Source organism: Eumetopias jubatus, unplaced genomic scaffold (genome assembly GCF_037043125.1).
Source record: "Eumetopias jubatus isolate StellerSeaLion01/CBP00866 unplaced genomic scaffold, mEumJub1_p1.0 scaffold_11, whole genome shotgun sequence".
NCBI lineage: Eukaryota > Metazoa > Chordata > Mammalia > Carnivora > Otariidae > Eumetopias > Eumetopias jubatus.
The window spans coordinates 32,342,661-32,486,839 of NW_028274817.1; the positions used below are offsets into that span (position 1 = coordinate 32,342,661).

At 36.6% G+C, this 144,179-nt stretch overlaps 1 protein-coding gene, 1 non-coding gene and 1 pseudogene across 6 annotated transcripts; 2 read left to right on the plus strand and 1 right to left on the minus strand.

The window, feature by feature from the left end:
• The first annotated feature begins 2,635 nt into the window (after nucleotides 1-2,635).
• Nucleotides 2,636-99,570, plus strand: LRCH2 (leucine rich repeats and calponin homology domain containing 2). Of its 5 annotated transcripts, none has more exons than XM_088028938.1 (22): nucleotides 2,636-3,059; nucleotides 31,612-31,756; nucleotides 37,137-37,263; nucleotides 41,394-41,499; nucleotides 41,583-41,719; nucleotides 45,132-45,265; nucleotides 50,288-50,375; nucleotides 50,684-50,795; nucleotides 50,983-51,080; nucleotides 51,178-51,236; nucleotides 53,154-53,261; nucleotides 57,417-57,506; nucleotides 59,489-59,554; nucleotides 69,201-69,249; nucleotides 69,328-69,444; nucleotides 77,186-77,230; nucleotides 79,289-79,339; nucleotides 82,966-83,023; nucleotides 83,787-83,899; nucleotides 84,080-84,217; nucleotides 84,371-84,448; nucleotides 99,451-99,570. In XM_088028938.1, exons 1-22 carry the CDS (start codon nucleotides 2,636-2,638, stop codon nucleotides 99,568-99,570), a joined length of 2,463 nt encoding a protein of 820 aa, XP_087885064.1. The 5 variants fall into 5 exon arrangements, with proteins under 5 accessions (XP_087885064.1, XP_087885065.1, XP_087885066.1 ...); XM_088028939.1 differs by having other exon boundaries at nucleotides 57,429-57,506; XM_088028940.1 differs by lacking the exon at nucleotides 57,417-57,506 and adding an exon at nucleotides 78,798-78,859 and having other exon boundaries at nucleotides 77,186-77,225.
• On the minus strand, nucleotides 75,591-75,877 carry LOC114201418 (ATP synthase F(0) complex subunit f, mitochondrial pseudogene; annotated as a pseudogene).
• On the plus strand, nucleotides 79,680-79,808 carry LOC114201426 (small nucleolar RNA SNORA35). Its single transcript, XR_003607637.1, has one exon. It is a non-coding gene; the product is annotated as a small nucleolar RNA SNORA35 (small nucleolar RNA).
• Nucleotides 99,571-144,179: the final 44,609 nt, after the last annotated feature.

A 144,179-nucleotide genomic window follows, 5' to 3' on the forward strand; every position in this document is an offset into this window, starting at 1 on the left:
AAAATATTCTCTAGTGTAGACTGATGCAAAAAAATTCATGCAATATGTCAAATCTCTTTTTGTGCACAATTATCAATAAATTAACTGATTTTTCCCTTGACTTCCTCTATTTGTATATTTCTTATTATTTAGTTTTCTTTTATGAGAGCGGCAACGGTATAATAAAGAGATTAACATTTATTGAGTACCTAATGCTATATAATTCCTTGCAGAGAATAGTTTCTTGGCACAAAGTAATAGCTCATATGTGATCTTATTTATTCTTAGAACAATCCTATGTGAACTATACACTATTTTTCCTCATCTATAAAATGGAAGAATAATAGTACTTATTTTACAGAGTTGTTATGAGGATTGAATGACTTAGTATATGCAAAGCAATTACAACAGTTCCTGGTAAACAGTAAACACTATTTCATTTTATTTTATTTTTTTGGTAAGCACTATTTTAAATATTCTTCTTGTTATTTTCTAGTGTTACTTATGAGGAAACTGACGTACAGAGATTTTAAGACACTTTTCTGAGTATTACAGTCAGGTGGTTGGAACAAATTTCTAAATTTCATACTCTTCTGAACTTTTTACCTCCTGTTAAATTAACGAAACATGGGGGCCATTAGACTGAGGTGGCTCTATTGCTAAGGCAACTTACTTAAGCATACCAAAACCTAAGCCTATAAATATCTCAAGGTTATGAAATCAAAGTGCTAAGGACAACCAATCACAAACAGCCAACTAGCTTTAAGTTATAGCCAATCAGATAATTTCCTTTCTTTGCTTCCCCATGTTTTCTACATGCCTTTCCCTTGGTTCCTGTTGGCAGAGCACTCCTGGCCACTTCTAGTTTGGCATTGCCTAATTTAAATTGATAAATGCTCAGAACAGTTCTTAAATTTTTAAAATATGCCTCAGTTTATCTTTTAATACTCCTATGACCTTGGTGTTCTTGTGAAAGCTCTAGAATGTGTTATTTTGTCTGATTTTCACGTATACCTAACCTACTGTGCAGACTTCCTGTTTTTTGTAGATTATCTTTTAATTCTTTGAAAGATTACTTTACTCTTAAATTTGGTTGTACATGGCCTTTTTCACTTGACAGGTATCCTGAGGGCATATTTTTCCTGGAGTCTGATACATTGTTTTAAATAACGCCAAAATTCTTATTGGCTAATTATTATTAAAATAGTTCCTTTCCTAATCTTTTCTCTAACTAATGAATTTAGTTTCTCCTCTCCCCTTCTTGATTCTGGAAGTTCTCAATTAATACTTTGAGAATTTTATTCGATCTCAATGCTTTGAGATTTTATTTTATTTAATTAATTTTATTTAATAGCAATACTTTGAGATTTGATTTGTGATATAAAGATGAGATATAAGGTACAGCATTTCTTTCTGACACCAGTGGGCTTAAATACTTTGATTTCACTAGCTAATTCATTGTAGAGTCTGATTCTCAGTTCTGTTTCTTCTGTGGGTCATGCATATGGTAAATGTAATTTCTTGCAACATAATCATTTTAATTAACCTGTAGGGATGGCCACAATTTTTTTCCTGCATTCTTCCCCAAAGTAGAGCCAATGGCAGATTAACTTTTGTGATTTCTCTAAGAAAATGAGATTGTTAGCAGATTGCTCAAATTGAAATGGACGTAAAAGAGATGCATTTGATATTCAAATTGATGATGATTGAACATGCCCAAATATTCTGATTTTTTTTTTCTTTTTTGGGGGGTCACTTTACTTTCAGTGAAAAAGTTTTGAGTATTCTGAATGGGGGTAGAAGGGTTTAACAGTGGCCTGAATGGTTGGGTTCAGGTTCTAAAAATGACCTCCTAAAGTAGAAGATTGCTTAGCTTATTATCCCCAGTGTTAAACCTACAGAGTTCCACCTAAAACCAAAACCTTTATTTCGAAAATAAACTTTAAGGTTGCGTAATGATCAAAGAGTTTTCCATCAGCCATACCGACATGATGAGAAGAAACCTGAGATATTTTGGAGATCTTGGCACAACTTCAAAGAGTGATAGAACAGAATGCAGAGAACTTTTCCAAGTTTTGGAAGGCAGCAGTTTGGCTGAGACCCACACATACTGAAACGAGAGGCTTCCTTGAAAACATTTAAAAAGGGTTTTCCTATTTTGGAATTCTAAATTATGGCAAAATTCATATATGCTTAAAACTCAATTCTGCACCAGTTTCCCTCCCCAAATAACCCTCCACCGTTTCTCTCCGTGTCAACACTGGTAAACAATTCCTGAGGCATTTGCGGTAAGCGTTTCAATAAGGTGGCTGATAGTCCTTCTAAAACCCGTTTCAATATATTCTGAAACGAATCCCTTTCACCCCTACCTAATATATTTGCCTTTGTTTTGCAGAGCGAGAAAGGTGAAGCAATTTACAGATCTGGGGACAGACCGCTAAATGACCTGTAGTTAAGCTGGTGTCGCTTCGCAAGATTTTGGTACCCAAAGCAGCGGAACCGAGACTTAGCATCCTTCCTCTGATCACACATTTCTTAAAGCGACCGTTCTGCACGTTGGAACACCGTCTCTTCTCTACCCAACACCTCCTCCCAGCCCGCCCCCTGGTTCCTTCCCACCCTCTACCTCGCCCCCCCTCCGCCCCCCAGTCTGCGCATGCGTCCTAAGAAACCCCTACACTCGCGGCACAAGCTGAGAGTATTGTCGGGGGCTATTCTCTCTCCCAGGAACATGGCGGCGAGTCAGGGAGGTGGTGTTAGCAGTGGGGGCGGCGGTTGTGGTGGAGGTGGAAGTAGCGGTGGCGGTAACACAGCCGGAGGGGGAGGTGGCGGAGCCGGAGGGGGAGGCGGCGGCGGCGGCGGGACCCTGGTGGTGCCCATCCCGGTACCGACTCTTTTCGGTCAGCCGTTCCCCAACGGGCCGCAGTGGAACCCGGGGAGCCTGCAGCCTCAGCACACGGTGAGGAGCCTGGACCGGGCCCTGGAGGAGGCGGGCAACTCCGGCATCCTGAGCCTCAGTGGCAGGAAACTCCGAGACTTCCCCGGCAGCGGCTACGACCTGACGGACACCACCCAAGCAGGTGACAGGACGGGGTGGGGGGGGAGGGGAAGCTGGGCTCCGAAGGAGGAGGTGGGGGGTGTGGGTGGCTGCGTGGCTGCGTTGTTGGACTGCTGGTCTGGGCGGGTTCGCGGGGGCGGCGAGAATGACAAAGTCGGAACAGCCTTTTCTCGTGAATGTGAGGGGGAGAGAAGGGAATGGTGGTGGTGGTGCGGGGGCGGGGGGGTTGTTGACTGAAAGATGTATGGAAACCGGGCGGGATGTGAGGGGTGAAAGAGCAGTATTGTTAAAGCGAGTTTCCCCAGTAAGGAGTAGGGAGGGAGGTACTGACACCTTCCTTAATGCACTTCTTCCAACTCTCGTGGATGTTCTCATCTTTCTCGGGGGGAGGGGGCGGGGGGGAGGACAATACGTAAAATCACAATCTACACATATTCTTTAAAGGCATACGTGCCTGGAAGAAAGGCATATTCCTTTTCGTCGTGCAGCCGCAGCATTGCCACGGTTTTTATGTGTTATTTTGTGTGTGTGTTTTAATCCTCCCAGAATGTTCTTGCCTTCTGGTCACGTATGCTTTTAAAGACAGATTTTTCATTTTCCTGGTGTTGAGAAGGTAGTGGTGGTTAAATTAGTATTTGTTGCTGTGGCAAATGAAATCAATCAATCACTAACATGTCTGGTATACTAGGGGAAAGGATCCTTGTTTTGAGTTATGTTAGTCTTAATTTTTATAGCAGAAATAGCCAAAAAATTTGAAGGCATTTTTAAGAAACAGAATTTATTCTTTAGGGAGTTGTGGGCTAATGGCTTATCATTTTGGTTGAGAAATTGGCTATTGTAGCGTTCTTCCTACAATCTCTGGTACTCTTTGTTGTGGTTGGCATTTTTTGTTATGAACATACTCTTTCCCCTCTGCCTTATAAACCAATGCTGATTATTTTAAATACGTTTTCGTTTGATGAACGGGTTTTTTGCTTTTCATGATCTTTGCATTTGTTATCTTTTATATTTGCTTTGCTGAAAGAAATCATGGACAAAATTATTTTGATAGGTGTAGTAATTTTGGAACAGTACAGTAAGTAGAATGACCTATAATGAGAAGTAATAAAAGGCCTCTTATTTTCAGAATAACACTATTTCAGTGTATTCAGTTTCTGGATATTAAATTTAGGTATGTGCTGGGAGGAGGGTGGGGAGAGGAGGAAAGCCTAAAAATTGAAGCCTTCCACCCAATTATTCTCTGAGGAATTATCCTAAGAACTATGAATGCGTAATCGATCACTGATGTTGTATTTTGGAAAGCATGTTTGAGTATTTACTCCTTCACTCTGAACAGATTTCCTAAACAATATGTTCACATATTTATGAATATATTGGCAAAATATTATAGGACTTGGTATGTTCTTCAAAGGCTCCAGGATAAATGGTTTCATACTGCATCATTATGGGGATATGTTGTTTTGCTTATTGTGCTTTATAACCTGTAAATGATATATCTGTAAGATTAAGTTTGAGCATCCTGGCCTGGCATTCAGAGCTTTCACTGTACAACTCCAGTTTGTTTTTGCAACCTTAGCACCCCAAACACTCCTACATAGAACCCTCTGTTCCAACTAGGTTAACTCTCTGTTCCTCAAATATATATAATGAATTTCTGCCTCATCTTTGTAGAAGGTCACCCACATGCTTGGGATTTTTCTCTTTACTCCATCTATTTAATTTTGTTCAAGCCCCAGCTTTTCCAGGAAGCTGTCTCTAACTCCCTTAGTCCATAGCAGTCTCCTGTTTTTTGAGCTCTTAACGGTACTTTACTACCTTTACCACTTACTTGCTAGGGCTGGCTTTATTTTCTTTTTTATGTTTGTGTCATGCTGTCCCTGAGAAGCTGGAGAGCTCCTTAAGGGTAGGGAATAAGTCATATAGTTGTTCAGTCTTCTCATTATATATTGCTTATATTGTACTTGATAATATTTTTCATAAACTTGAATATCATCTTATGTGGTTATAACCTTTGGCTTTTAAACCTTCGGGTTTTTTTTTTTTTTCCTGAGGCAAGCTTTAACACAAAGCAGAGCCATATTTGTTCTTGTTAAGCATTCATTGGTCATAAACTTTATCAGTGTCTACAGTAACACAGGATTTTTGAGATGATTCCACCTCATTTTACTTTTTTTTTTCAGTTGAATGTGTGTTTCCTTGTGGAAACAATTCAAAATTTAAATGACATATTTGTGAGTGATTCATTTGCCATTCATTTTTGACAAAATTCAGTTGTGAACAATTTAGGGGCAATATTTTTGTATGTAAAGAGACTAGTATTCATTATGTATAAATGAAGGTGGGTACACTGGAACTGAAGAAAAATAGAGCATGTTTGAGAAAATACATACATACATACACGTACACATGCACACATATACATCTGTAAACATACGGTATCCTCTGATGAAACCAGTTCTGTTTGTTGGTATTGTTATACTTAAAATAACTCTCAGTGGGATAATGTTTCAGAACCAAACTGATGAGTTAGGCAAGCATATAATGGTTTATTCGGTTGGGAAGAGACTGATGGAAGGGAAATTAGGTAGGAAGGTATTCTGTTAATCTAGGTGTGAGGTGGTGAGAATCTGGGGTAAAACTAAATTGGATAAGAAGGGAAAATTGATAGATTTGAAAGGAAGCAGGGAGGGCTTTTTGCATTATTTTGCTGTTCCTCACGTACACATAAGACAAAACAGACCTGCGGTTCTTCACCTGGGCTGCACGTTAAAATCTCAAGGGAGTGTTTTTTAAAAACCTATGCCTGGGCCCTACCCCAGACCAATTAAATCAGAATCTCAGGGGCCAAGAGAATCTTTTTTTTTTTAAAAGTCTTCCCAGGTGATTCTAATGTGCAGGCAGGGCTGAGAAACTCTAAAATAGTTCATTTTTTAGGTACTCAAGAAGTACTGTTTAGGTGAATGCGAACATTGATAAAAATTTAGTGACTAAAGTCACTTGTCAAGAGGGTCAAAACCAAAACTAGGAACTATGTATTCAAGATCTAGTTCAATATTTTTTTTAAAAGACTTGGTGAAGCAGAGACTTTTTTTTTTCATTATATCATGTCTGTAGTGAATAGAAAATTGCCGGGAAGCTATAGTTTCTTCAGTTACCATGCATAACCCTGGTTTACATTTAATACTGTTGGATAACTTGGCATTAAGAAAATAGTGCTCCCAAAACATGTAGCAGCAAAATCTTGTTTTCTCTATTAATAGTCTTGCTCTGAGGGAAGACGGATGGTTGGTAGCTATTGGTGAAGTTTGTCTTTGGTGTCTTTTTACCTTTTTTTGCATTTCTAGTGTGTGATCTTCACCTGCCTGTGCCCTCCTGCTCTCCTCGTTTCTTTTCCCCTCTTCAGCTCACTCCCCTTCTTTTGCTGGAATGTAGCTTGAAGCTAATTATGGCAGCCTTTTCAGGAGATTAATATTTAAAAGGGAGAGTTTGCTAATTTATTTGAATCTTCAGTTGGTGGTTTGTGCTCATGACCTTTTTGAATATATCTGCCTTCCAGATTCTTCTTGATTAAAATCCTCTATATAGGGACATAAGAACAGGGATGAGAAAGTTCGTGATCCATTTCAGGAAAGTAGCTGACTCTTGTTGTAATGTCTTGTCTTAGATGGTCTATAGGTAGACTTGGCAGGGCAAAGGGAAATTGTCTAGAACATTTTAGTCTGTCTGGATACTGTGACAATTTGTTGACCTAAGAGAGCTTGAAAATGATTCTAATAGCCACTCAAACAAATCCTGAAACTTTCATATTTGACTTTGTCACCAACGCTACAAATAAGTCTCAGCCTACTTGCAGCTGCTCCCTCTGCTTCTTCATACCTCTTTATGTCTATAAACAATAGGTCTGTGAAACAGATTTAGGAGTTCTTATATGCATCAGATGGTGCTGTGTCCTGGTTAATCACATGTTTTCCTGTAAACCTGGAGTCAACTCTAGTATTTCCTACATGTGCTGGTTCACCCCTTCAACTGTGGGGCATGGTGCATTTTATCAGGTTGTAAAATGGAGCCAGATAAACTTTGCAGCATCTGATTATGTTGTGAGGTGAAGGCCCTCTTAGTACATTCAATGGAATGAACTTGTGATTGTGATTTTCTGGACTGATTCAAATATCTACCTTGCTTTGTGTAATAAATGTCTCCCTAAAAAGTTGAATGTGAAGCACATTTTTGACAGTTGACTCATATTTTAATTGCTCTAGATTGAATTTGAGTTGCTGGACCTCACAGTGATTTATTTTATTCAGTGATGAATTCTTCTACAGTATAAATCGTTGCCCCCTAATTTCTTTCTTTTGTAAGTTCACATTTTAAAATAAAATGTTATCTTAAATTGGAGGGTATTTCATCATTAAAATATTACCATTTATATAGCTCTTTATAAATCTCTAAGCACTTTCATGTATATTATGCCATTGTATCCTAATAATAACCCTGTGAGTTTGGCACAGTACATAGTAATTACTCATTGTTGTGAGAGGTTAAGTGATTTGCCCAAAGTTAAATGGCTAGTGTATGGCAGAGTGGGGGTCAGAGCCTAGGTTTTTTGACTCTAGCACTCACTATTCCAGTGTTATTTCCATTGTAATGCAGTCTGTCTATATAATAAAGGTATTTTTTAACTACACACTATGCTAATAAATAGATTATGTATTCTGAAAAATAAATGCTTATTTAACTTAATATGTTATATAATTTTTGCTTTGTGTGCAGTGTGTTTTGTGTTGTGTATGGCAGTTGCATAGCTAGTCTTCATGCCTCTCTTTCTGATGGTTTTAGAATAGATTCATTAAGCGTTTATTGAACTCCAACTTTGGAAACATGATTATAGCCAATAGAAAAGAAAGGGACTTGGTTATTGTCCTTGAAGAGTCTATTAAATAGCTGAATATGTACAGGAATATGTGTAACAATTAGAAAAGAGTTATAGGGGTGCCTGGCTGGCTCAATTGGAAAGAGCATGTGACTTTTTTAGAAAAGATTTATTTATTTGAGAGAGAGAGAGAGAGAGCGCACTGGAGAGAGAGAATCTCAAGCAGACTCCTCGCTGAGCATGGAACCTGGTGCAAGGCTCGATCCCACCACCCTGAGATCATGATCTGAGCCAAATCAAGAGTCAGATGCTTAATGGATGGAGCCACCCAGGCACGCCAAGAGCATGCGACTCTTAATCTCAAGGTCGTGAGTTTGAGCCCCACATTGGGTGTAAAGATTACTAAAAAAATAAACTTTAAAAAATTACTAAAACAGTTCATAAAAAAGAAAAGAATTATATAACAATATTCAAAACTGTATACATTTATAAAATGTACAAGTAAGTGATGCAAAGCTGTGGCATAAGGCTTAATTTTATTGGGGTTAGTTAAGTAAGTTTGAGAAAGCTTTCTTTAAAGTTAGGTGTTTGCTGAATCTTGAGGTAAATGATCAGTATGGGATCAAGTTATGATTAGATAGGAGGGAAAGTTGCAGAATTTCAGGAGAGAAATTGTATGAATACAGAGTTGAGAATGATATTGTGTGTTAAGGGCAGATGTTAACCAAAGGTTTACTCTGTATTTTTGCAAACATACTGAGAGGCTGAGAGGAGGGAACATGTGGAGAGCTCAGTGTTCAAATCCAAGAGGAGTAGAGAGGACCTTCATTTGAAGGCAAGGGAAGCAAGAACAGTGTGGGGAGCTGTTAGCCATGGAAGGGAGAAGTAACCTGACTTTTACTAAGGTAAAAGTGAAGGTAGATGTTTGGGGACATTAATGTCTTAAATTTTAATCTTAAAGAAATGAGGCAGTGTCGTTGGGGAAAAAGTTGATGAGCATAGAAAAAGGTACTCAATAGAGCATAATGCTTTAAGGAATCAATATGGAGAATAAGCTACAGTATAGAATTAGGACTGTGTGGTAAGCAGCTAAATCAGTAGCTTTGAACAATATGAGCATATCATCTTTTATGAAAAAAATTATACTACATGACAGGTAAAAGAACAGAAGTGGCTGATTGGGATATTTTAGAATTGGGCTTATAGGCACACTGCTTAAAGTTTAAAATTTAATATCCTGATTTAGATTGTTTTTTTTAAATTTTCTTTAAATTTTTTATTTTTTTTTTTAAGATTTTATTTATTCGACAGAGACAGAGTAAGAGAAGGAACACAAGCAGGGGGAGTGGGAGAGGGAGAAGCAGGCTTCCCGCTGAGCAGGGAGCCCGATGCGGGGCTTGATCCCAGGACCCTGGGATCATGACCTGGGCTGAAGGCAGATGCTTAACGACTGAGCCACCCAGGTGCCCCTATTTTTTTTTTTAATTTTATTTTATTATGTTATGTTAGTCATCACATTACATCATTAGTTTTTGATGTAGTGTTCCATGATTCATTGTTTGCATATAACACCCAGTGCTCCATTCAATACATGCCCTCCTTAATACCCATTACCGGGCTAACCCGTCCCCCCCCCCAAAACTCTCAGTTTGTTTCTCAGAGTCCATAGTTTCTCATGGTACCTCTCCCCCTCTGATTTCCCCCCCTTCATTTTTCCCTTCCTACTATCTTCTTTTTTTTTTTTTCAACATACAATGTTTTATTTGTTTCAGAGGTACAGGTCTGTGATTCATCAGTCTTACACAATTTAGATTATTTGTAGTACAAACTCTGAAGCACTTATTTGTCATCAAAAGCATAAAGTTGGACAAGATCCCGAACCTTATTGACAAAATAAGAGATGATGCTAGGAACACTTTTCACAAATAAAAATATTTTTCACAAATACAAATAATTGAAGACTTACAGCTTATTGATTCCCTGGAAGGTGGTATTTAATTTCCAAGGCACTCTGAAACTTTGCAGAAGGGCATGTCATTCTCCTAGCCCACCCCAGCAGCCCACTCTAAGGCATGCTTATTAAACTGTGTGATGCCCACCCTCATTCCACAGAGATTTTTATCATGACCTAGAGGAGAAATCTTGGTTTTCTCTTTCTCGTTACACTTTGGTTGTATTGGGGGTACTTATTGAAGCCTTGTAATACTCTGAAAAGTTTCAGAAAGTTTTGTCTGGGATGCCTGGGTGGCTCAGTCGGTTAAGAGTCTGCCTTCAGCTCAGGTCATGATCCCAGGGTCCTGGGATTGAGTCCCATGTAGGGCTCCTTGCTTAGTGGGGAGCCTGCTTCTCCCTCTGCCTGCCACTCCCCCGTTTGTGCACGCACGCTCTTTCTCTCTGACAAATAAATAAATCTTAATAAAAAAAGAAAGTTTTGTCTGCTTCCCTTTTATGGAAAGGAACACCTTCCACTCCAGGGAACCATTTAAGGTAATAAGAGGAAACTGTACAAGTCAGTTTTATAACAATGATCTAAGTTTATGTTTAGTCTCACTTAAAACTAGTGCACTCAAGTCTGCTAATGGCCAAGTTTTAAATTTTAATCTTTACATTTCTCCTGTTTCAAATAAATTGTAAATTGATAGTATTCTACTTACAGACTGTCAGTCTATGTACTATAATGGATAATTAAACAATGGCTATTTTCTAATGTATTTTTTGATATGAAAAATTTTAAAGAAAAGTTGTTTTTTCCAAATAGAGAAGTAAGTCTTTTCCTATTTGTGGACGTTGCTAATTCTCTCTACTCTTTTATGATTTGTGACAGAGATTTTTGTCACTTTACTTTTAAATTAATTACTTCAGTCTTTTTCAGTAGAATTTTATATATAATATTAGGGATTTAAGGTGACCAAAGACGGAAATAAAATAGCTGCAGCATAAACTTTTATTTGAACTCTACGGAGACTAACCAATTCTAGAACGTTTGTGAATTTGGCTTTCATCCAAAAATCACTTTGTTAAATGATTATGCCCCAAAGAGACTTTAGAATGTGCAGCGTAGAAATCTTCCTCTCTTAAAAAAGTAATTACAATATGTAAATCCTTAATACTTTGAGCTAATTGTTTGGGGATGTCTGTGTCAATGGGAAATCAAGTACTTTTGAAGATATTTATAAGTTAAAAATAGTAAATCGACATAGGTAACCTTTTCCTTAACCTGCCTTAATATGTAAGAATGGACTTACCTATTTTACGTAAAAGGACAAGGTTGTAAAGTTGCTGCCTTAAGGAATTTATGATTTCATAGTGGTATAAAACAAGTACTCACTTATCTGTACTCACCTATCTATTATATAGGCTAGATCAATTGTTCTCAATGAGGGAAGATTTGCCCCAGGGGATATTTGGTAATGTCTGGAGATGTTTTGATTGCCACAACTTGGGAATGCTACTGACATCTAGCGGGTAAGAGGGGCCTGGGATGCTGCAAAGCATCCTACAGTGCACAGGAAGGACTGCCACATACAACAAAGACTTATCTGTTCCAAAATGTCAGTGGTGCCAAGACTGAGAATCACTGGGCTAGAGTAAGATAAATGTCATAAGTGAAAGCAAAGTGCAATGCAGGTTCAAAGAGGGAGAGATGACATTTGATTGAGTTGGTAGAACAGCAGAGAGGGCTTTATAAAGGAGATTGGAGGTAAGGGAGAGGATCAGATTTTATAATTACCCATGAAGGGGGGAAATTGTATGCATAGTGACATCCCAGGGTGTCTTCAAACTCAAAATATTAAAAAAAAATCAGCCTTTGCTATTGATCCTAGGCCCCCTGGTCACTCAGACCAGAAACTTAGGAATGATTCTCCATTCTTCCCTTCCCTTCCCTTTTATAACTAGTTAGGAACTAAGGCCTGTTGGTTATAGCTCTTTGAATAGCTTTCAGATCTCTTTCCTTCCTGTCTGTTCTCACTGCTATTGTTGTTCAGGTCCTCCTCTCCTCACCTTTAACTGCACTTATCTACAGTTTTCCTGAATAATTTCTCTGTCTCATATTTGTTTCAAGTCGGGTTAGTTCTTTACATGGTAGCCAGAGCACTCTTTCTTTCTTTTTTTTTTTTTAAAGATTTGTTTTTTATTATTTATTCATGAGAGACAGAGAGAAAGGCAGAGGCAGAGGGAGAAGCAGGCTCCCCGCAGAGCAGGGAGCCTGATGCGGGGCTTGATCCCAGGACCCCGGAATCATGACCTGAGTGGAAGGCAGACGTTTAACCGACTGAGCCACCCAGGTGCCGCAAGAGCACTCTTTCTAATATGTAGGTCTGATTGTCACTTGTAGCTACTAAAACACCTTGGAGCTAGTAAGTCAGCTCCATAAGAATACATTGCTTATTCCTTGTTTTGAATATTTAAAAAATGTAAAAAAGCTAATGCATACACTATGCTTTATATGACTGGTCATTTTTATATTACTTAATATTAAATTGCTAAGATTCATCCAAAATGTTGTGTGAAGCTGTAGTTCATTTTCATTGTGTGACTATACTACATTTTATCCACTTTCTCACTGATGACCATTTGGGTTGTTTCCACAGTTTTGCTCTTGCAATCAGTGCTGCTGTAAGCATTATTGTGTCTTGTGTTGTACATGTGTGAGAATTTCTCTTGTACATATGCTTGGTAGTGGAATTTCTAGGCTATATGGCATGTCAGTGTTCAACTTGAGATAATGCCAAATTGGTTTAAGATGTACATTTCCTTCAACATGTATAAGAGATCCTATGAATCCATATGTCCAACACATAGTAGTGTCAGAACATTTTGGCCAAATGAGTTTAAAAAGGTACTCAGTGTAGTGTTTCTTAATTTACATTTTGCTCATCACTAGTGATGTTAACATATCTTCGAATGTCTGTTGGCCATAGGTGTTTCCTGTACTGTGAAATGACTTTTCATTTATTTTGCCCAATTTCTATTGGTGGACTGTCCTTTTCTTAACAGAATTCTATGAGTTAAAAAAGTATTCCTTACAGTACTTATTTGTCAGTTTTGTGTACTGTGAATATTTTCTCCTAGCTTATAACTTGCCTTTTTGCTTTTTAAGAAGTCTTTGAATGAGCAAATGTTGCAAAATTTTAATACAATAAGATTTGTTAGTGCTTTATAGTCACTGCTTTTTTGTATCTTGTTTAAGAATGTGCAAAATACATTCACCTATATATATATTTTTAAGATTTTCTTTATTTGAGAGAAAGCAAGTGAGAGAGAGGGAGGGAGAGAGCGCGCGCGCGCGCGCGCGCGCGCACACACACACACACACACACACACACACACACACACACACACACACACACACACACACACACACGAGCTGGGGAGGGAGGGGCAGTGGGGAGACACGGGTCTCAATCCCAGGACCCTGGGATCATGACCTGAGCCAAAGGCAGATACCTAACTGACTGAGCCACCCAGGCGCCCCCATGCACCTACATTTTTTACTAAGAGTTTTAAAGGTCTGTTTTGGATGTTTAAGTTCCTAATCAATATGGAATTGATTTTTATATAATAGTGTGAGGTCCAGTTTCATATTTTAAGACACAGATCATCTTTTTCCAGATTTATCCCTGCCTACTCCTTTTTAATATTTTGTTGAGATTATAATTCACTACCAAAAATTCACCCACTTAGAGTGTATGGTTTATTGGTTGTTAGTTCTGTACTCATCACTACAGTGTAATTTTGGAATGTTTTCACTCACTCCAAAAGCCCCATACTTATTAGCAGTACCTCCCCATTCCCCCCTCACTCCCCACCCCCGTCTAGACTAGACTTAGGTAATCACTAATCTGTTTTCTGTCTCTACAGAATTTGCCTATTCTGGACATTTCATCTGGCCTTTTGTGGCAGGTTTCTTTTATTTACCATAATGTTTTCAAAGTTCATTTATGTTGTAGCATGTATCAGTACTTCATTCCTTTTTATATCCGAATAATATTCCATTGTGCATTTTGTGGACAATTGGGTTGTTTCCACTCTGGCTATTTATTATAAATAGTACTGCTATGATCCTTGATATACAAGTTTTTGTGTAGATGTGTATTTTCATTTGTCTTGTGTATAATATGTAGGAGTGGAATTGCTGAATCACATGGTAATTCTATGTTTAGTAATTTGAGGAAATGTTAAATTATTTCCAAAGTGTTTGCACCATTTTACATTCTCATTAGCAATGTATGAGGATTCCAGTGTAATCTCATTATGGTTTTGATTTGCATTTCCCTAATAACTAATGATGTTAAGTATCTTTTCATGTGTACATCTTCCTAACTGAAATATCTATTCAGACTCTTTGTCCATTTTCTAATTGGGTTGTCTTTTCATTACTGAGTTTAAGAGTTTTTATTTTTTTAATTCTGTACATAAAACCCTTATCAGATATATGGTTTGCAAATATTTCTTTCCTATTCTGTGGGTTCTCTACTTTAAAAGACAAAATTTTGAAATTTTGATGAAGCCCATTTTATCTGTTTTTTCTTACATTGCTTGTGGTTTTGGTGTCATATCTAAGAAACTGTTGCCTAACCCAGGGTTATGAAGATTCACCCTTATGTTCTGTTTTGAATTTTATAGTTTTAGCTTTTACATTTAGGTGTACTGTCCATTTTTAGTTTTTTGTGTATGGTGTGAGATCAGGGTCCAACTTTATCCTTTTGCATGTGGATATTCAGTTGTCTCAGCACCACTTCTTGAAAATATTTCTTTCCTCATCCACTTGTCTTGTCACCCTTGTCAAAAATCAGTTGACCATAAATGTAATGTAAATGTTCATTTCTGGACTCTCAATTCTATTCCATTGATCTATATTTCTCTTCATATATATATGTGTGTGTGTATATTTCTATTCTTATCCTAGTACCACACTGTTGACTTCTGTGGCTGTGTAGTAAGCTGTATATAAAATTTTATAGCCAGGAGGTGTGAGTCTTCCAACATTGTTCTTTTTCAGGATTGCTTTAGCTGTTCTGAGACCCTTGTATGAATTTTAGGATCAGCCTGTCAATTTCTTCAGCAAATGCAAGTTGGGATTTTGATAGGGATTTTGTTGAATTTGTAGATCAATTTGGGGGAATTTTACCATCTTAACAATATTAAGTTGTCCAACCTATGAATAATGGATGTCTTTTGATTTGTTTATAGCTTTCTTTCAACATTTTGCAATTTTCCTAAGTTTTTATTTTTTTGATAGTATTGTAAGTGAAAATTTTCTTTTTTAAAGTATACTTGATGTACAATATTACTATTTTTTATTTAAATTCAATTAGCCAACCTATAGTACATTATTAGTTTCTGATGTAGTGTTCAGTGATTCATCAGTTGTGTATAACACCCACTGCTCATCACATGTGCCCTCCTTAATGCCCATCACCCAGTTACCCCATGCCCCCACCCACCTCCCCTTCCACAACCCTCAGTTTGTTTCCCAGAGTCAGGAGTCTTTCATGATTTGTCTCCCTCTTTGATTTCTTCCCATTCCGTTTTCTCCCCTTCCCCTATGATCCTCTGCACTATTTCTTATATTCCACATATAAGTGAAACCATATGATATTTGTTTTACTCTGATTGACTTACTTCACTTAGCGTAATACCCTTCAGTTCCATCCACGTCGATGTAAGATGTACAATTTTATTGCAATTGTACAGTGTATTGATTTGACATTCATATACATTATAAAATGATTACCATGATGTCTAGTTATCATCTATCACTATAAAAGTTATTACAGTACTATTGACTGTACTCCCTATGCTATACTTTACATCCCTGTGACTTACTTATTTTATAACTGGAAGTTTGTACCTCTTAATTCCCATCATCTATTTTGCCCATCCCTCCCCCAACCACCAGTTTGTTCTCTGTATTTATGAATCTGTTTGTTTGTTTTCTTTGTTCATTTGTTTTTTAGTTTCCAAATATAAGTGAAATCACAAGGTATGTATCTTCTTCTGTCTGATTTTTTAAAAAAGATTTTATTTATTTATTTGACAGAGAGAGACATAGTGAGAGAGGGAACACAAGCAGGGGGAGGGGGAGAGGGAGAAGCAGGCTTCCTGTTGAGCAGGGAGCCCGACATGGGGCTCCATCCCAGGACCCTGGGATCATGCCCTGAGTGGAAGGCAGACACTTAACGACTGAGCCATCCAGGCGCCCCTTCTTCAGTTTGATTTATTTCACTTAACATAATATCCTCTAGGTCCATCCATGTTGTTTCAAATGGCAAGATTTTTTTTTAATGGTTGAGCAATATGGAAATTTTTTCTTAATTTCATTTTGGGGGTGTTCATTGCTAGTGTATAGAAATATAATTGATTTTTATATATTGACCTTTTATCTTGCAACCTTGCTGAACTAGTTTCTTCATTCTAAGAGTTTTTTAATGGTTCATTAGGATTTTCTGTATACAAGATCATGTCATCTGCAAATAGAAATGCTTTACTTTTTCCTTTTGAATCTGGATGCATTTTATTTCTATTTCTTACTTAATTGTCCTGGCTAGAACTTCTAGTACAATGTTGAATAGATGTGGTAAGAGTGGACATTCTTGCTTGTTCCTGAATTTAGGAAGAATACATTGACTCTTTCACCGTTAAATATGATGTTAGCTTTGTTTTTTTTCATAGATGCCCTTTATTAAGTTGAAGAAATTCCTTTTTAGCCAGTTTTTTAAAAAAATTTTTGTCACAAGAGGGTGTTGGATTTTGTCAGATGCTTTTTCTGGGTCTTTTGAGATGATCACATGGATTTTGTCCTTCATTGCATTACTGTGGTATACTTACATTGATTGTTTTTTGGATATTATATCCCCCTTGCGTTCCTGGTCTATCTGCTCTTCAAGTTAATCTTATACTGCCCCCAAACTGTATATTCCAGCCTACCAAACTACATGCTGTTCCTTGACAGTATCATGCACTTCCTTGTCTCCATATTTTTACCCCCAACTGTTAATGTCCTTTTCCTTCTTTTCTATCTTGTGAATTCCTATTCATCTTTTGTATCCCAGATCAGGTGTTTATTTGTTTCCCTGTCCTCTCATCTTCCACGTAGTGATTACTCTATACCTCTATTATAGCAGGTGTGATCCTTTATTGCAATTAATATATTTCCTCTGTTGTAGCATTTACCATCAATTTAATAACTTTTCTGGAAAAAAATACTTACACAATAAGCACATACATGGATTTCAGGAATGTTAACATTAGAGTAAAATGTGCATTGTAAAATCAAAGAAATACGGTATTTGTTTACCTTTCTCTTTTTATTGATTTTGGGGTTAATTTGAATGTAGTTACTTAGTTGCCACTCCAGCAATTAGTAGAGAGTGGTAGGTCTTTAACACATTTGTTCAGTTAAGTCTGCTCCTTACCCTGGGTGCCTTCTCAGGTCTCTCCACAATTTGCCTCTTTCCTTTTCCTCTATATTTCCCACTACTCATGTATGTACCGTTCTCCAGTCAGATTGGACTTCTCATTGTCTCCCTGATTTTGTCTTCATTGCTTTATTTTTATTTAAAAAAGGGAAAAAACTATTAGAAAAAAATTTATAATTGCTTCATAAGCAGAGATATGATTATTAAAGTTGAACTGTTGCAGATTAGCTATAGTTTTTTTTTAAGTTATTTATTTTTTTAGTAATCTCTATACCCAGTGTGGGGCCTGAGCTCACAACCCTGTGATCAAGAGTCGTGCACTTCCAACTGAGCCAGCCAGGCACCCTCCCCTTTTTAAAGTTTATTTTAGCTATAGTTTTTGTATATTGTTATATTGTACCATTGGATATGTTTTTATTTTAGAATAGTTGACTGCATTTATTTATTTATTTATTTATAGTAGACTCTGTGCCCAACATGAGGCTTGAACTCATAACCCTGAGATCAGGAGTGGCATATTCTACCAACTGAGTCAGCTGAGTCAGCCAGGTGCTCTGCAGAATAGTTGACTGCTTTTAAATATTTAGGTTAACTAATAAAATTGATTTTTGAGTAATGTTTATAACATTAACATTAAATAATATGTTTGCCACTGAAAATATTAAATTATAAAATGTTTTGAGGATTAATATGTTGCTTTAACAAATTCTATTTTGAAAATTATATTTGTAGATGAAGTCCAGGAAAAACTGGGAGATGAATGTACGTGTTTTGATTAGGTTTAGCAGTTTTTTTGATAGCATAGGTCTAAATTGTTTGAAATTGTATTTTTGCATGTCTTGTTCTAGTTTTCTTTTATTACATTAGTCTGCTGTCTTCCATTTGCCTTAGTCAGAGCTAAGATCTACTACTTCTGAGTTGCAAAGTTTATCATCCTCAGTAGGATCAGAGCTTAAAGGTCCTCTTAAACAACTCTTTGTATGTTCATTGCTTCTCATCACAGTAAAAAGCCTCATCACCTCATGGCTGAATTTTCTCAACATGTATATATTTAATGTTGCCATAAAAGTCTTCCCATTATAGTCTATTGTATAGTCTTCTTCCAAATTGTTCTTCCTGAGTCTTCCTTATGCCACTGTTCCGCTGAAGAAAAATATTTTATAACATGATTTTATCGGACTGCCTAATAGTTTATTGTGTGAACGTACCATATTTTATTTAACCATTCTTCTATTGATAGATGTTTAAGTTCCTTCTTAATATGAGTATGCAGCCAGGTGCAATTGTATTCCTGGCTTTAAATTGCTTCCCCCAGGGTGCCTGGGTGGCTCAGTCAGTTAAGCCTCGGACTCTTGATTTCAGCTTAGGTCATGATCTCAGGGTTGCGAGGTGGAGCTCCTCATTGGGCTTTGCACTGGGCTTGGAGCCTGCTTCAGAGTCTCTTTCTCCCCCTCGTTCCCATAAGCACTCTCTTTCTCGCTCTCTCAATACATACATACATACATACATACATACATACATACATAAATTGCCTCCCCCAAGAGGAATTTAAACTCTTTGAGGGCAGATACAGAAATTACTTGTAGTGTTTGGTTCAGTGTTGTGCCTCTCTGCAACGGTTGATTGTGAATGCTTGTCAAATTTCTGAACTTCAAATTATGGAAAGGAACATGACATGGTATATTCTTTTATACACTGACTTCTTGTTCTGTTTGACCATAAACTAGTGGAATGGCTCTGCCATGGTACCTTGGTGATCTTGCACATTTCCACATAGTCTGCATAGGCCAGGCTCAACCACAGTCTGACCCAAATCTTGGGGGAAGACTCTGTGATCCTCCCTGGTACACAGCAAAATGGACAGATGACATGAGGTCATTCATTTCTTATCCACCTCCCTATTTTGTGGGAGGCTGCTGCAAGAGAGTTTATTATTTTCTTCTCTCATCCTGGGAAGACATGGGACATTCGGATATAGCTGTAAGTATAAAATTGCAAAGCTACCATCTAGAGTTAACTCCTCAAAAACAGAGCAACCCACCATGCATGTTGTCTGTCATTTGGTCCCTCCCTCCAGTTTGGTTTTGTCCTGTAGGACTGGAGACACAGAGAACTGACACCATAGTGATCATGCTTTCTCTCTTAGTGATAAACTCTCTGAACTTATTTGGTCTTACTGGGAGCTGCCGGTGCGCTGCTCTGTAGCGGCTGCTTAACCACTTAACACAAATTAATGGAGTTTTCTTTGGCCTGGTTTGTGGAATTTGCCATTACTTTGTAATTAGTTTACTGTAACTTGCTTTTAATTTCAGCATCCAATATTTAGTGCTTTGTTGTTAAACAGCTCAAGTAAGGATGATCCTTGCTCTGTAAATTCAGTATTTTTTTAAGGAGCACAGTATACTGCCTGTAAAATTCATCATAATCTGGATTCATCAAAAATGAAGCAGTTACTTTTATTTAGCATGGTAGCTTTCCCTCAGGGTTTTTTTTTTTTTAACCCTCCTCAAAGACTGCTTTTTTTAAGTAAGCTCTACGCCCAATGTCGGGCTCAGAATCAAGACCCCAAGATCAGGAGTTGCATGCTCTACCAACTGAGCCAGCCAGGCGACCCCCCTGACCCCCCCCCCCCGCTTTTTTAAGGACTACTTTTTTTTTTTTAAAATATTTTATTTATTTATTTGACAGAGAGAGACACAGCAAGAGAGGGAACACAAGCAGGAGAAGTGGGAGAGGGAGAAGCAGGCTTCCCGCTGAGCAGGGAGCCCGATGCTGGGCTTGATCCCAGGACCCTGGGATCATGACCTGAGCCAAAGGCAGATGCCTAACGACTGAGCCACCCAGACGCCCCTTAAGGACTACTTTTGTTTTGGAGTCCACGGCCTACTAGACTTATCCTGGGGAGTCAGTTTGATGCAGACTGTTCTCATATTACTTAGGATTTTTCTTTTCTCATGCAGTAGGAAGCTACTAAGGTATCTTAATTAAGGCAAATAAAAAGTATACTGTATAAACAAATTCACTTGTTTTTCAGTGGCTAGTTGATCTTGACCTGGGCAGGAGGAGCCTCAATGTCATATTAATTGTGCATCAATTCATATGTCTTGCAGATGGTGAAGATGATAATGTTTTGCCATTACTTACTTCACTAATCAGACTTACAACAATTCAGATTTTACAGTTTTTGGGTTTTGCTTTAAGAAAATAATTTACATGAAAGCATGATTTTGACATTAAAAGTTTCATGCTTTCCTGGTAATTTGCATTTTAAAAATTATGACATATAGTAGAATGTCAATATAACATGACTCAGCATAGTGATAGATGTTTGGTAGCAGGTTGAGGTAGCAGGACCGAGTTGTGCCCCATGAAAATGAAAATGATTATGGGGCTCCTGGGTGGCTGTTGGTTAAGCGACTGCCTTCGGCTCAGGTCATGATCCTGGAGTCCCAGGATTGAATCTCACATTAGGCTCCCTGCTCATCAGGTAGTCTGCTTCTCCCTCTGACCCTCCCCCCCCATGCTCTCTCTCTCATTCTCTCTCTCTCTCAAATAAATAAAATCTTAAAAAAAAAAAAAGAATGATTAGATATAATACCACCTTACTGTACCTGTAACTGCACATACCATTTTTATGAGTGGAATGTGTATGGTTAGAATTCAGTTTACCTTGTGAAATACAGTACCTTTAAAATAGTATAATATTGTGTTTTTCTTATAACAGAAGCGGTGCTTGCTTATTGTATAAAACTTGGGAAATAAAAGCAATACAGAAGAAAATACAATACTCCTCATTCCACCAACCTTGAATAAATATTAACATTTTGGTGTATTTCCTTCATACTCCCACACTCATCACCTTTATATGTATATGAATGAATGTATGAAGTATACTTTCTAAAACTGTACATTTAAATTTTTTTAATTTAATTTATTTTTAAGATTTTATTCCTTAGAGAGAGAGAGAGAGCGTGCACACAAGCAGGGGGAGAGGGAGAAGTAGGCTCCCCGCTGAGCGGGGAGCCAGCCATGGGGCTCCATGCCAGGACCTGGAGATCATGACCTGAGCTGAAGGCAGATGCTTAACCATCTGAGCCACCCAGGTGCCCCTCTAAAAATGTACATTTTTTAAAGGCATATGTTTATTATTTTTTTAAGATTTTATTTATTCATTTGACAGAGAGAGAGAGAGAGAGAGAGGCAGGCAGGCAGAGACAGAGAGAGAAGCAGACTCCCCGCTGAGCAGGGAGCCCAATGCGGGACTCGATCCCAGGAACTCTGGGATCATGACTTGAGCTGAAAGCAGACGCTTAACTGACTGAGCCACCCAGGTGCCCTAAAAATGTACATTTTTCAAGGAAACAATTGGTTCATACTGTGTATATAGTTTGATACTTAAAATGTTCTAGTTATTGGGGCTCCTGGGTGGCTCAGGCAGTTGTGTCTGACTCTTGATTTTAGCTCAGATCTTGAACTCAGGGTTGTGAGGTCAAGCCCTGTGTTGGACTCTGCGCTGCTGTGAGCATTCTTATATTCATATTAAGGAATCAAATCTATAATAGCATTTTTAAAAAAGATTTTGTTTATCTGAGAGAGAGAGAGAGCACATGAGCAGGGGGAATGGCAGAGGGAGACAGAGAAGCAGACTCCCCACTGAGCAGGGAGCCAGATGCAGGGCTTGATCCAAGGACCGGGATCACGACCCGAGCTGAAGGCAGATGCTTAACCGACTAAGCCACTCAGGCGCCCCTATAATAAGCATTTTTAAAGGCTGCAAGATATTCCATTTTAGGATATAGTATATTTTATCTAGCCTTTACCTATTGTTGGGCATTTAAGTTGTTTCTAATTTTCTACTGTTTTAAATAACCCTTAAATGTACATAATTTCGTATGTTTATTTGGTTTCAAAAATTGCTAGAGATTGATTTCTTGGATCAGTGGGTATGAACATTTTTCAGGAGCTTAATTCATATTGTCAAATTGCTTTCTAGACAGGTTACTTCATTTTGAAATCGCATCAGTGGTGTATGGAAGTGTCTTGCCAACACAGAGTAATACCTTTAAAAACCTTTAAATTTGATGAGTGAGTTATGTTATCTTATTCTTTGCATTTCTTTTGATTGACAGTGAGGTTGAACATATTTTCATGTACATCTTGGTCGTTGATAATTTTCATTTTTGCATCTGTTTATGTCCTTGGTGCAGGTTTTACCTATGAGCTCTTGGTATCATTTTGCTTTTTGACAGACTGTAGTTTTCCTTTCTTTTTATGTCACTAAATCTAGAAATCTTTTCATTTGTGAATTATTCCTTTATTGAAGGCTTGGAAACTCCTTCCCCATTCTGATATTAAGTGAGTATTCTCTAAAGTGTTATTCTAGTTTTTTATGGCTCTTTTTTGTTTAGCATTTTCCTCCATCTGGAATTTATTTTAGTAAAAGTTATGTGATGAGGCTATAACATTTGTCTTTTGAAAATAAAAGTTTTCCAAGAACCATTTAATAAATAATACTGCATGGATTCATAATGCCAAATTTACAGCATAGTAAGTCTTATAAGGGTTGAAGTATAATGTCATTTGTAAGCATGACTTTGATGTTTGAATGTCATTGCACAGTTAATTAGTCATTATTTCTTGGCAAAACTAAAACACTGCAGAATTTCTTACAGATATCTGCATAGAGCTGCCCCCTCCTTTTTTTTTTAATAAAGTCCTATCCTACCACGTGGTTTAATAGTTGTATGACTCACAGTTCTTTTCTTACTGAGCATGCATGTAATCTGTCCTCTGGTTAACAGCTGTGGTTTCTTTCTCCTTGCAGCATCTGTTTTTGTTTGCACCCTTGCTTCTCAAAGTGCCTGTGCTCAAAAAGAGCTTTCCAGTATTGGTTGCTGTAGGCCAGTGAGGTTTGCTTGTTATTGTTTCTCATAATAGTTGGCTTTAAAGCATTTTTCTTTCATTTTTTTCAAATACCTACTGACCCTTTTTTTCTCTTCACTGTACTTACGGTTAGTATTTTAACTCACCATGGAGTAGCTCAGAAATTCTGTTACCTATAGGTCTTACTCATGCAATAAGGCTTTAGAGTTATAGATGGACTTTTCCTTATCTTGTCCTGAATGACAGCACAACACCCTTCTAGGGAATACTGAATCAAGAAATCACCTGTCTTTGCAGAGGGCATCTGTTGAAAGCAGATGCCAGAGCCATGGGGTTGTCATTTCCCATCAGACTCCAACATCAGAGTCTCTAGTACTTCAAAGACACTCTCCATTCCTGCATCGACAACAGCTGTGGTGCCTCCTGTTTTCTTGTTGCTTTTGTTTCTAGTCCTGACATTTTTTTTTAGGTGGAAAAATAAGGAAACATTAATATTTGAGAGCATATGAGATTTTACATACTGTAAATGCTTACATTTGAGTACTATCAGTTACTAAAGAGCACAGAAAATTTAATATTTAAAATTTTTATATTGGGAAATATGCTTTTGAGTTGGTTGATTTTATCCACTCTCTAAAGACATATAATTCTGGCATATAGTTTCCATGTCATAAGAACTGAATATAATAATCAATTTCTCTCTATTTTATACCTTTATGAACATATATATATCATTATGTGCAAGTTGATAATTTTCCCTTCATTTCTATTGCTTACTTCTAGGAATTTTTAGGTTGTTGTAGAATATTTACTCATATCTAATAGCTCTGAGATAGTGAGGAATAGTAATGGATTCTGGCAATGTTTCATAGGTAGTACATCAGTAGAAACAGAATAGAGTTCAGATCCAGTTTACTGCTCATCTGCTAAAGAACAGTTACCCTTCCTTTTTCATTCCACCAGTCTTTGTGTGAACTTCATGATATATCCCAAGGATGATGCAGTATTGGTCCCACCACAACAGCTTTGTAAAAATTACAATTTTAGTAGAACTAAGTGGGAGTGATTCTTTTTGCATAGTTTCTTTCACTGAAGTGTTATTATCTAAGCAGATTGTATTTGGTGCTCGAGTGAAACAATAATTGGGATTGCTTAGGGTTGGTGTCTGAGTGGGCTTTTTACATACCTTAACACCTACTACCTAATTCATAGTGCTTAATAGAATTTTGTTTGAATAAATGAGTCCAGTCAGAATGCTGCCCGGGAAATAAGGAGAATGGAGCTTGGAAAGGGAAGATCAGGATTTGCCTGCCTCTTTCAGACAATAAGTCCAGGACTACAGAGAATGTGACCATTAAGGTAATTATTTTCCCTTGTATATTCTCTGTGGTAGGCTGCAACTTCTAATCCCTGCTTGATAAGGAATGTACATGGTACTATTGGGAGATAATTCCACAGGCTTTATGTTTCTGCACATCTTGTGAATGAGGCACTAATTGCTCTTTGTTCAGGACTGACTTTGGGAAGAATAAGATAGTTTCTCTCTGCAGAGTAAAGGACAGTCATGCTTACTGTCTAGTAAACTAAAGATAATGTCTCCCTTTGAACAAAGTGCATGCTGGCTTATTGTCTATTATAAAATATTTGGGTTCCCCTAGGTGAGAGTTTGTCTCCTATAATGCAATGTACTAGTGGGTAAGCATTCATCTGTACCCATCTATGTTACCCCTGTGGGATTTGGAAGGCAAGGGGAACTGATAAAAATATGCTGCTTTTGCCACTTGCTATGCTGTGAGTAATAAAGTCCTTTGTCTCTCACACAGGAATCTCATGCCTTCTGCCAACATCCATACAACTGTGTCAGGCTAACTTGTTGGCTTACAAGTAGGGTAAAGTCTCCGATATTTCAGAGTTTTTGGCAGGTACTGAGGACAGCGGTTTTGCCTGTAAGATGTTACTTCCCTTTTGAAGAAACTTGTTTATTTTTCTTTAATCCTTGTTTACTGAATTGGTTAAAAATACTGAAAAATTAATAAGGGTCCACTCTTTAAGGAGCCAAGAAAGCTATGTGTTGGCCCAGATGAAACGGTTCTGGATTGGTAAATTAGGAACAGCTGAGAGCTTTAAATAGTGTTCATTATTTTCTTAATTAAAAATTGGACTTAAAGTAAGGTTTATGTTCTGCTTTCTATTGCAAGAAGCAACCTAAGATATGAACGTGACAAGGAGACTGAGAATCTCTCGGACCCTGCTTTGTGATTCCAGTGGAACAGAATATTTGTAATCTGGGACAGGAAGTCACACTAGTGTGTTGGAAGAGTGGAAAAGCACACATAGAACATGGGCTTTGAAGTAACTATCTCAGTTTGGAACCCTGGTGCTGTCAGTTAGTACTAGTTTTTTAACACTGGGCATGCTATTGAATCTGTCTTTGATTCATATATATAATGTAGAATAATAGCTACCTCATAAGGGTGTTATGAGGATTAGACATAATTATGCAAAGCCCATAGCATGTGATCTAGCATACGTGGTGTGTGTGGGAGGGGGCGGAGAGAGACAGAGAGAAGTAGAAATAGTCACCCCAGGTCCACTTAGGTTATTGTTGTGAATTTAGAGTTATCATTTCAAATTATTTCTCCACTTAACCTTCATGTTTCTTAAAAAAAAAATTTTTTTTTTTTATTAAGTAAACTCTACCCCCAACGTGGAGCTTGAACTCATGATTCTGAGATCAAGAGTCCTATGCTCTACTGACTAAACCAGCCAGGTGCCTGCCCCTCATGTTTCCTTAAGCACAAAATTCTTTTTTTTTTTTTTTAAGATTTTATTTATTCATTTGAGAGGGGGAGAGAGAGAGAGAGAGAGAGCACAAGCAAGGGGAGAGGCAGAGGAAGAAAGAGAAGCAGACTCCCTGCTGAGCAGGGAGCCCAATGTTGGGCTCGATCCCAGGACCCCAGGATCATGACCTGAGCTGAAGGCAGACACCTAACCATCTGAACCACCCAGGTGCCCCAAGCAGAAAATTCTGTGACAGTATCTCTGTTACTGATGAGGATGTGTTCCAGCAACATACTTCATTATTAGGAATTTTTCCAGAGGTAGAAATGTGTCAGATATTCAAACATTGTCTAAGATTTTTTTTTAATAAGAGGGACTATAGCAATCTATATCATTAAATATCACCTAAAGAAGGCTCATGCATCTTAGTTTAAGTTACAACAATTTGTGACAAAAACTGTACACTCTTTTGTACATGGAATAAAATAAAACTATAATTAGTATAATTAATATAGTGTAACTGTATAATTTCTGAAAGTCATTTTCTATACCTGCCTTGGCAGAAATGCTAGCCAGTGAGCCAGGAATTGCACTGGGTGGCATATGGACCCGTCTGTGGCTCTTGGAGCTGCAGCTTGGGAGGCAGCAAACAGATTTCCATTCCATCTGACTCCCCTCCTTCCTTTCCCTAGCTTCCTTGACCGCTGAAGCTCAAGAGTGATACAGAATGGAATTTAGATCAGATTATTTAAAATGATCTATTAACATCTTTAAAAGCCTCCTAGCAGTTTCACAAGGAGAGTGTTGAAGGAAAGCAGGAAACAGTACACAGCAGTCTGTCTGCTGTTGAGTTGTTGCCAATACTGCTTGATAGGATTTATGATTAAAGCAAGACAAAAGAAAAATAATTCAGTGGTTATAAAGGTGCTTATTGCCAAGGATACTAACGAACTGAGATAGAACCTTACTGCTTAAGAGAAAAAAAATATACAGCTCTTTAATTTAAAAAACTTTGCAGCCATTCTCTCATTGATTCTGATAAACTGTTTTTATGAGAAGTGTGTTAGGTTCCTGTGTCTGCTGTAACAAATTACCACAAACTTGGTGGTTCAAAACAACAGAAGTTTATTTTTTTTACAGTTCTGGAGACCAGACTATGAAACGAGTCTTAATGGGGCTAAAATCAAGTTTCAGCAGCACTGTTTGCCCTCCAGAGGCTCTACGGGAGAATTCTTTCCTTGCCTCTTGCAGCTTCAGGCAACTGCTGACATTCTCGGCTGCATCACACTCCAGTGTGTCCTCCATCTTCACCATGACCTTCTCCTCAGTGTGTCTGTCTAATCTCCCTCTGCCTTCCTCTTGTAAGGATATGTGCGATAGCAGGTAGGGCCCACCTGGGTCATTCAGGATAATCTCCTCAACACAAGATTCTTAATTATATCTGCACAATTTTACCATATAAGCCAACATTCACAGGAATTAGGACCTGATATCTTTGAGGGCCACCATTCAACTCACTTCAGGAAGATAAGGAACAAATTTTCATTTGCTCTTTGTGTGTGTGTGTGGGAAAGGTGGAACATCTTCATAATTGTCTTTTCCCAAGTCCTGCTTGTCCCCAAAGAAGGCAGGCTTTAAGGCTGTTGTGAAATGAATGTTGCCATAAGGAATAAATTAACAGTGTGTTTTCTCTTCTTTAGATGGAACCATATTAAATACAATACCAATTTTGCATGTTTTTCTTGGTTATAATATGTTCGTTACCAGTCCTATTCTAGTTGCCCTAGTGTACATGTTAATTAAATTATTTTTAATGTAAAAATTCCTTTTTGGTTTAATTGTACATCACAAGATAAAAAATTTAAAAGTTTACATTTTATCCATTATATCTATATAGATGTTAATTTTCACTTTTTTGAAGGAAAATATGAGATGCTGTCAGTGTGAGATAGTTCAAGAAATTAAGATACAGAATGTTTTGTATTATTCCCTATTTTTCTTTCCATGGTTGTATTTTTCTTTTGGCACTGTTATTCTGTTTACCCAATTCTTAGAAAGGATATTTATACAGATTTAAAATTTGAAAAATCCTAGAACAAGATTTCCTTAATTAAGGGCTTTATAATAGCTTGAGTTTTAATTTTGAGTTTATTATGCTTTATTTGATTTCACTCAGTTAAGTTAGAATAGTAATTAATTGTAATTTTAAGTGGTGTTTATTAAGTAAATATATTAGCTCATCCAGAAAATAGTTTATTATTGCAAATTTAATTAAATTCCCTGGGGGACCTCATAATATTACTTGGTAATTTAACTAAATAATCTTTTTTTAGAGGGGAAAGAACATAAAGCCTCACACAATAATATGTAAGTTACTAAAATAATGGGTTCATAGTATTTGTTTTATTAAAATCACTGTTATTAATACTGATATTTTGGCTTTTTTTATATTGTCAAGAAATAAATTGTACACTCATTTTATTTCTGTTTGGGGCTACAGTTATGCATCACACCAACAATTAGCTTGTCTGCTGATCAAATCAAGAATAAGATTATGATTTCTTTTACCTTGTACCTGAACAAATAGTAATTTTGATTTTTTTTTTCCCTTAAACACTCTTTATATGGTTATTGTGTTTTCTCTTGGCCATTATTTTCAGTCTTCTTTGCTTGCTTTTTTTCCCCTCGACTCAGCTTGTAAATATTGGCTGTCATGATGGCCCATTCTTGAACTCCTTCCAACTCAGTACTCTGATGTTAGGTGATCTCTTCCATTTCTATGATTTTATAGTACTAACCATATTCTCACAACTTTCAATTTTATATATCCATCCCAGACCTCATGTCTGAGATCTGTAATCATCTGATTGATCCCTCCATTGGCTCTCTTTCAGATATCTCACATTATACAGATAGAAAATTGAATCTTTGATTCTAACCTCTACTTCAAAAAACAAAATAAAACTCCCACCAGGAACAGCAACAAAAACAAAAATCTTGTTCTACCCCCCTTTCTTTTATTAAATAGCCTCTTACTTATCCCACATAGACAGTCACTTGCCCAATCTTTGTAAGTACTAATATGAAAATATATTTCAAATTCTAATTTTCTTATCCTTATTCTTGCAACCTTAATTTAAGCTACCATCATCTGTCCCTAGGACCACTGTATTATTTATGGGTCTATAATGCTAGATATTATACAGAATAATGAACTGGGCATAATTTTTATTTTAGGATTTCAGATTAATTGTAAACAAGTAATTTTCAACTCCTAGGATTCTGAAGTTACAAGAGTAAGAGGTAAAACCCTAAATGTAAAAGAAGCATCCTAAACTTAAAAAAAATAATGATTTAATTTTTCCTCCTCAATAGAACTGCATGATTCTTGGGTGTCCAGAGGAGGTAAGCCAGGATATTGAGAAACTTCTGTTTCAAGTTCAGATTTTGGTTCCTAGTAATTCTGTCTGTCCTTTTATTTAGTCATTTAGAATCTTACAGTGGTAGAAAGATGAATCCAAATTAATTCTCAAATAATCATAACTAATGTTTTCTTTTGCCTATTATAAAATTTTACATTAGGTGAGTGTGTGTTTATACACACACACACAAACATATATTAATACATGTATATTAACATTCTGAATAGGGAATTTACTATATTGCTAAGTAAATAGGTCTCATTCCTCAGAGTGAGGAAGCTAAGCATTGGTAGGAGGCTGTTCTTATGAGGGCAGAACACATGCTGAATGATGTATGGTGGGTTAAGGTACACCATCGATGTTCTTCCTGACAGAGATAAATAATATTCTTATTTTTTAACCAAATAAGTATAATGAATTAATGTTAGCAAAGTATATTTCTATAATGAGGTAGCGGTGGTTCTCAACAGGTTGTAGGGGGGTTTGAACCCCAGGGAACATTTTTTGGCTGCCATGATTAGAGGGTTTTAATGGCATCTGGTGGGTAAATGCCAGGGATGCTGCTAAAATCCTACAGTACCCAGGATAGCCCCACACAACAAATTGTCATAGAGCCCAAAAGGTCAATAGTGCTTGTTAAGAAACTCTTTTAGGGGATTTTTTTTTTTTTTTAACCTGCCACATACTTGTCCTAAGTATTTTTCAAAATTTCATTTAACCTTTAAAAGAGGTGTAATGGTTATAATAATAATTCCATGATTTTATTTTTGTGAAAACTGGAATGGGAGTATATTTTGTGTGTGTACTTGGAATAATATAGGGGAGGAAGGAATCGAGAATGAATACCAGGTTTTTGGCTTGCACAGTTCAACAGGAGGATGTTGGTGACATTATCTGAGATAAGAGAAACAGATGAGTGGAAGATCTTCAGTCAGATTTTAGAGAATTTGTACAGATTTTGTAGAATTTGAGGTACCTGAGAGATATCAAGAGAAGTTCTGAAGATCAGAACATAGGTGTTCAGACATAGCTTTAATTTGAAATTTGTTGGTATATAAATATAATTTAACCTTGGGATTGGATGAAATCACCCACTAAAGTGTATATCTTAAGAAGGAAAGGGTACCTTGTCACAGCTCTTAGGAACGTCGACATTCACAATACAGGTAGGGGAAAATCTAGCAAGAGACCAAGAAGTAGCCAGAGAGATAATAAGTGATGCAGAAGTGTCATCTCCCAAGCCAAGAGAAGGGAAATGTTTCCAGGTAGATGAGTCGTTATTGATATGGAGGCTGTTGATGACCTAGGTGGGCATGAAAGTGAATAGAAACCCAGTTACAGTGGGTTGAGAAGTGCATGGTAAGTAAGAAATTTAGTTGTGTTGTAGGTTTATGTAAGTTTGACTGTGAAGGAGGAAGAGGTAGAAGGAGATGTGGGACCTGGGGAGGATTTTTTGTGTTTTTGAAAAGCTCAGAGTGAATTCCTCATTGGTGTTTTAAAAGATAAATTCTAAAGATATTGAAGCATATCAAGTACAATTTGTTAATAAACAAGGTTTAAATGAGTATATTTCTTTTTTTTTTTTTTTAAGGTTTCATTTATTTACTTGAGACAGGGTGAGTGAGAGAGAGCACAAGCCAGGGGAGGGGCAGAGGGAGAGGGAGGAGCACACTCTCCGCCGAACAGGGAGCCCGATGTGGGATCATGACCTAAGCTGAAGGCAGACACTTAACTGACTGAGCCACCCAGGTGCCCTAAACGAGTATATTTCTATATGATTTTTTTGCCTTCACAATCATGTTGGATAATATTTTATAATATATATTTGCAAAAGATTTTATTTATTTGAGAGAGAGAAAGAGCAGAGGGAGAAGGACAAGCAGGTCTGGCTCCATCTTAGGACCCTGAGATCATGACCTGAGCTGAAATCAAGAGTTGGATGCTTAACTGGTGGGCCACCCAGGTGCCCCAATATTTTATAATATTTTATGTATGGGGCTTGAACTCATAATACTGAGATCAGGAGTCATGTGCTCTACCAACTGAGCCTGCCAGGTACCCCATATTTTATAATATTTTATAATATTTTAAATAGTTGCTTAGATGCTAAGTGATTAAGGAAGTATGAAAATAGTTCTGTTAATTATAATAGATACGGTATATGTTTGGCAGTCAAATATTACTTTTCTTTTTCAGATCTTTCAAGAAATCGTTTTACAGAAATTCCTTCTGATGTCTGGTTATTTGCACCTCTTGAGACATTAAATTTATATCATAATTGCATCAAAACCATTCCTGAAGCCATTAAAAACCTCCAGATGTTAACATACCTTAACATTAGGTAAGGAAACCTTTTTTGGTAGATTTTGTTTTTTATTACAGTTCTAATCCTTTTTAGTAACAAAGGAATATGTTTGGTTTGGCTCTGTAACCTATATTTATCTCAACAGTATCTTATTTGTGTTTGTTATATGTTCACATTACTTTATAGGTGTTTGGTCTTGTTGAGAGCAGTGCTTCTCATCCCAGCCTTTAATCTGCACAGGAGTCACCTGGGGATTAAAACATCTGATTACATAGCTCTGCAGTGGGGCCTGCATTTCTCACAAGCCCCCTGGTAATGCCAGTGCCTGCTGGTCCTTATCACTTTGAGTAGCAAGGCTTTATTTAGATCAGAAATGTTTTACTGAAATTATAGCACCACAATGCAGATTTATATATATGCATTTTCAGTTAAAGGGAAACATTATAAAGAAACAGTTCTTCAGCTATATTGTTCACTCTTGTGAGTTCTTGCTACTTTAAGGTTGGATAGGTTAGGATAGGAGTGTTGGAATGTTAAGAAGTAGATGACAGTCGGTGTTAATACTTAATAGATGCTTACTATGTGCCAGACAATATTACAAATACCTTATCCATATTACCTCATCTCCTCTTCACAACAGCATTTTGAGAGGTACTGTTTTTTTTTAAAGGTTTAATTTATTTATTTGAGAGAGAGAGAGAGAGAGAGTGGGGGGGGGCAGAAGGAGAGGAGAAGCACACTCCCCCCTGAGCAGGGAGCCCGACGCAATGCAATGCGCTGTGATGTGGGGCTTGATCCCAGGACACTGAGATCATGACCTGAGCTGAAGGCAGATGCTTAACCAACTGAGCCACCCAGACACCCCAAGAGAGGTACTGTTTTATCCTTGCATTACAGATGAGAAAACTGAAGCACAGAGAGTAACTATATGCCCAAAGTCATATGTGCTGTGTATGTATACACATATATAGACACACACACACACACACACATACATATATATGCTATATACATACAGCAAGTGGTAGAGCCAAGATTTGGATCAAAGCAGTATGGCTGTAGAACTCTCATTCTTAGCTATTAACTTCTATTTATAACAACCAACATTTGATAAGTATAAGAAAAAAATTGTCCTGGGGCCCCTGGGTGGCTCAGTCGGTTAGGCGGCTGCCTTCGGCTCAGGTCATGATCCCAGGGTCCTGGGATCGAGCCCTGCATTCGGGCTCACTGCTCCGCAGGAAGCCTGCTTCTCCCTCTCCCGCTCCCCCTGCTTGTGTTCCCTCTCTCGCTGTCTCTCTGTCAAATGAGTAAATCTTTAAAAAAAAAATTGTCCTGTCAAATGAGTGACATTGAATGGAAACTGGTAAATTGTGGCTTATGCTTAGAATCATTTTTGGGGCACCTGGTTGGCTCAGTTGGTGGAGTGTGTGACTGTTGATCTCTGAGTTGTGGGTCTGAGCACTATGTTGGGTGTAGATTACTTAAAAAAATAAAATGTTAAAAAAAAGAATCAGGGGTGCCTGGGTGGCTCAGTCGGTTGGGCATCCTCCTTTGGCTCAGGTCATGATCCCAGGGTCTTGGGACCAAACGTCCGGCTCTCTGCTCAGCGGGGAGCCTGCTTCTCCCTCTCCCTCTGCCTGCCGCTCCCCCTGCTTGTGCACTCCCTTTCTCTCTGTCAAATTGTCTTTTAAATTTTTTTTTCTTGTTTTTTTGTTTTGTTTTTTCTTTAATTGTAAGGGATAATTTCTTCCCCCTCCTTAACAAAGTTACATGTCTAAATTCCCATACAGGGAGGTGGTAAATATAATTAACGTATATAAATAATAATGCTCCTTTCTCACTGTGATACATTAATCCTATTTGTCTCCCCCAGTGGTGTCACCTGGCAGTACATACTACTTTAACTGAATGTTTATACCTTAAAATGTGTGAGAGGAAATTCTTTTCATAGATGTTAGTCATTTGGGTTGCTCTTTTCTCTGATTCTCTAATATCTCCTTGGCCTGGCTTGGGAGAGGTTTTGAGGCAAATCAGGCATTTTTAAGTTTTTTCTTTACTTTTGTTTCTCTTCATTCTCTTACAGAAAAAAAGTGATTTGTCGAAAATTGAATTATATTTCTATATTAATAGAAATGTGTGGAAATCTTAAAATAGTTCTACTAAAACTTTCTCTGATTCTTTCCTTTTTTGATCTTTATGTATTTTTAAAAAGATTTTATTTATTTTTTTTACGAGAGAGTGAGCACGCGAGAGCGAGGGTAGGTGGCAGAGGGAGAAGCAGACGCCCACTGAGCAGGGAGCCCAATGCCAGACTTGATCCGGGATCATGACCTGAGCTGAAGGCAGAGCTTAACTGACTGAGCCACACAGGCGCTCCTGTTTTGATCTTTAAAAGTCGCCTTCTGATTTTTGTTTATAGTCACAAACATTTTTTTAAAAAAAATTTTATTTATTTATTTGGGACAGAGAGAGACACAGCGAGAGAGGGAACACAAGCAGGGGGAGCGGGAGAGGGAGAAGCAGACTTCCTGCTGAGCAGGGAGCCCGACGCAGGGCTCCATTCCAGGGCCCTGGGATCACGACCTGAGCCGAAGGCAAACGCTTAACCAACTGAGCCACCCAGGTGCCCCTAGTCACAAACATTTTTGAGCAAACTTTATTGAAATAACATTAGTCCTTGTTTTAACTTCCTTTGTCTCTGAAACATGGCAAAAAAGTGAAAATTAATGACTTCTTAGCTGTGTATAAAGAAATTCCATTCTGGGGCGCGTGGGTGGCTCAGTTGGTTAAGCGACTGCCTTCGGCTCAGGTCATGATCCTGGAGTCCCAGGATCGAGTCCTGCATCGGGCTCCCTGCTTAGCAGGGAGTCTGCTTCTCCCTCTGACCCTCCCCCCTCTCATGTGCTCGCTCTCTCTCTCATTCTCTCTCTCAAATAAATAAAATCTTAAAAAAAGAAATTCCATTCTGGAGACAGCTGACTGTGCTAACTCAGTGAACCTGTTTCTTAAAGTAAGAAAATAGGCCAATTTTTTTTTAAAGTAAGGTCTAGGCCCAACCTGGGGCTTGAATTCATGACCCCCAGATCAAAAGTCACACACTCTATCGACTCAGCCAGCCACGTGTCCCCCCAAAATAGGCCAATTTTTAAACTTTTTGGTCTGAAGATTAGAATGAATTTGTATGTGCCATTATTTTTCCCACTTTATTTTTTATTTTGGTGAAAATATTTTGAGAAACTTGTAAGATGGTTTTTCAGCTCTCTCTTTCTGTGTAATACTCCCTTTTTCAGTAGAACTCTGCAAGAAGATCCTTGTGTGCTCCACACTGGCCACTTTCCCAAGGATCCTGTTTGATCCTGAAAGTGTCAAGGTTGTAACAAGCCCCTGGCATATTTGACATTCCAGTACCCGGGCCAGGATTGCTGGTCTCGGGGCATTTTTTTTTTCCTTTCTTTTTTGTAAAGTCTATGCCTTGTGATTAAAGCCAGTCTAGTGTTTCTGGATGTCCTCTGCAGGCATAACATGGGGAGTTGAAAGGTCTTGATGTTCTTCCTTGGGGTAAGACTAGGTTTTTGTTGCTGTGCGTGTTGCACAAAATGCTGGGTACAGGTCTATAAATGCCACTTTGAGGGGTGCCTGGGTGGCTCAGTTGGTTAAGCATCTGCCTTCTGCTCAGGTCATGATCCCAGGGTCCTGGGATTGAGCCCCGCATTGGGCTCCCTGCTCAGCAAGAAGCCTGCTTCTCCCTCTTCCTCTGCCTGCCGCTCCCCTTGCTTGTGCTCTCTCTGTCAAATAAAATCTCTAAAAAAAAAAAAATAAATGCCTCTTTGAAAAACAGGAAAAATAACTTATTTTTATGAATACTTGATAGTATGTAAATGTAATGGTATACTTTATATTTTTTGGTGGGGGGATTGTCTTAGTCTGTTTGGGCTGCTATGACAGAATACCATGTATTGAGTGCCTTATAAACAACAGAAACTTATTTTTTACATTTCTGGAGGCTGAGATGTCCAAGATCAAGTCACCGGCAGATTCGGTGTCTGGTTAAGGACCTGCTTCCTGGTTCATAGGCAGCCATCTTCTAGCTTTCCTCACATGGTAGACGGAGTAAGGGAGCTCTCTGAGGTATTTTTTACAAGGACACTAAACCTGTTCATGAGGGCTTCACCCTTATGACCTAATCACCTCCCAAAGGCCCCACTTCCAAATATCACATTGAGGATTAGGTTTCAGCATTATAAATTTGTGGGGGACACAAACATTGAGTGTACAGCAGGGATCATTTGGGTCAATCTATATTGTTATATAAATTTGACACACAGTAGGTTGAGGGTAAGGACCCCAGAGCCGTATTGCCCGGATTTGAATCCTGGCTGTCTTACTTACCAGCTATGTGACTTTGAGCAGTTTGCTTAATCTCTTTTTGACTGATTCTTCCTCTGTAAAACGGGCATCCATGATATGCTCTATTTTCCTAAAGTAGGTTGTTGTGATGTTAGTGGAGTTAATTCATGTGAGGTACTCTGAACATGGGCTGACACATAGTAAGCAATAAATGTTGGTTGTTGTTATATTTAAGTGTATCCACAGAGATAGGAATGTTTTATCAACTTGGAACTGAGGTAAAGGTGTTAGTGGGCTGTTCTACCATAAACCCATAAGAAAAGGGAATGGGTTAGGGTTGCTACAGGTCTTTGAAGATGTAGTTCTATTAATTCTTTCATAGATTTGAACTTAGTGCATTCAAACTTATCTTTGGAACCTTTCCTTTGTTAGAGTCATGGAGGTATTGAATGCAGTGAAATGATACCAGAGAACAAGGTTCTGGCATTTTCTAGCTCCGAAGAATGATTCTGGGTTTTGAGAACTGATGCTATGTAAGACCATATCATAGGTAACAAGACAGGCTTTGCAATCTTTTGTGACTGGGCAAGTCCCTTAGCCAGTTTTAACCTTTGTTTTCTTTTCTTTTCTTTTTTTTTTAAAGCTTTTATTTATTTATTTGAAAGAGAGAGAATGAGAGATAGAGAGCACAAGAGGGAAGAGGGTCAGAGGGAGAAGCAGACTCCCTGTTGAGCAGGGAGCCCGATGCGGGACTCGATCCCGGGACTCCAGGATCATGACCTGAGCCGAAGGCAGTTGCTTAACCAACTGAGCCACCCAGGCGCCCCAACCTTTGTTTTCTTATTTGTATAATGGAGATAATAGTAGTGCCTGTCTTACGGGGTTAATGGGAGTATTAAATGAGATAGTGCATTAAAGGATTTTAGTGTGATACAGAGTAAGCACTCATTAAATGATAGTCATTATTTGGTGAAAGCTTTTTATTTACTTTTGAGGTGATTTGTTCATCTCAACATAATGTGAGAGATTTCAGACATATCTCATAATGAGACTTTCTTATTCTTTTCAGTCGAAATCTTTTATCAACATTGCCAAAATACCTATTTGATCTCCCCCTTAAAGTTTTGGTCGTCAGTAATAATAAACTTGTATCCATTCCAGAAGAAATTGGGAAGTTAAAAGACTTAATGGAATTGGTGAGTAAAATAGTTGCATTGATCGTGTATAGTATATAATATACATAACACATACCTTTATATTTTGGAAGATTGCTCTTTATGAAATTTCAGTGTAATTTTTTTTTAAAAGAGGAACTTGGTATATGCTTATGTTCACCTTAGTAAAATTTTGATATACCATTGCTTATGTCTGATTTTAGCTCACAACCACAATAAAAGCCTGGTTGTTCCTTAGTCCTAGTGAGGTCAGAAGGTTTGCTTATAAGTCTTAAGAAATGATTTTCAAACCAATAAACATTTTCTATTCATTTGGGGACAGTAAAGGTCTTAGACCAGGAAAAGATAAGTTTTTTTAAAGGTTTTACAGGACTACTATGAAAGCCTCAGAGAAGGGGGATAAAGGAAGAGAGTACAATGCCTGCAAACAATAGAATGAACAAAATAACTCTCCTCTCCTATATTCTCCTGTGATTTTATAACACTTTTGGGACCAAGATAAATGGAGAGAGGCCATTATATACAATTAATTGTAGAAATATAGCATTAATTTAATTACCTTTAACAGAACATTTTAGGTATTAAATGATATTGAACTTTGAGAGAAATATATCTTCAAAGCATTGACCTATTTTCTCACCTTTCTGTTACTTCTGTAGGGGGACAAGGGCAGGTGACACCAAGATGGGCTACTTTGGCATGATTATTTTCAGTTGAAAGCAATCAAACCCACAGATTTAGGAAAAGTTCTTCACCTCCCCCTCAACTGCCTAAATTTACATTGGAAAGGAGAGCCTACACCAGGAAAGGCCCTATTAAAAGAGATTCCTCTTTACCTATTTAACTTTACCTAACTTATTCGAATAATTGAGCACTGCTTTATTTTCCAAACATCTCCTCTCACCTTCCTGCTTATAATGGTCTTCCTCCCCTTTGTTTTCCCGGACTCCTACCCATCATCTCCTTAGCTCAGGATGTCACATAAGCCTCTTGTTCCCTGATTGTCTGTGGAATTTCATGTTTGTATGGATTCTCCATACTTATGAAACTAAATTTGATTTTCTCCTGTTAATTTGTCTCATGTTAGTTTGATTCTTAGTCCAGCTGGAAGGACTTTGAAAGGCAGAGGACATTTCTTTCTTCCCAACACTTCCACCTCCATACAATATACCTTATTTTAATTTTTTTGTTTTATCTTGAGTAATGCTTTCCCAATACATAGACATTTTTAAAGTATTCTTAAGTATGACTTTATTATGTGTGGAGGGCCAAAAGTTTTCTTGGGGAACTTACCCACAATTATACAGTGGCAAAATAATGTGCAAATAGAATATAATGAACAGAAATTTCAGGAATGTCATTCTTTTATTTCTTTCATTCATTGATGCATGTGCAATTATAACACAAGGAGACTGCCTTGAACTTAGTCTTGTTACAATGTTTTAGAATCATAGACTTTAGCCACTTGCTAATGAAGGAATCCCTGACACATCTAGTTGTATATTTTCAATGGTGGATAAATCTTTTTTTGTGCGACTGAGGCATCCCTTATTCTCTTTTGCGAAACTTTGTGTTCTTTATTATTTTGAACTAAAATACATGCCCCTATCACTTTTATCCATTGGTCCTGAGACTACCATGTGAAAAAGTATAGATAATGGCAACTTTTCTTCCCTTCCGGTATTTGTAATCTGTCATATGTCTGCTCTCCATTTTGCCAAACTCTAAGACCTGTTTTTCTGTAGCTTAAACATTGTTGTTACTTTTATTCCTTTTTATATTTTCTATATTTCTATTCTTCATTACTTTTTATTTTTAGCTATTTCTGTCCTGAAAATGTTTCCTTTTATTAAGGTCCCTTTTAACATTATTCCCAAATGAGCAGAAGATTCTAGAGGTGATTTAACAAATTCATGGTAAAAGAGGACCAGTATTTTCTTTAACTTAGATACTGTTAATATTTTTAAAGATTTTATAAACATTGTACTTTATTCTATGGCTGTATAATTTCTTTTTCTTTTGTTTCATTCAGTTTTTGACCCTGTCTTCTAAATTATATTACATGAGATAGTTTTGGGATAAATAAAATTTTAAAAATATTTAGGATTTTTAGATTTATTCTAGTATTTTTGGCTAAGTAGAATATTTTAAAACTATTAAATACCATATTTCACTAGGCACTGTAAAATTATCGTGCTTTTATTTAAATTCTTGAAATCAGTAACAGTGGATAGATAGCATTTGGATGGCTAACTGACAGTTGTAAATCACGTAATGAATTTGTAGGTATTACCTGTAATTGGAGTATTTCCCATGACACTATTCCACAAGAATGTGGTAGCCGACTACAGTGAAATTCTGTCATCAGAAGCATAGGAAATATTCTCAGGTCTCCAGTACCCAGCCGAGTATTTTGTAGAGTACCCATTGGTGAGTGGGTCGGTTTTTTGTGCTTGGGTTTATTTCTTCTGGACAGCTATCAAATTTCTATGGATTTTTATATGGAAATCTCTAGTATTAGATACTTTTTGTAGGAAGCAATAGTATTAACTTAAAGGCCATTTTTCCAAAATTTTATTATCTTTCGTTTCTGATAATAACCTATTCTCAACATAGCTAAGGTGATCCTGTCAGAACATAAGTCAGATCATGTCATACCTCTGTTTAAAAGTTTCTGGTTCCTGCTCACATATCTCTTGAATAAAAGCCTAAGTTGTATCCCTCCTACCACTTCAGTCTCCCCTCTCCCCAACCTTGCCCACTACCTTCTGGTTACACTGGATTTCTTGCTGTTCTTTAGTACCTGTCAGGCATGTTTTGCCCAAGAGTCCTTTTACATTTATTATTCCTTATATTCCCTTCTTATATACTGGCATGGCTCATACTCTCAGCTCTGACAATACTGCTCAAATACCAGCTTCTCAATGAGACAATCTAAATTGCTAATATCCCTCCCCATTACTATTAGCACTGCCGTTTTCCTTTACCCTGCTGTTTGTTTTTTTTTCACAGCACTTATCACCTGTAATATTATATAATCTACTCTCCTTGCTAGAATGTAATAAGCTCCATAAAGAGCAACGAGGGCAGGAATTTTTGTTGGCTTTATTTTGTGGTGTGTCCCTAGCACCTAGAACTGGGCCTAGCAAATAGTTGGTATTTGATAAATGTTTGTCATTGAATGAAGATGCCTTAGATATAGTTTGAAAGAAGTATGTAGGATACATTTTTCTAATCACCTTGGCTCTATTGGATTTTTCCCTACATGGCTTTAATATTCTTCTGAATTTACCCTTCTGCCTTTTTTATTTTTATTTATTTTTGCCTTTTTTTATTTTTGATAGAACTGAATATATGTGCCACTCGTCTCCCTCCAAGCTAATATCATTTGCAGTGAAAGTTGGAAATTGGGGGCAGTTGCAGTAGCATGTGAATTTCATTTGCAGTGTGTCTGGAATGACTGCTGTGTGAGATCTTGTTGCAGATTTTTCTTCAAGAGGAGGAAGAGGAGAGCACAGTTAAGCTGTCTCTTATTAAGGAAAAGTGGTATCCTTTACCTTTAAATCAGGACTTGCATTTTAATTTAACCTTGAGACACTTCCGATTCAGATCTCCTTGGAGAGTCTTTGGGTTGTGATGTGGGCCGCAGAATTTTGAGCTTGTAACCCCTCATTTTTGTATCCCTTTGAGAAAGAGGTTTAAATTGATTCTGACCATAGTCTTTGGTTCTCCAGCTCATGTCTGTAAATTCTTGACTCTCTCAGCTTCTGCCTAACAGAGTAACTCAAAACTACTGTAATTGACAGATTATCACAGTGATTGATAGTCATTTTTTATTTTACCTCTGAATGAAGAGCACCTGCATTATCCTTATAATTTTAGTTTTGGTTGGCGAGAGTGGTCTTTAGTTGAGATTTTCAAAAGGCTGAATTATGTAGTACTAAGTTATAACTTCACAGTGTTGCACATGTTAACTGTGCTAGATTGACCTCATGATGCAAGATAAATAGAAATCTGCCAGATAATCCATTTTTAGAGAAACAGCATTTGAGGTAACTTTTGCTAGCTATTAGCCATGTGCTTTAATTTTAAAATGGAAATAGGTATTTCTCAGTTAGTTTGTTATAATTTTATTTTCTTATTTTCCTTAGGATATTAGCTGCAATGAGATTCAGGTCCTTCCCCAACAAATGGGAAAATTACATTCACTTAGAGAGCTAAATATAAGAAGAAATAATCTTCATGTGTTGCCAGATGGTAAGATGCTCATTATTTCTACTGAAATGAATAAGAGAGTAACTGTGTCAAATTTAATTTAATTATCTTTCATTTCTGAACAGAATTAGGAGATCTTCCCTTAGTCAAGCTGGATTTCTCTTGTAATAAAGTGACCGAAATCCCAGTTTGTTACAGGAAGCTGCATCATTTACAAGTAATGATTTTGGATAACAATCCATTGCAAGTACCACCAGCACAGGTTTGTAATAAAAATACGATACGTGTTTCTTCTCTTTTTACTCATAATTATACATCAAATTGGTAAATCAAAAAGCATCAGAATTAGGAGTCAAATTCTGTCAGTGTTCTTTTAAAAACATAGACTGTGGAGTCTCTCTACCTCTGTCCTACTCAGGTATGTATCTACTTGACATTTGTTGTACGATTGATTGAAACACATGCTTAGCACTGATAGATGGAATCCTAACAGAAGGAACAAGATATGAGCGGAAAACTATTAATTCAGCCTCTTTGAGTTGGAGGATTAAATCCAGGTGTTGTCCACTGAAGTGATAGTAAAGGAATATACTAAGATATAAACCCATAAGCCCAAAGAGTGAGAGAGAAGAGGGCAGCAGGGGAGAAATGGCAATGGAATTTTGGAAAATGGAAGACAGATGAAATAGCGGAAACTCGGGTCTTTACTTACACTGGCCTAAGAGGCACATGGCAGTGAAATGCCAGCCCCTTCTCCACTTCCAAGCTATGTTCCCTCGCTCAGGGTTCGCATACATCCAGAAGAAGGGTTGCTTTTTTCTTTCTACAAAGGTGCATTCCACTCATTCCAAAGGAGTTGCTTTTTCTAATTCAAATAAAGGCTGGCTTGGGTGCTGGTAGTAGCTGCCTTAGCAGGATGGGGAAAGCTGAAGCTTGGGAGAAGGCAACAAGAAGAAGGTTGATTTACTGTGTTAAACCTGGGAATGGCTTGTGTGTTGGAGGAAACGTATAACTGAATAGAAGGAAGAAAGACTGAAAATATGAAGGTCTGCAGAATGTCTAAGGCAGTGCTGTCTAGCAGAACTTCCTGAATTATAGGAACGTTCTGTAATTTGTGCTCTCTGATACCATTGCTGCTTGCCACATGTGGCTATTGAGTACTTGAAATATGGCTGGTGTGACTAAGGAACCAAAATCCAGATGTAATCTTATTTTGATTAATTTATAATTAAATAGCTTCATGTGACTAGTGGCTATCATCTCGGACACGACAGGTCTAAGATTTACACCCTCAGGTTCTTGACCTTAGCTCTGCAGCGACGTAACTGGCCCTCACTTGCCTTAGTAGAAGCCTGGGGTTTATGCAGTAGTAGAATAGGTAGGTAGATTCTCTCAGATTCTCTCCCTTGGCTCAGCAGCCAAATGACTATTGCTCTTTGCCTCAGCAGAATATTTTCTTGGTCATAATACTGTAAATACTGGATTTTGATTTAATGAGAAATTGTGACATAGTTATAATAATAGCAAAGATACATCTAGTGCTTCCTGTGTTCCAGGTGCTATTGAAATGCTTTACATGCATTAATTTATTTAATTCTTATAGTAACCCTATAAAACAGGTACTGTAATTATACCTCATTTTATATATGAGGAAACAGAGGCATAGAAGCTAAGGGACTTATTCAGTGCCACATAGCTAGCATGTGGTACAGCTGGTTTCAAACCAAGGTAGTCTGACTCGAGTCCACGCTCTAACCACTATGCTGTGCTTCTGAAGGAGGAAGTTGATGGGGATTGAAGATGGGACGATAGTATGGTGTTGATAAGTGATTAGTGGTGGTAGTGGTAATGTAAGAAATCTAAGTCCTCAATTTCCTTGGTAAGACCTCAATTAAGAAGATCTATAACTAAAAAAATAAAACAGTAGAACCATGTTACTGATAAATATAAAGGTAAGTAGCAGAAAACCAACTAAAAGTTGATATGTGGGGACTAGGTCTTGGAGATTGAAAGGGGTAGAATGGGGGGTTAATTTTTTATCAGGTTTATAATTCTCTTTGATTTTAAAACTGTGTACATGAATTACTACAGTAAAAAATTTATGAAAGGGGGCACCTGAGTGGCTCAGTCGGCTAAGCATATGACTTCAGCTCAGGTCATGATCTCAGGGTCTTGGGATTGAGCCCTGCATAGGGCTCCCTGCTCAGTGAGGAATCTGCTTGTCTTCTCCCTCTGCCCCTCCCCCTCCTTGTGCACCTGTGAGCTCTCTCTCTCTCTCAAATAAATAAAATCTTTAAAAAAATTTACAAAAGGAAAGAATTCACCAGTATTTAATTTGATAATGAAAGATAATTATTTTTTGTTTTATACAGATAATGGGGTATGTTTTAATTGGTGGTATATTTATATTCTAATAGCTCAGAAGTTTTTCCTTTTAAATGAAATTTTTCAGTGGTCAGGTCAGATTTGATATCTATTACAATTATCTAAGAAACATTCTTCCTTTATACCAGGAATGATAATTATCTTTAAATGTACTTTTCTTACTGTTTTCTTTGTTGACTATTTTTGCATATATTTGTAGGTTATGTGAGCCCATAAAACAAAACATTTTTGATTATAGTTTTCTTAACTTTTTTTTAAAGTAAGTTCTACACCCATCGTAGGGCTTGAACGCATGACCCCGAGATCAAGAGTTGCATGCTCTTCCTACTGAGCCAGCCAGGTGCCCTATGATTATAGTTTTTGAGAAATATTTATATAATATTACTCATGGTGACTGCAGTTAACATTTGTAAAGCTGACTTACTGTTTTCTTACTGCTCATTGTCTTTTTTATATAGACTACTTTCTTTCACATAGTATTTTACCCCTTATAATTCCTTTTCTTCATCACCAGTGAAAATAACTTTTCAGGATATTATCTTAGTTGAATTGGCCATTTAAAAAACTTTTTTATTCTAACTGGCCTACTAACATGCCTTTCAACAAATTAATTTTTCCTCTATTTACTTTCTTTTGATTAGCTCTCTTGCAGTGCTTAGACCAAACAATTTAGTGTTTCTAATAAGATTACCTTTTTTTTTTAAAGATTTTATTTATTTACTTGAAAGAGAGCAGGGGCAGGGGGAGGGGTGGAGGGAGAGGGAGAAGCAGACTCCCCACTGAGCATGGAGCCTGATGCAGGGCCCCTGGGACCCGGGACCCTGGGGTCACAACCCGAGCTGAAGGCAGATGCTCCACTGACCGAGTCACCCAGGTGTCCCTGACAAAATTACTTCAAAGAATGACATGGGTTATTTTTTTTCTTGTTGTCATCACTGCAACAAATATATTTCTTTTCACTTTTTTCTAATAAAAGCAACTTTTATGAATTATAGATTTTATATTATTTAGTGGTTATTGTACTTTTAACAAGAACACTTTAGTGACATACAGAAAAATTAACTTATTTTTTTCTAGTAAGAATAGAAACAGCTAAAGAATTTTAGTTGGTATCACTGTCAAATGTTTTCATAAAGTGTCAGCAGTGCAAATTCAAATATGTAAAATACCTATTATGATTGTGATGTCTCAGCATAATTTTAAGGTTATTAAAATATGTAAATAAATTGGTAGGTGAAATTTATATTTGGACCTATATAATTAAATCTACTTTCTCAATTATTTGACAGATATGTTTAAAGGGTAAAGTACACATATTTAAATACTTAAATATCCAAGCATGTTGCAGAATGGATAAGAAACCAGATTCTCTGGATCTTCCATCACTGAGTAAAAGAATGCCCTCCCAGCCTCTCACGGACAGGTAATGTAATATTCTTACAGTCTCATCTCATGATTGGTGTCTTCTCTGTATGTAAAAGGTATTTATTAATCTTGAGTGTACTGAATATATTTAGGTTGATTGGCCCAGTGTTAAAATCAATAATTGATTGAAGTGAAATCTTACCATCATAGAATGAACCTCTTTGATACTAGAATAAATTTGGGATTTTCTCAAAATATTAATTGTACTAATATTTTAGTAGTAAAATGTAAACGTTTGACATTATAGTACAGAAACACTGATTTCTCAGCACTCGACAACTGTTAATTTACTACTATAATCACTCTGTTGTACTAATCAGTATTGTAATAACTAGCAGAATTTGACTTTGAACTGAGGTTAGTGGAAGAGCAAGACATTTTGGGGTACCTTTCTTCTTCATATTCTTTATGTCTAGACCAAAGATGATTTATCATTGATATTCTGTATGATATTGATACTCTGTATGATATGAAAATCTCCTGAGATTTTGAAATGGTAGATTTGATTATCTGTTTTTAATCCATCCTTTTGGGATGTAGGTTGGTCTGAAAGATTTTATGGAAACATAATTCCATCCATTAGTATTGAAAATAATTTGGAATGGGTTGAGACTACAGAAAGGGAGATTACACTCTTGCCTAAAATGTTTAAAGGTTTGTCATTTTATTTGTGCCAAAATTTAGACTAATTGGAATGGCAGTATTTTAAGTACTGTTCTTGAATTCCCAAATAGGACATTTTCTTGAATATTTCTGTTGCCTAAGTAGAATTAAATATCTAAACATTATATTTAATTCCTAAAGATTGATTTGTTTATTATGAATGATAATAGACCAATTATACAAAAACTAGACTTTATTCATACTCTAAACTTCGTTAGTTTGCTTTATATTTATTTAAAAATGAATTTACTTGAGTAATGGCATTCATTATACTAGTCATTTATTTATTTTACAAATATCAGTTAAAAAAAAAACAAGTATCAGTCAAATGCCTGCTGGCAGGTTCAGGGTATGTTTTGTTGAATGATGTACACCTTGGTGTTGGCCCTCATGGAGTCCACAGTGTAGTGGAGGAGTCAGTCAGCAAACAAAGCAAATAAATAAAATATACATACACACATACAATTTCAAAATTGTGGCGAGTGCTGTGAAGGAAAGGAACATATTTCAGGAGTATGTTCAGGGAATGTCACTTTGGGAAGGTGAGGTTTTAAGTCAAGACCTGAAAGGAGAAAAGCTAGCTGTGTAAGGACTAAGGGGAAGAGCGTTTCAGGCAGAAAGAATGACATGTGCTAAGGCCTTAAGTTAGGAAGAAACTTGGTGTGTTAAAGAAACTGAAAGGCCAGCCTGTTTGGAGCAGAGTGGCTGAGGGTACAGAAGTACAAGTTGATTTTGAGGAGGTAGTCAGGGATTTTGAGGAGATAGTCAGGGCTTGAGGTAAGTCATGTGGGTGCTTTGGAGGCTGTGGTAAGGAGTTTGACTTATAGTACAATGGGAAGTCAGTGGACAGTTACAGGCAGGGGAATAGCATGATCTGATTTATGTTTTAAAAAAGAGCTGTTTTGGATCTTATAATAGGGAGAATAGATTGGAAGTAAACAAAAGCAGAAGCACAGGGACTAGTTAGGTTGTTGAAGTACTTCCAAGAGATCAGGGGGTCTTGAATAGGGTGACTGCAGTAGAGATGAAAAGGAGTGGACAGGATTGAGACATATTTTGGAGATGGTCTCTAGCAACGATGTCCAATAGAAATGTAATATAAGCTCCGTATGTAATTTCACATTCTTGTAATCCATTAAAAAAAGTAAAAATGAAACAGGTGAAATTAATTTTAATAATATGTTATTTAGGGACACCTGGGTGGCTCAGTGAGTTAAGCGTCTGCCATCGGCTCAGGTCATGATCCCAGGGTCCTGGGATCATGTCCCGCATCGGGCTCCCTGCTCAGTTGGGAGCCTGCTTCTCCCTCCTCTCTGCCTGCCGCTCCCCCTGCTTGTGCTCGCTCTCTGACAAATAAATAAAATCCTTAAAAAAAAAAAAAGTTTAACCCAGTATATCCAAAATATCATTTCAACATGTATTTCATGTAAAAATGTTAGTAAGGTATTTCATGTTCTTTTTCTTTCTATTACATCATTTAAATCTGGGGTGTATTTTTATTTATAGCACATTTCAATTTAGACTAGCCACATTTCAAGTGCTCAATAACCATATATATATATGATAGTGGATACTATATAGGATAGTGCAAGTTAATAGAGTTTACTTAATGAAGTGACTCTTGGGTGTGCTAATTTCCTACTCACAGCCTGTATTGAACTACTTAGAACTAATTCACGTATGCACTTTCCACTTTTCCACTCATGCCTGGCTTTACGGTTCTTACTACCCAGAATAGCCTTCCATGCCTTGACTATTTTGTAAACTCTTATTCTACATAGGTAAGCATTATAGTAGTTAAGTATATCAACTTTTGGAGTCAGATATATATGCCCATGAAGCCCTTCTCCAGCTCTTGATAACTTTATGTCCTTGTATCATAACGTCTCTAGTCCTTAGTTTTCTTTTATTTATTTATTTATTTATTTTTAAATTTTATTTTATTATGTTATGTTAGTCAACACACATTACATCGTTAGTTTTTTTGAGGTAGTGTTCCATGATTCATTGTTTTCTTTTTTTTTTAAAGGAACCAGGCTTCTTTTTTTTTTTTTTTAAAGATTTTATTTATTTATTTGACAGAGAGAGCAGGAACACAAGCAGGGGGAGTGGGAGAGGGAGAAACAGGCTTCCTGCGGAGCAGGGAGCCCGATGCGGGGCTTGATCCCAGGACCCTGGGATCATGACCTGAGCTGAAGGCAGACGGTTAATGATTGAGCCACCCAGGCGCCCCTCATTGTTTTCATATAACACCCAGTGCTCCATGTTTTCTTTTATTTAAAAAGGAAAATAATCATATGGATGCTGTCAGGATTAAATTAAATAATGTATATAGAGTACTTAATACAATGCCTTACCCATACAGTTCCTCAACAAATAGCTTATTACTATCATTGTCAACTATTACAAATACACATATATTTTAGTATAGTACATGGATATATTATTGTGCAGTGGCGTCAGATGGATTTTGCTTCTAATCATGGTTTAACCTCTTAATTCCTCTGTAGCCTGTGTAAGTTATTTAATCTCTCTGAGCCTGTTTCTTTACTTAAAATGTTAACAATACCCACTTCATAAGCTTGTTGTGAAAATTAAATGTGTGCTTGGCAACTAGTTCAAGAAATGATATTCAGTAAATGTTACATTTTTGGGGGGCACCTGGGTGGCTCAGTCGGTTGGGCATTTGCCTTTGGCTCAGGTCATGATCCCAGAGTCCTGGGATTGAGCCAAGCAGAGAGCCCGCTTCTCCCTCTCCTGCTCTCCTTGCTTGTGCTCTCTCAATCTCTGTCAAGTAAATAAATAAATAATCTTTAAAAAAAATGTTACATTTTTTCCCCTGGGAAGTTAACTTTTATAAGCTCCATTATCCTCATTTGTAGAAAGAAATAATGCATAAATTGCAGAATATAAGGATTATAAATAAAATATGTGTACCTGGCACAGTAGCTAATACAGTGTAGACACAGTAAATGCTAGCAAGTATTGCCTCTCTTTATCCTTCAAGACTAAGCTCAAATGCCACTTTCTTGGGGGAGGCCTTTCCGAAACTTACCAAGAATTGATTTCTCTTTTCTCATAGTACTTTATATTTACCTTTGTCATAGTCTTCAAAATATATAAACATACTTCCTCTCTGGGCTGAGAGCCCTTCGAGGCCAAACATTTTTTAATTCATCTCATTTCATTTCAAGCATTCATAGTGCCTGGCACTTACTTGGTAATTGCTTACCTGAGTTTATTGATACACTCCTGAAAACTGTACAGATCAGTATTTGGGGAAGAAATATAGCATAGTGATGAAGATCAGGGACTTTATAGTGTTAGATTCTTGGGATCAAATTTAAACTGCCATTTGTAAGTTGCGGGTCATTGGGTAACTTGTTCAATCCGTCCTGGCCTCTGTTTCCTCACCTGCAAAATGAGAAAACACCAACCTGCTAGAATTTGAACAAGGCATGTATGAGATAAGATCTTTAAAGCACTTAGCCTAATCCTGGCACATAAAAAATGGTCTATATAGAATATATGCAAATTTGCATGTATGTAAATTTGCAAAGTAAAGTGAAAAATACTTTACAACCTGGGTGGCATACTGTTGTGTAATTCAGAAATTTGTAAGGACAGTTCAATCGTCATACCAAAACGATGACTTATTCAAATCTTTGCTGATTTTTTTTTGCATTTTCTCTTAATTTTTGGATGGGCATTATTTATTAAGCTAAAGCATATTTTTAGAGCTAATGAAGAGATTATGAATTAAAGTTAAAAAATATTTCAACATTCTGTGGTGAAATTTGTTAAACCAGAAAAATAAAAATGTCTTTCATTAAGTTTATTTTCTAGCAGGATCCTCTGCTTTTCTGTATCTCTCAGGAGAAGTAATAGGTTATTGTTAACAATTGACACTTTAAAGATTTTATTTATGTTTTAGAGAGAGGGTGTGTGCATGCACACACACGAGCTGGATGGGGGAAGGAGCAGAGGGGGAGGGAGAAAGAGGGGGAAGGAATCTCAAGCCGACTCCTCACTGAGCATGGAACCCTACGCGGGGCTGGATCACACAACTCTGAGATCACGACCTGAGCTAAAACCAAGAGTTGGACACTTAACTGACTGAGCCACCCAGGTGCCCCAACAATTGACACTTTACAACAGAGCACATGCAGGGAAAATATTACATGAGGGATATGAATAAAATATTTTATAGGAAGATTTCTGATATTTTCCCTTCATGTTCTTAAGGATTTTAGACATCAAGAGAATATATTCTCTATTATCTAGGGAAATTTTAGGTCATGTCTGTATTTATTTAAGAAGAAAACCCTAATTGCCCTTAGAATTTCTATTTCCATAGTATGGAAGACTTTTATCCGAATAAAAATCATGGCCCTGACTCTGGAATTGGAAGTGATAATGGAGAGAAACGATTATCTACAACAGAAGTGAGTCTTTTCTATTGCTGATCTATTTTATTTTAAAATTTTGTTAGAGTTTTGAAATAGGTAGACACTTGCACACACTTGATTGTTTTTGCTTAAAAATATTATCATTATTACATTTTATGACTTCAAATGAAAATAGGACATGCACATTTTTAGAAGCAGAGCAGTAAACCTTAACATACTAATTTTTGGTTTCAGAACTGGAGATGTAAAGCAGATATTCTGCACATCCTATGTGAAATTAAAGCAATTTAATCCTATTCTATGTTTAAAATGCCTCATTTGTACTTTGTGCTTATTCCTTTCAGCCATCAGATGATGACACAATCAGCCTTCACTCTCAAGTCTCAGAGTCAAATAGAGAGCAGACATCAAGAAATGACAGTCACTCAATAGGAAGTAAACCTGATTCTCAGAAAGGTGATTCATATGGCACCTGCTATTTTTATTTCATGTATATTGCCCTTATTAAAAATGCATTTTGAAAAATTATAGTATCTTCGGCCAGTTCTTTTATTGAGAAAATCGACTATTATTCTAAACAATACAGTATGAAAGCCTACTGTTTACTATTTATATTTCCTAACAAATATTAATCTTTAATTAGACCAAGAGGTGTATGATTTTATTGACCCTAACACAGAAGATGTAGCAGTTCCTGAACAAGGAGATGCGCATATTGGATCATATGTCTCTTTCCTTAAGGTAAAGAAAATTTTGAACAAATACTAATAACATATTTTCTTTGATCTCACAAAAGTACACCACATAGATTTAAAATTATAACTTTCTTTTATGTAAGGGGAAAGAAAAAGGTCCTGAGAAATCTCAGAAAAATGAAGAATTGGGAGATGAAAAAAGGTAAGCACACAGGAATTCTCAAATTGAAATGTTACTTATACATGAAATATTTGTTAGGTATTCCTACTTGAAAGTGCTTTGAAAGAATATAATTTTTGGTTCATTTACCTGTGGTGTTCAGATAGTTAATTTGTAACTACTTCATTTTTCTGCATTCCTCAATTAAACTGAAAATTATAGTAAGCAATTAAGCTGAGTATAGTATATACATTTCCCCTGCCTCCCAGAAGTATAATTCTCCTATTATTATTACCAAGGAGGACTGTACTTTCACATACATTGCTTCATTTGAGCTCTTTAGCAACTCTTTAAAATAGATGATTTTTTGCATCATTTGGCCCATAAGGAAACCGACCTGGAGTTTCAAGTGTCTGGAACTCAGGTCTTCCAACTCTTGGTCTAATACACTATAACATCAGACTGGTTATAGTAATTTTAAGGGTATTTATCTCTGTATTTTATTAAAATCCTTCTACTTTGGATTTTTTCTGCTCATTTATCTTATGAAATGATGGAATATGACTTGCGATATTCAGTCACTCCTTAAAATTGCTTTGTAGCTGCAGGAAGGAAGGAGGGAACATTTGTTGAATACCTACCATGTACCAGGATCTGTGCTATGTGTTTTCCCATGTTTCTTATTTATTTATTTATTTATTTATTTATTTATTTATTTTTTTACAGTTTTTAATTTTTTTTTTTTAAGCACTCTCTACACCCAACATGGGGCTGGAACTCATGACCCCGGGATCAAGAGTAGCATTCTTTTCCAACTGAGCCAGCCAGGTGCCCCAAAGATTATTATTATTTTTTTTTTACCTTTTATTTATTTAAGTAATTTCTACACCCAACGTGGGGCTTGAACTCATGACCCCACAATCAAGAGTCATATGCTCTTCCATCTGAGCCAGCCAGGTGCCCCTCATGTTTCTTATTTAATCTTCAATAAATGCTGCAGGGTTGATACTGTCCCTGTTTTTACAGATGAGGAAGGGGAAGCTTGAAGACTCTAAATTTTCTTGCCTAGAACCACTTAGTGTCCACTAGAACCTAGGGTGTGAACCTAGCTCTTTCTGATCCCTAAGCTTTTCTCTTTTCTTTACATTGTGCTTCCTCCACATGACCTCACTGGTAACTTTTTAATCAGTCATGAATTAGTCATCTCTGGTACCGCATAAGGTGGTTCATTGCTTTGTCTTGTACTCTTTATATTTCATTTTTCTCTTACTTTCTCACCTTATCTCATGAAGACAGTGGATTGAGTGTCACAGTGGCATACAAGATATGGTCAAGATACAAAGTCTTAGGATTTGATACTGTGTTTTAAATGAAATACCTTTGGGATAAGATTACTAGAGTTTGGAGAACAACTTAATTAAAAATTCCTTTGTTCTCTTTGAATGATTAAAAATTATTTTAATGAGCATTTTCCTGCAAATTTGCCAATCTTACTTGGACCTATTTCGCATTTCTTCTACTCAAACATTTTACATGGAGATTTTTAACATCATGATGAATAAACTGATAAAAGTTTAGTGGTTTAGTAAAATTTTTATAACATTTGATATTTATAAAGACAGGCATATTAGAGCTTTGCAGTTATTACATTCAAGACTGGGGAGTATACATTGTTAAATTACACATTTCAGCAATTACAAAATAATACAGTTTACTTTGTTAGTCATTAATTATATTAATATCACCAGTGTGGTACATTTCCTATTGAATAGAAGATATATTTTTATATTCCTTAAATATTCCTTATTTCTTATTTTAATGTTTTAAAAACAAGGACATTAGGATTATTAGCTTTTTACATGATATTAGAAATGAAAAAATGGTTTCTATTTCTGGAAGCTGGCATTAAAATATCATCTGCCTTACATTTTGGATAACCATGTTTGTGTCACCTTTCAGACTTGGGAAAGAACAGTTACTTGCAGAGGAAGAGGATGATGATTTGAAGGAAGTAACTGATTTGAGGAAAATAGCCGCTCAGTTACTGCAGCAAGAGCAGAAGAACAGGTATTTTTTCCAGTAGTGAGATTTAAATAGGCAGACTTTATAATCATTAAATGATTATTCAAAGATTATCAAATGAAGTTTCCAGTACACAGTAGGACCATCTTAAGATCGATGTCAAGGGACTAACTACTAAAAGACAATAGGAAATAATTAGGAGAGAAGTGTAAAGTTATGTACACAATTGACAAATACTTTATATTCACATGGTCATTTTATTTAATTATTGTGTAGGTGTCTCTTTTTTATTCCTGTGTGCTATATAATAAGAACTGATTTATTGATACTCATTTTAGCTCACAATAGCGTTAGATACATTATGAGCATTTCTCCCCAAGTACATGTCATGTGTATGTAGTGCACTTTTTATCAGATTCCAGATTACTTGGGGTATGTGTAAACTCCTTAGAATTGAATGGAATTTTATAATGGTTGATTAAATCAACATGATGATTGGTCACAGGTTCACTTTGGTTTGTTCCTTGGTCAATGATGATTTCTCCCTCTGGCTAAGCTTTCCCCAGATACATGCCATTGGTGATAAGGAAGACGTATGAATGAATATAAAATCAGTGCAAGTCCATTTTTAATACAGCAGAAGTTCTCTGTGCTGCTGAGGGTCAGCTATTATGCCATCTTTATGTACTGAGAGTACTACATTTATAGTTTTGAAATAATAAAGAAGATTTGAGTTTTTTTTGTTCGGAGAAAATTAAAAGAATAATTTTGGTGCATTTAACATGGGTAACTAATAAGTACTTTACTTCTCTTAACCAAAAAAATGTTTGTGGGTCACATGACCATGTTTTGGAACGTTTAAAATTTAAGTACATTGGCATTTGCTTTTAGATATGCTTTGAAAAATAATTACTATTGAAACTTACCAAATTGCAAATGTCTGGTTTTAAGGGCCACTATTTTTTTTAAAATAATTACTAAATATCCTTTTTTTGTACAGCTATAAATTCTACACTTATAGAATTAAAAACCATACTAGAAAATATCACTCCTCTTTATCCCTTCTTTAATGTATCCTCATTCCCAGTTCACGTTTTTCTTCTACCATAACTTTCTGTCACCCTTTTCTGTGAAATTTATTTTCTAATCTTTTCCTATGATTCATTTCTAATGGACCTTTTTTTATATTGGCTACTTGTGAGGTTATGTATGTTTTTCTCCCTCCAGTATAATCAAAGTAATTTGGTTGCCCCCATGGTTTAAGAGGCCTGATGAAGCAAGCCACCACCTGCTCTGTTTAGCTTAAAAAATAGTTGTTTCTCTCTCTTCTACCCAACAGGTGAAATAATTGTATTTATCATTATGAGCAGAGAATACTGATTTTAAAAGTACCCACAGCAATATTTATTTCTCTGATTAGGTTAAGAATTGTATTTGAGTGTATAATTCTAGATTTTAACAATGTCATAGATATCATTTCTATATTTTTCAGTTTTCTATTATTTTTCATCTATTCCTATAACTTGAATTATTCTTTTTAGCTTTGAAACAACATCGAATGATGTTTCATAGGTTTTTTTTGTGTGTGATAGTTTTGTAATCTGTACAAAATAGTGCCTAGCACTGTGCCTTGTACATGGTAGGTACTCAGTAATACTGTATTAGTTAATTGCTTGCTTGAAGATGAGATTAACAAATTTAAAGCTAATAGGAACCATTAATTTAGTTATGTTCATTCTAAATAACTTGTTATTTTTTTAGATGTGTGCAAAATAATTTCTCTCTGATGTTTCTCTTCATCAGCTTTTCAGATGTTAGCACATATGAATATAGATCCTTTAAGATAAATATTAATATGCAGTGACATTAATGTAATAATTATGTCTTATTTTGGAAGCCTTAAAATATTTATGATATCTGGTCATAATGTAAGGAGTACATTTTACTTTTAAAATCTGTAATGTATAGACAATTTAAATTAGATCCTTGGCCAGTTCTGTTCTGTTAGTGACTGAACTTAAACTGATCTCAGAATTTTTGTATGCTGAATCTAGCATTTTCTTCACTAAATAATCTCTTCCCTTCTTCTAAAATATGTTGCTGTTGCCCACATCTCTTAGACGTAGATAATTAAAATTTTTGTTTGCTATTACAGTACTTGATTTGAGTGAGTCCAAAAAAATCAAAAGTAATCTTCTATAAAGATATATCCATCCCTTAGAGGATTTGATGTTAATTCTACCTTCTCTGGTTATAGATTTTTCTCTTTCACACTGTATTGTGTTTTAGGTTCCAACTTTATTAATGAAGAATCTGAAATGCTCTTTAAAATTGCAAGTCAGGGATGCCTGTGTGGCTCAGTCGGTTAAGCGCCCGACTCGATTTTGGCTCAGGTCATGATCTCAGGGTCATGAGATTGAGCCCTGAGTCAGATTCCGTTGCTCAGCATGGAGTCTGCTTGAAATACTTTCTCTCTCTCTAAGTAATAAATCAATAAAATCTTAAAACAAAATAAAATAAGATAAAATTGTAAGTCAATCAGGAGTTATAACATTTCATTTTAGGTTTTAACACAGTCATTTTAATGTTTTTGCTTGTTGTTTGTCTTGATTTAAAATGATTTATGTGGAGTAAGATTACCCTCACATATCAGAAAGTACGACCTAGAACTCCTACTCTGACTGTATGTTACTTAACTGTTTTTAGGTAGCAAATAGTTGAAGGTAAATACAGTGTTAGTTTCAGCTGAAAGAAGCCATGCATGTACTCCCAAATTAAAGGCAATTAAAAAACTGCTTAGATTGAGTTTGGTGATGATTTTCTTTTAAAGCAGCTTTGCCAGTTGGTTAGTTCATACTATTCTTAAAGGTGTCTTTTATTCTTTAAGTAAGTTTATACTAGTACTTGGTGGATGAAACTACCCTAGGAAAATAACAAGAGGGTATTGCACAGAATTAATAGTGAAAAAAGGTGGGGAAGGAGATGAAATAAATTATCAAATAGATAACTCACAAGTGTTCAAAGTCTGAAGGCCACTTTTTAGAAGACTGCTCCCTCTTTGTCTGAGATGCATAGATTAAGCTACTTTGTTTTGACAGTTTATTGTTGAGTTTTTAGAAGCTAATCTTTACCCCCCCTTGTTAAAATACTGGAATATTTCTACTTGTATTTGGGTGTATTGAAGTCCCTCTGAGTCGATGAAGCTCCTTATATTAAAATAGCTATTCTGTTAGTTTTTAATCTTCACTGTAATTTGGGAAATTAAAAAAAAGCTGTCATCTTAAAAAATTATCTTAATGTTCTAAATTATTTAGCTAATTCTTCAAATTTCCATCAACCCTCTTAATCTAATTATTAGAGAAATAACTACTGTTCTTTTTCATTTTTTTTAAGATTTTATTAATTTTGGGGGGAGGGGCAGAGGGAGAGGGAGGAAGAGAGAGTCTCAAGCAGACTCTGCGCTGAGCGTGGAGCCTGATGTGGGGCTTGATGTTGTGACCCTGAGATCATGACATGAGCTGAAATCAAGAGTTGGACACTTAACTGCCTGAGCCACCCAGGCGCCCCCTCTTCATTTTCTTATACAGATATTTTTATTATGTGGCAGAATAAGTTGATGTTTAGGTGGCTTCTTAAAATTTGTGTGGTTATCATCATAAAGAAAGGATTACCATATATGTGGGCTTTTGTGATGAATAGCTTCAGTTGACTGGTTCCCATGGCATGTTCATTTCTGCTAACTTGCATAGTATTTTCTATTATGTCTTTCTTTTTAATAATTATTTTATTTGCTGTTAAGTGTGTCCTGAGAGTTTTCACGTATTGCGGAAAGATGTGCTTCTTAGTACTATGTAATATGGCTAAATTAAAAAAAAGTAATTTTGAAAAGTTATATTGAAGTATAATTAAGGATCGTGGAAAGGAAAATCACATTTTGAGAAGTTATTATTTTGGTTCAGAATTATAGAAATTATATACATAACTTATTTCATGTGATTTTTTTTTTCTGATCATATATATGAATATTCCAGTTTGAGGGGCATCATATTAACCTCTAGCTTGTTATAACTAATTAGGTAGTTCTCCCAACCCTTGAAATCTATCCATTCTTTCTTTTTTGCTTGCTTTACTAATGACTTCCCTGTCCTCTCCCAAAACATCTTACTTCTCCCATCTTTTGGTTTGGTTGATGTACGGGAAATGTGAATACAGATGGAGGCCTTTGTGTTATAGAGCATCATTCAGTGAAAAATTCTTCCAGAGGACCAGAGCAGCAGGACATGCATCAAGGTATCTAGAGTTTGTGGAAACATTAAGTATTAAGGGGCCAGGTTGGTGCAGCTGAATTTTACAGTCATTTACTTAAAATACAGTACTAGTAACTGGGTTAGGGAAATGTGTTAATAATCTAGAATAATAGATATTTAGATAAAATAGATGTTTATTTTGACTTTGAGTATCACAGAGTAAAACATTAAATACCCATGTACAAACAAGCGTTTACGTAGGGGAATTCTCAAGTATATAAAATACATTTTATAGGTAAGTGGATCTCAACTTTGTTTTTCTTTCCGCTCCAATCTGATTTATACACATCAGTAATTACAATGCTAATAAGTGTGGTTTGCGGACAATTCAGAATTTACTATAGTGAGGGCATTGTAGTTTGATCCCTCACCTCCCGCTGTCAGCAATTCTGACATTCACCCCTCAGGACAGTTCTCACTGTTACATCTCCTTTTTAAAAATCACTCTTTAAAGATGTATTTCTTCCTAATAGTCTTAGATATTTTTTTTACCTTAGTTCTTTTGCATTTCATGATTAAGTGCACTTTTAGTATATGTCCATACTAAGAAGAATAAAGGTGTTGTTTGGTGCCAAACTGTACTGCTTTGCCTGTGATACTTGTCCTTTGCTTCTCACTGTGATTTCCTCCCAGGGAGGCTTTAATCCGTCCAAGCTAGTGAGGAAACCGAGGTAATAGAAATTGGTTTCTTTAGGTTAACCATCTTTCTGTAATTACCAACTTATCTTTAGCTTATGATATCTTTTAGTAGTAAATATGTGGTTTTAATTTTAAGTTATTTTCTCCTCTATGTTTTGATAGTTGACATCTAAAGGTTTTTGAATAAAAGACATATTTTATTCCTTGTAAGACTAAACTTTAAAACTGAAAAGTAAGTTACATTTAAATCTATAGTAAATAGATAAATATTAAGAACTCTTAAATAGGTTAGTGACTTACGTGAAAGAAAGTTATTAATTCACTACTTTTGACTTTGAGAGATTAATACTTAGAATTCTATAAAATTATGGACAAGTATTGTCTCTCATGATGGTTTGTCATTCTTTCTCTTTTTTGTTCTCTTCAAATACCATTTCATTTGGGTTACTGAAAGTTTAATAAATTTGTGAGCTTTTTTTTAAATAATTGAACTTTATTTATTTATTTATTTTAAAGATTTTATTTATTTGACAGAGAGAGACACAGCGAGAGAGGGAACACAAGCAGGGGGGGTGGGAGAGGGAGAAGCAGGCTTCCCGCAGAGCAGGGAGCCCGACGTGGGGCTTGATCCCAGGACCCTGAGATCATGACCTGAGCTGAAGCCAGACGCTTAACGACTGAGCCACCCAGGCTCCCCTAAATAATTGAACTTTAACATGGCTTTACATTTATTTTTATTAATTTATTTTTAAAATTTTATTATGTTAGTCACCATACAGTACATCATTAGTTTTTGATGTGGTGATCCACGATCCATTGTTTTCGTATAACACCCAGTGCTCCATGCAGTACTGGCCCTTCTTAATGCCCATCACCGGGCCAACCAATCCCCCCTCCCCGCCATGGCTTTACATTTAGAATTAAGATTTGTTATTTGGCTTTTGGCAAAATGGTCATCTGTTGCATCAACATAACTCGCGTCATTTGCTGTGCTGGGAAAATGAAATCAGTCATGATGGCACCTAAACAATCTGCATCTGTTTATTTTCTGTCTCAGCCAAAAGTTAGATACACACAGGGCAATAGCATGGTTAGAAGATATCCAGGTTTCAAGAAAAGGTTTTTAAAAGAAGATGCGTGGCAGAGTTGGTGAGCTTCATTCCTTCATAATAGTCATGGGCATTAGATCTAAATAATATGTAAACATTGTTTTCTAGCAGAGATCTTCATGGACCAGATGCAGTTTATTATGGAGATTTTTTATATCATGTGTAAACACTTTTCTCTTTAATGTATTTTGGAATTAACGTATTGATTTACTTCTAGGATTCTTAATCATTCAACTTCTGTCCCAAGAAACAAGCCAAAACAAACTATGGAATGCGAAAAGAGGTATAAAAATATCTTAGTCCTTATATTTAGTATTTTATAATGAAACTTGATTCTCTAACAGTGATCTTCCCATATGTGGGCTTTAATTGAATAAATGATACAGATTTAATGTAACTAGATAATTTAATGAAGAAATGTGTTCTAGCACCAGTTAAATTTACTTTTGATAATCAAATTCAAAAATGCTGATTTGATCTCTTTGTGCTCATACCTGCATTTTGTTGTAATGATAGAAGCATTTATTCATTAACTCAGCAAACCATTTATTGTATGACCATTACTGCTGGGAATAATGTGTTTCTTCATCATCGTGTTTGTTCTGTTATCGTTCACTTTTTATTTCATTTCATTTGAGTTTTACTAAATTCTTCCATATGAATACAGGGTCTAAGTTAATATATATGAATTCCAGAGAACTAGAAAACCTTGAAAGTTTCTATTTATCTTTTTGGCAGTTTGAAAATTTGCATCAGGTTCAATTCCTGGGCCATTCCTGTAGGAGTGTAAAGGTCCAAGGCTGGGGGTAGGGTGGGTGTAGCAGTATATACAGAAAGAATTAACATTTCTTGAATGCTTTTATATGCAAACTGTTCTGAGTGGGTTAGATGTCTTATCTCATTTAATCCTCATAATAACTCTATGAAGTTGTTACTGTTGTTACCCCATTTTGTAAGGGAGAAAACTGAGGCTCAGAAATTACCATAATTTGCTCAAGGTCATACAGTTAGTAAGTGGTACAGTGAAGATTCAAGCTCAGGTTGTCTGGTTCCAGAACCCCAAGTCTTAACATATGGTAACAAGAACATTTTGCTTCCTTGAGATTCACACATCCCACTGATATCTTTTCCTGGATACCTCACAGTCTAAACTGAACTTATTTTTTCCCAAATTTATTTCTTCTCCTATATCGTTTGCCTGAGTGAGTGTGCCACTACTCAGTCACCTAAATCAGCAACTTTGAAATCATCGGAAACTTCTCTCTCTTATGCACCCCTCCCAATCTAGTCAATCACAGAAAATTATAGCTTTTGTTTTATTTTTGTTTTTATTATTTTTTATTTTATTTATTATTATTATTTTTAAAGATTTTATTTATTCATTGGAGACACAGGGATACAGAGAGAGAGAGAGAGAGAGCGAGAGCATGAGCAGGGGGAAGAAGCAGAGGGAGAAGCAGGCTCCCCGCTGAGCCAGGAGCCAGACATGGGGCTCGATCCCAGGACCCTGGGATCATGACCCGAGCCGAAGGCAGATGCTCAGCCATCTGAGCCACCCAGGCGCCCCATATTTTTTAAAGAGTTTATTTATTTATTTGAGAGAGAGAGAGCATGCACAGAGGGAGAATGAGCGGGAGAAGTCGACTTCCCGCTGAGCAGAGAGCCCGATGTGGGGCTCCATCCCAGATCATGACCTGAGCCAAAGGCAGATGCTTAACCGACTGAGCCACCCGGGTGCCCCGAAAATTATAGCTTCCTAGCATTCCTTGCATCTATCCCAACTTCTCCATTCCTAGCACAGCCATGTATGTTGGTGTAGGCCCCATCCTTTTCCTCCTGGATTACTGCAACAGTCCCCAGACATATCTCTATGCTTCACTTTTGCCTACCTTTAAGTTTGTCTTCACTGATGTAAGAGTGATGGTTCTAAAACCATCTAACTGTGTGACTGCCATTTATTATCTTCTGCGGGTTCCTTATCACTTTTAGGATAAAGCTGAAAATGCTTAACTTAACCCGTAAGATTGAAGTGAGTTTCTGCCTTCCTTAAATCTTAGCATGCACTCTTCCACTGGCACCTTTTGCTGTTAGGAACAGTACTTTGTTTTTTTATTCTGTCATGGTTTTGCATCTCTGTGTTCTAGATCCTGGTTTCTCTACTGGGATTGCCTTTTCTTCTTTTTTTCACTTAGGCTTTCAGAATTCAGTTCAAGTGTAAAGATGACTTTTTATACTCAAGTCTAGAAACATTCCTCTACTCAAATTTCATTAATTGGATTTAACCCACTCCCACCCTTTTTGAATACTGATTCTGTTATCTTATATATTTGCTCTCCTTAAAGTTTATGTTATTCCTTTCCCCCTCACTTCCTTTCATTCCCATCTTAAGCTTCCTCCCCAGGCTCCTAATATTCTCTTGAGAAAGACCCAGTTGCCCAAACCTCAAAAGTGTGATATCTAATCCTGGCCTCTCCATAGAACTATTATTATTATTATTATTATTATTTAATATTTTATTTATTTATTTGACAGAGAGAGAGACAGCGAGAGAGGGAATACAAGCCCTGGGGAGTGGGAGAGGGAGAAGCAGGCTTCCTGATGAGCAGGGAGCCCGATGCTGGGCTCAATCCCAGTATCCTGGGATCATGACCTGAGCCGACGGCAGACGCTTAATGACCACGCCACCCAGGTGCCCCATAACCCCTATTGCTTCTACTTTTCTCATTTTCAAAACAATCGCTCAATTTTTTCTTTAAAAACAAAATTAAAAAATATTTTCCTGATTATAAGATTAATGTAGCTTTATTGTTGAAAAACTGTAAAATTTAGCAAACGCAAATAAATAAATAAATAAAAATCACCTATTATCCCACTCTCCAGAGATGACAAGTCATAGTATTTTGGTATTTTTCCCTTTAGACCCTTTTTCTATCTGTGTGCATGAATATTTGCACGTGCATGTGTTACATATATATACACCACAGAGTTGTATAACCTGTTGCCTACTCAGCACCTCCACGTGGTTATATAATAGGCATATGAAACTTAACTTTCCAAAACCACACTCTTAATCCCTCCTTGTACCTCTTGAATTTTTTTTTTTTTTAAAGAATTTATTTATTTGACAGAGAGAGAGGTAGTGAGAGCAGGAACACAAGCAGGGGGAGTGGGAGAGGGAGAAGCAAGCAGGCTTCCCGCAGAGCAGAGAGCCCGATGTGGGGCTCCATCCCAGGACCCTGGGATCATGACCTGAGCAGAAGGCAGACGCTTAACGACTGAGCCACCCAGGCGCCCCTCTTGAATTTGTTTTTCCTGTATTTTTTCCCATTTCAGAAAATGTCAACTCATCCTTATAGTTGCTCAGCTCATAAACCTCAGAGTCAACCTTAAATTAACATGTCACTTTCTTTCACATACCTTATCTAATCCAATAGCAAATCTTGTGGACTCTACCTTCAAAATATACCCAGAATCTGATCACCTCTTACAACCTTCACACCTACCACCCTAGCCCTTGCCATGTCTTTTTAAAAAATTCTTTAATTTTATTTTTATTATTTATTTTTATTATTTTTACTTTTTTTTCCTTCCAAGTTTTTATTTAAATTCAAGTTACATAACATGTAGTGTAATGTTGGTTTGAGGAGTAGAACTTACTGATTCATCACTTAACAACACCTAGTGCTCATCACAAGTGCCCTCCTTAATACCCATTACCCTACTAGCCCATCCCCCCACCCACCGCCCCTCCACCAATCCTCAAGTTTGGTCCCTAGTTAACTGTTTCTTATGGTTTGCCTCCCTCTCTGTTTTCCTATTTTATTTTTCCTTCCCTTCCCCTATGTTCATCTGTTTTGTTTCTTAAATTCCACATACGAGTGAAATCATATGATAGGTCTTTCTCTGACTTTTTTCAGCTCTAGCCATCTCAACTTCAGTTACATAAGCCTCCTAACAGGTTGCCTGCCCTTGCTTTCCTTTAGTCTGTTTTTCAAAAAAGCATCAGATTGTTGAAATGTAAGTCAGATCATATCACTCTTCATAATTCTCTAATCACTTCCCATCTCATTCGGAATAAAAACTAGAGTCCTTTAAGGACTTACAAACCTCTACATTATTTGGCTCCCTCCTGTCTTCCTCTCTTGCCTGGTCTTCCTGGTTAGTTAGTTCCTCTCTAGCTATACTATATACTAGGCCTCCTTGTTGCATCTCAATATACCAGGCATTTCCTGCTCCCTCAAGGCTTTGCCTCTGCCTGAAATGATTTCCCCCTAGATAACCATATGGCTTATTCCCTTGGTGTCAGGTTTCTGCTCAAATTTCACTTCATCAGCAAGGGGTTCCCTGGACAACTTAAATAAAAGAGCATGCCTCCCCCACTTCTTTGTCCTTCTTCCCATACCTTGTTTTATTTTTCTCCAAAGAACTGAATACCCTCTGACATTCTAAATTTATACGTTTTTACCATCTGGCATTCTGAATATATACTTCTTTATTTGTTTGCTGTTTGTCTTCACCACCACACCACTCCCTTGGCACACTACAATGTCGGTTTTATCAGTTATTAAGAGAAGACTATTGAAATCTCCAAGACTAATGGGGGATTTGTCTTTGAAGTTCTATCATTTTTCCTTCATATATTCATATACTCTGTGTGAGATACATAAATGTTTAGGACTGTAGTGTCCTCTTGGTGAATTTATAGCTTTGTCATTTTGAAATGACATTTTTTATATTTCTGGTAATATTCTTTGAAGTCTACTTTTCTGATATTGTATAGTCATCTCAGCTTTCTTTTGATTAGTGTTAACATGATACATACATCTTTCTCCATCCTTTTATTTTTAACCAATTTGTGTTTTTGTGGAGAAAGTGGGTTTCTTGTATTTAGCATATGGTAGCACCTTCCTTTTTTTATTTAATCTGACCATCTTTTAATGGCATTGTTAATATTGTTTATATTTAATGGAATTATTGATATTAATGTATTTAAATCTACCATCTTCTAATATGTTTTTGTCTTATCCTTTATAGACATCTTTCCTCTTTTTAATTTTATTTTAAAATTCCTATTTATCTCCTTCATGGGCTTATTAGCTATAATTTTTTGTTATCATACATTAGTGCTTATTTTAGGGTTTAAAGTATAGTATTTAACTGGGACACCTGAGTGGTTCAGTCGGTTAAGTGTCTGCCTTTGGCTCAGGTCATGATCCCAGGGTCCTGGGATTGAGTCCCGCATCCGGCTCCTTGCTCAGTGGGGAGCCTGCTTCTCTCTCTGCCGGCCGCCCCTCCTGCTTGTGCACTTGCTCACTCTCTCTCTCTGACAAATAATAAATAAATAAAATTTTAAAAAATAGAGTGTTTAACTTATTGCAGTCTACCTTCAAGTGCTATTATGCCATTTCATATATTGCATAACTTTACAACAGTATACTTCTATTTCTTCCCTTTTGGCCTCTGTGGTATTGTTGCTGTCCATTTTACTTAAATATATGTTATAAATCCCATAATACATTGTTATTATTTTTGCTTTAAAGAGTCAATTATTTCTTTTTTTTTTTAAAGATTTATTTGTTTGTTTGAGAGAATGAGATAGAGAGAGAGAACATGAGAGGGGGGAGGGTCAGAGGGAGAAGCAGACTCCCCGCCGAGCAGGGAGCCCAATGCGGGACTCGATCCCGGGACTCCAGGATCATGACCTGAGCCGAAGGCAGTCGCTTAACCAGCTGAGCCACCCAGGCACCCAAGAGTCAATTATTTCTTTAAAGAGATTTAAATAATCGGAATAATGTCTTTTATCTTTCCTCCCTTAGTTACCATCTCTATCTAGTAGCTCTGTATTCCTTTGTGTAGCTCTGTATTTCCATGTATAATTTTCTTTCTACCTGAAAGAGAAACTTTAACACTACTTTTATTACTGGTCCGCTGGTGTTGAATCCTTTCAGCTTCTGTATGAGAAAGTCTTTGTTTCACCTTCATTTTTGAAAGCTATCTTTGCTGATACAAAATTCTAGGTTGACATTTTTGTTTTCTTTCAGTACTTTTTATTTATTTTTTTAAAGATTTTATTTATTTAATTGACAGAGAGACAGAGAGAGAGAGACAACACAAGCAGGGGGAGTGGGAGTGGGAGAAGCAGGCTTCCCGCCTAGCAGGGAGCCCGATGCGGGGCTCGATCCCAGGACCCTGGGATCATGACCTGAGCCGAAGGCAGTCACTTAACCAACTGAGCCACCCAGGAGCCCCCCCCCCTTTTTTTTTAATGTGGAAGAAACTGTTCCTTGAAATCAACATTGGAATTTATTATGTGCCTATTGTACATTTTTAAAAAAGATTTTATTTATTCATTTGAGACACAGAGATACAGAGAGAGAGAGAGCATGAGCCAGGGGGAGAGGCAGAGGGTGTGGGATTAGCAGGCTCCCCACTGAGCCAGGAGCCCGACGTGGGGCTCTATCCCAGGACTTGGAGATCATGACCTGAGCCGAAGGCAGACGCTTAACCATCTGAGCCCTCCGGGCACCCGTCTTTCAGTACTTTAAAGAATTTTCTCCACTGTTCTCTGGATTGTGTTGTTTCTTATGAAAATTGTGTTGTCAGTGTTTGTTTCATAGAACCTAATGTTTTGTTTTTCTCTGGCTGCTGTTTACATTTTCTTTTTATCATTTGTTTTTAAGTAATTTGATTATGATGTATCTTAGTGTAGTTTTCTTCGTTTTTCTTTTGCTTGGAGTTCTTTGAGCTTCTCAAATTTGTGGGTTTATTGTTTTCAGGAAATTTGAAAATTTTATTTTATCTTCAGATATAATTTCTGTCCCCTGACCTATTCTTCTGGAACGCCAATTATATTTATATTAGGCTACTTGAAGTTTCCACCAATCACTGAGGTTCTGTTCAGTCCTCTTCAATATTTTTCTTTCTGTGTTTGATTTTTCTTTTTAATTTTTTAAAGATTTTATTTATTTGAGAGAGAGAACACAAGCAGGGGGAGCAGGAGAGAGAGAAGCAGAACCCCAGGATCGTGACCTGAGCTGAAGGCAGACACTTAACTGACTGAGCCACGCAGGCGCCTTCTGTGTTTGATTTTTGATAGTTCTTTTACTAAGTCTTTATGTTCACTAATCATTTTTTTTTAAGATTTTATTTTTAAGTAACCTCCATCCCAACATGGGGCTCAAACTTAAAACTCCGAGAACAAGAGTCTCATGCTATACCAACTGAGCCAGCCAGGCTCCCCTGTATTAAATGTCCAATCTACAGTTAATCCCATCCAGTTTTTTTTTAAATTTCAGATGTTGTACTTTTCATCTCTTGAACTTTGATTTTTATCTATTTTATGTCTTTTGTGTCTGTACTTAACATGTTTAGTCTTTTTCTCTAGCTTCTGAACATTACCTGATTCAATTTTTGATTGAATGCCAGACATTCTGAACTTTACCTTCTTGGGTGCTGGATTTTACAGTATTATTATAAATATTCTTAAACTTTGTTCTAGGATGTGGTTAAATTACTTGGCGACAATTTGGTATTTGGGGGATTTGGTTTTATGACTTATTATGTGGAATCAGTGTGGCGTTTAGCCTAGGACCAGATTTGGCCCCCTACTGGAGCAAGACTTTTCTTAGTACTATAGCTGATGCCCCATGAACTATATGCTTTTCCAGTCTAGCTGGTGGGAATGGGTATTATTTACTCATAGTCCTCTCAGAGTCGGAGAATTATTCTGTCTAATCTTTCTGGCTGTTCATTCTTTTGCCTAGTGTAGTTTTCTCATACATATGATCAGGGCTCAGTACTCTGTTAAAATTTTAAGAATGCTTCTGTAGAACTTTTAAGTTCTTTCTCTGTGCATTGCTTTTTTCTCTATTACTTTGTCCTGTTAATTCCATCCATCTTTTTCACCCTGGCTCCCAGCTCTGTCTCCTCAGTTCAGGGAGCCCCCTGGGCCTTACTTTGGTTCTTCCTCTCTGGGCTAGAAGCCTGGAATCTCTTTTCCTGCAGCAACCTGATGCAGTTATGGGGTTTCCCTTGTTTGTTACCCATCTGTAAGGGATAAAATGTCTTTTTTTTTCTTGCCTGATACTCAGTGTCTTGGAAAGCAGAATTTTATATATTTTATCTGTTCTTTTAGTGTTTTCCGTCAGGGTATAAATCTGATCATTGTTACTCTATCTTGGCCAGATGCAAAGTCTAATTCTTACATTTTTTTGTGTTTTGTCAATATTTAGTTTAATTGTTTCTTCCATATACCCCCCTGCCCCAACATTTAAAAAAATTACTGCCCATATTTTTCATATACTTATGTAATTTCATCTTTATTAATACTTAAATCTTTTAGTCATTAATTTTGGTATTTGATATGAGTTAAAGTATTTAGTTTTTTTCTTCCTCTCTTGCACCCTCTCTCCTTCTTTTTCTCACTCCCTGTCCTCCTCACCTTCTGTTTTTCTTTCTTTCTGTGTTTGTTTTATAATTGGTTAATCAGTTGTCTCAACACTGTTTGCTACATAACCTATCATTTCTACGACTATTGTGAATTTCATTTCTTAAATCATAAGTTGTTATATGTGTGGTCCTGTACTTGTCTCCCACTGGAAAATCTATAAATTCTGGATCTAGTAGTATTTAATTACTTTAATAGAATATATGCAATTATGTAACTTTTCTTTATCATTCATTCTTCCAAATTAACTTTGAAATTCTTTTATCAAATATTTAATACAAACCCAAAAATACTTTCTGGTTTTTTTTATTATAGTTTACTTCAGCTGTCAATTAATTTGAAGAAGTTATACCTATAATATTTAGTCTTTCTAAGAATTTTCCAGTTATTCAATTTTCTTACTAGACATTGGTAGTTTTGTTTTTGTTTTTGTTTTTAAGAGAGAGCATGAACGGGAACGGGGAACAGGGTTGGGGGCAGGGGGAGAGAGAGAATACCAAGCAGGCTCGATCTCACACCCCCAAGATCATGACCTGAGCTGAAATCAAGTGTCAGATGCTTAACTGATCATGCCACTCAGGTGCCCCAACATGGGTAGTTTTTTCATGTAGGTTTTATGCATGTCTAAGTTAAGTTTGTTCCTAGTATTTTTGCTTTTCCTTCCTTTTATGAATGAATTTTTTTCCTAATATATTTTATAGCTCATTATAATTGATACGTGAGAAAGCTATTAACTTTTGTATATTTTTTATAACTGGTAACCTTCTTTTAATAATAATAGATTTATCCCCCTAAGATAATCATGTCTTCCATAAATTTTGAAAATTTCTTTCTTTCTAATTTTTAAATGTTCTTTTCTTACTGCACAATAGCGAAGTTCTACAGCAGTGTTGAATAATGACCGCTCTAGTGGGCATTTTGTCTGTGTATTTTTTCTAAAGGAACTTCTTACCTAATGACAACATGTGCGGTCTACTTTCCTGACAAAATTAGATGAAAAGAATTTCTACCGTAGCCCCTGTGTGTCAGAATGAAGGGTTAGAGGTTCATAATTTGTAATTCAGTAGTCAAAGAATTACTCCCCTAATTTCTTTGGCATTTAAACAAAATAAATTTGTATAAAATTATTAGTTTTTTGTTTGTTTTTTGTAATGATTTAATGTAATAAACATTCTGTTTTTTCACTGTATGTCTAGGTATTACATTTCTTTTGGCCTCTGAAAAGTCCTTAAAGTAGTCCTTTGCATAGGATGATATTAAATAAACTCATTTTGATGTTTTTTTTAAAGGAATAGAAGTGATTGGGAACTTATATATGTTTTTGTCGACTTTAAGTTTTATGTTATTAGTTCAAACCATAGACATGGGTAAATTCTTTAGATTTCTGGTTAAAAAAAAAAGAGACAACTTTATATTGTTCATAATAAATTCCTAAGGGTAATTCTAAATTTTTTAACATATTAAGGCATCTTTAATTTTGTAGTGTCTCAGCAGATGAAGTTAATTCACCGTTATCACCCCTCACATGGCAGGTAAGAGGAAAATGAATTTCTGTTATATCTAATATTTTGTTCTCATTTATTTAGTTAAAAGAAATTGTCTCATTACAGCCCTTAGAAAATCAGAAGGATCAAATAGATGAACAGCAGTGGCCAGAATCTCAACCTATAATCTGGCAGAGTGAAGAAAGGAGGCGGAGCAAACAGATTAGAAAAGAATATTTCAAGGTACTTTATTAAATTGCAAATTTTACTTTGTAATTATTAGTTTTGATTTTATAAGTTTTGTGTTAATTACATAGACTATAACTAGTCACGTATAGTAAACGTGTTATTTTATCTTGGTTTCCCACATGCATGGGGATAGATAATATGATCTAGTTAAATATATAAAATTTCAGTAATTTAGGATAATTAAGAATGAGATTGTAGATCAATGTGAATTGTGATTTACCAGATACTTGACATGAAAGATGAATGTTTGCTATACTGCTAGTTGTAGCAATATGTAGTTATGTTTTAAAAGAATTGCCTAGAAAAGGTCTTTCAGTAGTATATAGTATAGTATTTATCTTCTTGCTCACATAATCTGGCTAATATGTCAGTACCTTTTTTACTTAGTTTCGGAGGCTTATCTGAAAAACACTACTATCCAAAATCAGTCTTGGCAACTGACAAATAATAAATGAAGAGATCCATATACACAGACATACACACAAACACTTTCAATAAATATACAGAATAACAACAGTGCCATTAATAATTTACCATGGAACACAAAGAAATCTTGTGGCTCAGTCATTTACATGTGTTAGGATAAAGTTGCACAAAAGCTCTGTATGTTTCTTTTTTTTTTTTTAAAGGTTTAAAGGAGTTTATTTTATTTTTTTTTTTTTAAGATTTTATTTATTTATTCATGAGAGACAGAGGGAGAGAGAGAGAGAGAGAGAGAGAGAGAAGCAGAGGGAGAAGCAGGCTCCCAAAGAGCAGGGAGCCCGATGCGGGACTCGATCCCACGACCCTGGGATCATGACCTGAGCCGAAGGCAGACGCTTAACCGTCTGAGCCACCCAGGCGCCCGCTCCGTATGTTTCTTAACACCACAAAGCTAACAGGGCTAGTAGTATAGTAGTATAGTAGTATATAGTTCGCATGTATTTGCAATTAGCATTTAACTGTTTCTGTCTAAATAAATGCTATTTACATGGCTCTAAAAATGCTTAAAAGTGTTTCTCCCCCATTTTTTCTTCTTGCATCCTTAGATTTCTTAAGATGATCTTTTATCTTAGTTAAAAACTTAGACTATTTGAATTATCTCAAATTTCTGGTTTAACAGGTTTTTAATGAAATTTTACTGTGTATACCTTTGTAAATATTGTAATATTATTCATTTGTGTTTAAAGTCTGCTATGTTTGTAGATACCAGTGGGATTAGCATAATCTTGAGTACTAGTCAGAATCCATTATTGGAATTCCTGACTCAGATGAACAGTGCAGACAAGCTTCCTACCCCATGAATACCAAATTCTGTTGTTTTTGTGCACCTTTCTGTTTCCCAAAGCCTAATTTTTATCTAATAATAATAATTTTATGTAAATACATGGTTCTGTGCTAAATTATAGGTAGTTTGAAGTTTATATCACTAACGGATAAGATTATATTTCATGGTTTTCTCTGTTTGAGTGAAGTGGTTATCTGTACACATTGATCTGTTTTCCTTATATGGGAATATAACATATTTGGAAGTAGTATCATACGACCAAAACAAGAATGATATGTGTCATAGCAAGTTGTGATAAGTTTCATCCTTCTACAAGTAATTACTGAATCCTTTTATTGAGCTTCATGTTACCTGGTCAATATGAGAGATAATGAAGAAATAAAAGACAGGGAAAAATAACAAGGACATTCTAAGCAGAACCCTGGTCAGTAATGGTGAATGTCTGTTTATCCCAAGTCTTTACAGATCTGCAGTTATATTTACATACTGACATTTATTTCAGAATCTCCTCTTTCAGTTTATAGGACCTTGAACAAAGGCACTCAGTAAAATTTGTTAGTAGATAAAACCTGATGAATGAGTGATGATGTGGGGGAAATTTTAGTTTTTCTGACTAACGGAAGAGATTTTGATATTTATTTGATCTACTAGTAAAGTAAAAGCATCTAAATTCTGACAGTTTATCAAAACACTTGCATAGCACTTACTAAGTGCCAGGTACTGTTCTAAGTACAAATATCAACTCGTTTAATATTCATAACAACCCTATGAAGTAGGTACAATTATCATTCCTATTTTACAGGTGGGGAAATTAAGGCACAGAGAGGCTAAGTAATATGCTTCATGTCACTTAGCTAATAAGAAGCTGAGCCAAGATTTGAACCCAGAGCCTATGCTAAACTGCCTGTTTATCTACTGTGGATAGCTTAATATCAAATGAAAACTTTCAAATCAATAGTTGTATTGTTTATAAAAATACTTTACAGTAACCCAAGTGAACTTCTCAATAAAGTCTTAATAGAAGCCTCAGTGAGCCTTTAAAAAAATAGTTCTTTGATTTAGTAGCGTCATTTGTTAAATATTTTATTTTTTAAGGCTTAAACATACATCCTATAATATTTCTGTTTTATAAGCCGCTAAGAGATCAATTGAGGTAGTCTTTGAAATGTCCATTACGTTATTATCATTCAACATTGTTAATTTCTTCCATGCTTTTAATAAAGTGGGTGCAAAATTAAGCTTTAGTCATTGGGAAATAGTTTAAGGAGATATGTAGTTCTCTTCAATAGTCAGAAGATGTCAGTGTTAGGACACTGAAAAGAATTGGATGTCAACAGTTTTTTTCCTAAGATGTAAAAAAAAGATATAAACCTGAGATACTACTTCTAAGTTAAAACCATTACTCAGAATCGCCAGTATTTTCTTGCTTAAGACGTCATTGATACCTGTGAAGTGTCTTTATTTCAAAAATAAAATTTCTCTTACTTAATCACCCATCTCCCAAGAATCAAAAGCGTTATTCATAGGCTATATTACTGAACTTACTCTGGATTTATAGTTGATTAAATATGGAAAAATATACTACTTGAGAGATTTATATCCAAATATCACCAAGCTCACTCAGTAATAGCCCCGTTAGCTTTGTGGTGTTAAGAAACATACGGAGCTTTTGTGCAACTTTATCCTAACACCTGTAAATGACTGAGCCACAAGATTTCTTTGTGTTCCATGGTAAATTATTAATGGCATTGTTGTTATTCTGTATATTTGTTGAAAGTGTGTGTATGTCTGTATGTGGATCTCTTCATTTATTATTTCTCAGTTGCCAAGACTGATTTTGGATAGTAGTGTTTTTCAGATAAGCCTCTGAAACTAAGTAAAAAAGGTATTGACATATTAGCCAGAATATGTGAGCAAGAAGATAAATTGGGTCAGATTATATGAGTAAGTAAATCACTGTAGGAGAGTTACACCAACTCTTCTAGACTCCCAGACCACTCTTGTATAGATTACTACTCTACTAAATAAAACAATGTCCTCATTGCCAAAATAAAGTCACTGCATTTTTCAAAGCAAAGGTATTTCAGGAAATACATTACTTTATTAAAAATCTTTTACAGAAAGGCAAATGTATTTTACATTTTACAGAAAGGTATTAATGCTTTTAATAAGATACACAACAAAATATGAACATCTAATTTTTTGATAAATTATGTTTAATATAAATGAGTAGCTTTAATTTCTTCTAAAAATAATAATACATGGCTTTCTAAATGCACTTGATTGATTTCTAAACAAGAAAGTTAAAAAGCATTAGAATAACTATACAATATTAGTTTTAAGGATTATTTGATTTATTGAAATGCCATATATGTCTTCGAATGTATCTTATTAGTGTTATGATAAAACATTATAATGACCCTTAAAATACATATCTGATTTCATAAATACAGTATATCCTCATTTAAAGGCTAATGCCAAGGAAAATATTTTTATGTATTTTCTCTGATCATGCTTAATTTTGTACTGGAATAGGGAAACCAACTGGGTTTGTGAAATAACCTGATTTGTTTTGTTCTCAGTTCTCAACACCTTTTTTGTTTCTCTGGTTTGTAAATGGGTCTTTACTATATTATTTGAATTTGATATAATAAACTTCAGTTATTCAGACTAATACTAATTGAGGAAAGCTGAATTGATTCAGTAAAAGTTGGACTTACAGAACATTCTCAAACCTATGCATATATTAGGTTTTGGGTGTTAGGACCTTTAAATCTGTGCAGTAATGCAAACTGAGGTGTACCTTTCTAGGTTTTCATATGTGATGAATATTTTTAATTAGAAGTGTAGTTGAGTAATAGTAATACAAGTCTCATTACCTGTGTTCTTGACCTCATTACACTCTTTCTTTCCTTTATCAGTTATTCACTCACTCTTCTACATCGTTTCCATTTCTTTACTTGCCCTCTGATACATGGGCTCAGACCTCTGCACTTTTCCCCAAGTCCCCTTGCAGCTGTTGCCTTGTCTCTTTTCTTTTAGGGCCAGACTTACCATTTCTGTATGTCCAGTTTCTGATCACTCCTTCATAGTCTGGCTTCCGCTTTCATTTCTCCATTGAAATAGCTCCTTACCTAGAGAACATGTACCTAAGAATTTGACAGCGGTGGCCACCACATTGGTCTTCATGAAACTCCTTTCTTGGTTTCTATCTCATTTTTCTTCCTTGGTTCTTCTGTTTTCTTTTGGATGTTCTTTCACTTCTCTTCTGACTTTGCTTCTGCTTGCTCTTAGGGGCTCATCCTCTTTTCATTACCCTAAAAACTCTCTCTGAAACTTTTATGACTTTGACTTTATGACTGTGACTTTTATGATGTCTCATATTCTGGCGGGTCTAAATTTACATCCTATAGCTTTTTTCCTGGTCTTCAGACTTGTGTTTCTAATTGTCTGGGTGCCCTGCATGTATTTCAAGTTTGATATGTCTCTGAGCCCTCCTGCCCTTCTGCCCCATGGAACTTGCTCCTCCTCTCTATTTTTTTTTTTTAAAGATTTTATTTATTTATTTGAGAGAAAGAGAATGAGAGATAGCACGAGAGGGAAGAGGGTCAGAGGGAGAAGCAGACTCCCCGCCGAGCAGGGAGCCTGATGTGGGACTCGATCCCGGGACTCCAGGATCATGACCTGGGCCGAAAGCAGTCGCTTAACCAACTGAGCCACCCAGGCTCCCTCCTCTCTATTCTTTATTCGAGTTAATAGTAGCAGTGTGTGTCTGGTGGTCTGTGCTCTATACCTCAGTCCTCCTGGATCTTTCCCTCTCTCATTCCTCTCACCTGATTGATCACCAGGATGTTAATTATATGTCCTTTCTCCAATTCATCATTTCTTCTCCATCTCTACTGCCCTTGCTTTTGTTGGAACCCTCATTCTTTCTTGTCTAGGCAATTGTAATAACTTGTTAATTTGCCCCCCTTTCTGTAGTTTCATAGTCCTTAGAGAAATCCCTGGCTTAAATTTGTTTCTTGGCTATTATCAGTAACACCAAGTTTGGGCTTTTAAAAAACTTAAGACGCCATGCTCACCTACTTCTCGAAGTTTTATTACCTGCCACAATTCACTCTCCTCTCTAGCCATATGGCTATTACTTTTTAGATTTATTTATTTATTTTTAGAGAGCTAGAGAGAGAGCATGGGTGGGGAGGGGCAGAGGGAGAGGGAGAGAGAAATCTCAAGCAGACTTCCCGCTGAGTGTGGAGCCCGATGGGGGCCTCGATCTCACAACCTTGAGATCATGACCCTAGCTGAAACCAGGAGTTTGACGCTTAACTGACTGTACCACCCAGGCACCCTGCCGTACTGCTACTCTTTGTTTTCTGCATAGGCTGAGCTTTTTTATTCCTTTGTGCCTTCCTTCTTCTGAGAATGCCCACTAGCCCTTTTTATTCCTGGCAAACTTATACTAATCATTCAGGATTTAGAGATGGTAGTATAGCATAGTGGTCAAGAGCCTTGGCTTCTAGGATCAAACCACTTTGGTTCCAGTTTTTAACTTGGATATTGACTGTGTGACTTTGACAAATCATGTAACCTTGCTGAGCTTAATTTTTTTTCTATCCTCAAATGACTCTAACAGTATCTTCTTTTACAGGATTCTTATAACTACTGAATTACGTGATAATGTGAAGTGGTTATGAGAATAGCACTTGCCACAAAGGATACATTTAATAAATATTAGCTTATTATTCACTCCAATGTCATTCTTTTGTTTTGGTTTTTGTTTTTGTACCAGTCATCTTTTATCAGGTATTAATTCTCAGTTAAAATAGGAAAGTATTCAGCAAATATCAGGGATGCCTGACAAAGAAGGTCATGGTCAGGAATGCAGACTGCGCCCTCCACACTGATACATGTGTAGCTGTTTATGTTTGAGTTCCTTGAATGAAAGGGAATACTTGAAAAGCATGTAAGATGCCAGCAACATAGAAACCCCAATGATGTTTCCTTTCTTCACATTGACATACTTGTAATACTGGTAGTAACCTCTTTGAAACACTCCAACCGTGCCTTTAGGGGTGAGATCCTGCAACAGTATTCAACTTGGCAGCTCCTCTGTTTTGACGTCCATGAGTTTTTCTCCTTTACTGTTATGACTGATGCCATCTTCAGGTCTTAGGGTCTGCTGTGCAAATGTCACTCTTTTGTTGAAGTAGAGTAGAACCAAGAACACATACTGTCAGCAAGCATCATGCCTAGGGGTGGCAAGTAGGTTTTTTCACACAGGCCAACTCCATTCAGTGGCTATCTGGAACACTGGGTTGCAAACATATTGAGAAAATGTCTGGGATCAGCTGGAAAGAGCACCCTGGTAGATTAGTGATAGTTGTCATAAATCACTGGAGAGACAATGAAGGAATTTAGATCTGGTATTTGTAATCCCTAATACTGCTTGCCTCCCAACCTGTGGTTGAGCTATCACGTAGATTATCTAGTTTTCCAAGAGTTATGGAATATAAAGCTGCATAAGTAAAGGGGGCCATTAAATAGAACTTTGAATGCCAGGTAAAGAAATTTGAACATAATTTGAAAGTAGGTGTTTCAGTAGGGGAGTCATGAGTTAAAAGTAGTGTTTGGAGTGTTTAAATCTGCCACTAATTTGCAGGATTATTTGTGGTGAGGAGGATTTAGAAATAAGAACCCTAGAGGACTTTAAAATAAGAACTCTGATGGTTGTCACACTGTATTTCTTTAATTCTTGATTCTAAAAACAAGCACTTTTCCACATACTAGCATTTTTTATTTTAAGCATATGACCTTGTGCCTCAGCATAAAATACAGATAATAGTATTTACTTTAGCATTGTTAGGACGATTAAATGGGTTGATACATGTAACACACATTCGTCAGTGCCTGGTATCTAGTAAACACTTATATAAATAGTAGCTATTATCACTATTACTGTTATTGTATAGTCAATATATATACCTAACATAATGGTTTTTCTTACCTGAAATCACTAGGTTTCTTAACAATAGATGGCATTTTTGAATGGTGAGATTACCAACTAGGTGTGAGGTAATGGGGGCCTAGGATAAGTTGGTGGTTGTAAGAATTCAGAAGTAAGTCTGAGAGACTATACAGAAAGAATTGACGATGATGTTTTGGATATAGTGGATTAAGAAAAACGGAGAGCTTAAGACAACTTTCAGATAGAAAACCTGAATGAATGGGAAGTGGATTGGCTCAGGAAGGAAATGTTAATAGGTATATAGAATGATGCCTTGCACATGAAATCACTGTATGTGTTAGCTATTAGTAAGTGGTAGGACCGTTTAAACTGGTTATATAATTAAAGTTAGTATCAGATAATTTAATAAAGGTACCAAAATATGAATAAACCTCACATAATTTACTGGTAGAGAACTCATATGTACAAAGAAAAATAAAGTGTATGTTTTAAATATTTTTCAGTATAAATCATCAAGGAAGAGTTCAAGTGGCAATGAAAACGATGAGGTGAGAAAAGAGGGTAATAGTAGCAATTATTTAAAATGTTTACTTTTCATATGTAGTTGGCTCAAAGTAAAATGTAATACTTCTGTCAGTTCCTTGGTTAGTGATTTAATGCATGGGTTTTTTCCAGTAATAAAAACTGAGTATCATCATACAATTATTAATTTAATAATGTAATTTCCATATATCCTTTATTTTGAACAGAATTTCTAATAGTTCAGTTTTAGAATTTTATTAACATTTGTCTTTTACATTTTCTCATCTTCTGTCTTCCTGAATCAACCTCGTGGTCGGTCAGTTGAGATTCTTTTAGAATTTATTAATCTTTTTCTACTAATTTTGTGTACTGTTTTAACATTTAAAATTAAAAATTGCTAATTTGCACATTATAAGTTTTTCTATCTCGCCATTTTAAATTATGCATCAGCTTAACATTTTTAAATGATACTGTGTCATCACCATAAATACTTAAGCTTTGTGTATTTTTGATTGGAGGGATTGGTAGTTAATTTGATGTTGAGTACTTGACTTTAATTTTAGGAAATGGAATCATACAGAAAATGTTTGCTGAACCCTGAGCTAGAGGTGCAGCTTGGCTGTTGTTCCTGTCCCTTTGTATTTTATATCCACTTTGGTCCAGCCTGCCTTAATGTCTAATCAGTCACCAAAGACCTACTTTTTCTTTCTGACACTGAAATATTTTGAATACATTCCCCACCTGCATTTCTGTTTTTTCTGCCCTGGCACAGGCCCTTAGCATTTTTTGCCTGTACCACCACAATAGCATCCTTGCTCTTTTCCCTTTTTCCAGTCCATTTTCCTCCCTGCAGCCACAATGATTGCTCCAAAGAACACAAAAATGGGCTCAGGTCATCCCCTTGCTTAGAAAGCTTCACTGTGTCCCTGTCACTTAGAAGGTAAATTCTCGGTCCTTCCTGATCAGGCCTCTGCTTAGCACATCAGCCTCAGCTCATGATCTGTCCCGCTTTCTCTTTCTTTCACTGTACTCTCCAGCAATATGGACTGCTCAAAGGTTTTCTTTCACTTTTGCTTCTTTGCCTTTGTCCTTGTCCTTTCGGACATCTTGGAATGTTGTTCCCTTCCTTCTCTTTCTGGTAAACACTCAGTTTTTTACTTTCTCAGGAAATTTGCCTTTCTCCACCACCCCAAGTGCCCCTTACCTGTGCCTCATAATATGCCATGCCTTTCTCCACCACCCCAAGTGCCCCTTACCTGTGCCTCATAATATGCCATGAGAAGGTTGTATTACCGGTACAAATGAATCTCTTTTCCCCATAGACTGAGAGATCCTTGAGTGGATGGTATTTTACTAAATTTTAATATTCCCACTGTCTAGCACTGTGTCTGACATACAGTAGGCAGCCCATGATCTTTTCTTGAATGATGAATAAATGTCTTATGTGGTATGCATATTCAGGGTTAAATGTGAAGTTTTTTGTATTTGTTGGTAGTAGTCATTCAAAAAACATGGACCATTTAATACTATTTTATGCAGTTAAGTTCTTTGTAATTACTTTTAAGCCTATATTAGATACACATAATTTTCCACATAAAACGTTCTTACTTGGGGTGATGGAAATTTTGTATGCCTCAATGTACCTCTCTCAGATTGTAGCATCTTGTTGGCATTTCCCATCAGTAATTAATCCTAAATATGGATCTCTTCTAAGAAATATGGAAAGATTTTTTTCATTTTTGTTATTTAAAGGAAATAGATTTATAGAAATATTTGATGTGAATAGATAGTGCTTCTGATACCTTACAGTGCTTATGACTCAATCACCTGGGGATCCTATTGGAATATAGAGTCTGGTTCAGCAGATCTAGGATGGCCTGAGATTCTGCATTTCTCACAAGCTCCAAGGGGGAGGTTCATGCTGTTAGTTCACAGACCACACTTTGAGTGGCAAGGTGGTTGATGGCATTTTCTAGATTCTTCCTTTAGCACTTGATCAAAATAATTTTCAGTTTTTCTTTTATATGTCTAAATCATCATTTGTATTTAATTTCATCTTTCATCTTTTTATTTTTTTATTTTAGCAAGACATTGATAATGCTAATATGTCACCACAATCTCCAGTATCATCTGAGGTACCAGTTCTGTTTTTATATGTGTTTACATAGGTTTCTTCCTTGTCTCTTCTCTCTAGTCTCATCATTCTTTTTCTTTCAAACAATATAATTTATTCACCCACTTTAAAAAATCCACAGTAAGTTAATTTGTACAAACCTAGCCTATAAAAAATTCTAAGAACACCATCTTTTGTACAAATATTCATAATAACAATATCACCTGGATTACTTATTGGAAAATGCCTATAGAGCATAGACAAGACTTCATTTTATAAAATTCTTATGTTTTATAATTCATCTATATTTTGAAATAAATGATAAGAATAGCTTTGCAATTTTAAATTTGAAAGAAGTACTTCAGCATTGTGCAATGGCCTTTGGTTTTTCTCGTAACCAATTAGGTCTGAAAGCAATGCAAGAGAAACTTCCTTTTTCCACGAGAAACTTCCCTGTGGTGGGTTGTTCCTATCGACAGGAGGGTACACATTTCCTGGTATCTTAGACCTAAGGGGGAGCATGGGGAGAAAGGGTGGATGAAAGTTAGCATTTGTGAGATCTCACCCAGATATTCTGGTGGCTTGAATGATTGAGTCTTCTAATTTGTTAGACCCGTTGCTTTACAAAAAGAGATAAATTTAAAAAATTTGAAACAGTATCTTGTTCTACTTCAGTTTACCTTATTTAGTATTCTAAAAGTGTGTTGGCATTAGTAAATAAATGATTATGTATTCACTTGGTGAATTCAGAAACTTGTCTAAATGTTTGGATCATCCATATTCATCATATAACTTTGGTTAATTACATAGATAGTATTTCATTTTACATAGGTGGTGTTAATTTTTTTTTAAAAGCCAGGATCATTTGTCTTTTGTTTTGGGTGAGTTGCATTATAAAACTTTTAAATGAATTTGGATATTAGCTTTATAAACATGTTTCTAAATGATTTATATGGCAAGTAAAATGGTTTGCATCCTTTTAGAAAGTAATTTAAATTAGGATATCTTAAAATTAGTCTTTATCACATGCTCTTGTTAATCCTTTCTTTTACTTTCAATTATAATAAGTGTAAGCATATCAGTGACTAATTCCCTAGTTGCCTTATGATTTTATGATCTGTGCTCATGGAGAGAGTATTAGTGCCGGTTATCTCAATTAAATTATATTGCTTTTTTGTTAAGATTTTATTATTATTTGTTTGTCACAGAGAGAGAGATAGAGAGAGCACAAGCTGGCGGAGCAGGAGAGGGAGAAGCAGGCTCCCTGCTGAGCAGGGAGCCTGATGTGGGACTCGATCCCGGGACCCTGGGATCATGACCCGAGCTGAAGGCAGATGCTTAACCGACTGAGCCACCCAGGCGCCCCTATATTGCTTTTATAATACATTTTGCTTACATTTGGATAAGTGAAATTTTGGGGAATTCATAACACTTTAACCAAAATAATGAAGACAAACTGTGAGCTTGTGGATGAATAGGGTGATGAGCATGGGTTTTGGTGGCTCAACTAATATTCAACTTGAACTGCATAAAACATGTTAATCAACAGAAGATTTAGAGAATCAACAAAATTCTGATTACTTCTATTTCATCTGTGAAAGAAAATGGTAAAAACAATTAGTATAGTACTATACTGTTTTTTTATTAAAATTAAAAAAAAAATTTCAAGTAGGCTCCATGCACAACGTGGGGCTTGAACTCAAGACCCTGAGATCGAGTCACATGCTCCACCGACTGAGCCAGCCAGGCACCCCTAGTGTAGTACTATACTGTTTGTTTTTTAAGTCTGCTCCATGCCCAGCATAGAACTCACTGCAGGTCCTGAACGCATGACCCTGAGATCAAGACCTGAGCTGAAATCAAGAGACAGACACTTAACTGACTGAGCCACCCACGCACTCCTAGTACTATACTGTTAACAAAGTGCTTGCCTATACACTTGAACCTAAAGTAGTCCCATGAGCTGGGTATTATCCTCATGATTCTATAGCTAAAGAGATTGGTAACCTTTCCCAAAGACCCCAGTCAATAAATGGTAGACAAGTGACTGAAGCCCAGACTCTAGCTGCTTCACAGTTATTGCAAATATTAAAAAAAGATACAGCTGAAATTATGTTTTCTTATCACTGTACAATTTCCAAAGTGCTGGGGCGCCTGGGTGGCTCAGTCGTTAAGTGTCTGCCTTCAGCTCAGGTCATGATCCCAGGGTCCTGGGACCGAGCCCCGCATCGGGCTCCCTGCTCGGCGGGAAGCCTGCTTCTCCCTCTCCCATTCCCCCTGCTTGTGTTCCCGCTCTCGCTGTGTCTCTCTCTGTCAAATAAATAAATAAAATCTTTAAAAAAAAATTTCCGAAGTGCTTTCTTTTAGTTATCTCAATCTTCACAACAAACACCCCATCTTAAATATGAAGAAATAGTCACAGAGAAATTAAATGTTTTTTTAAATTTTATTTATTTATTTGAGGTAGAGAGAGCACAAGCAGGGGGGCAGAGGGAGAGGGAGAAGCAGGATCCGCACTGTTCAGGGAGCCCAACGTGGGGCTTGATCCCAAGACCTTGATCATGACCTGAGCTGAAGGCAGATGCCTAACTGACTGAGCCACCCAGGTGCCCTGAGAAATTAAATGTTTTGCTCAAAAGTTAGCCTAAGCTTTCTAACTCCAAGCTCAGATTTTTAAAATATACTATTTCTTTCTTTTTTAAAGATTTTATTTATTTATTTGACAGAGACACAGCGAGAGAGGGAACACAAGCAGGGAGAGTGAGAGAGGGAGAAGCAGGCTTCCTGCGGAGCAGGGAGCCCGATGTGGGGCTCGATCCCAGGACCCTGAGATCATGACCTGAGCCGAAGGCAGAAGCTCAACGACTGAGCCACTCAGGCTCCCCTAAAATATACTGTTTCTTTCCACAGCACAGCGCTGTGTGAAAGCACTTCGAAACAATGTATTCAAATAGAAGAGATGATAATTAATCATCTGTTAGTATCACCTGTCACCCCCTATTAGTATGAATGTGCAGGTTTGCCTCATATCATCTACTAAATGTGAAGTCCATAGTAGATACTGAGTGAATGTTGCTAATTTTTTCACTGAAGCTTATTTCACTTTGTAGAGGCTTTGATCTGGTTGTTCATTCAAAAAAATAATACCTATTTATTTATTTTTTAAAGATTTTATTTATTTGTGAGGAAGAGCGAAAGAGAGTGAGAGAGATTGAGAGAGCGCACAAGCAGGGGGGAGGAACAGAGCGAGAAGCAGGCTCCCCTGCTGAGCAGGGAGCCATATGTGGGGCTCCATCCCAGGACCCTGGGATCATGGTCTGAGCTGACGGCAGACACCTAACCGACTGAGCCACCCAGGTGCCCCCAGTACCTATTTACTTTATATAATTAAGTAATTTTTATTTTTCCTTGTACTAGGAGAGAGAAGTATTTAAAAGCTTATGTAGTCAGATCAATTAGCAAATATTTGTAGACTTTTTTTGGTAGACTTTTTAAAAGTGAAATGTATCAATTTGAATTGAAATGCCGTTTGCCTTTCTGTACTCCACTAATCATGGAAACAAATACTTCTAAAATTGGAATGGATATGAATAACTACCTTGGTTATTTTGAAAGAAAAATGGTTTTATTTGTTTTCTTTTTTTTTAGGAATATGATAGAACCGATGGTTTTTCACATGGTCCTTTTGGCTTGAAGCCTAGATCAGGTAAGTATATATTCTGCAAATAAAACTTTTTGGTTATATATGAAACTAGAGTTTTCCAGCTTAAGTGGGATTGATTCCATAGTTTTAAGTACACATAGATTCTTTCCCCTCTCCTAAAAGTAATTTTCTCTTAACCTTATTTGTCTTTCCAATTCCCATTCCCCATTTCTTTCTTCCTCTTTACCTTCAAGCTCCTGAAACCTCAGCTTTTTGCCTTAGATATACTGCAGTCTTATTTCTACTCTACTGTGACTGCTATTAGAATGACCACTCTGCCAGCAGACCAAACACTGTTTGAAATTATAGCACTCCATTATATTGTGGTTTTAAAAAGGGATCTTTTCGCATTTGGCAAGCCCAAAAGAAAATGGATCCATGTTACTTGGCAAGGTATTGAATTATAGTTTTTATTCCTGAATAACTGTATTGACCTTCAAGAATAATTTCCTTTTTCTTTAAAGATAATAAAGGCTGATTTATGTTCAATAATTTTTAACCTGGATCATAAGTTTCTAATAGCATATGTTTAAATAAGAACATGTGTAGGTGGTAGAAATCGTTACACTTGTCTTCCCTGTTGCTTTCAATTGTGCAGATGAGTAGATTTCAGTTATGTTCTATAAAAATATTTAGAATGTTTTAATAAGTAATAGTGTTTTATGTAGTTTTGCACTGATTCTTTTTTTATCATGCCTCTTTTCCCACCGCTGGATGAGTCTTCCTATTAGCCTTGTGATAAGCTAGGAAATTTCTGTTTTTATAGCTTTTAGCCGCTCATCTCGCCAGGAATATGGGGCTGCAGATCCAGGATTTACAATGAGAAGAAAGATGGAACATTTACGGGAAGAACGAGAGCAAATACGACAACTTCGCAATGTGAGTTTGACCTTACAGATTTGCTTTGTAGAAATGGGTTTAACTTGGAAAATTAGCAAGATATCTGAATTTTATTTGCAAAGCTTTTTAAAATTTTGGATTATATAACAATTAGTAATATAAATATGTAGCATATATATTTACATAGAATATCTGTGATTTATACCCATTTCTTTATAGAATCTCGAGTCCAGGTTAAAAGTAATTTTGCCTGATGACATTGGAGCTGCACTGATGGATGGGGTTGTTCTTTGCCATTTAGCCAATCACATAAGGCCCCGCTCTGTAGCTAGTATTCACGTGCCATCACCAGCAGTGGTAAGTTTTGTCTAGAGTTTGTCAGTTCTCCAAAGGAAGATAGGGCTTCTTGAAACTGTCTTTAAATAATATACCTCTATAAATTTAATTTTTATATTGATATATTTCTGTATAAATATGCCTGAAAAATGCCTATTTCCTCTTACTTTACAGCCTAAACTGAGCATGGCAAAATGTCGAAGAAATGTAGAAAATTTTCTTGATGCTTGTAAAAAGTTGGGTGTATCACAGGTAACTGTTATTTTTTTAAACAAAATGATTTAAATATTAATTTATTGTGTGCATATTGGACTTCCTCTTCACAATCGGATGAATAATGCTTTCTGAACATGAAAATGAATACCTTCCCTTGGTACATTTTACTGAGTTCCAGCTTTAACCGTAGCAGCTATCTAATGAATGTGTTTAAGCTGCTTTTAAAGTCATTTATAAAACAGCTACATATATGGAAAAATTCTGTAATCATACATATCATTGAATAAACATGACATAGTGGCCATATTAAAACTTGATCGTGATGCAATTGCTACTTTCATTTTTCCTGCTGAAAGACATTTGGACTCCTTTGTAAATCAGTGGGTAGACTCTGATTAGAAGATTGGCATTCAGTGTTAACTGCGTTTTATTTTTTAAATTTTTTAAAAAGATTTTATTTACTTGAGATAGAGTGAGGAAGAGAGCACAAGCAGGGCGGAGGGGCAGAGGGAGAGGGAGAAGCAGGCTCTCTGCTGAGTAGGGAACCCAATGCAGGGCTCAATCCCAGGACCCTGGGATCATGACCTGAGCCGAAGGTAGATGCTTAACCAACTGAGCCATCTAAGTGCCCTTGTTAACTGCATTTTAAACTTTATTTAAAACGTCAAATTGGGGGACGCCTGGGTGGCTCAGTCGTTAAGCGTCTGCCTTCGGCTCAGGTTGTGATCTCAGAGTCCTGGGTTCAAGCCCCGCATTGGGCTCCCTGCTTGGTGGGAAGCCTGCTTCCCCCTTTCCGACTCCCCCTGCTTGTGTTCCCTCTCTCCCTGTGTCTCTGTCTGTCAAATAAATAAATAAGATCTTTAAAAAAAATAAAAAAAATAAAATGTCAAATTGGAAATCTTAGTAACATATGATATGTCATGGGACAAACTTTGTCTGAAATTTGTAGGAATTGGCTTATGTTTCACATAATAGTTGCAGTACTATAAAATTAACAATTAAAGCAATATTGTAAATATATAATGAAAACGAATAATTAAAATATTACCTTTTTAGAAAACATTTTAGGCCTAACATCAAGATGATTGACTGTTGAGAGGTCATGGTGTTGTTAGCAGATCACAATATAGTTATGCTTTTTTCCCTTTTTTTATTTTTAAAAATTTATTCTTATTGCGATATGATTGACACATAATGTTGTGTAACTTTGTTGTACAGTGTGTTGATTTGATACTTTATATCTTGAGTTGTGCTTGGTTAGCTCTTTTTACCTGTGTCATCATAATCTGGCCTACAGATTCCACTTTGACCTCTTTCCTCAAGTGAATAAATATAATTTATTTAGAGAGAATCAGTTGAATTACAGTATAATTTGGAAACTACATGCTGTTCTCCTCTGATTACATGTCTGTGCTTGACATGATATTTTAGTGTATTTTTTTAAAGATTTTATTCATTATTTATTTGAAAGAGAGAGAGTGAGCAGGGGGGAGGAGTAGAAGGAGAGGGAGAAGCTGGCTCCCCACTGGGCAGGGAAGGGAGCCCAATGCGGCTCCATCCCAGGACCCTGGGATCATGACCTGAGCTGAAGGCAGCCGACCAACCGACTGAGACACTCAGGCACCTCTGACATGATGTTTTAAAAATTGAATTCTTGGGGCGCCTGGGTCGCTCAGTCGTTAATCGTCTGCCTTCAGCTCAGGTCATGATCCCAGGGTCCTGGGATCGAGTCCCACATCAGGCTCCCTGCTCAGTGGGAAGCCTGCTTCTCCCCACCCCAGTTGTGTTCCCCTCTCTGTCGAATAAATAAATAAAATCTTTTAAAAAATGAATAAAAATTGAATTTTTTTATTAAAAAGATTTTTTTAAAAGATTTTATTTATTTGTCAGAGAGAGAGAGAGCGCACAAGCAGAGGGAGAAGCAGACTCCCTGCTGAGCAGGGAGCCGGATGTTGGACACAATCCCAGGACCCTGGGATCATGACCTGAACTGAAGGCAGATGCTTAACTGAACCACCCAGGCGTCCCTAAAAAATTTGATTCTTAAACATTTTTATATTCTTTCTTTTTTGTACTTAGTCTCTTATTGAGAAAACAAAAATTAGGAAGGTTTGTTTTCTAGTTGTGATTGTATTATATACATTTTCCTGTTTTACCATTTTTAAGGTTTTTTGGGGGGCATTCTCAATAAACATTGAATGCACATTTTACAGATGAAGAAACTGAATCACAGGGAAGTTAGGGAACTTGTCCAAGGTCACACCTTTAATAACCAGTGGAGCCAAGCTGTGAATCCAGGTGGTCTAACTTCAGAACTTATCCTCTAACGTGGATATTTTCTATTTCTGTTCATTTACATGACAGAAAAGACATTGCAACATACTCCAGATACCTTCTTGGTACAGTAGGCAAGGGTGATCAGTTAGGAAGTTCTTATGAAAACTATTCTACTTAGCATAACTCTAATCTCTCTTTAGCTTGTTTTAGGGAAGGGCTAGTGCCCCACCCAAGCTTACTGTAAGAGGGACTGTGGAAGGACAAGTTATGAACTCCCTTTTTGAAAATACTCCAGCTACTGGCAGTGAGGGAAGAGTTTAATAGTTAGCTTCAATTTGTTTCCCTGACTTAGAGTCAATTTTTCATTTAGGTTTTTTTCATTTTAAGATTTTTTAAGTTTTTATTTTTAATAGCTTTTTTGAGGTATAATTGACATATAGATAAGGTGTACAATTTGGTAAGTTTTTACATGCATATAGCATGAAATCATCAACATAGTCAAGATAATGAACTTATTCATTACCCCCAAAACTTTCCTTCTGTCCCTTTGCAATCTTTTCCAGATAACCACTAATCTGCTTTCTGTTATTATAGTTTAGTTTGCATTTTCTATCTAGAGTTGTATATAAATGGAATGATAGAATATGTATGATTATTTTCTGGCTTTTTTCACTCAGTATAATTGTTTTTAAGACTCATCAATGTTGGTGCATGTATAAATAGGTCATTCCGTTTTATTGCTGAGTAGTATTTCATTGTATGAATATACGACAGTTTGTTGGTCCATTGACCTGTTGATAGCCATTTGGATTGTTTCCAGTTTTAGGGGACCACTTGGACAAATAAGACAGCTACGAACATTTATATAGAAGTGTAGAAGTGTTCAGATATATACATTCTTTAATTTGGGGTAGATATCCAGGAGTGGAATGACTGGAACATATGGTAGGTGTGTACTTAACATTATAAGAACGTACAAAACTGTTTCCCAAAGTGGTTGTTTTATATTCCTATCACCAGTGTATGAGAGTTTTAGTTCCTCTACATTCTCAACCAGCATTTAATATAGTCAGTGTTGTTTTTTTTCTTTTTTAATTTTTGCCATTCTAATAGGTATGTATTGGTTTGTCAGTGTGGTTTTAATTTGCATTTCCTTGAAGGCTAATGATGTTGATCATCTTTTCAAGAGCTTATTTGCCATTTGTATGACTTTTATGACATGTTTAATCTTTTGTCTTTTTTAATTGGGTTGTTTTCTTGTCCTTGAGTTTGAGAATTTCTCTACAAAGAATGGACAAAGTCCTTTATCAAATGTGTGAATTACAAATATTATAGCATAAGTCTTTGGTTTGTCTTTTCATTCTCATTATAGTATCTTTCAAACAGCAAAAGTTTTATATTTTTTGAAGTAAAATTTATCATTTAAAAAATTCTGCTTTTGGTTTCAAACCAAAGAAATCCTTGCATAACTCAAGGTCACAAAAATTTTCTCCTGTGTTTATTTCTAGAAGTTTTATAATATATATTTTTTAAGATTTTATTTATTTGAGAGAGAGACAGCATGAGTGGGGAGGAGAGGGAGAAGTAGGCCTTCCGCAAGTAGGGAGCCTGATGTGGGGTTCGATCCCAGGACCTCCGAATCATGACCTGAGCCAAAGGCAGACACTTCACTGACTGAGCCACCCAAGCGCCTCTAGAAGTTTTATAATCTTAGGTTTTACATTTAGGTCTATGATCAAATTTTAGTTAATGTTTGTATATGTTGAAAAATATGGATGGAAGTCCTCTTGTTTTTAGACCTGGGATTGGGCACACTCGATTTTTTTTTTTTAACATTATTACTGAAATATAATTAACATACTGTAAAGTTCACAGATTTAAAGTATATAGTTCAGTGGTTTGTAGTTTAGTCACAGAGTTGGGCAACAGTCACAACAATCTAACTTTAGAATATTCTTTTTCTTCCAAGTTTTTATTTAAATTCCGTTCAGTTAACATACAGTGTAATATTAGTTGCAGGTGTAGGATTTAGTGATTCATCACTTATGTACAACACCCAGTGCTTATTACAACATGTGCCCTCCTTAATACCCATCCCCCTGTCCACCTCCTCTCCAGCAACCCTTAGTGTGTTCTCTATAGTTAAGAGTCTGTTTTATGTTTTGTCTCTCTTTTTTTCCCCTTTGTCCATCTGTTATGTTTTTTAAATTCCATATATGAGCGAAATCATATGGTATTTGTCTTTCTATGACTGACATTTTGCTTACCATAATACTCCCTAGCTCCATCTCTGTCCTTGCAAATGGCAAGATTTCTTTCTTTTTTATGGCTGAGTAATATTCCATTGTATATGCCACTTTTTAATCCATTCATCAGTGGATGGACATTTGGGCTTTGTCCGTAATTTGGCTATTGCTGATAATGCTGCTGTAAACATCGGGGTGTATGTATCCCTTCAAATCAGTATTTTTGTATCCTTTGGGTAAATACCTAGTAGTGTAATTGCTGGATTGTAGGATAGTACTGTTTTTAAACTTTTTTTTATTTTTAACTTTTTGAGGAATCTCCATACTGTTTTCCAGAGTGGCTGCACCAGTTTTCTTTCCCACCAACAGTATAAGAGGGTTCCCCTTTTTCCGCATCCTCACCAATATCTGTTGTTTCCTGTGTTGTTAATTTTAACCATTCTGACAGGTGTGAGATCATATCTCATTGTGGTTTTGATTTGTATTTCCTTAATGATGAGTGATGTTGAGCATCTTTTCATGTGTCTGCTAGCCATCTATCTCGATGTCTTCTTTGGAGAAATGTCTACTCATGTCTTCCCATTTTTTAACTGGATTCTTTTTTGGGTAAGTTTTATAAGTTCTTTATAGATTTTGGATACTAACCTTTTATCAGATATGTCATTGGCAAATATCTTCTCCCATTCCAAAGTCTGCCTTTTGCTTTTGTTGATTATTTCCTTCGCTGTGTAGAAGCTTTTTTCCTTGATGAAGTCCCGATAGCTTATTTTTGCTTTTGTTTCCCTTGCTTCAGGACACATACTGGTAAGAAATTGCTACACCCAGTGTCAAAGAGGTTACTGCCTGTGTTCTCTAGGATTTTGATGGTTTCCTGTCTCACATTTAGGTCTTTATTACATTTTGAATTTCTTTTTTTTGTGTTTGGTGTAAGAACATAGTCAAATTACATTCCTTTGCATGTTGCGGTCCAGTTTTCACAACACCATTTATTGAAGAGACTGTCTTTTTTCCATTGGATACTCTTTGCTGCTTTGTCAAAGATTAGTTGACCATATAGTTGTGGTTCCATTTCTGGGTTTTCTGTTCTGTTCCATTGATCTGTGTTTCTGTTTTTGTGTATCATACTGTTTTGATCACTACAGGTTTGTAATAGAACTTGAAGTCTGGAATGGTGATGTCTCCAGCTTTGCTTTTCTTTTTCAAGATTGCTTTGGCTATTTGGGGTCTTTTCTGGCTCCATACAAATGTTAGGATTGTTTGTTCTAGCTCTGTGAAAAGTGCTGGTGGTATTTTGATAGGGATTGCATTCAGTGTGTAGATCGCTTTGGGTAGTGTGGACATTTTAACAATATTTGTTCTTCCGGTCCATGAGCATGGACTGTTTTCCATTTCTTCGTATCATATTCAATTTCTTTAATCAGTCTTTTATAGTTTACTTTGTCAAATATTTTTTCTGCACCTATTGACAGGATCATATGGTTCTTATCCTTTCTTTTATTAATGTGGTATATCACATTGATTGATTTGCTAATATTGAACCACTCTTGCAACCCAAGGATAAATCCCACTTGATCTTGGTGAATGATTCTTTTAATGTCCTGTTGGATTTGATTTGCTAGTATTTTGTTGAGAATTTTTCATCAGGGCTATTGGCCTGTAGCTCTCTTTTTATGTGGGGTCTTAGTCTGGTTTTAGAATCAAGATAATCCTGGCTTTGTAGAATGATTTTGAAAGTTTTCCTTCCATTTCTATTTTTTGGAATAGTTTGAAAAGAGTAGGTATTAAGTCTTTAAATATTTGTTAGAATTCGCCTGTGAGGCCCTGGCCCTGGAGTTTTGTTTATTGGGAGATTTTTGGTCACTGATTCAATTTCTTTGGTGGTTATTGGTTTGTTCAAGTGTTCTATTTTTTTCCTGTTTCAGTTTTGGTAGTTTATATATTTCTAGGAATTTATCCATTTCTTCCAGATTACCCAGTTTGTTGGAATATATTTTTTTATATTATTATCTTATAATTATTTGTATTTCTGTGGTGTTGGTTGTAACTTCTCTCTCATTCATGATTTTGTGTCCTTTCTCTTTTCTTTTCTTTTTTTTTAAGATTTTATTTGTCAGAGAGAGAGAGAACAAGTAGGGGGAGTGGCAGGCAGAGGGAGAAGCTGACTTCCCACTGAGCAGGGAGCCCTATGTGGGCCTCCATCCTAGGACCCTGGGATCATGATCTGAGCTGAAGGCAGACGCTTAACTGACTTAGCCACCTAGGCACCCCAGTGTCATTCTTTTTGTACTTGTTGAGGGCTGATTTGTGGCCTAGTGTATAATCTATTCGGGAGAATGTCAAATATGCCCTTGAAAAGAATGTGTATTCTGCTGCTTTAGGCTGAAATGTTCTGGACATATCTCTTAAGTCCATCTGTTCCAGTGGGTCATTCAAAGGCATTGTTTCCTTGTTGAATTTCTGTTTAGATGATGTAAGTGGGGTGTTAAAGTTCCCTACTATTATTGTATTATTACCAATGAGTTCCTTTATGTTTGTTATTAATTGTTTTGTATATTTGGGTGCTCCCAAGGTGCGGGCATGATTGTTTAGATCTTGTTGGATAAACCCCTTTATTATATAGTGCCCATCTTCATCTAATGTTACAGTCTTTGGTTTAAAATCTAGTCTTTCTGCTGTAAGTATTGCTACTCCTGCTTTCTTTTGGCATCCATTACCATGGTCAGTGTTTCTTCATCCCCTCACTTTCAATCTGTAGGTGTCTTTAGGTTTAAAGCGAGTCTCTTGTAGGCAGCATATATATGGGTGTTGTTTTTTTATCCGTTTTGACACCCTCTGTCTTTTGATTGGAGCTTTTAGTCCATTTATAGTCAGAGTAATTATTGATAGATACGAATTTAGTGCCATTTTATTACTTGTTTTGTCATTGTTTCTGGAGATTTTCTCTGTTCCTTTCTTCTCTTTGTTGCTTTTTGTCTTTCCCACTCAAAGAATCCCCTTTAATATTTCTTAAATCGCTGATTTAGTGGTCACCAACTCCTAGTTTTTGTTTTTCTAGGAAACTCTTTATCTCTCCTTCTATTTTGATTGATAGCCTTGCTGGATAGAGTATTCTTTGCTGCAGATTTTTCCCATTCAGCCTTTTGAATATATCATGCCACTTTTTTCTGGCCTGCCAAGTTTCTGGGGAAAGATCTTCTGCTAACTTTATTTGTCTTCCCATGTAAGTTAGGGACTTCATTTGTGTTGCTGATTTTAGGATTTTTACTTTATATTTCACAAATTTAACTACAATATGGCTTGGTGTTGGCTTGCTCTTGTTGATTTTTTTAAGGGATTTATTTATTTATTTGGATTTTATTTATTTATTTATTTATCCATCCTCTTGAGGGGGAGGTTGAGGGAGTGGGAGAGAACCTCCAGCAGACTCCCAACAGGGGGCTCGTCTCATGACCCTGAGATCATGATCTGAGCTGAAACCAAGAGTTGGGTGCTTGAACCACCCAGACATTCCTGCTTTTGTTGATTTTGATAGGAGTTCTCTGTGCCTTCTGGGTCTGTTTCCTTCCCCAGATTAGGGAAGTTTTCAGCTATAATTTACTCAAATAAATCTTCTGCCCCCTTTTCTCTCTTCTTGGAATCCTATGATATGATTGTTAATGGTTTCATGGAGTCACTGAGTTGCCTTAATATACCTTTGTGATCCAAGATTTTTCTTACCTTATTTTGATCAGCTTCATTATTTTCCATAATTCTGTCTTATGTAACGCTTGTTTGTTCCTGTGCTTCTTCCATCCTTTGTACACCAGATGTATAAATGGTGTATTGTGGTCATTACACCTGTTGGTTTCGAATCTCAGTTATTTCATTTATCATTTCAGCCTCACTGGTTTTAAGCTCTTTTCCTCTGCAGTAAGGGTCTCTCTGATGTCTTCTTTGCTTTTCTCAAGCCCAGATAGTATCCTTATGATTGTTTCTTTATATTCTGGAACAGGCATATTATTTAATATCTGTTTCAATTAGATCCCTGGCCCTGACCTTTTCTTGTTCATTCTTTTGTATTTTAAAGATTTTCCTCTTTTATTTGAGAGAGAGAGAATGTGAGAGAGAGAGAGAGAGAGAGAGAGAGAGAGAGAGATCATGAGCGGGGGGGAGGGGTAGACGGAGAAGCAGACTCCCTGCTGAACAGGGAGCCCAACGTGGGGCTCAATCCCAGGACCCTGGGATCATGACCTGAGCCGAAGGCAGATGCTTAACCAGCTGAGCCACCCCAGGTGCCCCTTGTTCATTCTTTTGTGTTGAATTCTTCTGTCTTGGGATTTTGTCTAGGTCTCTTTTCTCTCTGTGTTAGGAAAGCCTATTATCTTTCCTGCTTCTGAGATTAAAGGCTTTATGAAGAAGAGGTCATATAATGTCCAGGGCTCTTCAGGAAGTGTCTCTGGTGTATGCTGCGTGCAGTCTGCTGCTGTGTTATGGCTGGTCTGTCCCTCAAATCAGTCCTGTATAGAGTTTCTCCTTGCTTGCAGTGGGGAGTATGTTTAGACCTTGGCCAGAGTGTGGCGAGTTTTAACTAGGTGTGTTCTGGTCTGCTTGTTAAAAGAGACCTAATGCTATTTCCGCCACAGCTGACGCTTTGCAGAATTTTATGGTGTGTAGATACGGTGCATGTGGAGGTTTGTGCTGGTCATCTGGGGGAGGGACCTGTGCTGCTATGGGCTCTCAGACACACTTGTCCTGGAAAAGCAGTACCAGAAGAGCACATGGTGATGGGGCTTGGTGTAAGCAATTTAGGCAGCCATTGTTGGCACTGTGCTGCTTCCTGAAGTTAGTTTATGCTGAGGGGTGGTGGCATGAAATGGCACCAGCCAGCTCCTTTGTCCCTGGAGAGGCAATGCCAACCCTCTCAGATGTGCCTTGAGAAGGGGAACCACAGATTACACAGTCTGCCCCCGGTTAGCTGCTTGCGTTCTGTACAGTAGCACTGCAGCCCTCAGGGCTTTATACCAGCCATGTCATAGACCTCTAACATGCCAGTATGTGAGCCCCACTGACTGCAACAAGTCCTAAAAATCGGCCCCTCTCCTTTTCCCTGTCAGTGGCTTTAGGGAAGTGTTTTCCTTGTGTGACCCCCTTTGTGCTCCTCTCTCTCCCTCTCACATCTCTCTGTGACCAGGGCTCCCTCTCCTCTGTAGCACTCAAGATCCTTTTCTCCACCAAACCACATCTCCGTACCTCCGACCTTCCATGATGTGGTCTCCTCTCTCCCTCTGGTTGTGCAGTTTGTTTTTTTAGTCCTCAGATCAATTTCTTGGGTACTCAGAACGATTTGATATTTATCTAGCTGTGTTCCAGTAACGAGGCAAGCCTAGGGTCCTCCTCATACACCACCATCTTAGGTCCTCCCTAGACTATTTTTATCACCCCAGAAACTTCTTACCCATTAGTAGTCTCCCCTCCCATTCCCCCCCACCATTCTTTCTCTATGGATTTGCCTCTTCTGGACATTAGTATAAATCAAGTCATACAGTATGGGATCTTTTGTGTCTGCTTTTTTTCATTTTGTATAATGTTTTCAAGGTTCATCCATGTTGTAGCATAAAGCAGTACTTCAGTTCTTCATATGCTTGAATATTTTATTGTATGTATGTACCACATTTTATTTATAATTCATAAGTTGATGGACATTTGGGCTGTTTTCACTCATTGTTTATTAATAATGCTGCTGTGAACACTCATGAACAAATTTTTTTTTTTTGAACACTTGTTTCAGCTTTCTTTGTTTTATAACTAGGAGTGGAATTGCTAGGTTATATGGTTACTCTTTGTTTATCTTTGAGTTTATCTTTGATTATTTTTCAATTTACATTTCTACCAGTGTTTGAGGATTCTAATTTGTCCAAATTCTCATCAACAATAATTAATAATAATTATCTTTTTGATTTTACCCATCCTTGTGGTGTGAAGTGATAGGTATCTCATTGTGGTTTTAATTAGCATTTCCCTAATGGCTAATGATGTTGGACATATTTTCATGTGCTTATTGACTATTTGTATATATTCTCTGGAGAATTGTCTTTTCAAATCCTTGGCCCATTTGTTAATTGGATTATTCAGTTTTTTCTTGAGTTTTAGGTGTTTTTAATATAATCCAGATATAAGTACTTTATTTTTTTTTTAAGATTTTTAAAATGTATTTGACAGAGAGAGAGACAGTGAGAGAGGGAACACAAGCAGGGGGAGTGGGAGAGGGAGAAGCAGGCCTCCCGTGGAGCAGGGAGCCCGAGGCGGAACTCGATCCCAGGACCCTGGGATCATGACCTGAGCTGAAGGCAGACGCTTAACAACTGAGCCACCCAGGCACTCCTCAGATATAAGTACTTTATGAGATATATGATTTACAAATGTTAGCTGTTGGTTTTCTTAGAGATGAACTGTATCAGGTTGAGAAAATTCCTTTCAATTTCCAGTTGCTCAGAGTTCTTATCAGCAGTGGATGTTGAATATTGTCAGTTGCTTTTTCTACAGCTAATGAGATGATAACATCCTTTTTCTTTCACAGTATTGTGACTTACCTTGGTTGATTTTCAGATATTAAGTCAAACCTGGATTCTTGGGATAAACCTTGGTCATTATAGATTTTGTTGTTTTTATATTGTTGAATTCAGTTTGCTAAAATTTTGTTTAGACTTTTTACATCTATGTTCATGGGGATAATGGTCTTTAGTTTTCCTTTATTATATATAACATATATTAATATATATAATAATATATATTATATATTATTAATATCTTTGCCTGACTTTTAGTGTCAAGGTAATGTTGACCTCATGGAATAGCTTAGGAAGTATTCCCTGCTCTTCACTTTTCCTGAAGATTTTGTGTAGAATTGATATTATTTCCTTTAAAAATATTTAGTCAAATTCTTTAGGGAATCCATCTGGGCCAAGGGTTTTCGTTTTTGGAAGGTTTTTAACTACAATTTTAATTTCTTTAATAGATACAGGGCTGTTCTGGTTTTCTCTTTCTTCTTGCACGAGTTTTGGTATACTATCTTTCAAAGATTTTGTCTATTTTTCTTTTTTTAATTTCATTTATTTATTTGACAGAGACACAGCAGAGAAGGAACACAGGCAGGGGGAGTGGGAGAGGGAGAAGCAGGCTCCCCGCTGAGCAGGGAGCCTGATGTGGGGCTTGATCCCAGGACCCCGGGATCATAACCTGAGCCGAAGGCAGATGCTTAACCGACTGAGCCACCCAGGCGCCCCGTCTTCTTCTTACAAAGTTGTTTATAATGTCCCCTTATTATCAACTTAGTATTTGTAGAATCTCTTGTGATGTTACTTCTTTTATTCCTGATATTGATAAATTGTGTATTTTCTCTTTTTTCTTCTGATTAACCTAGTTAGAGGTTTATGAATTTTTAGAAATTTTCTCAATGAGCTAATGTTTTGTTTCACTGATATTTTTTCTATTTTTTTCTGGGTTTTATTTTATTGTTTTCCTCTCTCAACTTCATATGTTGTTTCTTTCTGCTTGCCATTGGTTTAATTTGTTCTTTTTCTATCCTCTAAGGTGGAAGCTGAGGTCATTGATTTGAAACACTTTCTTTTCTAACATTTCAGTGGTTATTTGAATAAATAAGCAAAACATTAGGAGGGCAACAGATGTTGTGAAAATGGAGATAAGAAGATAGCTTTTGAGAATGTTTCTGATAAATGGGATATTACCAGTAGTATTTGGTGAATGGTTTATAGGAATAAGGAAGAAAGAAAAGATTATTATGGAAAAAAAAGAAAAGATTATTATGATTTCCAGGTGTATGTTGAGAGAGACTGAATAGTGTATTACTCACTGAGGTATAGAATGTAAAAGGACAAGTTAATTTAGTGATGGAATAATTCTGCTGTGGACACATTGATTTTGATGTTTGTTGAACATCCATTTGCCTATATCGAGTTCATATTTGTATCCAGAGCTCAGTAGAGAGATCATGGCAGGAAATAAAGATTTGAAAGTAATCAGGATAGAAGATATAGTTGTTACTATTTGGGAATAGGAGCCCAGTCTTGCCAAGGCTTCCCATGTTTCAAGAAACAGTGGATTTAGGGGCTCCTGGGTGGCTCAGTCGGTTAAGCGTCTGCCTTTGGCTCAGGTCATGATCCCAGGGGAGTCCTGCACTGGGCTCCCAGCTCAGTGGGCAGCCTGCTTCTCCTTCTCCCTCTGCCTGTTGCTCCCCCTGCTAGTGCTTGCTTGCTCTCTCTCTCAAATAAATAAATAAAATCTTTAAAAAAAACAGTGGATTAAAAAAATATATATAATGTTTTGGGACTCCTGGGTGGCTCAGTCAGTTAAACATCCAACTCTTGATTCAGCTCAGGTCATGATTTCAGTTCTGAAATCGATTCCTGCATGGGGCTTCCCACTCAGCAGGGAGTCTGCTTGGGATACTTTCTCTCTCTCTCAAATAAAGAAAATCTTAAAAAAATGTAATGTTTCTAGATTTGTAAAATACTGTGCTAACCAAGTATAATACAGTTATAAACCAGATGGGTCCTGTAGATGGTCTGTTTGCTATTCACTCTATCCATTACTAGCTTATTTTCCTGAGATGAATGGGTGTCCCAACTGAAGCAGTGGACTGCATTGTTTCTTCAGAAATAGCTACCAAGTTTATTTGATGATATGCACATGCATGCAACCCTTCAGTTAACCCTTGCAGTTTTGATAAAGTTTTGAGAATACCAAAGAGAGGATATAGTCTAAAAGAGAAGAGGTGAAGACAGAACCCTTGAAAACATTAAGAATGTTAGAAGAGGGGCGCCTGGCTGGCTCCTTCGGTAGAGCATGTGGCACTTAATCTTGGGGCTGTGAGTTTGAGCCCCACGTTGGGAGTAGTGATTACTTACAAAAAAGAAAAAAAAAGAAAGAATGTTAGAGTAGAATCAGTGAAGGCTAATGAAAACCTAATGCAAAGTTGCTTCTAAACCTTCTTTCTTACAGAATTGTGAAGATCAAATGACATGTGATGTGCTTATAAGAGTAGGTAGTTGTTACTTACCAAATTCTACATCACTGGAACTAAGAAGCAACAAAACCACTAGCAGCTGGAGGGAAGTAACCTTAAGATAAAAAAAGTACTGAATCTCTTCAGAACTAGTAGAATGAATGAACCAGAGCAGCCAATTTTGTACAGGCCTGAAGAGTTTACAAACCACTTCTACCACCAGACTATTCACTTTATTTCTCACACAGTCCTGTCTTCAGGATAAATAAAGTGAGTCTCAGGGAATTTTATTATCTTTAATACTTAATATCTCATGGCCCTTAGATGTCCTGGCTGGAAATGTAGTGCTCTTTCTACTCCAGCAGAAGAGCTTAGGGAACATCTAGCATGACTGTCTCACTTTAAAATATTTGCTTATGTGGGTCAGACCAGTCTCAGATCAAAACACAGCCGTAAAATAGAATCCCATACCATTAAAATCTATTGAAACAGCCATTTTAGAAGTAGAATTTACACAATGAGATATCATCTCACATCTGTTAGAATGGCTATCACCAGAAAGACAAAATGTTGGTGAGGATGTTGAGAAAAGGGAACCTTCATATCCTGTTGGTGGGAATGTAAATTGGTATAACCATTATGGAAAACCATATGCAGGGTCCTCAAAAAATTAGAAATACGATAAGATCCAGCAATTCTACTTCTGAGTGTTTATCCAAAGAAAACAAAAATACCAATTCAAAAGATATATGCATCCCTGTGGTCATTGTGGCATTATTTACAATAGCCAGGATATTGAAGCAACCTAAGTGTCCTTCAACTGATGAATAGATACAGATGTGGTGTATATATATACAATGGAATACTACTCAGCCATAAAAAGAATGAAATCTTGCCATTTGTGACATGGATGGACCTTGAGGATATTAGATATTATGATAAGCAAATTATGTCAGAGAGAGAAAAACAAATCCTGTATGTTTTCACTTACATGTGGAATCTAAAAAAACCAAATGAACAAACAAAATGTACTTTATAGATACAGAGAATAAAATAGTGTTTGCCAGAGGAGAGTAGGTGAAATCAGGTGATGGGGGCTCAAGAGGTACAAACTTTCAGTTATAAAATAAGTAAGTCATGGGGGTAATGTACTGCATAGTGACTATAGTCATTAATATTGTAGAGTATACTTAGAGTTGCCAAGAGAGTAAATCCTAAAAGTTAACTTTGTATGGTGATGGATGGATGGTACTAGACTTATTGTGGTGATTATTTTGTATTATACTGTATACATATTTCAAATCATTATGTTTTACACCTGAAACCAATATAATGTTGTATGTGAATTACACCTCAATAAGAGAATTAAAAAATTAGAATTTAATTTAATTAGTATGATATACTTTTTACTTGACGTTTTACAGGAAATGTTTTAAAAATCCAGTTCTGACTTGTTTAGGCTTTACTGCACTATAAAAGACAAATGTTCTGATATCATTTATTTTGTTTTTCAGGAAAGACTCTGTTTGCCTCATCATATTTTGGAAGAGAGAGGTCTTGTGAAAGTCGGTGTCACAGTTCAGGCTCTTCTTGAATTACCTACAACCAAGGCATCTCAGCTTTCTACAGCTTGATGTAACATTTCAAAATTATAAGTGTATAGTTGCATTTATTTGAAGTGATTTCAGATATCTCAAATTCATGATAAGAATGTCTAATCAAAGATAATTTTATTAGGTCAAGCCTTAGGTTTAAAAAAATCATGTTAAAACATCAAAATTAAATTTGAATTGCCCAAACTTCTTTTGGGGGAAAACTGGATTAACTTAATGAGAGTTTTTGGTAAATTCAAATTCTCTTTTTACTAAGTCAGTTGATAACCTTGATTATTTTTCAAAAACCAGATTGATACTAAATTTAAAATGTGGTTTCAATTTAATAATCACATTAGGTTTAATTTTTTATATCATAGCATACTAGTAAACACCTGGATGAGGTAATCATTTTTTTACCGATTTAAAACTATTCTATATTTGAGTTATTTAATACACTTCTAATTCTAGTTTATACACAGTTTCTTCAATCTTTGGTCTTAGTTTTCTAGAAAAAAATGAGTAGAAAATGCAGAACTCTGGCTTTATATTAAATTCTTTTAGTATTATAGGTTGGTGCCAAAATATTTTCAGTTGTACTGTAGATTGTTTACATGTGAAGTGCCTGTGTAATTGATGACTCTTATATAGTCTTAAGCATTTTTGCAATTTCTTTTTATGTATTAATGGAATCAATGGAACTTTAAAATATTTTAGTAGATTTTGTAAGGTCAGTAATATGTGAGGATTTAAATGTGCCTCACATTGTGACATCTGTGGTTTTTTATTTAGTACATTGCAGTTTTCCTAAAATTGGTTATGTCATGTTGTCAAAAAAAAAAACCCAATGTTAATATGCTTAATTTATGCTATTTAATTTTGCAAAACTTAATCATCTTTTAAAATGTATTATTTGAAGAATATTTTATTTCTGTATTGAAAACATTACACAAAGCAGTAAGGTTTTTGAGAAGTAGCAAAGTACTAATTACCAAGGACATTTTGATAAAACTGCCAAAGTTTGGGTTTATGTCTTGACTTTCAGTAGCATTATGTCAGTATGCTGCCATTAGTTTTATTCAGATTCAGAGAGCAGCAGTTGAAGAATAGGTTTTTATTTGAAATCTGGCCATCTGTGGATCCTGTAAGTCTTATGATCCTCAATTAACAAGATGTCGAATTAAACACAGACCATTCTATATATATTTTCATAAGTATACTATGTTATAAAGTCCTTGTTTAATTTGGAGATAGATAAATTTATGTTGGTAGTAGTGCAGGAATTTTTCAAAAACATTACTGTAATGAATACTCAGTTTGGTATAGAAGAACCTTAGTATAATTACTTTTGTAGTAGCCAAGCAAGTACCATATCTTAAATATGTGATTATTTGCACTTGTTACCTCTTAATATGGATGCAACTTATTAAAAGTGTTGACCTGGGTATTTCAAAGGGTATATATAAAAGGTAAAAACTAGTGTGCCAAATGGTATATAAGGGTTGGTTTAGGAACAACTCAACTTTTTTTGATCAGTTGGCATGAAGCCATATAATTAAATTTTGGCATTAGAATACAGATGTGTTCTTTACATTCCCCGAGTGTGAAATTGGAGCTTTTAAAGAATTAAAGCTTCTTATGACTATAAGGTTTAAAAATTAAATTATTAGTAACTTATTACTTTAAATATTTGAGCTAATTAGTTACTATTTTTCAGTTGGATCTAAAAAAAAAACTTCATTGGCATAATCAGTCTCCCTAGTGAAAACTTGGGTAATAAAGGTAAGAAATGGCAAATAAGTATCTTAAGTTGTTAGTTTTTATTGTAGAAATTTGACAATGTTACAAGTGACCAGTAAAAGCTACAGCAATCATTCATACTGCTTTTATATTTATCATGCTGTAGGAGTCCTGTTATTAATCAACCTAGATGTTATTTTACAAGTATTTTCCTGTTTCATATCATTGAAATATTAGTGAAATTATAGGCTATTTCCTTATTGCATTTCACTTACTTGTCAGTTATTACCTTAAAGGGAAAATATACCAGAACGTTATAGTAACATTCTTTACTGCAAAGCAAAATTCCATTTAAGATGGGTCCATCTGAGGTCTATATCATGTCAGTTTATTTACTATACTGCCAGAAAGCAACACCACCTCTAAGTCAGTTTCTCACATAGTTCCCAAGGACACATTTTACCAAGGCTCTGATGTAATTCTTTTATTAGTTTTTAAATAAGTGTAAATTTTATTCTAAATGGTTCTTACGGTTATTTTATATTTACTTCATCAGTTATTGAATTAAGAATGATTATAATTTTTTGAATTGGATTTGTGATTTGAAGAGGGTTAAATAATCAAACTGAAATATTTTATTAGGCCCTAAAAATGTAGTAGGTAGCTACTTCTGCTAAATTTTATTACTGTATGGCACAAGAAAGAAGTGATGTTGGATATGTTAGAATTGAGATAAGGAGTAAAAATGCATTACCATTTGTTTAATAATTATCTCTACAGAATGCTAGTTTATTGACTTTTCTAAGTGAATTTTTTGAAGAATTCAGAAATCTTTGTATTGGTCACAGATCTATCATAATTGATTTTCTGATGCATTTAAAAATAAATGGAACACTAAATGTATATTACCGATGCAAACTGTGGATAAAGTTGAATGAAAAAATTAAAGTCTGAGATTTTTTTTCTCCCTCTCTACCTCTTCTCTCAACATCACAGCATCCATCTTTTCTAGGTATTTGGTAGCTTGTGTCTATATTCTCTACTATGGAAAAATAGACTTGAAGAGGATATTCCACGTAAGTTGTTTAAGAGTCCAGATTCTCTTTACATCATGTTATTTTCAGTAGATAATGTTTTCTTTAAAACACAATTTCCTAAGATATCTTCACAAAATAAATCACCTTTATATAAGTTAAACTCTTTATATATATGTAAGTGTCAGATAAACCTTTACATAAAATAAAAGATAGGATAGGTCAAATTTTGATTATTTGTATTGTAGGTTTTAGTGTTAGGTATATGATTGAGTTAACCTTAAGCAATTTGATTAAAAAATAATTTTCCATTTTCAAGTAATTCTAGTTTTTAAAAATTCCACATATTTTATTAAAATGACTGTCATTTATTCATAATTGTTGCCCATCCTAAAAGTGGAAGGTTATTCAGGTAAATAATATTAAAGATTATATTGCCCCTGTTTTATAGTTACTCACCCTAAAGCCTCAGATTTAAAGACGTACTTAAGTAAGTAAATATTAGGCATAAGTTGTTTGAAAAGTACTCTAGGTTTATCATAGAATTTTGAATTGTCTTTATTTGCTTTAGTAAATTTTGACATTGTACATGGAATGGTTCTAAGTTTCTCAGGAACCTATCTCAGCATCCAGAGTCCTCTGAGAGACTGGGTTCCCTTTGATATGTTACTGTATATTGAATTAATTTGGAAATGCCTAGATATCTTCTGTTCCTTAAGGCATAATCTCTTCTATTTCTGCATTTTAAAACATGACAAAAATCCCTATGTTTATGGTGTTTAAATAGCTTGAAATTTCCACAGTGTGTGTTTGTGTTTTATGCAAGGCTCCAGATGTTTTAGCAAGTAGGGTCTTACTGGAAAATCAGAGTTTTTAGAAGTTATGAGAATTCTGACATCAGTAGTTTAGGATGGGAAGTTGCTGATTGAGTCATTTAAAAGTTATCATAATTTGTAAAAAGAAGATTCTTTAAAATTATCTTTAAAAAAATTTGAAGAAATTACTGTGAACTATTTTCTTTGATTCTCAAATATATAATTTTTATTACCCTGCCACTTTAAGATTAGGAAAAATTAATTCATTTTTATGCTATTAATATTCATCAAGTGTCTACCTAAATAAGTGAGATATAAGGTGTATTCATATGCAAATGTTTAAATAGAAATAGATTTTTCAGATGGCAAATTGAATTTTCTAGAACTTTGTTCAGGTATCTCAGTAACTTCTAATGCAAAGAAATAAAAAGTAATGCTGTATAATTTATGAAGTTATAATTAAAATTATGCTATAGGACAGTGATTCTTACACTCTAATATGCATATCGATCACCTAGTGACCTTATTGGCCAAATAACAGTTGATTCAACAGTTCAAGGATGGGCTTTGAGATCCTGCATTTCTAAGAAGCTCCCAAGTGATGCTGATCCTGCTGCTCCAGTGACCAGTTTTAGTAATAAGGCTTTATGGTTGTTCAAGCTTTATATTAATATCAGTTTATTATATAATAGTAGCTTGATATTTTAAGTGATGCTTCAAGGTCATTATAACAGGTACTTAACATTTTTTAATAGGTCTCTCTTCTGAATTGTGTTCTACTTCATTAAGGACTTTTAGATTTTCTTTTATGGCTTTAATTATTTTTTAAGTTCTTATTTTAGTTCCAGTTAACATATGGTGTTATATTAGTTTCAGGTGTACAATATATTGATTCAACAATTCTGTACATCACCTGGTACTTATCATGACAACTGCACTCCTTAATTCCCATCACCTGTTTGATCCATTTCCCCAAACCCCCCCTTCTTTTATGGTTTTAAAAGATGTGCTTTATGCTCTGATTAATATTATTTCATATTTTTATTTTCTTTCAAAAATCTATTTTAAACACACATGACCATGTAATTTTTATTTTTTTTTAAAGATTTTATTTATTTATTTGACAGAGAGACAGGGAACACAAGCAGGGGGAGTGGGAGAGGGAGAAGCAGGCTTCCCGCTGAGCAGGGAGCCAGATGCGAGGCTCGATCCCAGGGATCACGACCCGAGCCAAAGGGAGACGCTTAACGACTGAGCCACCCAGGCACCCCGACCATGTAATTTTAAAGTAAATTAGTCACATGAATAATAAGACATGTATTTATAAAATCCAAACAAGTTAATATAATGTTAAATTAGCAAATATTAATGCATAACACCTTCCTTTTTTGGAATGCTTAGAAAACTACACCAATTTTTCATGGTCTTGTTGTTAGTCCATTCTCCTCTTGCTAGGCAGCAACTCCCCTTTTGCTTTTAAGCTCAGAGCATACTTACTCTTTTAGGCTACCATGGTGAATGTAAAATTTGAGCCATATACAACACATATTTAATTTTAAATATTTATAATTTTTTTTATCAGAGTTGAAATTTTTAATTACAGATTATATCGTCTCCCAACAAATGGGTAAAGGTATTTATTTCATTCTTTTTTTATGGTAAATTGTATTGATTTAAAACGACTTAAAACATTTGGAATCATTTATTTTAATGCCTTCCAAAGCATGTGGTATCATCCACTAAAAAACAAATTAAAATCCAAGTTATCCTGAATTACCAAGGGCAGCTGAATATCTTCTGTGGGAAGATAACTCATTTACTCTGAAGAAAATGTGGGAAAGTTAATAATTAAATATAAAGAAGGGAGGGAGAGCAGAATCATGTGAAGCATTGAACTAGATGCTTTTTTATAATTGAATTATAAATAATTTATATATTTTTACTTATGTTTATCTCTTTCATAATCTTTAAAATTTAAGGTTAGTATTAGTAGAAATTAGTATAATGCCATAACCCAAATTATAAAATTGCACTTAATTTTATATTATCATGTTCATTAGTGAAGAAACATGTATGAAATATACATTTTTTACAAAATGTACAAATATACCAAATATACAAATGTACCAATATACAAAATATTGTTATAATTTCTTGTTATTCTGTACCACCAAAGTTTCCAGGTTTTTTTTATATGTAAGGAATAGTTAATGATATACTCTTAGGTATAATCATAAAAAATTTAATGCCGTAAAAGGTTTTAGAATTTGTGTACTGCTGCTCTTCTATTCTTCAGACTAGGAAGCTGTGGCCTAGAATTATAGGATAGAGAGGCCAAAAATAAATCCATACCTATATGGTCAATTAATCTGTGACAAAGGAGAAAGTACAATGAGGAAAAGACAGTCTTTTCAATTAATAAAAAAAAACAAACCTCAAAATGGATTAAAGACCTAAATGTGTGAGACATAAAACTATAAAACTCTGGAAAGAAGAAATAGTAATTTCTTGGACATTGGTCTTAGCAACATCATTTATGAACGTGTCTCCTCAGGCGAGGAAAACAAAAGCAAAAATAAACTATTGGGACAACACCAAAAGGCTTTTCCACATTGAAGGAAATCATAAAACAAAAAAGCAACTTACTGAGTGGAGAAGATATTTGCAAATGATATGTTCAATAAAGGGTTAATATCCAAAATATATGTAGAAATTATACCACTAAACGCAACACTAAAAAACCCCAGACAATCCAGTTACCAGATAGCAGAGGTTGATAAGTTCTTTATAGATTTTCCATGCTAACCCTTTATCAGATATGTCGTTTGCAAATATCTTCTTCCATTCTGATAATTGCCTGTTAGTTTTGTTGATTGTTTCCTTCACTGTGCAGAAGCTTGTTATCTTGATGGAGTCCTAATAGTTCATTTTTGCTTTTGTTTCCATTGCCTCAGGAGATCTGTCTAGTAAGAAGTTGCTATGGCCAATGTCAAAGAAGTTACTGCCTGTGTTCTCCTCTTGGATTTTGATGGTTTCCTGTCTCACATGTAGGTTTTTAATCCATTTTGAATTTCTTTTTGTGTATCATGTAAGAAAGTGGTTCAGTTTCATTTTCTGCATGTGGCTGTCCAGTTTTCCCAACACCATTTGTTGAAGAGACTGTCTTTTTTCCATTGGATATTCTTTCCTCCTGCAAAGTCTATAAAGAATTTATCAAACTCAACACCCAAAAAACAAATACTCCTGTTAAGAAATGGGCAGGCGACATGATTAGACATTTTTCCAAAGAAGACATCCAGATGGCTAACAGACACATGAAAAGATACTCAGCATCACTCATCATCAGAGAAATATGAATCAAAACTACAATGAGATACCACCTCACACCTGTCAGATTGGCTAAAATTAGCAACACAGGAAACAACAGGTGTTGGCAAGGATGCAGAGATAGGGGAACACACTTACACTGTTGGTGGAAAGGCAAACTGGTGCAACCACTCTGGAAAACAGTATGGAGGTTCCTCAAAAAGTTAAAAATAGAACTACCCTATGACCCAGCAATTGCATTACTAGGTATTTACACATAGGATACAAAAATGCTGACTCAGAGGGGCACATGCACCCCGATGTTTATAGCAGCATTATCAACAATGGTCAAATTATGGACAGAGCCCAAATGTCCATCCACTGATGAATGGATAAAGAAGATGTGGTATATATACACGATGGAGTGTTACTCAGCCATAAAATAGAATGAAATCTTGCCATTTGCAATGACATGGATGGAGCCAGAGGGTACTATGCTAAGCAAAATAAGTCAGAGAAAAATACCATATGATTTCACTCATGTGGAATTTAGAGACAAAACAGATGAACATAGGGGGTAGGAGAAAAGTAGAGACTCTTAACTATAGGGAACAAACTGAGGGTTGCTGGAGGGGAGGTGGGCAGGGGGATGGGCTAAATGAGTGATGGGTATTAAGGAGGGCACTTGTGATGAGCAGTGGGTGTTATATGTAAGTGATGAATCACTAAATTCTACTCCTGAGACTAATATTGCACTATATGTTAACTAACTAGAATTTGTCTTTTTAAAAGATTTATTTATTTATTTGAGAGAGAGGGAGTGGGGAGGAGGGGCAGAGGGAGAGGGAGAGAGAGACAATCTCAAGCAGACTCCCTGCTGAGCATGGAGCTCAACTCGGGGCTCAGTCCCAGGACCCCAAGACCATGAACTGAGCCAAAATCAAGAGTTGGATGCTCAACTGACTGAGCCACCCAGGAGCCCCACTAACTAGAATTGAAATGGAAATTTGAAACATTAAAAAAAATGAACAGAGGACCTGAACAGACATTTTTCCAAAAAGGACATACAGATGGTTGACAGACACATGAAAAGATGCTCAGCATCACTCATCATCAGGGAAATGCAAAACCACAATGAGATATCACCTCAGATCAGTCAGAACGGCTAGAATCAAAAAGACAAGACATAGCAAGTGTTGGCAAGGATGTGGAGAAAAGGGAACCCCTCATGCATTATTGGTGGAAATGTAAGTTTGTGCAGCCACTATGGAAAACACTATGCAGGTTCCTCAAAAAATTAAAAATAAAAATACTATATGATCCAGGGGCCCCTGGGTGGCTCAGTCAGCGAAGCGTGTGCCTCTGGCTCAGGTCATGATCTCAGGGTCCTGGGATCCAGCCCCGTGTCGGGCTCCCTGCTCAGTGGGGAGTCTGCTTCCCCGTCTTCCTCTGCCTCTCCCCCTTGCTTGTGCTTGCTCTCTCTCTCTCTCTGTCAAATAAATAAATACAATCTTTAAAAAAATACTATATTATCCAGTAATTCCACTTCTGGATATCTGCCGAAAGAAAACAAAAATGCTAATTTGAAAAGATATATGCATCTCTGTGTTTATCGCAGCATTATTTATAATAGTCAAGATATGGAAGCAACCTAAATGTCCATTGATAGATAAATGGATAAAGGGGTGTGTGTGTGTGTGTGTGTGTGTGTGTGTGTGTGATGGAATATTAGCCATAAGAAAGAATGGGATCTTGCCTTTTGTGACAACATGGATGGACCTTGAGGTTATTAAGCTAAGTGAAATAAGTCAGACAGAAAAAGACAAATACCACATGATTTCACTTACTGTGGAATTCAAAAAACAAACGTACAAAAAAAAAAACACCAGACTCTTAAATACAGAGAACAAACTGGTGGCTACCAGAGGGAAGTTGGGTGTGGGGATGGGTGAAATAGATAAAGGGGTACAAACTTCCAATTATAAATAAGCCACAGGGATGAGAAGTACAGCATAGGGAACATAGCCAATAATATTGTAATAACATTGTATGGTGGCAAATGGTAACTATATTTATCATGGTGAGCTTTGAGTACTGTACAGAAATGATGAATCAATATGTTATACATCTGAAACTAACATAACATTGTATGTAGTTCTACTTTAATAATAAAAAAAAACCCCACTTTTCAAGCATTTACTGTATACCAGTGTTGCTGTTGTAGGCCCTAGTGGTATGGAGATGATGAAGACACAGTCTTTTTGTTCAGAGCTTTACAAGGTAAATCTGTTGCTGGTTTCTGGCTGATGCATTAAAAAAGATATTTAATGTACATTTATAATATTAAATTTTGCTGTTGAAATTGAGCATTCTTCATGCTCATGTTTTGCAATCCAAGTTTTAACATTTACCTCCCAGTATTACAGTTGTCATTGAAAATTAATTTCTGCTTGTTGGTCCCAACAATCCTGTTTCTTTGAAAAATAATCCTATTTAGTTTGAATAATTGTATATTACACTTGCATGGAAAAAATATATCTATTCACATATTAGTCAGGTATTTTATATATAAAACTATATTTCATAAAACTATATTTTCCTGAAATAACTTATTTTATAAACAATCATTTTTGAAGTCTTTGTCAGTGTGAAGTTTTGGAATATTTCACGTTAGTTTAAATGTAATATTTTGTGTTTATGGTTTGATTTATTTTAGATATGCCATTAATACATCTCTGAAGCACGATGGTTTTTTTTTCCTAAGAGAGTGAGAGAGAGCTCAGGGGCGGGAGGGGCAAGAGGAGAGGGAGAGAGAATCTCAAGCAGGCTCCCTGCTGAGCAGGGAGCCAAACGTGGGGCTCCATCTCATGACCCTGAGATCATGACGTTAGCTGAAATCAAGAATGGGAGGCTTGGGACGCCTGGGTGGCTCAGTCATTAAGCGTCTGCCTTTGGCTCAGGTCATGATCCTAGGGTCCTGGGATCGAGCCCTGCGAGCCTGCTTCACCCTCTCCCACTCCCCCTGCTTGTGTTCCCTCTCTTGCTGTATCTCTCTCTGTCAAATAAATAAATAAAATCTTAAAAAAAAAAATGAGTGGGAGGCTTAACTGAGCCACCCAGGCGCCCCTGAAGCTCTGATAGTTTTTGTTCTATGGAAATGCAAACCAAAAGTATTTTTTAAAAAAGGTTTATCTATTTTATTATTAGTTTTTTTAAAGATTTATTTATTTACTTGAGAGAGAGAGAGCGAGAGCAAGTGGGGGGAGGGGCAGAGGGAGAGAACTTCCAAGCTGATTCCACACTGAGCATGGAGCCTGACGCAGGGCTCCATCTCACTACCCATGAGATCATGACCTGAGCAGAAACCCAAGAGTCGGACGCTCAACGGACTGAGCCACCCAGGCTCCTCTCAAAAGTATTTTTTTAAACAAACAATATGGTATAAAGATACATTTCATTATTTTCTGTACTTTTTTAGGTGCTTTTGATATTATTTGAAAATCATATTGGTAACATGTCAGTAGGGATCTCATTCTTTAATTGCTCTTTTATTCATTTGACCTGTTATTTCCAAATTGTTTTCTCTATCAGCAGCCAAGTTGGTGCTGATAAATACAAAGGGAAATGTTTTTCTTTCTCCTAGATCTTTTCATAAACCAAGCTGGCTCTTTAAAGTTGCTTCTGGAGTTTTCAGCCTGGTTGATCTACAGGAATGAAAGAAGGGAACACCACAAATAATCTCGTTTTGCCTTGTGGCCTAGACCCCTGTGTTATTCAGCCAGACCTAATAAAATAAGGTTTTGTTGATAAAGGGTTGAGGTGACTACTAAAAAATCAGACCTAATATTTAGTGAGTGGTTACTATGTGCATAGCATTGTACTGTATCTTTTCAAACATTATCTAATGTAATCCTCAAAATAACCTCGAGATGGGTACTATAATTATTTTACTTTTATGGATGAGGAAAACTAGTCCAGAGGTTAAGTAATCTGCCCAAATTTACCCATGTCATAGGTGGAAATCTAGGAGTCTAAGTATATCCAACATCAAAAAATGTTTATTCTAGGGGTGTCTGGGTGGCTCAGATGGTTAAGTGTCTGCCTTCAGCTCAGGTCATAATCCCAGGGTCCTGGGATTGAGCCCTGCATCGGGCTCCCTGCTCAGCGGGAAGCCTGCTTCTCCCTTTCCCACTCCCCCTGCTTGTGTTCCCTCTCTCCCTGTCAAATAAATAAATAGAATCTTTAAAAAAAATGTTTATTCTGTCACACCACCTCCTGGAAATAACGTTGTATTCCTCCTAAGGAATTGTTATGCATCCTTCACTTGCTTATTTTTGTATTTTAAATTATATTTGCTCTGGCATATGTATATATCTGTTTTCTCTCTATATATAAACAGTATATTAATAGCTCATATATATTTGCATTTTAATTATTTTTCTTATATGGAGAAATGTGCTGAAAATTTTGAAATAATAAACATTAGGCACCATGGCATGTCTTAATAATTGAGTTGTAAATCATTTAGAAAATACTCAATATCTATTACATGCCCAGCATTGTGTCCTGAGAACCACATATGCACTGGTGAGTAAGACAGATATTCATACCCTCATGGATCTCATAGTCATGGCACTCTTTCAATATTGAGTGTCTTGTTTAAGCAGAAAACCCAGACTCAAGTCAATTACTACAGTTTTATTAAAAATTTAGGTCTCAGCGTCCTGCCAGATAAGGAATATATTTGTACAAAAAGATTGCTCTTTCCTTAGGCTTTGCAGATCATTCAATACTGCATTCACTGAACCTTAAGTATAATAAACTATGTTACATATTGTGCACAGAGCATAGGCTTTGTAGGACAGACTCTTTAATCCCAAATTCCTTTCCTAGCTATGGAACTTTGTCCTAACTTAACCTGTTTATATGGCTACTACAGAGTAGAGTAGATGAAATGGGAATTATGTCGATTACCCAGCATAGCTCTTCATGTGAAGTGGGTTTCCTCCATTTCAGTATTAAACATGTAGATGGCCAAAGATAATTTTGTTGTGAAAATTATATCCTAATTCATATAGAAGCCTTATAGTGGTCAGCCACAGGATTACCTGTAGGTAGGTACCAAACTTCCTTTATGAAGGAGTATCATCTATTTAAAAGTCTAACAGTTGCTCAGTTGAAATTCCAGAGTTCCACTATAATGCAGAAGAGATTGCTTTAAACCACAAGGTACTAATTATCTCCTTAGCAATAAAATAACTTTAATATGATTCCTACCATATTGAACACTTCAGTTTTGAGTGGGAATGCTCTCCAGTAGTCCATCCAGAGGTAATTTATACAAATTATAAATGTTTCAAGTCTTCACATTCATCCCCACATTTTCTCAGTTGGTGAATTTCCTTTACAGTTCATTTAGTAAATAGAAATGACCAATTGGGAACTCCCTAATATTTCCACTTGTAAACTTAACTACCCTTAAAACTATTGGATCATTCAGGATTCTTACAATGGAAGATGTGTCTTTCCACTTATCAAAGGCCACCTATTCTCTGAAGAAAAAAAAATGTACTTTTTTGTTAATTTTCTTGCCTCCACCTTGATTGTTACCATCAACATAAAAGCATATGCTAGTGTTTGCTATTTGAAAACAATCACAAAACTCCCAGCAATTGACTGCTTTTCCTGCTTGCCTACAAACCCAAGTCTCTTAGAGGACTACTTATGCTGTCACCACTTCCTCACCTCCCATTCATCCTTCAAACTGCCTGTTCTAGTTTCCTATCTCATCTCTTCACTGACGATGATTGCTCTTGCCAAAATCACCATGATCTCAGTGTTGCCAGCTATGGTCAGTTCTTCCTTAACATCTGTTTGACCTCTCCCTCCTTGAAATATTGTCCTCTCATGTCTTTATGACACTGTATTCTCCTAATTTGCCTCTGTATCCTCCTGGCTACTCCTACCTTACTTCTAAATGAGTGTTTCTCAAACATTAGTATACGCTAAAATCACTTTGAAAGCTTGTTAAAATGCAGATTCTTGGGCATTCTCAGAAGTTGCGATTTATTCCCCATCACCTGTTCACATTCTCTGAATTAAGTCTAGGAACCTATCTTTAACCAGTACCCCAAGAGATTATGTTCTATATAGGTCATAAATCTCAATTTTTAAAACCTTTGCTCTTTAGGTCTCATTCCTGTACCTCCTCTCTGTCTACACTTTCTCTTCTGGAAAACTCATCCATTTCTATCTATGTTAGTGCTTCTCAGTTCTAGCTGCAATTAGAATCCCCTAGGGAGCTTTTGAAAAACGTCAGTGCCCATAACACACCAAGTAGACAGAAATGCTGGGAATCGAACCTGGATTAGTAGTTTTAAAAGCTTCCCAGGTTATTCTCATTTGCACTCAGGGTTGATAATCACACTATTCTGTAGATGTAGAACTTTTCTCTTTAGCTCAACTGTTTCTGAGTTTCAAACGTATGTATCCAGTTGCCTACTTAACATTATATTGCTATATCTCAGACATCCCAATCCTAAAATGGTCAATAAAGAACCACTGATTCTGCAGCTGGTTTCAAACACTATTCATACCCATAGAAATAAATGTTAATCTCATCCATTTGGTTGCTCATGACAGGAAACTGAGAGTCATCTTTGAGTTTTTTAACTTTTTCATATTCAAGGCATTAGTAAGACTTGTCACTTTTTTTGACAAGCCAAATGGAAATTTTATTTATTAAAATTATTTTTTTATTTGAGTGGAGTTGACACATTGTTAAAATACTTGAAGGTTTATGACATAGTGAGTCTCTGTATATTATGCTATTAGGGTTTGTCATTTTGCTTTCAGAATATACCTCTACTCTGTCTCATTTTTTTCATCTCTACCATCAGGATGCTAGCTGAAGCACCACCATCTTTGTCAGGACTGCTACAAGACTTTTAACTGGCCTCGTTTCCACACTGACTTATCTACTCCTTGCTCCACGTGGCAAACTCAAGTGACCTATTAGCCATAAATTCTCGTGTCATCTTCCTACTTAAAAACATCTCACTTAAAATAAACCCTGGCATACCTCTCCAATTTCAGCTCTACTAACTCTTTGCCTACAGCTCACCATGTTTAAACCATACATGTTTCCTTTCTGTCACTGACAACAGTGTATCAGGGCCTTTTTATACTGCTGAAAATGCAATTTCCACATGGCTGGCTTCTTGTCATTTAGCTTGGAAGTGTCCTCCTCAGACTTTCCCCCTATTCAATAACATAGCACCCTGTTGATTTCTTCATGGTTCATCTCAATGTGACATTTTAGTTTGTGTTTATAATACTTCTAGACTAGTTTGTAAGATTTCCTTATGTCAGGGATCTTAATATATATTGTTCATTACTTTATCTTCTTTAGGTAACACAGTACTTAGCCCCTAGTAGGGGCTCAATACAAATTTGAGTTATGAGTAAATCAATTTAATTAATATCTCCAGATAGCTAAGTTAAATGACTCCCTGAACCTCTACTTCCTATTTACTAAGCTTGACCAATTTCAATTCATCATTCAAATACAGGATTTCTCAGGTTTCTCTTTGCCACACCACCCCATTAGTTTAAGCTCCCTCCTATACATTCTCATACTGTTTTGTTTTTTTAAAGTTTTTATTAAAATTCCAGTTAACATGGGGCGCCTGGGTGGCACAGTCAGTTAAGCCGTTGCCTTCGGCTCAGGTCATGATCCCAGGGTCCTGGGATCGAACCCCACATCGCTGCACAGGGAGCCTGCGTCTCCCTCTCCCTCTGCGTGCTGCTCTCCCTGCTTGTGCTTGTGCTCTCTCTCTGTGTCAAATAAATAAAATCTTAAAAAAAAAAAATTCCAGTTAACATGCACTGTAATATTAGTTTCAGGTGTATAATATGATTCAGCAATTCCATACACTGCTTATCACAGCAAGTGCACTCTTTATTCCCCATCACCTGTTTAACCCCATACCCCCACCCACCTCCCCTCTGGTAACCATCAGTTTGTTCTCTATATTGTTTTGTGGTTTCTCTCTCTCTTTTCCCCTTTGCTCATTTGTTTTGTTTCCTAAATTCCACATATGAGTGAAGTCATAAGGTATTTGTATTTTTATGACTGACTTATTTTGCTTAGCATAATTCTTGCTCCATGCACGTCGTTGCAAATGGCAAGATTTCATTCTTTTTTATGGTTGAGTAATATTCCATTGTATATATACTATATCTTCCTTATTCATTCATCAGTTGATGGACACATGGACTGTTTCTGTAACGTGGCTATTGAAGATAATGCTGTAGTAAATATCAGGGTGCATGTATTCCTTTGAATTAGTGTTTTTGTATTCTTTGGGTAAAAACCTAATAGTACAATTGCTGGATTATAGGGTAGTTCTATTTTTAACCTTTTGAGGAACTTCCATACTTTTTCCAGACTGGGTGCACCAGTTTGCATTCCCGCCAACAGTGCAAGAGGGTTTTCCTTTTTACACATCCTCGCCAGCACCTGTTTTTTCTTGTGTTGTTGATTTTAGATTCTGAGAGGTGTGAGGTGGTATCTGATTGGAGTATTGATTTGTATTTCCCCAATGATGAGAGATGTTGAGCATCTTTTCATGTGTCTATTAGCCATCTGGATGTCTTCTTTTGGAAAAATGTCTATTCATGTTTTCCACCTATTTATTTTTTTATTTTAGAGAGGGGCAGAGGGAGAGGGACAGAGAGAGAATCTTAAGCAAGCTCCACACCCAGCAGATCTCACAACCCTGAATTCATTAACCTGAGCCAAAATCAAAAGTTGTATGCTTAACTGACTGAGCCACCCAGGCACCTCTTCTGCCTATTTTTTAATTGGATTATTCATTTTTTTAGATATTGAGTTTTTTGTATGTTCTTTGTATGTTTTTTTAAAAAGGATTGTTTTGTTCTTCTGAATGTCTTTAAGTTTATGTATGTATGTATGTAATCTCTACACCCAACATGGGGCTTGAACTCATGACCTTGAGATCGAGAGTCACATGCTCTTCTGACTGAGCCAGCCGAGAGACCCAGTTTTTTTGTTTTTTTTTTTAAGATTTTTATTTATTTATTTGACAGAGCACAAGCAGGGGAAGCTGCAGGCAGAGGGAGAGGGAGAAGCAGGCTTCCCGCAGAGCAGGGAGCCTGATGCGGGACTCGATCCCAAGACCCTGGGATCATGACCTGAGCTGAAGGCAGACACTTAACCGACTGAGCCACCCAGGCGCCCCAAGACCTAGTTTTTTATATATTTTGGATACTAACCCTTTATCAGATAAGTCATTTGCAAATATCTTCTCCCATTCCATTGATTGCCATTTAGTTTTGTTGATTGTTTCCTTCACTGTGTAGAAGATTTTTATGTTGATAAACTCCCAATAGTTCATTTTTGCTTTTTTTTCCCTTGCCTCAGAGTACATATTTAGAAAGAAGTTCTTATGGCCGATGTCAAAGTGGTTACTGCCTCTGTTCTCCTATAAGATTTTTATGATTTCACGTCTCCCATTTAGGTCTTTATTACATTTTGAATTTCTTTTTGTTTATGGTGTAAGAAAGTGGTCCAGTTTCGTTCTTTTGCATTTTGCTGTCCAGTTTCCTCAACACCATTTGTTGAAGAGACTTTTTCCCATTGGATATTCTTTCCTGCTTTGTTGATGATTAATTGACCATATAATTTTGTGTTCATTTCTGGGTTTTCTACACTGTTCTATTGATCTATGTGTCTATATTTGTGCCAGCACCATACTGTTTGGAAAACTACAGGTTTGTAATATAACTTGAAGTCCAGAATTGTGATGCCTCCAGCTTTGGTTTTCTTTTTCAACATTCCTCTAGCTCTTCAGGGTCTTTTCTGATTCCATACAAATTTTAAGATTGTTCTCCCTCTGTGTAAAGTGCTGGTGGTGATTTCATAGGGATTGCATTATTGCTTTGGGTAGAACAGATAATATAGTAAAACAATATTTGTTCTTCCAATCCATGAGCATGGAATGTCTTTCCATTTCTTGGTGTCATTTTCAATTCCTTTTTCTTTTTTTTTAGAATTTTTTATTCATTTGAGACAGAGATACAGAGAGCAAGAGTAGGAGCAGTGGGGAGAGACAGAGGAAGAGGGAGAAGCCGACTCCCTGCTCAGCAGGGAGCCCGACATGGAGCCCAGTTACCTGGAGATCATGACCTGAGTCGAAGGCAGATGCTTAGCCGTCTGAGCCACCCAGGTGCCCCTGTCATCTTCAGTTTCTTTCATCAGTGTTTTATAGTTGTCAGAGTACAGATCTTTTACCTCTTTGGTTAGGTTTATTTCTAGGTATCTTATGGCTTTTCGTGCAGTCGTAAATGGGATAAATTCCTTGCTTTCTCCTTCTGCTTCTTCATATTGGTGTATAGAAATGCAACAGATTTCTGTACATTGATTTTATACCCTGCAACTTTACTGAATTTTTGTCTCTGTTGTAGTGAATTTTTGATGGAGTCCTTTGGGTTTTCTACATATAGTATCATGTTATCTGCAAATAATGAAGGTTTGACTTCTTCCTTGCTTATTTGGATGCCTCTTATTTCTTTTTGTTGTCTGATTGATGAGGCTAGGCCTTCCAGTACTATGTTTAAATACCAGTGGTGAGAATGGACATCCCTGTCTTGTTCCTGACCATAGAGGAATAGCTCTCAGTTTTTCCCCTGTGAGGATGATACTAACTGTGGCTTTTTCATAGATGGCCTTTATGATGTTTAGGTATGTTCCCTCTATCCCTATTTTGTTGAGGGTTTTTATCATGAATGGACATTGTATTTTGTCAGATGTTTTTTTCATCTACTGAAATGGTCATATAGTTCTTATCCTTTCTTTCATTAATGTGGCATATCACCTTTCTTTCATTAATGTGGCATATCACATTTATTGATTTGAGAGTACTGAGCCACCCTTGGAACCCAATAATAAATCCCACTTGATCATGGTAAATGATTTTTTAAGTGTATTGTTGGATTTGGTGTGCTAGTATTAAGAATTTTTGCATCCATGGTCATCCAGGATATTGGCCTATAGTTCTCCCTCTCTCTCTCTCATTTTTTTTAAAGATTTTATTTTTGAGTAATCTCTACCCCCAGCATGGAGCTCGAATTTACAACCCTGAGATCAAGAGTTGCATGCTCTACTGACAGAGCCAGCCACGTACCCCTGTAGTTATCTTTTTTTGTGGTGGTGGTATCTGGTTTTAGTATCAGGGTCACACTGGCCTCACAGAAGGAATTTGGAAGTTTTCCTCCCTTTTCCATTTTTTTGAATAGTTTGAGAAGAATAGGTATTAACTCTTCTCTAAATGTTTGTTAAAATTCACCTGTGAAGCCATTTGGCCCTAGACTTTTCTTTTTTGGTATTTTCTGATTACTGATTCAATTTTTTTTCTCATTATTGGTTTGTTCAAGTTTTCTATCTCTTCCTTTTTCAATTTTTGTAGTTTTTATGTTTCTAGAAATTTATCCATTTCCTTCAGGTTGTCTAATTTGTTGGCATATAGTTTTTCATAATATTCTCTTATAGATGTTTGTATTTCTTTGGAGTTGGTTGTTATTTCTACTCTCTCATTTGTAACTTTATTTATTTATTTGGGTCCTTATGTTTTCTTTTTGATAAGTCTGTCTAAAAGCTTCTCAAAATTTTTTTTCCCCAAGAACTGCGCCTGGTTTCATTGATCTGTTCTATTGGGTTTTTTTTTTAAGTTTATATATCATCTACTTCTGCTCTAATATTTAATATATCCTTCCTTTTGGTGGGTTTTGGTTTTGTTTCTTCTTTTTTTAGCTCCTTTAGATGTAAGGTTAGGTTTATTATTTTAAATTTTTCTTTTTTTCTTAAGGTAGGCCTGTATTGCTATATACTTCCCTCTTAGGACAGCTTTTGCTGCATCTGAGGATTTGGACTGTTGTGTTTTCATTTTCATTTGTTTCCATGCATTTTTAAATTTTGTCTTTGTTTTCCTGGCTGACCCATTCATTGTTTAGTAGCATGCTGTTTCACCTCCATATGTTTGTGGTCTTTCCAGATGTTTTTCTTGTGGTTGACTTCTAGTTTCATAGTGTTGTGGTCAGAAAAGATGCATGATATGATGTCAGTCTTTGTTGAGTCTTTATTGATGCCAGATTTGTGCACTAATATGTGATCTATTCTGGAGAAGTTCCATGTGCACTTGGGAGGAATGTGTATACTGCTGTTTTAGAATGGAATGTTCTGATATATCTTTTAAGTCCATCTGTTCCAGTGTATCATTCAAAGCCATTGTTTCCTTGTTGATTTTCTGATTAGATGAAATTGTTGTAAGTGGAGTGTTAAAGTCCCCTACTATTATTGTATTATTATCAATTACTTCCTCTATGTTTGTTATTAATTATTTTATATATTTGGGTGCTCCCATGTTGGATGCATAAATATTTACAATTGATAGATCCTCCTGTTGCTCTGTCCTGTTTATTATGATATAGTTCCCTCCTTTGTTTCTTGTTACAGTCCTTAAAAGAAAGTCTAGTTTGTCTGATAAACATATTGCTACTCCGACTTTCTTTTGACATCCATTTGCATGATAAATATTTCTCCAACCCCCTACTTTTGATCTGAGGTGTCTTTAGGTCTAAAATGTGTCTCTTTTAGGCAGGATATAGATGGGTGTTGTTTTTTAATCCATTTTGACACCTTATGTGTTTTGATTGGAACGTTTAGTCCATTTACCTTCAAAGTAATTGTTGATAGAAATGTATTTATTACCATCTTAGTACTTGTTTTATGATGGTTTCTGGAGATTTTCTCTGGTCCTTCTTGTCTGTCACTGTTGGTCTTTGCACTCAGAGTCCCCTTTAATATTACTTACAGGGCTGGTTTAATGGTCATAAACTCCTTTTAGTTTTTGTTTGTCTAGGAAACTCTTCATCTCTCCTTCTATTCTGAATGATAGCCTTGCTAGATAGAGGATTCCTGGCTGCAGATTTTTCCTATTTAGCACTTGGAATATGTCATGCCACTTTCTTCTGACTTGCTAAGTTTCTGTTGAATTTACTCCTGCTAGCCTTATGGGTTGTTCCTTTTAATTTAAGGACTTCTTTTGTCTTTGTGCTTTTGAGATTTTTTTTTTCTTTATCACTGTTTTGCAAATTTAATCACAGTATGTCTTTACTTTTTTTGGCCTGCTTTTGTTGATTTTGATGGGAGTTCTCTGTGCCTCCTGGAACTGGATGTCTGTTTCCTTCCCCATATAAGGGACATTTTCAGGTATTGTTTTTGCAATAAATTTTTGCCCCCTTTTCTCTCCTTCTTCTGGACTCCTATAATATGAATGTTATTACATTTGAAAGAGTCACTGAGTTCCCTAAATCTGTTCTCATGTTGCATAATTGTTCTTTCTCTCTTTTGTTCAGTGTCATTATTTTCCATTATTTTGTTTTCTATGTCACTCTGAGACCTGTCACCACCTCCACTGGAACTGAGGCCCTGCAAAACTCTCTGGTTGGGAGATGTGGTATGGGCAGGAGTTTGTGCTGGTCTTTTGGGAGATGGGTCTATTCAGGTGAGATTGAGGCAAGTGTGACTGAGAAAGTGTTTTGTTCCCCCCTCCAGAGTGCAAGGAGGTGGGGCTTAGAGTAAGGAAGTTCAGCAGCCAGTGTCTGTGCTTTGCTGCCTCCCACAGGTGGCTCTATGTTTATGCTAAGGGGTAGGGGAGGGAAATGGCACCAGCCAACTCCTTTGTTCCAGGAGAGGTTTCTCTGTGAACACCGCCTGTCAGGGATACACTCAGAGAAGAGGAAATAATCTCCCCACTGTGTGCTCCCAGGTTGTTTACCTGCCTTCTTTCCAAGAGCAGCACAGTACCCTCTGGGCTCTATCCCAGCCAACCCCATTGACCTTTAAAACTCCAGACCTTAAGCCCCACTGGTTGCAAGCACTCAGGAAGTTTAGTCTCTCTTGTTTTCATAGCCAGTGGCTTTGGGGGAATGTTCTTGAGTGTTGCCCTGTGTGCTCCTCTCTCTGTCCCTTCTCAGCGACCACACTTCCTCCCTTCCACAACACCCTCAATCTGTTTCTCCCCTAAACCAGGTCTCTGCACTTCCCATCTTCTTCATTGTGGCCTCTCCTTTCCCTTTAGTTATGAAGTTTGTTCTGTCAGTCTTCAGGTCAATTTCTGTGTTATTTAGGAAGATTTGATAGTTATCTAGTTGTGATTGTGATAGGAGCCTAGGTTCCTCCTACTCCACTGCCATCTTCCTTCTCTCATACACTATGTTAAAAGTTATTTCCCTAGTATTTGTTCAGTCAGTGCATGATATATCAAAAATTCTAAGACTATACTATATCAAGTTACTTAGAAATGTTAGAAATGATGTCATTCCCACTCATTACAATTTCAAGATAGTATGGCAATATAGGCTGTGAAAAAATAGTGAATCTTGGGAACTATACCTAGATCATTTATCATACTTCGTAGATGGATCCACTCTATATATTCATGGGTCAAAAGTTTTTCATTAAGTTCTGTAAAATTCTTATGTAGTTAACTTTTTACTTGTGTGAAAATAAAGAACTAAGTCATAGTCAAATGGAGAGCATTTTTGAGAGGGATGGAGGAAGAAAAGAGGGAGCAATGGAAGAGAAGAGGGGGAGAGGATCGAATTCTGAGGAGATATTTAGAAAATTGATGGAACTGTAATCTTGGACAAAGAATATTAATTTGTTTCCATCCTGCCTAAATTATTCCTGAAAATTTTGAACAGTGTTTTCTGAAGATTGGCATTTCCAATGATTTAAATAATTATGACAGCAGATTTTTCTTGATTTTTTTTTTTTTTTAACTTTCACACAAAATTTTAATGTTTGCCCACTTTGAACTTAAAGTAGTTAATAAAATGAACTGTAACTGGTGGAATTTGTTTTCTGGTAGAGAGAATTCTGGAATCTGTAAAACATGGGGCTAGAACGTCAGGAGAAATAGCTCCAAGCTTCCAGTGAGCATTGATGTCTGTCACTGAGTGAGATGAAGGAAAATATAATCACAGAATGATAAGTAGAGAAGGAGTAATTACTAATAATTTTTGTCATTTGATTAAAAACGTGAATAAGTTTCTCTTTTGACCTATTTGACAGATTATCTTTTAACAAGATTAAGTTGTGATTAAATGGATATGATCAAGCATGTATCTACATTTGATTTTAACTTGGAAGCTTGGTGAACCATCAGCGAAGTTGTGTTTTGTTCACTTCCTCTTCATTAAAATAGTACATTCTATAAGCAATTGAATGTAGATATTCTATTCAAAAATATTAACCAGTGGTGATATAGTTTGCAGGTGATGTGGTAAAAGTTGTCTGATTGCAAAGGGGCTTATTTTCTTACTGCAAAAGAGTGGTGCAAGAGCAGAAATATTACTTAGCTTTGTCCTGTAGTTATGTTTAAAATGCCTACATTTATCATGTTTTTAAATGTGTTGTGATTGGGGAAATATTGTGTTTTTATAAAGACACATTCTTTCTTAAAGATTTATTTATTTATTTTAGGGAGAGAGAGAGAGAGAGAGAGAGCAGGGGGAGGGGCAGAGGGAGAGGGAGAGAGAAACTTAAGCAGACTCTGCCTTGAGCGCAGAGCCTGACATGGGGGTTGATCTCATGATCCTGAGATCACAACCTGAGCTGAAACCAAGAGTCAGCTGGTTAACTGACTGCACCACCCAGGTGCTACAAAACAAATTCTTTAGAAAAGGAAGGATTATTTGTCAAAATGGAATTCTCAGACCTGCTTTTGATTACAGGGACAAACTTGGAAGGCAGAGAATTTATAATTGTAACACAATGGCAGTAATCATTTATTTTTCTTCATATAGAGAGGATATTTTTTCAACACTATCTACTAAGTCATCTGTTATTTTTCCTTTGATTTGTGGTGCCATCTTTATTTTTTTTAATTCTCATATAAAAGCGTGTCCATCTCTGAGCTATTTTGTTATATAGGTTTTATTTGACTGTTGCAACAATATTATGGTTTTTTAAAAAAGTAAAAAAAGTTATTCTGGCTCTTTGTTCATCTTTTGTTAAGGTTGAAATATCAGTTTGTGGATTTATTATAATGTGTACATTTTTAGCACATTTATTTACTTAAAAATAAACTACCATTTTAGTTGAGATTACATGGAATCTAAATATTAGAATGTTTTTTTTTTAATTATATTTTTACTTGGTTATTGCTGACATGGTAAAATGCTGTTCATTTTGTATCTGGAAATTTTGCTTAAGTCTTCTTAGTCTCAATGACTTGCTTATTCTACTGATTATCTTATGTAAATGGTCGTATCATTTTCAAATAATAGTTTTTAGGTCTGTCTCTAATCCTTAAACCTCTTACTTCTTTGTAACATTGGCCAGAAGCTGCAATATTATTTTATACTATGGTGATAGCTGGATGCTTCATCCTCATTTTGGTTTTACCAGAAATGAATTAATGTTATTCCATTAAGTCTAATATTTTCTGTAAGTTTTTGAACATTTATCAAGTATTCTAGTTTTCTAGACTTTTAATAATAATCATAAATAGATGTCCAACCATACTGAATATTTTTTGCATCGATTGTAATTTAATCCAATAGTCTATTATGGCAATTTACATTAGTAGATTTTCTGATGTTGATTCAGTCTTGTATTGATGGTATAAGTCCTTTTTGATAACAATTGTTTTAATACCTCATATTTCATTTGGCTGCCCTGATATCAACCCATGGTCATATATACCTGCTCTCATTACTATAATATTATTGTCTCAAGGAGATGAAGAGTAGAGGCAAAACCAAAACATAAACCTCTTTTCTTCCCTAACTGTTCCTTTTACTGCTGCATCCAGGTAACTTTTGTACTAGACTTCAACTCCATGTCCCCTCCCACATACATCAGTTTCTGTCTTCACAGGGGGTTTTCAAGGACTTTTATTATTTATTTATTTTTAAAGAATTTATTTATCTGACACAGAGAGCACAAGCACGGGGAGAAGCAGAGGGAGAGGGAGAAGCAAGCTTCCCACTGAGCAGGGAGCCTGACGCGGGCTCAGTCCCAGGACCCTGGGATCATGACCTGGGCCGAAGCCAGATGCTTAACTGACTGATCCATCATCTCAAGGATTTTTAAATTAGTTTCTTGGGCCTGTGTTTTCCTCTCTAGTTTTTCTAGAATTAATTTCAGGGAAGAAGTTAGTAATTGTGCTAATTCTCCATCATTGACAGAATCTTTAGAAATCTTGCTTAGGTATTTATATATAAACTGCTATTGAGCCAGATTCTCTTTCTCTGTATTTGTACAATTTAGTTTTTGAACCTTTATAGTTTTTGTCAACATATTTAATCTTGTTAGTTGTCAGACGTTTCCAAAATATTTTTGAGTCTTTATTCTGTAATCTAGCATATTAGCAGTTATCCCCTCCACATTTCATAAGCATACCATTTATGTCTCCATCTAAGTTTTTACTCTAAAGATTGTGTTCGTCAGTATTTTATCAATGTATTCTGGTTGAGACCTTATTCACTAATGATAACACTATCAAAGTAGTTTGTGAACTAGCTATAAACAGTTCCAAAATCATCTAGGCCGGTGCTTTTCAAACTTTAATGTGCACACAAATTACCTAGGAATCTCGCTAAAATGCAGATTCTGATTCAGTAGGTCTGGGGAGGAGCCTGAAATTTTGCATTTCTAACAAGCTTTTATGTGAGGTTGATGCTTTGAACAGTGAGGACCTAGGAACATTTTTCAATCTCAATGAAAATAGTCATAAACAGGTCTATAAATAACTTTTTCAGGAATAACATATATTATGAACAAGGTTTTTTTCCTGATTTCCCTACCTGGTAAGACCAATAAAAATAAATTTTCCATAAACCACCAGAAAAAACTGCCTGTTAGTCTCTGTATGTTGCCTGGTCTTCTGAAAACACTGTTTTGAAGATGCAGTGTTTGGTAACAATGATATTAGTAATGAGTCTTATTTTGGACCAGCAAGGTTTCTGCCAGGTTTTCAACATACTCTCAAATTAGAACAAAATACTTAGAAACATTCATTGACTTCTTTCCATCTATTTATCCGCATGTTTCTAGGCTTCTGGTTATGATGGAAATGTGGAGGAATGCTAGATATACAGATAAGATTTATTAAAAATCTAGATAATGGTAAGTAGGTGCTTCTAACAGTGTTTTAGGGTAGTTATAAACAGTTTCCACATATTTTAGACATTCCATGCAGGGCTATTTTTACTTAGATTAATTTATTTCAATTATTTATGATAAAATATTTGTTAAGAAAATAATAGAACAAGCAAAATTTTGTCTGGCATGTTGGTATCAGTGCGATCCAAATATTTTATTGAGATTTAAATGTTTAGAACAGTGCTTCAGGATATGTGTCTCTGGGGCACCTGGGTGGCTCTGTCAGTTAAGCATTCCACTCTTAATTTTGGCTCAAGTCATGATCCCAGGGTTGTGAGATTGATTCCCATGTTGGGCTCTGCACTAGGTGTGGAGCCTGCTTAAGATTCTCTGTCTCCCTCTCCCTCTGCCCCTGCCCCCCTCTGAAAAAAGATATGTTTCCTATGTTATTATAAATGCAATGACATGAGAACCACCCACCTCCTGAAAGTAATTAAGAGTGCTGGGTTAAAATATATATATATTGCTGCAGACATTACTGAGCTGATAATTAGGAAGCTATAAGTACTAACCAGCCTGAGGGTTTCTGACAAAATTTGTTTTGATAGTTGCATAGGACTTGGGGACAGGAGATAAAACCTGAGATTTTCCCACGTTTGCATTTGAAAAAGATAATGTAACATGAAACTAGGACTTCAAAGGGTTTTTTGATGTACAAAAGAGGACAAGAAAATTTGCCTTGCTTGACTTTGACACTGAGTGAAAAGCCAAAAAAAAAAAAAAAAAACTCCCCTAAGTATAACATTACATTAACCATCCCCAGCATGGGTTTATTACTTACTACATATTTTTTTGTGTGTATATTTCACAAACCTCACACATAGAATTTAACGAAAGTGTACCCAGATTGGTAGTGTTTCCAACTGACTGAACAAAGCAAAAGCCTATCTCCTTTGGAGGAGTGCATCTTCAATCTCAAATTCACAGACAGGATTCTGTAGAATATGAGCTCACCGTTAAATTTCAAAACATCCCACAAAAAAACCAAAGGCTCAGCAGAGATAATAGAAAACAGACTAAGACATTAAAAGACTTTATTGGGTGGCTCAGTCATTAAGCATCTGCATTTGGCTCAGGTCATGATCCCAGGGTCCTGGGATGGAGCCCCGCATCCAGCTCCCTGCTCAGCAGGAAGCCTGCTTCTCCCTCGCCCACTCTCCCCGCTTGTGTTGCCTCTCTTGCTGTGTCTCTCTCTCTCTGTCAAATAAATAAATAAATAAAATCTTTAAAAAAAAGACTTTTTTTAAAAAAGATCTTTTTATTTATTTATTTTAGAGAGGGGTGGGGAGGTGCAGAGGGCGAGGGAAAGAGAATCCAAAGCAGACTCCCTGGTGAGTATGGAGTCTCACATGGGGCGTGATCTCATGACCCTGAGTTCACGACCTGAGTCGAAACCGAGAGTCAGACACTCACCAACAGAGCCACCCAGGTGCCCTAAGGACATGAAGAGGCTTTGTACATAGGCTAAAAATAAAACGTTCAAAAATGTTTAAAAAGTTAAAAACGAAATGGACAGATAGAGTAAAAGACAAGAGGCTATAAGATGAAGCATACTTTTTAAGATAAAATTATCTAGAAATTAAACTTATAATAACCAAATTTAAAGACTTAGTGATCAGATTTTGGAGCATATTGGAGGCATCTGAAGAGAGAATTAATGAAGAAATTACCAGAAATTCATCATAGTGAGACGTAGAGAAATTAAGAAATGGAAGATAAAAGGGAGAAGATCTGATATTAGTGTAATGGCCTTTCCAAAAGGAGAGGTAAAAGAAAGTGGGTGAGAGGAAGAAACATTTGAATAGATGAAACCTGAAATTTTGCAAAATGGAAGAAAGACAACAATTCTTAAAGAGCCCAGCACGTCTCAGTTAAAATAAAATGGATCAGGGATGCCTGGGTGGCTCAATCAGTTAAGCGTCTGTCTTAGGCTCAGGTCATGATCTCAGGATCCTGGGATCCAGCCCCTGCATCGGACTCCCTGCTCAGCGGAGCGTCTGCTTCTCCCTCTCCCTCTGTTCCTCTCCCTGCTTGTGCCCTCTCTCTCTCAAATAAATAAAATCTTTTTTAAAAATTCCATAAAGTAAGAAGTGAAAAAGAGGGGAAGAACATGGGGTTATTAGAGATCAGGTCATTTTCCTTCTGCCAAAAGTACTTCCTTTAAAATTTTCATTGACATGACTCAATGGATGGTAAATAATCTTAGTTGTTACATGTCTATAAATATTATTTTGTCCTAGCCTTTGAAAAGATTGTCTCATTGACTGTACAGTTCTTAGTTGATAATGATTTTCTATCAGATACTGAAGATATTATTCTACTGCCTTCTAGCTTTCATTGTTGTATTACAGAAATAAGCAAAAAACCTAATCACTGATGCTTTGTAGCTCTTTTCACTCTAGGTGTTTTCTCTTTTGCTTTTCCTCCGATGTTCTATATATTACCACAAGGTTTGTAAGTGTAGATCTCTTTTTATTTTAAAAATTTTTTTAAAGATTTTATTTTTTTATTTGTCAGAGAGAGTGTACAAGGAGGGGGAGCAGCAGGCAGAGCAGGGAGAGCTGGGAGAGGGAGAAGCAGGCTCCCCGCTGAGCAGGGAGCCCAACGTGGACAAGAGCTTGAATCCATGTGAAAAGTACCCTTAAAGGTAACTACATGGATATGTAAAATTTAGTGTAAATGCAATTTTGTTTGTAACTCTTCTCCTATCTGATTTTAAAGACTCCTACTTAAAGCAATAATTACAAACCTACACTGATGGGTTTATAATCTGTAAAGATACAATTAGTATTACAACAATAGAACAAAGGATGGGGGAAGACAGAGTATTGGAGCAAAGTTTTTGAATACTATTGAAATTAAGTTGGTATTAATCTGAACTAGGTTGTTTAAAGGTTTGATGTTGTTAATTCCCATGCCAGCCACTAAGAAAATAATTTAAATAGATGAACAGAAACAAGGGAATTAAAATGATACACTAGAAAATATGGAATGGGAAAAAAAAAGTGAAGAATAGAAGAGCCAAAAATACATAAGGTATGGAAAGCATTTCATTTATATTCATAAATACAAAAGCACAAGAAGATTTCCCTTCATACCCACTAGGATGGCTATAACCTAAAGGACAGACAATAACAAGTATTGGTGCAGATGTGGAGAAATTAGAACCCTTGTATATTGCTGGCTGGAATGTAAAGTACTGCAGATGCTTTGGAAAACAGTCTGACCGTTCTTCAAATGGCTAAACATAGAATTAGTGTATGACCTAGAAATTCCACTCTTAAATATATACCCAAGAAAAATGAAAACATGTCCACACAAAACCTTGCACATGGATGTTTATAGCAACATTAATTATAATAACACCAAACAGAAGCAATCCAGAGATCCATTCAAAGATGAATGATTGAGCAAAAGGTTGTATATTCATACACTGTGATGTTATTAGGCAATGAAAAGAAATGAACTGATATATCCCACGACATGGATAAATCTTGAAAACATGCCAAGAAGGCAGTCACAAAAGATCAAACATTATATGATTCCAATTATATGAAATAAAATAGGCATATGTTTTTTTCTCCAAGTTTTTTAAATTCCAGTTAGTTAACATACAGTGTAATATTGGTGTGAGGTGTAGATTTAGCAATTCATCACTTACATAAAGCACCCATTACTTATCACAACAAGCACCCTCCTTAATCTCCATCACCTATTTAGCCCATGCCCATCACCCACCAACCCTCAGGTAACCCTCAGTTTGTTCTCTATAGTTAAGTCTGTTTCCTGCTTTGCCTCTCTTTTCCCCCGCTATGTTCATCTTTTTTGTTTCTTAAATTACACATATTAGTGAAATTTTATGGTATTTGTTTTTCTCTGATTATTTCGCTTAGCATTATATTCTCTTGTTCCATCCCTGTTGTTGCAAAGGGCAAGATTTCGTTTTTTTTTTTTCCTTAACATATATTGCATTATTTGTTTGAGAAGTACAGATCTGTGATTCAACAGTCTTGCACAATTCACAGCGCTCACCATAGCACATACCCTCCCCAGTGTCTATCACCCAGCCACCCCATCCCTCCCACCCCACCCCTACTCCAGCAACCCTCAGTTTGTTTCCTGAGATTAAGAATGCCTCATTATCAGTGAGGTCATATGATACATGTCTTTCTCTGATTGACTTATTTCACTCAGCATAACACCCTCCAGTTCCATCCACGTCGTTCCAAATGGCAAGATCTCATTCCTTTTGATGGCTGCATAATATTCCATTGTGTATATATACACCACATCTTTATCCATTCGTCTGTCGATGGACGTCATGGCTCTTTCCACAATTTGGATACTGTGGACATTGCTGCTATAAACATTGGGGTGCATGTACCCCTTCAGATCCCTACATTTGTATCTTTGTGGTAAATACCCAGTAGTGCAATTGCTAGATCATATGGTAGCTCTATTTTCAACTGTTTGAGGAACCTCCATACTGCTTTCCACAGGGGTTGCACAAGCTTGCATTCCCACCAACAGTATATGAGGGTTCCCCTTTCTCCGCATCCCCGCCAACATCTGTCGTTTCCTGACTTCTTAATTTTAGCCATTCTGACTGGTGTGAGGTGGTATCTCCTTGAGGTTTTGATTTGGATTTCCCTGATGCCGAGCGATGTTGAGCACTTTTTCATGTGTCTGTTGGCCATTTGGATGTCTTCTTTGGAAAAATGTCTGTTCATGTCTTCTGCCCATTTCTTGATTGGATCATTTGTTCTTTGGGTGTTCAGTTTGATAAGTTCTTTATAGATTTTGGATACTAGCCCTTTATCTGATATGTCATTTGCAAATATTTTCTCCCATTCTGTCGGTTGTCTTTTGGTTTTGTGGACTGTTTCTTTTGCTGTGCAAAAGCTTTTTATCTTGATGAAATCCCAATAGTACATTTTTGCCCTTGCTTCCCTTGCCTTTGGTGATGTTTCTAGGAAGAAGTTGCTGCGGCTGAGGTCGAAGAGGTTGCTGCCTGTGATCTCCTTTAGGATTTTGATGGACTCCTGTCTCACGTTTAGGTCTTTCAACCATTTGGAGTCTATTTTTGTGTGTGGTGTAAGGAAATGGTCCAGTTTCATTCCTCTGCATGTGGCTGTCCAATTTTCCCAACACCATTTGTTGCAGAGACTGTCTTTTTTCCACCGGACATTCTTTCCTGCTTTGTCAAAGATGAGTTGACCATAGAGTTGAGGGTCCATTTCTGGGCTCTCGATTCTGTTCCATTGATCGATGTGTCTGTTTTTGTGCCAGTACCATACTGTTTTGATGATGACAGCTTTGTACTAGAGCTGGAAGTCTGGAATTGTGATGCCGCCAGCTTTGCTTTTCCTATTTCAATATTCCTCTGGCTATTCGGGGTCTCTTCTGGTTCCATACAAATATTAGGATTATTTGTTCCATTTCTTTGAAAAAAGTGGATGGTGTTTTGATGGGGATTGCATTAAATGTGTAAATTGCTCTAGGTAGCATTGACATCTTCACAATGTTCGTTCTTCCAATCCATGAGCATGGAACGTTTTTCCATTTCTTTGTGTCTTCTTCAATTTCTTTCCTGAGTATTTTATAGTTTTCTGAGTACAGATCCTTTGCCTCTTTGGTTAAATTTATTCCTAGGTATCTTATGGTTTTGGGTGCAATTGTAAATGGGATCGACTCCTTGATTTGTCTCTCTTCTGTCTTGTTGTTGGTGTATAGGAATGCCACTGATTTCTGTGCATTGATTTTATATCCTGCCACTTTACTGAATTCCTGTATGAGTTCTAGCAGTTTTGGGGTGGAGTCTTTTGGGTTTTCCACATACAGTATCATATCATCTGCAAAGAGTGAGAGTTTGACTTCCTCTTTGCCGATTTGGATGCCTTTGATTTCTTTTTGTTGTCTGATTGCTGTGGCTAGGACTTCTAATACTATGTTGAATAGCAGTGGTGATAGTGGACATCCCTGCCGCGTTCCTGACCTTAGGGGAAAAACTCTCAGCCTATCCCCATTGAGAATGATATTCGCTGTAGGTTTTTCATAGATGGCTTTTATGATATTGAGGTATGTACCCTCTATCCGTATTCTCTGAAGAGTTTTGATCAAGAAAGGATGCTGTACTCTGTTAAATGTTTTTTCTGCATCTATTGAGAGGATCATATGATTCTTGTTCTTTCTTTTGTTAATATATTGTATCACGTTGATTGATTTGAGGATGTTGAACCAGCCTTGCAGCCCAGGGATAAATCCCACTTGGTCGTGGTGAATAATCCTTTTAATGTACTGTTGGATCCTATTGGCTAGTATTTTGGTGAGAATTTTTGCATCCATGTTCATTAAGGATATTGGTCTGTAATTCTCCTTTTTGATGGGGTCTTTGTCTGGTTTTGGGATCAAGGTAATGCTGGCCTCATAAAATGAGTTTGGAAGTTTTCCTTCCATTTCTATTTTTTGGAACAGTTTCAGGAGGATAGGTATTAATTCTTCTTTAAATGTCTGATAGAATTCCCCTGGGAAGCCATCTGGCCCCGGGCTTTTGTTTTTTGGGAGATTTTTGATGACTGCTTCAATTTCCTTAGTGGTTACAGGTCTGTTCAGGTTTTCTATTTCTTCCTGGTTCAATTTTGGTAGTTGATACATCTCTAGGAATGCACCCATTTCTTCCAGGTTATCTAATTTGCTGGCATAGAGTTGCTCATAATATGTTCTTATAATTGTTTGTATTTCTTTGGTGTTGGTTGTGATCTCTCCTCTTTCATTCATGATTTTGTTGATTTGGGTCATTTCTCTTTTCTTTTTGATAAGTCTGGCCAGGGGTTTGTCAATCTTCTTAATTCTTTCAAAGAACCAGCTCCTAGTTTCGTTGATCCGTTCTGCCATTCTTTTGGTTTCTATTTCATTGATTTCTGCTCTGATCTTTATTATTTCTCTTCTCCTGCTGGGTTTAGGCTTTATTTGCTGTTCTTTCTCCAGCGCCTTTAGGTGCAGGGTTAGGTTGTGTATTTGAGACCTTTCTTGTTTCTTGAGAAAGGCTTGTATTGCTATGTACTTTCCTCTCAGGACTGCCTTTGCTGTATCCCAGAGATTTTGAACAGTTATGTTTTCATTTTCATTGGTTTCCATGAATTTTTTTAATTCTTCTTTAATTTCCTGGTTGACCCATTCATTCTTTAGTTGGATGCTCTTTAGCCTCCATGTATTTGAGTTCTTTCCGACTTTCCTCTTGTGATTGAGTTCTAGTTTCAAAGCATTGTGGTCTGAAAACTTGCAGGGAATGATCCCAATCTTTTGGTACCGGTTGAGACCTGATTTGTGACCTAGGATGTGATCAATTCTGGAGAATGTTCCATGGGCACTAGAGAAGAATGTGTATTCTGTTGCTTTGGGGATGGAATGTTCTGAATATGTCTGTGAAGTCCATTTGGTCCAGTGTGTCATTTAAAGTCTTTATTTCCTTGTTGATCTTTTGCTTAGATGATCTGTCTATTTCTGTCAGCGGGGTGTTAAATTCCCCCAGTATTATTGTATTGTTGTCAATGTGTTTCTTCGCTTTTGTTATTAATTGCCTTACATAATTGGCTGCTCCCATGTTAGGGGCATAGATATTTACAATTGTTAGATCTTCTTGTTGGATAGACCCTTTAAGTAGGATATAGTGTCCTTCCTCATCTCTTATTACAGTCTTTGTTTTAAAATCTAATTTGTCTGATATAAGGATTGCCACCGCAGCTTTCTTTTGGTGTCCATTAGCATGGTAAATGGTTTTCCACCCCCTCACTTTCAATCTGGGGGTGTCTTTGGGTCTAAAATGAGTGTCTTGCAGACAGCATATCGATGGGTCTTGTTTTTTAATCCAATCTGATAGCCTGTGTCTTTTGATTGGGGCATTTAGCCCATTTACATTCAGGGTAACTATTGAAAGGTATGAATTTAGTGCCATTGTATTGCCTGTAGGTGACTGTTGTCTGTGTTCCTTTCTGATCTATGCTGCTTTTAGGCTCTCTCTTTGCTTAGAGGACCCCTTTCAATATTTCTTGGAGGGCTGGTTTCGTGTTTGCAAATTCCTTTAATTTTTGTTTGTCCTGGAAGCTTTTGATCTCTCCTTCAATTTCCAGTGAGAGCCTAGCTGGATATAGTATTCTTGGCTGCATATTTTTCTCGTTTAGTGCTCTGAAGATCTCATGCCAGTCCTTCCTGGCCTGCCAGGTCTCTGTGGATAGGTTTGTTGCCAATCTAATGTTTCTACCATTGTAGGTTACATATCTCTTCTTCCGAGCTGCTTTCAGGATTTTCTCTTTGTCTCTGAGACTCGTAAGTTTTACTATTACATGTCGGGGTGTTGACCTATTTTTATTGATTTTGAGAGGGGTTCTCTGTGCCTCCTGGATTTTGATGCCTGTTTCCTTCCCCACATTAGGGAAGTTCTCTGCTATTATTTGCTCCAGTATACCTTCTGCCCCTCTCTCTCTTTCTTCTTCTGGGATCCCACTTATTCTAATGTTGTTTCGTCTTATCGTATCACTTATCTCTCGATTTCTGCCCTCGTGATCCTGTAGTTGTTTATCTCTCTTTTTCTCAGCCTCTTTATTTTCCATCATTTGGTCTTCTATATCGCTGATTCTCTCTTCTGCCTCATTTATCCTAGCAGTTAGTGCCCCCATTTTTGATTGCACCTCATCAATAACCTTTTTGATTTCGACTTGGTTAGATTTTAGTTCTTTTATTTCTCCAGAAAGGGTTTCTCTAATAACTTGCAGGCTTTTTTCAAGCCCAACTAGTATCTTTAAAGTCATGATTCTGCACTCTAGGTCTGACATCGTACTAATGTCCGTATTGAGTAGATCCCTGGCAGACAGTACTACCTCTTGTTCTTTTTGCTGATGTGATTTTTTTCGTCTTGTCATTTTGTCCAGAGGAGAATAGATGAATGAGAGAACAAAATGCTAACAGGTTAACAACGTCCCCAGGAAATATACTGTATACAAATCAGAAAAGACCTGAAACCAGGGGAAAAGAAAGGGAAAGAAAGAAAAAAGAAAGAAAAAAAAAGATAAAGAAAAAGATAAAAACAAACAAAAACAGAACAAAACAAAACAAAAACAGAATATGATCAAATATGATCAGACTAGTGTATAGATCAGTGCCACAGACTAGATTTTGGGCGTATTTTGGTCTGTTAGAAGAAAGTGCCTCCTAACATTTTAAAGGAAGAAAGACATAGATGTACAAAATAAGGGTCGATACAATGAAGGGATGGAAGATGACTGTAAAGATGAAAATTAGAAAAGATTTTATAAAAGGAATTGATAAGAAGTTGTTTGAAAAAAGGAAAGATTAAAAAAAACAAAGAAGAAAAGAAAAAAAAAGGGAGAGAATGTGATCAGGCAGGAGACTAGAACAAAGCCATACACTAGTGATTTAGGGTATATTTTGATCTGTTAGAAGAAACTGTATCTCAAAATTTTAAAGAGAGAACAATTTATATATATGTGCCAAAAAGACGGGTAACTACTATGAAGTGATAAAATGTGACTCTAAAAATGAAAAATAAAAATATTTTTAAAAAAGGGATTGAAAAGATGTTGGTTGAAAAAGGGAAAAAAATTCAAAAAAAGAAAACAGTTAAAAAAATTAACTTTGAAAAACTAATGAATCATGGTAAAAAAGTCATGAATTCTATGTTCCATGTTCCCCTAGCCCTGGAGTTCTCCCATTCTCCTTGATCGGTAAACTTGGTCTTGGCTTGCTGGCTGTTCATGCTGATCTTCTGGGGGAGGGGCCTGTTACCGTGATTCTCAAATGTCTTTGCTGGAGGCGGAATTGCCCCGCCCTTGTCGGTCTGGGCTAAGCAATCTGCTCGGGTTTGTTCTCAGGAGCTTTTGTTCCCTGCAAGCTTTCCGTACAGCTTTGGGGGACCAGAGTGAAAATGGTGGCCTCCCAATCTCTGCCCGGAGGAGCTGAGAACTCTGGGCCCCGCTCCTCAGTGCGCCTCCAGAGAAAAGCAGTCACTCCCGTCTCCTCGGTCTCCGGCTGCACTCCGTGCTCACCCGGCCTGTGACCGAGCGTTTGTATCTCTGGCACCTGACCCCGTGTGGAGTCTCCAAACCTAGCAGATCCCTGTGGTGCGCTTCTGCGCCGCTCCTCCCGGGGAAGAAAGGGGAGTCTCCCCGGCTCTGCCGCTTGTTGGGTCCCTGCTGGAGGAGCAGTGGCCCAGCTGGGCCGTGGATCACAGTGTATGGCAACCCTGAGCTGAGAGCCCGCACCTCGGCTCCGTCTCTGCAGCCGGCTTCCCTGCTCCGATCCCTGGAGCTCTGCCGCACTCAGGCAGCCCCGGTCTCTCTGTGACCCCGAGGGTCCTGAGACCACACTGTCCCGCGAGGGTTCCACCCCCTGCTTAGCCACTGGAGTGACGTCCCTCAGCGGAGCCGACTTGTAAAAGTTCTCACTTTTTGCTCCGTGGCTCTATCACTTGCCAGAAGCGGCCAACGGAGGCCCCCTCCCCCGCCATCTATCCTCCCAAATATCGCCTCAGATTCACTTCTCTGCCTGTCCTACCTTCCAGAAAGTGGTCGCTTTTCTGTTCAGAGAGTTGTTGCTATTTTTCTCTTCAATCTCCTGTTGAGTTCGTAGGTGTTCAGAATGGTTTGATCCCTATTCAGCTGAATTCCTGAGACCAGACGAAACCCAGGTCTCCTACTCCTCCGCCATCTTGCTCCGCCAAGATTTCGTTCTTTTTGATGGCTGAGTAATATTCCATTTTGTATATATCTTCATTATCCATTCATCAGTGGATGGACCTTTGGGCTGTTTCCATAACTTGGCTATTGTTGATAATGCTACTGTGAACAATAAGGGTACAAGTATTTCTTTGAATTAGCATTCCTGTATTCTTTGGGTAAGTACCTAGTAATGCAATTGCTGGATCATAAGGTAGCTCTATTTTTAACTTCTTGAGGAACTTCCATACTGTTTTCCAGAGTAGCTGCACCACTTTTTGTGTTCACCAACAGTGTAAGAGGGTTCCCCTTTTTCCACATCCTCAGGAACAGCTGTTGTTTCTTGTGTTTTTGATTTTAGGTTCTGAGAGGTGTGAGGTGGTATCTCATTGTAGTATCGATTTGCATTTCCCCGGTGATGAGTCACGTTCAGCATCTTTTCGTGTGTCTGCTGGCCATCTGGATGTCTTCTTTGGAAAAATGTCTATTCATGCCTCCTGCCCATTTTTAACTGGATTATTTGTTTTTTTGGGTGTAGAGTTTGATACGTTCTTTATAGATTTTGGATACTAACCCTTTTTCAGATATGTCATTTGCAAATATCTTCTCCCATTCCATAGGTTGTCCTTTAGTTTTGTTGATTGTTTTCTTCACTGTGCAGAACTTTTTATCTTGATGAAGTCTCAATAGTTCATTTCTGCTTTTGTTTCCCTTGCCTCAGGAATCATATCTTGAAAGATGTTACTATGGCCAATGTCAGAGAAATTACTGTCTGTGTTCTCTAGGATTTTGATGGTTTCTTGTCTCACATTTAGATCTTTGATCCACTTTGAATTTCTTTTTGTGTATGGTTTAAGAAAGCGGTCCAGTTTTCCCCCACACTATTTGTTGAAGGGACTTTTTTTTTTCATTGTCTTGCTTTTTTTAAGATTAGTTAACCATATAGTTGTGGCTTCATTTCTGGATTTTCTGTTCTGTTCCATTGATCTACATGTCTGTTTTTGTGCCAGTACCATATTATCTTGATCACTACAGGTTTATAATATAACTTGAAGTCTCGAATTGTGATGCCTTCAGCTTTCCTTTTCTTTCTTTCTTTGTTTTTTTAAATTTTATTTATTCATTTCACAGACAGAGCACACACAAGCAGGGGGAGAGGGAGAGGGAGAAGCAGGCTCCCCACTGAGTAGGGAGCCCCATGTGGGCTCAATCCCAGTTCCCCAGGATCATGACCTGACCCAAAGACAGATGCTTAATCAATGGAGCCAACCAGGCACCCCTAATTTTCTTTTTCAAGAATGCTTTGGTTATTCAGGGTCTTTTGTGGTTCCATAGAGATTTTAGGATTGTTTTTGGTCTGTGAAAAAATGATGGTGGTATTTTGATAGGAATTGCATTCAGTGTGTAGATTGCTTTTGGTAATATAGACATTTTAACAATATTTGTTCTTCTAATCCATGAGTACAGAATATTTTTTCATTTCTTTGTGTCATCTTCAATTTCTTTCATTAGTGTTTTATAGTTGTCAGAGTATAGGTCTTTTACCTCTTTGGTTAGGTTTATTCTTAGATATCTTACAGTTTTTGGTGTATTCATAAATGGGATTGTTTTCCTTATTTCTCTTTCTGCTGCTTCATTATTGGTATATAGAAATGCAACAGACTTCTGTACATTGATTTTGTATCCTGCAACTTTACTGAATTCATGTATCTGTTGTATGGATTTTTTTTGGTGGAGTCCTTTGGGTTTTTTATACAGAGTATCATGTTGTCTAGAAATAGTGAATGTTTGACTTCTTCCTTGCTGATTTGGATGTCTTTTATTTCTTTTTGTTGCCTCATTGATGAAGCTAGGCCTTCCAGTACTATGTTAAATAACAGTGGTAAGAGTGCACATCCCTGTCTCGTTCCTGACCAGAGAGGAAAAGCTCTCAGTTTTTCCCCAGTGAGGATGATATTAACTGTGGTTTTTTCATAGATGACCTTTATGATGTTTAGTTATGTTCCTTCATCCCTACTTTGTTGAGGGTTTTTATCATGAATGGATGTTGTACGTTGTCAAATGCTTTTTCTGTATCAGAATAGGCAAATCTATATAGACATAACATAGATTAGTAGTTCCTTTTTTTAAAAAAAGATACATTTAATTTTTTTAAAAAACATTTTATTTATTTATTTGCCAGAGAGAGAGAGAGAGAGAGAGAGCACAAGCAAGGGGAGTGGCAAGCAGAGGGAGAGGGAGAAGCAGACTCCCTGCTGAGCAAGGAGCTGGATGTGGAACTCTATCCCAGGACCCTGGGATCCTGACCCGAGCTGAAGGCAGACAGTTAACAGACTGAGCCACTCAGGCTCCCCAAATCATCATTGATACTTTAACATGTCTTTCTCAGTGTTTAATTCATCAAGAAAACCAAAAATCAGTAAGGGTAAAGATTATAACAGCACAATTAATATATTTGATTAAATACACTTTTATGTAAAAACTAAATATATTGCCCTAAGCACGTGTTAGCCCAGAAAACATGGGAGTTGATACTGACAACAAAGGGTTGAGGTGATAGACCATGAAATCTAAATTTAATAGGGAATAAAAGCAAAGATACAATGGAAAGTTTATATGGATGAAGCAGATGGGCTTGCGAGACAGTGGTTAAAGAACTGATATCTTGAGATTGGTAGAGTGAGAATTCTGAAAACATCAAGTGGCATTGTGACCAAATTTAATTAAGAGATAATTAGTCCTGTGTGACTACAAGGTCCAGAGTGTTGCCATGGAAGTGTCCAGCTGAAATGAGGTAGAAGTCATGGGAGATGGAGATTAAGGTATTAAAGTCCAGAATGATGGATATATCATTAACATAGATGTGAAATACCTTAGGATGTCCGGACATGAATGGAAAAGAATAGTGAACTGTGAGTCAGATCTCTTGAATGGAGGAACATTAGCAGGATTTGGTAGTTCCTCTACCAAGGAAGGTATGGTTAGAGCTGGATGGCATAAACCAGTGTTTTCATAGGCAATAAAATAAGATTTTTACAGATGTGTGCAGCTCTAAAAGTAGTATGGAATGAAGAGGACAGTGATCCCATTACTTGATCCAAAGCTACATTTAATGTGGGAGAAATAGCAGCTTCTACTTGATGGTATGGCAAGAGAAGCATTTTCCAGAGATAAAGCTGTTTAAATTAAGGTTAGAGAAAGTTACAGGCAGTGAAAGGAGCTTAAATTGTAGCACAGTTTGTAAAAACGTAATGGAGGTTTAAAAGATATAATGGAGAGGTAAGAGATAAGGAGATCAGTGGTAGATTTAGCTGGGGGAAAGAAACAATAGAAGGAGAACAGACAGCTGAATGAATTTACATTCTGGGAGCTGATAAGGATGTGCAGATTAAGCTGCTTGACAGTTATAAGAAATGCTGGTTTTTCTCTAGTGGCTGGCAGTGAACAGGTGTAGGTCCACTATACTTCTGAGAAGATTTGAGTATTTGCTGGATTCAAGGGAAGAAGTTATTATCTGGCTTGAATTCTTGGGGATCTGGCTCATAGCTCCAAAGATTCACAGAGTAGATATGAGGTCCCCATTACCAACCTATTTGTCATTTCATTAAGTCTTTTGAAGAGTCCAGGTTAGACGTTCTACAGAATGGCCCACATTCTGGATTTATTTGCATGTTAACTTTTGATTAGTTTCAGGTAAAATACCTAGCAAGACGATCACATGAGTGGTGTGTATAATTCCTGCAGCAGCACATCCGGAGGCACATCATATCAAGCCATTCCACTATTGTTGTGCTCAAGCTTGACCACTTGGTTAATGTGGTAGCCACCAGATCTCCATTGCAAAGTACTGTTTCCCCTTTGATCCAATCAGCCATAGCTTGAGGGTGAAGAGGATCATATGGTATAGACCTTGGTGATACATACTCAGGAGAGATGTGAGAAACGGATAATAAGCAAGGACTAGTATACACACATAATCCACGTATGATATAAATTGTTAAGAGCTGTAAGAGAAGTGCTTATAGGAACATAAATGAGGGTGCACTTATTTCTGTGTTTTTAGAGTGGGGATGGTGGTTATGGAGGAAATGAAGGGAAAGCTGTGGGGCAAAGTTGATATTTGAGAGTTTGATCTTTAAAGATGAGTCAATTGGTGGTTGAAGGTGGTGAGGGCATCCCAGGCAGAGAGAATAAATACAAGGGAACAAAAACTGAAAATGGGGACCTGAAATTACATGGTTCAGCTGGGAGAAAGGTAAACAAAATAAAAAAATCAATCAATCAATAAAATAAATCTATGCATCCATCTATACTGTTAGCATATAAGATGTATGGAAATGAGTGGCTGGGAGATGAGGTTAGAAAGGTAGACAAGGATAGGTTGTGAAAGACTGTGGACTCTATGCTAAGGAATTTAGCCATAATTCTTTTAGTGTTGAATGTTAATGAAAGTTTCCAAGCAGAGGAATATTCAGATTGACCTTTTAGAGGTATGTGTGGATGACTGTGGCAGATAAGAGGGAACATCGGTAAGAAGTGTGAGAGATAGGTTTTTGTGAGAAATGATGAAGACACAGACTAGGTCAGTGACAGTGGAGTAGTAGAAGAAGGAACTGCTGATATGAGAGAGTTTTTTTAGGGTGAAAGCAACAGAAGTTGATGAGTGGCTACATATGGCCATTGGAGAAGTAAAGACTATTGTAGGCTTCCTGACTTGAATCATATTGATGGTGATGCCCTTACCAGTATAAAGAAGATAGTAGGAGAAACAGATTTAGAATAGGAAAGATAAATTCTACATATACTGAATTTTAGTTACCTAAAGTGTACTATTTCTTATTGTAATTTCGTTTGACTTTTTCCTCTTTTTTGGTGAAGGTTTTTTTCATTTTAATTCCATATTTCTGCTTGGATCACAGAGAGTAAACTGGAGTGATACGAACAACACACATTCCAGGTAGGCATGACAGAGAGCAAAAGATGTCCTTTGACCTAAAGATAAAGAGGAAGGAATCAATCAGTTGTTCCCTGGGCTCTACATTGGCAGTCTGACTTTGTGTTATCTGAACAAATTTGGATTGAATCTCAAGGGAAGGACCTGTTCTCAAAGGATTTGTGTACCTGCTCATTGATATGCTTTATGAAGTAATTTGAGCCATTTAAGTTTTTAGTCAAATGAAAAAAAATCAACCCACAGATTGACTCTTTTTTTTTTTAAGATTTTATTTATTTATTTGAGAGAGAGAGAGAGAGGCAGAGAGAGAGAATGAGCAGGGGAAGGAGCAGAGGCAGGGGGAGAAGCAGACTCTCCTCTGAGCAGGGAGCCCGATGTGGGACTCGATCCTGGGACTCCAGGATCATGACCTGAGCCGAAGGCAGACACTTAACTGACTGAGCCACCCAGGTGCCCCCACAGATTCACTCTTAACTTTAAAGATTTGTAAGTTTTAATTAGATAAAATATTTCTCTTTCCTTAGAAGCCAAGGATTTGTTATAGTATGTCTCAACCAAGATAAATCAAGTATTTTCTTTTTCTTGAATTTCTTTGTTTTTCTGACAAAGCTGTTTTTATTTATTATACCCAATTCCACTGAACTAATTTCAGTAGATGCTAAAAATAAATCCCCTAGAGGAGGAGAAATACTGAACAAAGAGAGGAAATAGGCCACCAACATGACATGGAGCTGCATGCACAGCTGGCAGTGTACTAATAAACAACATCCAAAAAGACTGTGTTCTTAAGAACATTTCCCTCATTATGGTCATGATCTGTGCCTTCCAAGAATAGTATGTGCAGTATTTTAACAAGGGCAGAGAAGACATTGGTAACATGATCTCTATTTTCATTAGGTTTTAAGTCATGACATGTAAACAAAGATGTTTGTCTTATCTATTCCTAGGAAAGTATGATAAGAAATCTTTAAACCCTTTATCAAAAGGTTGATAATTTTGAAAATAGTTTTAAACAAAAATGATAAGTTTATGACACTTGAAATAAAACCTCAAGATTTCTAGGTTTCTCAGGAGTTTCAAGGCATGGGTGGTGTTGTTTTCCCCTCTAATCCAAAGCAAGTTCTTTCGTTTGGAAATAACACTGCCAATCTCCTCTTTGTTTAATTTAGGTTATATTATGTAATGATCAGGGTTTATAACTTAGTCTTCCCAGATGTATTTTGTTTCGGTGTTCTCTCTCTGGACTGACTCCTCGTTTTTTCTGGTGTAAAGATTGTCTGATATAATTTTGATGCTGAATGTTACTTGAGGTGAAAAAACTGAAATCAAAGCGCTCTGATGAGAAAAAGAGAAAGCCATATACCTGTTTGCCTGTACTTCACATTTTCTTTTTTCTTTTTTTAAAGATGTTATTTATTTATTTGACAGAGAGAGACACAGCGAGAGCGGGAACACAAGCAGGGGGAGTGGGAGAGGGAGAAGCAGGCTTCCAGCAGAGCAGGGAGCCCGATGCAGGGCTCGATCCCAGGACCCCGGGGTCATGACCGGAGCCCAAGGCAGATGCTTAACGACCGAGCCACCCAGGCGCCCCTTCACATTTTCTTTTTACTTGAGTTTCTACTCTGGACTACCTCCTCTATTTTGTGGAATTCAGAAATTTCACACTCTCTATCTTCCAATCTGCTAGATCAACTGTGTCTGGATTAGGAAGTAAAGAACAGAGATTAGGAAATGAAGTATAAAATAGAATGGAATCTGCAGGAAAAGAAAAACAAAGGGAACAAGAACATCTGGAAAGGGACTTAATAAAATTTATGAAGCAGACAAACATTCACTTTCTACTATTCTTGTTCAGCCTTTCTCCCCACCTCTATCATCCTTCTTTTTGTTCTTTCATCCTCTTCCTTCCTAGCCTCATTTTCCTTTCTATACGGCCTTGCCCTTTGCTATCTGTATTTCCTCTAAGATTAATGGACACATCTAAAAGTATTATTCTCACAGGCATTTGCATTTTACTAAAAGGCTGTTACGAACTAGAATTAATTCTAGGCCCAAGAATGAATTCCTAGTGGTTTAATGGAATTGGCTTCACCATTTGTTTAAGTGTGTTCTTTGTGGCACTACTTCCATACTTCTCACTTATATATCTGCTTCCCTCCCAAATCTCATTCTCCTAGCTACCCTAGTCTGGCCAGGTTTTTCAGTTCCCAGAAAATATTAGGACTTTCACCAGGATGCTATTGGATATGTGTATGAGGAGGAGAGTGGACCATCTCTAAATGTACACATACATACAAATATATGTTATAATTCCAGTCTATGAGGAATGAAGACTGTCAATGCAAACAGCAACATAGGAAGTTCTCTCACAGGGGACATCTGCTTGACCACTGCCTTCAGGAAAAGAGGATTTTACCTATTTCAGGAAACTCTTCTACCTATGATCACTTAGTTGCTAGCTTATTGGATTGTTTTCCTGTGAAATACAGTTATTAGATCTGTGATACAGGCTTGAAAATAAGCTTTTTTTCCTTTTTTTTTAGTTATTCAGAAACTAGTAAGTCTCCATTTCTCTCTCTCTCTTTATATTTGTTTGTGTGTTTGTGTGTGTTTGTATTCCCTTTGAATTGGCTTTTCTCTTTCAGGGGAGCAGTATGTGTAGGGGCAGATAACTTATGCTTTATTGGTTTAGGGAACTGTAGGAGGTAGCCAAGATGATCTTCGGAAATATGGGAGGGAAAAGAGGACACATAGAAGCTTAATTTTTTTAAGACTATCCTGATCTTAAATATGGATTGGAAAAAAAAAGGGAAAAAAGAAAATATAAACCTTGCCAATTCATGAGGAAATCATCTCTTTTAGTATGATACTTTACGATCCCTTTGGAAAAGAACAGGTTGTGTGAAAAAAAGTACAGATGGCACTATAATAAATTTGAAGATATGTAAACACAGTGATCTTGTTGTGAATCTTTTCTCTGATAGCAGGAGTGTGAATATGTTCCCCCAGCCTTTCTTAAACTTGATTCCCTTGTGCATTACGATATTGTCTTTCTTATGTCTCTTTAAAAATCAACTGCAAGCTGATAGCTATTTACCAATTTCTGTTCTCCACCTTCTTCCTGTGTACACAGCTACATTATATTTCCTAGCTTTTCTTGCAGTTAATTTAGGCCATCTGGATAAGTTCTCTCCAATGGAATGGGAGCAGAAGTTACGGGTGTGACTTCCAGGACTTTTCCATAGAATATCCACACATGTACTTCAAAGCTTCATTTGCTTCCGCATAAGAAGGAATGGTGGTAACCAAAGCAACATTGGAATCTACATGTTGAAAATGAAAAGTCTGGGACGACTGGGTGGCTCAGTTGGTTGAGCATCTGCCTTTGGCTCAGGTCATGATCCCAGGGTCCTGGAATCGATCCTGAGGCCTGCATCAGGCTCCCTGCTCAGTGGAGAGCCTGTCTCTCTCTTTCCCTCTGCCTGATACTCCCCTTATTTGTGTGCTCTCTGTCAAATTAAAATAAATATCTTTAAAAAAAAAAATGAAAAGGCTCTCTGATGACCTGAATACCCACTCTGTATTGTTACATGAACAAGAATCAAACCTTTGTTGCATTTGAACCATTACATGTATGTATTTACAGTTTAATCAACCCTACTACATTGTAGTAGAAAAGTACTGTATTGCCCCCAAATCCAGCACAATGCTGAGTAGGTACTCAATAAATAATGATTGAATGAATGAAATCCTACACTAGCCCATTCATGAAAGATCTCCCAGGAGGTATAATTATCATGGAACACTAAGCTGCAAAAT

Coding starts and splice junctions, on each gene's coding strand:
- LRCH2 (XM_088028938.1), top strand. CDS start 2,636: ATGCGTCCTAAGAAACCCCTACACTCGCGGCACAAGCTGAGAGTATTG. Junction 31,757..37,136: donor TTAACATACCTTAACATTAG/GTAAGGAAACCT, acceptor TATTCTTTTCAG/TCGAAATCTTTTATCAACAT. Junction 84,449..99,450: donor AAAAGTTGGGTGTATCACAG/GTAACTGTTATT, acceptor TTTGTTTTTCAG/GAAAGACTCTGTTTGCCTCA.